This window comes from Coregonus clupeaformis, chromosome 7 (assembly GCF_020615455.1).
Source record: "Coregonus clupeaformis isolate EN_2021a chromosome 7, ASM2061545v1, whole genome shotgun sequence".
Lineage (NCBI taxonomy): Eukaryota > Metazoa > Chordata > Actinopteri > Salmoniformes > Salmonidae > Coregonus > Coregonus clupeaformis.
Window position 1 is genome coordinate 68965965 of NC_059198.1, and position 129467 is coordinate 69095431.

General features: G+C 44.4%; 2 protein-coding genes across 4 annotated transcripts; both read left to right on the forward strand.

Moving 5' to 3' along the window:
• The first annotated feature begins 462 nt into the window (after positions 1-462).
• On the forward strand, positions 463-53913 carry LOC121570010 (integrin beta-1). Of its 2 annotated transcripts, XM_041881453.1 has the most exons (17): positions 463-816; positions 41085-41151; positions 41640-41725; positions 42023-42242; positions 42726-42896; positions 43135-43373; positions 43811-43966; positions 45223-45318; positions 45974-46063; positions 46306-46446; positions 46656-46858; positions 47141-47379; positions 47716-47938; positions 48724-48956; positions 49255-49421; positions 50659-50736; positions 52339-53913. In XM_041881453.1, the coding sequence occupies exons 2-16, from the start codon at positions 41085-41087 to the stop codon at positions 50734-50736; spliced, it is 2409 nt and encodes an 802-aa protein (XP_041737387.1). In that variant the 5' UTR covers positions 463-816; the 3' UTR covers positions 52339-53913. The 2 variants fall into 2 exon arrangements, with proteins under 2 accessions (XP_041737387.1, XP_041737388.1); XM_041881454.2 differs by lacking the exon at positions 50659-50736.
• A 288-nt stretch (positions 53914-54201) lies between these two features.
• On the forward strand, positions 54202-71631 carry LOC121570011 (ras-related protein Rab-18). 2 transcript variants are annotated; one of them, XM_041881457.2, is made up of 7 exons: positions 54202-54379; positions 57275-57330; positions 64429-64490; positions 64918-64990; positions 65949-66067; positions 67701-67767; positions 68774-69032. In XM_041881457.2, the coding sequence occupies exons 1-7, from the start codon at positions 54312-54314 to the stop codon at positions 68944-68946; spliced, it is 618 nt and encodes a 205-aa protein (XP_041737391.1). In that variant the 5' UTR covers positions 54202-54311; the 3' UTR covers positions 68947-69032. The 2 variants fall into 2 exon arrangements, with proteins under 2 accessions (XP_041737391.1, XP_041737389.1); XM_041881455.1 differs by lacking the exon at positions 67701-67767 and having other exon boundaries at positions 68774-71631.
• The last annotated feature ends 57836 nt before the right edge of the window (positions 71632-129467 follow it).

Here is a 129467-nt window from a genome sequence, read left to right on the forward strand (position 1 = left end):
ACCCGCAATAACATCTGCTAAACACGTGTATGTGACAAATAAAATGTGAATTGATTTGATGTGTACACCCTTACCAAACCAGACCCTAACAGCCACATCAAAACTCTTGTCACACCCTCAGTCTACTCAGTAATGGGTGTTATAGTAGTCCTAGATGTCAACAATTCCCCCAAGAACCTGTTACGAAGTTGTTGTTTTTAAAAACATACAATATCCATAAAATATAGGGTTCTTATAAAGGAGAGAGACTGAACAGGCTACGTAATACGCTACGTAACAAAAACCCAACCATACACAACATTCAGAACATTGATTTGACAAGAGGGGGCTACTCCAGGGTTAGTTTTGGGAGAACTTGCATTACTCTCATACATGTCACCAGTAGCCATGTCCATAATAACGGTTAATAGCGTGTAATATAATATGGGCGTGTCTTAAATTCATGACGTCAGCAGGCATTTCCTGTGGAAGTGGGGCTTTGCTTAGAGGAGAGCGCTGCGGACTTGTCTCTTCATCTAATTTTGCAAAGAAAAAGAGGTTCGCGGCCACGGGAATATACTAAATATATCTAATAAGTACACTTTTATACAACCAAATAGTATACTATATTTGTCCCTTTCGCAATGGAGTAACTGTTTAAGGAATGACCCACGGGGGAGTGAATCGACCGTGACTTTTTGCAGGAGGAGAAAGTAGCTCCCTTTGCCAACAAGGCAATTGTTGCTGTGTCTACACTGGGTCGCGGATCACTACGGGGATTTTTTTTTAAAGGATACATTTACGTATGTTGCCTCGGCAATAAATCACGCGGATAAGGTAAATGCTATAATTTGATAATTGTATGAACCCTGTTTTTATCCGTTCGTTGATTACTCTCCAACCAAAGTATGAATTTTCCACATGGATGAAGGACTTGGATGATGGATATCCTATCTAGATTTCAAGTTTTTCACAGGCAGACAGTAGGATCTTGGCAGTCTTCGAATTTGGACCAGAATAAATATTTTGGGTAGAGAGGGAATATCTGTTACAGATGGATCTCAATCTGTCTTTTGATTTTTTTGCGTTGATGGTAAGATAAATATATTTTGGACAATATATTGTTTTTAAGTAGTGTTTTGAACAACATTTCATCTGACAATTTAGCCTTCAATGTTTTTTTTTTCAACAACGAATATGTCATAGTCATGTTTCATCTTGCTGTTTTTGTAGACGCATTGGATAGGCTTCCGTGCTTGATGCCTGCCCTACAGTGGGGGCCACTGGTCTATAATAGATAATAAACCGGGTAGTTTGGCTCCTGGATGCTGATTGGCTGAAAGCCGTGGTATATGTTTACTGTTATAATTATGTTGGAACCGGTTTATAATAGCAATAAGGAACCTCTGAGGTTTGTAATATATGTCCAATATGCCACTGCTAAGGGCTGCATCCAGGCACTCCCCATCGTGCTTAAGAACAGCTATTTAGGCGTGGTATATTTAAGCAATAAGGCCTGAGTAGGTGTGGTATATGGCCAATATACCACGGCTAAAGGGTGTTCTTACGCACAACGCAATGCGGAGTGCCTGGACACAGCCCTTAGCTGTGGTATATTGGCCATATATCACAAACCCCCGAGGTGCCTTATTGCTATTATAAACTGGTTACCAACATAATTAGAGCTGTAAAAATAAATGTGATCACATGATCCATGTCTCATACAAGTATGGTCCGTGTCTCATACAAGTAGGTCTGTGTCAAATTAACAATAAATAATCTTATAGACTAAGGCCACACAGCTGCTTCTGTTGATGGTCATCATCACATTAAATGTGTGGTGGTGTTGATGCTTGAGAGATCGGTTTGTGTATGTGGAGAAGGCCTCTGCGTGTGTGTGTTGAGATGAGGTGTGTTTGGGTCATGACCCATGGATAACATCAGGGCTTGGTGTGTCCCAAAGAAGAACACAGCCAGTGGTTATAACTTCAAAACAAACATGTCTACACACAGCCTCCTTTTAGTCTTTTAGAGTGATATCTCTCTCTCTCCTGATACAGTCAATGTAATTTTCTTTGATCCACCACCAATCAGCTTACAAACGCAACAGCGTCAGACATTCAGTTGCCCTTTATAATGTAAGATGGTACGTAAGTATCATATCACCTCCACCTTACCTGACACCCTAGACCCACTAAAATTTGCATACCGCCCCAATAGATCCACAGACGATGCAATTGCCCTCACACTGCACACTGCCCTATCCCATCTGGACAAGAGGAATACCTATGTAAGAATGCTGTTCATTAACTACAGCTCAGCCTTCAACACCATAGTACCCTCCAAGCTCATCATTAAGCTCGGGGCCCTGGGTCTGAACCCCACCCTGTGCAACTGGGTCCTGGGCTTCCTGACAGGCTGCCCCCAGGTGGTGAAGGTAGGAAACAACACCTCCACTACGCTGATCCTCAACACAGGGGCCCCACAAGGGTGCGTGCTCAGCCCCCTCCTGTACTTCCTATTCACCCATAACTGTGTGGCCACGCATGCCTCCAACTCAATCATCAAGTTTGCAGACGACACAACAGTAGTAGGCTTGATTACCAACAATGATGAGACAGCCTACAGGGAGGAGGTGAGGCCCTGGCAGAGTGGTGCCAGGAACAGAACCCCTCCCTCAATGTCAACAAAACAAAGGAGTGGATCATGGACTTCAGGAGACAGCAGAGGGAGCACATCCCTATCCACATCGATGGGACCGCAGTGGAGATGGTGAAAAGCTTCAAGTTCCTCAGCGTACACATCACTGACAATCTGAAATGGTCCACCAACACAGACAGTGTAGTGAAGAATATACAACAGCACCTTTTCAACAAGAAATTCGGCTTGGCCCCTAAGACCTTCACAAACTTTTACAGATGCACTACTGAGAGCATCCTGTCGGGCTGTATCACCGCCTGGTACGGCAACTGCACCGCCCGCAACCGCAGGGCTCTCCAGAGGGTGGTGCGGTCTGCCCAACGCATCACAGGGGGCACACTGCCTGCCCTCCAGGACACATACAGCACCAGATGTCACAGGAAGGCCAAAAAGATCATCAAGGACATCAACCACCTGAGCCACGGCCTGTTCACCCCGCTATCATCCAGAAGGCGAGGTCAGTACAGGTGCATCAAAGCTGGGACCGAGAGACTGAAAAACAGCTTCTATCTCAAGGCCATCAGACTGTTAAATAGCCAACACTAGCCGGCCTCCACCCAGTACCCTGCCCTGAACTTAGTCACTAGCCGGCTACCACCCGGTTACTCAATCCTGCACCTTAGAGGCTGCGGCCCTATCTACATAGACATGGAATCACTGGTCACTTTAATAATGTTTACATACTGTTTAACTCATTTCATATGTATACAGTGGGGGAAAAAAGTATTTAGTCAGCCACCAATTGTGCAAGTTCTCCCACTTAAAAAGATGAGAGAGGCCTGTAATTTTCATCATAGGTACACGTCAACTATGACAGACAAATTGAGAAAAAGAATTCCAGAAAATCACATTGTAGGATTTTTAATGAATTTATTTGCAAATTATGGTGGAAAATAAGTATTTGGTCAATAACAAAAGTTTCTCAATACTTTGTTATATACCCTTTGTTGGCAATGACACAGGTCAAACGTTTTCTGTAAGTCTTCACAAGGTTTTCACACACTGTTGCTGGTATTTTGGCCCATTCCTCCATGCAGATCTCCTCTAGAGCAGTGATGTTTTGGGGCTGTCGCTGGGCAACACAGACTTTCAACTCCCTCCAAAGATGTTCTATGGGGTTGAGATCTGGAGACAGGCTAGGCCACTCCAGGACCTTGAAATGCTTCTTACGAAGCCACTCCTTCGTTGCCCGGGCGGTGTGTTCGTGATCATTGTCATGCTGAAAGACCCAGCCACGTTTCATCTTCAATGCCCTTGCTGATGGAAGGAGGTTTTCACTCAAAATCTCACGATACATGGCCCCATTCATTCTTTCCTTTACATGGATCAGTCGTCCTGGTCCCTTTGCAGAAAAACTGCCCCAAAGCATGATGTTTCCACCCCCATGAATCTGCAACAGGCCTCTTTCATCTTTTTAAGTGGGAGAACTTGCACAATTGGTGGCTGACTAAATACTTTTTTCCCCCACTGTTTACTGTATTCTACTGTATTCTAGTCAATGCCGCTCCGACATTGCTCGTCCTTATATTTATATATTCTTTTACTTTTAGATTTGTGTGTATTGTTGTGAATTGTTAGATACTACTGCACTGTTGGAGCTAGGAACACAAGCATTTTGCTACACCGGCAATAACATCTGCTAAATATGTCTATGCGACCAATACAATTTCATTTATGGAAGGAGGAGAGCGATGTTGTGCACTGTGCAGGCAGAGTCACATTAATTGGATCAAACAGAAAAAGTCCCTCATTTTAATCTCAGGTAAGATGTCTGTCGCGTGTGTGCTCGCGTGTGCGTTTGTGTGTGTGCGAGCGTGTGGGTTTTCTTTAACCTTGTAAATACAGCCGGCCGAGGCGTGCTAACTTCTCAGTATGGCTAGAGTTTAATTAAGGAAATGGAGTGGTGTGGATGGAGGGAATGAGCGATGGAAGGAAAGTAGAGGAAGGGAGGAGGAGAAGGGGGTAGGGCTAATTGAGGGAGAAGAAGAGAGGACGGGTGTGTGTGTTTACACGTGGGAGGGTGTGTGTGTGTGTGTGTGTGTGTGTGTTAGGAGAGATGGAGGGTGGAGACGGTAGGAGACGGTAGGCTGGGGATCTACCAGCTGAATGGATGTGACCCCAACCCCAGATAACAGCTGCTGGAGGGCTGGCTTTTCATCTGATTTACAGATCCACTGACAGAAGACCCCGCCCTGCTGTTCTGGGGGACGTGATGTTTCGTGTGTGTGTGTGTGTGTGTGTGTGTGTGTGTGTGTGTGTGTGTGTGTGTGTGTGTGTGTGTGTGTGTGTGTGTGTGTGTGTGTGTGTGTGTGTGTGTGTGTGTGTGTGTGTGTGTGTGTGTGTGTGTGTGTGTGTGTGTGTGTGTGTGTGTGTGTGTGTGTGTGTGTGTGACACAGACCCTGCGTCCTCCTGTCCCTCTGAGATGGAAGTGATGAATGGGCACTATATCTGCTGCTACTCCAACACATGATTTGTGCTGAAAGGGGAGATTTGTTAAGAAAACAAGTAGTACAAGGACTGCCTGTTACACCCATAACACACAACAATGAGTAGTCTGACTCTATAACAAAGAGAGTTAACATATGATAACAATGTGGTTATCATGTTTTGTTTGTCAGTAAATCACTGTCTGCTCTAACTAGCACATCATGGAATCCCCTAAGGACTTTAACCATGTGAGAGTGGAAAAATAAGAAATCATAATTAGTTCTCAACCTGATTTTTCTAAGCTTATTTCAGTCTAATTATGAAATCATCTTGTGCTGATGTTAGGATGTTATTGCAATGTATCTGAATGAGATAAAGGTATAAGAATAGTCATTATTTGTTGTGTTTAGCCATTGGATTACATATAGAACCACGAATGATAGGGTTTCTATGGTTAACCCTAAATCAGATTGATTTCCACTCTTTTAAAAGTATCTGTTTGCTGTCTGGGTGGGAATGGTCATTCTGTGTGTGGAAATTGTGGGTTAGGGCTTTGAGTTTAGGTTTGACCTCCTCAGTAGTTTATATAAAGGGTAGCCCTAATGCCCTCCCACTCCCACTCCCCTTTCCCCTCCAACTCAGAGGCATTTTGTGATTTCCACATCCAGGTCTAAAAACAGCATCAAAACCACTCAGAGAAAGGGGGTGGTTAAGGTTGTGCAAATGGCACGCTTTTCCCTATGTAGTGCACTACTTTTCACCAGGGTCCATAGGGGAATAGGATGCCATTTGGGATGGAGCTTTAGTTTAGTCGACCTGGCAAGGCTACAGGAGGTCTGTGTTGAAATTGGGCCAATCTCCTTATATTGTTAGTAAATAGTAGAGCGGGATGATCTCAGGCTGTGTGCAGCCATCTTATCTCAGCCTGTGTGTAGTCAGATGTTGTTAATTGTTATGACAGTTTGAACATTTGAGAGCTTTAAGTGGAATTGAGGCCTTGCACATTTTGGGGGTTTACAGTGCTTTGCTACATGAACGTTCTATTTTGGAGGAGTTTAAATTAGTTTTAATTTACAGTTACACCATATCTTTGTTTAAGATAATTGAACATTTACCAGTCCCTCTCATTGCCATGGTATTCTTATCTATGCTGTATGCACGAGTATACCGAAATGAACAAAGTGCCTGTGTTCAAGCTTCATGAATGATATTTGTTAAATATTGATCATTAAAGGAGATTGAAGGGACAGAACAGATCCTTAATTCAACCCTTCAATTTCATGACAGCCTTATCTCAGCATGGCCCTCGCTTAGAAGCCTCTGTTCCTACAGAACTCTGAGACCTAAAGGGTCATGCATGGTCACTCAGTTGCATACAGTGAGGGAAAAAAAGTATTTGATCCCCTGCTGATTTTGTACGTTTGCCCACTGACAAAGAAATGATCAGTCTATAATTTTAATAGTAGGTTTATTTGAACAGTGAGAGACAGAATAACAACAACAAAATCCAGAAAAACGCATGTAAAATTTTTTATAAATTGATTTGCATTTTAATGAGGGAAATAAGTATTTGACCCCCTCTCAATCAGAAAGATTTCTGGCTCCCAGGTGCCTTTTATACAGGTAACGAGCTGAGATTAGGAGCACACTCTTAAAGGGAGTGCTCCTAATGTCAGTTTGTTACCTGTATAAAAGACACCTGTCCACAGAAGCAATCAATCAATCAAATTCCAAACTCTCCACCATGGCCAAGACCAAAGAGCTCTCCAATAATGTCAGGGACAAGATTGTAGACCTACATAAGGCTGGAATGGGCTACAAGACCATCGCCAAGCAGAAATCCTGCAGTGCCCGCAAGGTCCCCCTGCTCAAGAAAGCACATATACAGGCCCGTCTGAAGTTTTGCCAATGAACATCTGAATGATTCAGAGGAGAACTGGGTGAAAGTGTTGTGGTCAGATGAGACCAAAATCGAGCTCTTTGGCATCAACTCAACTCGCCGTGTTTGGAGGAGGAGGAATGCTGCCTATGACCCCAAGAACACCATCCCTACCGTCAACCATGGAGGTGGAAACATTATGCTTTGGGGGTGTTTTTCTGCTAAGGGGACAGGACAACTTCACCGCATCAAAGGGACGATGGACGGGGCCATGTACCGTCAAATCTTGGGTGAGAACCTCCTTCCCTCAGCCAGGGCATTGAAAATGGGTCGTGGATGGGTATTCCAGCATGACAATGACCCAAAACACATGGCCAAGGCAACAAAGGAGTGGCTCAAGAAGAAGCACATTAAGGTCCTGGAGTGGCCTAGCCAGTCTCCAGACCTTAATCCCACAGAAAATCTGGTGGCCAACTACAAGAAACGTCTGACCTCTGTGATTGCCAACAAGGGTTTTGCCACAGAGTACTAAGTCATTTTTGCAGAGGGGTCAAATACTTATTTCCCTCATTAAAATGCAAATCAATTTATAACATTTTTGACATGCGTTTTTCTGGATTTTTTTGTTGTTATTCTGTCTCTCACTGTTCAAATAAACCTACCATTAAAATTATAGACTGATAATGTCTTTGTCAGTGGGCAAACGTACAAAATCAGCAGGGGATCAAATACTTTTTTCCCTCACTGTATTTTCCTTTAGCCTATAGCCCAGAAATGTAGAAGTTGCAGGCTATAGGATACAATGCAGTACTGTTCAAAATGGCTTTCCCCCGTTACAAATGCTAGCTTTTCATTTGCATTAGTAAGACAAAACATGGATGAAGAATCAATGCTTTGTGCCAGTTCAGGTAAGTTAGAGGAATGCAAAACACAACACAACATTCAATTGCAGCTTCTGAAAAAACGTACATATTGTCTTGCAATGGAAGTTGACAGTTATTTTTCCAGTGATCCCAGGAGGAAGTAGTGTAGTAGTGAGTGCTTACTGTTCCAGGCCTGCAGAGATTTCACTCCTAGGCTAATTCAGTGAGTTTTCACATAGGCTATGGTCTGTGTTCTGTAGTCCTAACACTTGTGGAATGTTAGCTTCTGTTGGACAGCTTGAGTGTTTTCTTCTCTGCTCAGCTGTTCTCGTGTTAAGTTTTGATTTAGAGTGTGTGTGTGTGTCTGCGTGCACATTAGTGGTGCGCGGGTCAGCTGTTTGTTTACCCGCATCCGCCCGAAATTGCTAATAACCCATCCGCAACCACCCAACTATATGTGATAAAGTGAAAATCTGAGGCCCGCACCAGACCCTAACCCGCTAATATAGAAAATGCGCTGTAGGCTACAGTCAGAAATGGCGGAAAGATTTTTTGACTGGGGGTGCAGATTTTCTTTGCCTGATTCAGTTATGTTTCTGCTTATAATTTCCAACATTTTGGTAGGCTATTTGTTTGTCAACTTGTCTATAATTAGATACATGCAGCTTCGCTTCTGTCATTACATGTTTCCCTAGAAGACTAAATAAACCCTTGCTCACCAGAATAATGTCATAGTCCCCTGTAGCTCAGTTGGTAGAGCATGGCACTTGCAACGCCAGGGTTGTGGGTTCGTTTCCCACGGGGGGCCAGTATGAAAATGTATGCACTCACTAACTGTAAGTCACTCTGGATAAGAGTGTCTGATAAAATGACTAAAATGTAAATGATAAATACACTGAAAAAAATATAAACGCAACATTTAAAAAGGGTTGGTCCCATGTTTCATAAGCTGATCCCAGAATTTTTCTATAAGCATTAAAAGCTTCTGTCAATCAAATTTGTTCACATCCCTGTTAGTGAGCATTTCTCCTTTGCCAAGATAATCCATCCACCTGACAGGTGTGGCATATCAAGAAGCTGATTAAACAGCATGATCATTACACAGGTGCACCTTGTGCTGGGGACAATAAAAGGCCACTCTAAAATTTGCAGTTTTGTCACACAACACAATGCCACAGATGTTTCAAGTTTCGAGGGAGCGTGCAATTGGCATGCTGACTGCAGGAATGTTAATTTCTCTACCATAAGCCGCCTCCAACGTTGATGTAAATAATTTGGCAGTACGTCCAACCGGCCTCACAAGCGCAGACCACATGTAACCACTCCAGCCCAGGACCTCCACATCCGGCTTCTTCATCTGCGGGACCATCTGAGACCAGCCACCCGAACAGCTGATGAAACTGGGGGTTTGCACAACCGAAGGATTTCTGCACAAACTGTCAGAAACCGTCTCAGGGAAGCTCATCTGCATGCTCGTCATCCTCACCACTAGCACGCTGGAGAATTTTGCTCTTCACGGATTAAACCTGGTTTCAACTGTACCTGGCAGACGGCGTGTATGGCGTCATGTGTGCAAGCGATTTGCTGTTGTGAACAGTGTGGCCCATGGTGTGGTGGAGTTATGGTATGGGCAGGCATAAGCTACGGGCAACAAACACAATTGTATTTTATCGATGGCAATTTGAATGCAGAGATATCGTGACGAGATCCTAAGGCCCATTGTCGTGCCATTCATCCTCCGCCTTCATCTCATGTTTCAGCATGATAATGCACGGCCCCGTGTTGCAAGGATCTATACACAATTCCTGGAAGCTGAAAATGTCCCAGTTCTTCCATGGCTTGCATACTTACAGACGTGTCACCCATTGAGCATGTTTGGGATGCTCTCGGTTGACGTGTACGACAGTGTGTTCCAGTTCCCGCCAATATCCAGCAACTTTGCACAGCCATTTAAGAGGAGTGGGACAACATTCCACAGGCCACAATCAACAGCCTGATCAACTCTATGCGAAGGAAATGTGTTGCGTTGCATGAGGCAAATGGTGGTCACACCGATACTTACTTTTTTTTAAAGGTGTCTGTATCTGTATTCCCAGTCATGTGAAATCCATAGATTAGGGCCTAATGAATGTATTTCAATTTACTGATTTCCTTATATGAACTGTAATTAAGTAAAATCTTTGAAATTGTTGCATGTTGCGTTTATATTTTTGGTCAGTGTAGATAGAATGAATGCTTCAATCTAGTTGACATCGGTAAAGTTTTCTCTGTCATATCTGCTTCGCGGAGCAAAGACTTTTAGGGACTGGGGAGAAAATGCAATAACTTTAAAAACAGGGACATTTCCAATTTACCTCAGTTTGACCGGTTGTAAGGAAATAGAAAGCTGTGAAAACGACCCAACATGTTTCTGATAAGATTTCAGTTCAGCTTGAATGCATATTTTATGTGGTTGAAATACTATCAGCTTTTATGATGCTGATAAAGATAGCACCTCTACAGATGGTATCTCTCAAGATGCTGAAATAAATAAATCATATTTATCCACTCCTGTTCAAGTCAAAATTTAGCCTCATGCAACGCAACACAGAAATGCTTAATTCTGCAGGAGTTAATTAATATTAAGGCTATGTGAGAGGTTATAGACCTACAGTCAGTGTCCAGATTTCAGTTTCCATTTAACCCATCTGAACAGTAGGTTACAGTTCCCTTGATGTGCCATAGGCCTATTTTAAGTCCCCATCTTGTGACTGTTGAATTTTGTATAGCAATCATCACACATAACATAGCTATCATCCTCTTTTACCACTTCACTAAATATTTCCTAAACATTACTTTTCTGGCCCTCCCTTCTCTTTATTTTGAACTCTTCATTTCACAGCATTTCTCTTATTGAATTAAACTCCGCCATTGTCCTTTTTGCCTCCGTGGATCGAAGTTAACTTTTTCTGCCCGTTCTCAAAAGCATTTGCAGATTGGCGTGTAGGCTATTTGGCAAGAGTACAGTTATGCCCTAAAGCTTAGGCTTCCGCACTAACGCCAGATAGGCTACATTGAGGTTTTTCTTTCATTATTTTAGGCTATCGATATAAATTGCACAAGAATGATGCATTTATGTATTTTTTAAGGTATTGTTTTCTCTTTATTCAACTTCTATTATTCTTCTATTATTACTGGTTTATTATTAACAACTTCAACAACTTTAGTAAATTAGTCCTTAGCTCAACTGGGAACACATTAGCAGGCAGCTAGCAGGCTTTCCTACAGCAGGCGGAGGGACTTCACTAAGCCCTGATATGAGCGTCTGTGTTGATCCTGCTCCAACACCAAGGCTGTGAGAAACTGATCAATCACTTCTCACAGTAAATATTTACTTGTTTAATGGTCATCTGTCTTCTGCCATGATGTTTCTAATAGCTACCCAAACCATCTCTATTTGTCCAATTCACGTCTTCTTTGTGGGAGACCTTCTCTTACATTATTTTCCGACCCTATTATCCATTAAAGATAAGTGGTAGTGGTAGCAGTGAATGGGCTTGTTGCCGTGCTGTGTTGCTGTGTTTTCCAGAACTTAAATCATTGTGGATGGATAGATTTAAAGATGTGTCTTATTGCCAGGCAGCATGCCGGCTCTCTTCCTGTGTGATTGGGATGAGCTTCCTGTGTTCCAGCAAAGGAAGGGCCAATTCAGCAAACCAATGCAGAGAGAGATGGCTCACTGTACTCCTGCCAGACCTGGGTTCAAATACTTGCCTGGCTTAATGGACCAATAGTATAGTCTGTAACGGCAAACACCACCCATCTGACACTCCAGGCATTCTAGTTCAAAGTATTTAATTGATTTCAAATAGTATTTGAACCCAGGTCTGACTACAGCTGCTGCTGCTGCTGGTCTGAACTCCAGCCCCGAGAGCAAGCTCCCAGGCTCATAGTATTCATCTCCCCTTTTTGATCTCTCAGTGCAGCTTATCATAGTTTAGCTGTTCGAAGGAGACTCAAGTACTATGAGTACCACAGAAATAGATTGTGTATGGAAGTGATTGGTATCCATTAGCTAAGATTCAGATTAAATCAAATGTCTCTCTTCCCCCTTCCCTGAATGATTTTATGGATTCATTATTTGAGATGGTATGGCAAATACATACTTTTTTTTCTGGTTTTATGCTTCTTACACTAAGTATAATTCTCATAGGCCTAGTCTGTGAGAGGGTTTATTATTATCTGAGTGTAAAAACCAGGTGGGTGAGTCAGAAATAGTTAGCACTGCCGTGCTATTTTCAACACAGTGACGGAGCCGTGAATAGTAGTGTGAACTTGGCCATGCTCCAGATATTTTGGGTTGTTGTTCTTTTTTTTTACCTAGTAGTCCTTGTTATAGGCCTAATGATAATTTCAACTGGGGAATTGTATTTTTAGGATAATTATTAGTTTTGTAAGACTAGAGGCAGATTTATTTTGAAGGGGGGAAAGACAAAAATAGGCTTTATTGAAACACACTAGAAAGGCGTAAGTGCTATAGATTTTTTGAAGGACTGCAGGGAGCTAAAGTACCTTCAGGTCAATATTCTTCTAAAAGTGTTATTTTTAAGACATCTGTTGTTATTGCAACTGGAATCAGCTTTCAAACATTGAGTGAGTTTTCTGGGGATATTCCGGTGGAATTGTGTTTGTGTAGACTATATATTTTAATATGGCAGCTTTCTATTCTATTCTATTCTATTCCATTCTTTATTCTATTCTGTGATTGAAGAAGTCTCATTAGTAGGATCTACACGGGCTCTCAAAGCATTCTGGGAATTTGGGACAGTGAGGACATTATCGGGATAATCTTGGCTCAGCCTCTCCTACTCAGAGGATATGACCTTGATTCATTGGGAGAATCTCAATTGCATTGCCTTGATTTCTCGCATCCTCTCTCCTCGTCTCCTTCTCCAAACCCATTGGATGAGAAGGTCAGAGGGGAGGGACCTCTGACCTTCTCATCCAATGGGTTTTGAGAAGGAGGCGAGGACAGAGGACGCGAGAAATCAAGGACATGCATTTGAGATTTTCCCATTGCTTTTGTCTGTCATAAGAGGGTCGGTCGAGATGGGGGAGGAGCATAGAGGGATGATAGAGGGGAGTGAAAGACAGACACTGTTTGATATTCTCCTACACTCCTCCAGTATCTGTGGGGCAGCCTATACGTGTCAAGGCTGAGGGCTGGGCCATGTTTCATGCTCAACCCCTGTTCAAGGGTATATGATGTCATGGTCGTGGTTTAGCCTGGCTCATGAGTAGGGGGTGAACAGAGCAATTGGGAGGGAGGGAGGGAGGGAGGGAGGGAGGGAGGGAGAGAGGGAGGGAGAGAGGGAGGGAGAGAGGGAGGGAGAGAGGGAGGGAGAGAGGGAGGGAGAGAGGGAGGGAGAGAGGGAGGGAGGGAGAGAGGGAGAGAGGGAGAGAGGGAGAGGGAGAGAGGAGAGAGGGAGAGAGGGAGAGAGGGAGAGAGGGAGAGAGGGAGAGAGGGAGAGAGGGAGAGAGGGAGAGAGAGAGAGAGAGAGAGAGAGGTCTGTGACTGGAGTGGAGCAGTCACTGTAAAAGTCATTTCTCTGGACTTAAGGCAGCCCTTTCCCCTTTCTTACAAAACCTGTTTTTCCTTTTCCATTCCTTCTTTTCACGGCTGGAGAAGGAGAAAATCTCAACGCAAGCTCTCTCTGGAGCATTGTCACAGTGGAGTACTGCCAACTTGTCTCTCTGCTTTACCCAGAAAAGCAGCTAGCTTAGCATTTGTGATTCTACTATTATTGCTGCTGCTGCAAGGAAGCTTTCGCTGACGTGTAGATATTTCTAAAGCAAAGGAGCTGCCAAATAAAGCCACTCAGTCGTGACTAAGGCCTGTGAGCGACTCAATCTGAATCTGATGATTAGATTCACAAAGCTTTCAACAATCTAGACATGCAGACATTGTGTTTAACCCTCTCATATCGAGCTTTATACACAATTGGTCTGCATTTTTTTAAATGCGCCTTTATTTATCCAGGAAGCTCCATTGAGGTCAGAAAACCTATTTTACAAGGGAGACCTGGCCAAGAGGGCAGCTCAACAAAAAACAGGGAGAGTGCTCAGAGTGGGCTGTATGTTTTTGGAAGGAAATGGGTGGTTATCATGGTAAAATACCAGGTAGAGGGAAGGGTGGGAGGTTGTGGTAGGAGAGATGGGGCATGACAACTGGTGCCTGTCCAAATATGGCAGCACTACTCAGCTCAGGAACATGCTGTGAGTGCTCTGGTTTCCCCAATGAAGTGCAGGCACCAGGCAGTCAGCTGCTATCCTGGTCTGACAGCTGAGAGGATCCTGTCCCAGAGGAATGCCTGAGAGCTCAGTTCAGGTCCTTTTTAGTCATCTTACTCTCCACAGACAGACCACCATGTATCACCTCTCCTCTCTTGAACACCGTAGTCACTGCTTGTGGGTGTGTCTGTGTGTGCGCACGTCTATCACCTGGATGATGTTTGAGGGAGCTGCCCCACTACCACGCTGTCTAAGCACCAGTGATCTATGTCTGGTTTTGGACATGGTTTAGTTTAACTGGAGATCTCTGAATGTTTTTGTTCCACTCCCAGAGGAGGCAAATACTTTTGAGCAATATGGTTGTTAAGTCAAGTTCCCATAATAGTCTCAATCCCCCCTCCATCCTGTTGGCCCCTGTGTTGTATATCTGACCAGTGAAATATATTTCCAGGAGGTACTGATTCTTAAGTTATGTTACCCTCATGAGCTTAAGATGCAACTCCTCAAAAGCGATATTGTGTACGGTTATCATCTTCGATAAGGGGTAGTACCAGTGTGTTGGTCTAAATGTTATCTTATGTTTTGCTGCCATGTCCCTAGTCCCTCTGACAGTGGAAGACTTGAAGAACATTCCTGTCTCCAGCTGCTAAGCTTCATAGAATAGAAGTAGCCTTGTTGTTTTTCTAGCTTGACACCTCGCTGGCATTTTACAGGCATAGTTTCTCATTCGAACGGTTCCCTGGAACTCTTTGCTGGACTAGAAGTCAAACCAACAAGAATGTTGGAGAAAATAACAGGGGCTGTGGTTTTGGTTCTGACTAAAAACATATAAATTATCTTTATTAACACTGTCCAGAGATCTCAGATGATTATTTTATCTGGTACACAGTAGGTGCTAGACATTTTGGCCTCAAATCAGTGTTACGTGAACTTCAACTTTTGCTGAAGCACTCAGCTAAAGTAGCAACATTTACAACATTTAGTCTCTGCTAGTCTCTAACATAAAGGCATTTGTTTTGTTGACATCTCAACAATGGGTAATAATTAATTGTGGCTCTCAGCTCTTCCAAGATCAGTCAGTCAGCCAGTTAGCCAGCCAGTCAGTCTGTCAGCCAGCCAGTCCGACAATCAGTCAGCCAGTCAGTCTGTCAGCCAGTCAGTCTGTCAGCCAGTCAGCCAGCTAGTCAGTCTAATCTGGGGGACCCAGACAGGTAGTATATCCATCTAGGCTCTGTATAGAACATGATGGAGTACACACACACACACACACACACACACACACACACACACACACACACACACACACACACACACACACAAACACAAACACAAACACACACACACAGAGGCGCTAACGAATGCTTCACTCAACACCATACAGTACTGACTGCCAGAACTCCTCCCTCACATGTAAAGCACTGAAAATGCAGCAGCACTCTTAATGTAGTAACTGTGCGTAGCGTTAGCTGTCATTGACAGGCCAGGGGTTTGCTGTATATTTTGGTCCTATGACAGGTTCCTACCACAACTTTCAATGGTGTGTAAAATGGGGGGAATCCGAATTCATAACTAGCTGTTTTATCTCTGGCCGGCTGGTCGTACCAGCTTTAATGTAAACAATTTCAGCATGCTGATGATTAGCAGTTCTGTGTTGGACAGATGTCCTCAGTAGAGAGGCGTTTACAGAGGATTGTTCTGAAGTCTAAATATTGTAATTCTTCAGCCATTCTTGGACCTGTGACCAAAAACAAGCTACAAATGGACAGTACCAAAACAAATGATCTAATGATTATGTCTCTTTGCAGCAAAATCTGCAGACCTGGGAAGATTGTATACCCCATATAAATAACATTCTATTGGTTGCAAGAATTTTGTACAATCATTTAAATTGAAAAATTATAAGTTTTGAATCTGGCGTCGTTTTGCATATCAGTTCATAAACCATGTGCCATGGAATCGGTACATCAAAAATCTCTTCCCAACTATTTTGCAATCTATATGGGACGGCTGTCAATCCTTTGGTCCTTAAATGAAACTGGTATACTCTTTTATTTATCACAATTTTCTTTAACCAATGATGGTCTTTAATGCATAGCCGACAGACTAGTTCCTTACTTTTTCCCCCTTCCACTTTCGTCTTCCATTTTTGCGGTAATGCTGCAATTATTTGCTTGTATTTTTGGGTAGAGCAGACATTTCCATATGTTTTTGTTAGCTGCATGTGCAACATAACTCCACCAGTCCTACCTATGATATAATTTACAAAGATTATACCTTTTTTTTTTATTATTCAAAAAAGTATGTTTTTTTATCAATTAGTATATTTGAGTTTAACCACAATATTTGTTGCATTATTTGTTATGACGTTTCTGGAGGATTAAATTGAAATTGCAACCAACTTTATATGGCTTGTTTTAGAAATAGTGATATTTGGGAGATTATTTCCTTTTCAAATAATTGAAAGTGAGAGGTTGTAATCTGAATAAAGGGAAAAAGGTCATTCTTGAACATAGGGTGAGACAATCTTACTAATTTGCTAGAGAACCAGTTCGGATTTAAGTATAACTTTTGAATGACTGAAGCTTTTAGTGATAGGTCTAATGCTTTAATATTTAATCATTTCTGTCCTGCCGAATTCATATTCATTATGTAAATAGGCCCATTTAATTTTGTCTGGCTTGCCGTTCCAAATAAAATGGAATATTTTTTTCTCATATAATTGAAAAAAAATTTCACTAGGCGTAGGCAAGACCATAAGCAAATAGGTAAACTGGGATAATACTAGATAGTTAATCAGGGTGATTTTTCCACAAATAGACAACTATTTACCTTTCCATAGTAGCAAGATCTTATCTATTTTTGCAAACTTTCTATTAAAATGTATTGGAGTGAGATCATTTACAGTGGGGAAAAAAATTATTTAGTCAGCCACCAATTGTGCAAGTTCTCCCACTTAAAAAGATGAGAGAGGCCTGTAATTTTCATCATAGGTACACGTCAACTATGACAGACAAATTGAGAAAAAAAATTCCAGAAAATCACATTGTAGGATTTTTTATGAATTTATTTGCAAATTATGGTGGAAAATAAGTATTTGGTCACCTACAAACAAGCAAGATTTCTGGCTCTCACAGACCTGTAACTTCTTCTTTAAGAGGCTCCTCTGTCCTCCACTCGTTACCTGTATTAATGGCACCTGTTTGAACTTGTTATCAGTATAAAAGACACCTGTCCACAACCCCAAACAGTCACACTCCAAACTCCACTGTGGCCAAGACCAAAGACCTGTCAAAGGACACCAGAAACAAAATTGTAGACCTGCACCAGGCTGGGAAGACTGAATCTGCAATAGGTAAGCAGCTTGGTTTGAAGAAATCAACTGTGGGAGCAATTATTAGGAAATGGAAGACATACAAGACCACTGATAATCTCCCTCGATCTGGGGCTCCACGCAAGATCTCACCCCGTGGGGTCAAAATGATCACAAGAACGGTGAGCAAAATCCCAGAACCACATGGGGGACCTAGTGAATGACCTGCAGAGAGCTGAGACCAAAGTAACAAAGCCTACCATCAGTAACACACTACGCCGCCAGGGGACTCAAATCCTGCAGTGCGAGACGTGTCCCCTGCTTAAGCCAGTACATGTCCAGGCCCGTCTGAAGTTTGCTAGAGTGCATTTGGATGATCCAGAAGAGGATTGGGAGAATGTCATATGGTCAGATGAAACCAAAATAGAACTTTTTTGGTAAAAACTCAACTCATCGTGTTTGGAGGACAAAGAATGATGAGTTGCATCCAAAGAACACCATACCTACTGTGAAGCATGGGGGTGGAAACATCATGCTTTGGGGCTGTTTTTCTGCAAAGGGACCAGGACGACTGATCCGTGTAAAGGAAAGAATGAATGGGGCCATGTATCGTGAGATTTTGAGTGAAAACCTCCTTCCATCAGCAAGGGCATTGAAGATTAAAACGTGGCTGGGTCTTTCAGCATGACAATGATCCCAAACACACCGCCCGGGCAATGAAGGAGTGGCTTCGTAAGAACCATTTCAAGGTCCTGGAGTGGCCTAGCCAGTCTCCAGATCTCAACCCCATAGGAAATCTTTGGAGGGAGTTGAAAGTCCGTGTTGCCCAGCGACAGCCCCAAAACATCACTGCTCTAGAGGAGATCTGCATGGAGGAATGGGCCAAAATACCAGCAACAGTGTGTGAAAACCTTGTAAAGACTTACAGAAAACGTTTGACCTGTGTCATTGCCAACAAAGGGTATATAACAAAGTATTGAGAAACTTTTGTTATTGACCAAATACTTATTTTCCACCATAATTTGCAAATAAATTCATTAAAAATCCTACAATGTGATTATCTGGATTTTTTTTCCTCATTTTGTCTGTCATAGTTGACGTGTACCTATGATGAAAATTACAGGCCTCTCTCATCTTTTTAAGTGGGAGAACTTGCACAATTGGTGGCTGACTAAATACTTTTTTTCCCCACTGTATTTATTTTGGGATATGTATACCGAGTATATCCACATCACCATCAGACCATTTTATTGGTAAACTACACAGTAATGTAAAAGTTTTATTTTTTAGTGATCCAATACGTAATATAATACACAATAATTTGGTTGTAATCCTGAGAGGTTAGAAAATATATCTAGATCCTCTATGAGGCTGTGGAAGGATTCAAGTTGTGGATTTAAAAGAAAACATGAATCATCCGAGTACAATGACATTTCTAATCCCTTGATATTATTGTTGGATATGATTTTAATAGCTAACATTTCGATGGCCATAATAAATAGATATGCCGATAGTGGACAACCTTGTTTTTCTCCTCTTGACAGTTTAAAACTTTCTGAGAAATTATTTACTATTTTACACGTAAGGTGTACAATACATACTATACATTATTTTAACCCATTTTATAAGAGATTCTCCACAATTGAAATGCTTCAGGCATTTATATACAGTTGAAGTCGGAAGTTTATATACAGCTTAGCCAAATACATTTCAATTCAGTTTTTCACAATTCCTGACATTTAATACCAGTAAAAATTCCCTGTCTTAGGTCAGGTAGGATCACCACTTTATTTTAAGAATGTGAAATGTCTGAATAATAGTAGAGAGAATGATTTATTTAAGCTTTTATTTCTTTCATCACATTCCAAGTGGGTCAGAAGTTTACATACACTCAATTAGTATTTGGAAGTATTGCCTTTAAATTGTTTAACTTGGGTCAAATGTTTCGGGTAGCCTTCCACAAGCTTCCCACAATAAGTTGGGTGAATTTTGGCCCATTCCTCCTGACAGAGCTGGTGTAGCTGAGTCAGGTTTGTAGGCCTTCTTGCTCGCACACGCTTTTTCAGTTCTGCCCACAAATGTTCTATAGGATTGAGGTCAGGGCTTTGTGATGGCCACTCCAATACTTTGACTTTGTTGTCCTTAAGCCATTTTCCACAACTTTGGAAGTATGCTTGGAGTCATTGTCCATTTGGAAGACCCATTTGCGACCAATCTTTAACTTCCTGACTGATGTCTTGAGATGTTGCTTCAATATATCCACATAATTTTCCTTCCTCATGATGCCATCTATTTTGTGAAGTGCACCAGTCCCACCTCCAGCAAAGCCCCCCCACAGCATGATGCTGCCACCCCTGTGCTTCACGGTTGGGATGGTGTTTTTCGGCTTGCAAGCCATCCCATTTTTCCTCCAAACATAACGATGGTCATTATGGGCAAACAGTTCTATTTTTGTTTCATCAGACCAGAGGACATTTCTCCAAAAAGTACGATATTTGTCCCCATGTGCAGTTGCAAACCGTAGTCTGGCTTTTTTATGGTAGTTTTGGCGCAGTGGCTTCTTCCTTGCTGAGCGGCCTTTCATTTTATGTCGATATAGGACTCGTTTTACTGTGGATATGGATACTTTTGTACCTGTTTCCTCCAGTATCTTCACAAGGTCCTCAACACAGGGGCCCCACAAGAGTGCGTGCTCAGCCCCCTCCTATACGCCCTGTTCACCCATGCCTGCGTGGCCACGCATGCCTCCAACTCAATTCCTCAAGTTTGCAGACGACACAACAGTAGTAGGCCTGATTACCAACAATGATGAGACAGCCTACAGGGAGGAGGTAAAGGCCCTGGTGGAGTGGTGCTAGGAAAATAGCCTCTCCCTCAACGTCAACAAAACAAAGGAGCTGATCGTGGACTTCAGGAGCCAGCAGAGGGAGCACGTCTACATCGATGGGGCCGCAGTGGAGAAGGTGAAAAGCTTCAAGTTCCTCGGCGTATACATCTCTGACAATCTGAAATGGTCCACCCACACAGGAGGATGAAGAAGTTTGGCTTGGCCCCTAAGACCCTCACAAACTCCACCTAGGGTAAAATTTAGATCCTCAGTTAGGTCATTAACTGATTTTTGTACTCTGACATCCTTGAGTAAGTGGGGGGAGTCTGGAAGGGCTTCTAGGAATCGTTGGGTTGTCCGAGAATTTATAGCACGGCATTTGATAGTCCTTGGTTGGGGTCTGAGCAGATTATTTGTTGCGATTGCAAACGTCATCTGATGCAGCACTCCATCACCCTCCTTCTTTGTCAAATAGCCCTTATACAGCCGGGAGGTGTGTTGGGTCATTGTCCTGTTGAAAAACAAATGACAGTCCCACTAAGCCCAAACCAGATGGGATGGCGTATCACTGCAGAATGCTGTGGTAGCCATGCTGGTTAAGTGTGCCTTGAATTCTAAATAAATCACAGACCGTGTCACCAGAAAAGCACCCCCACACCATAACACCTCCTCCTCCATGCTTTACGGTGGGAAATACACATGCAGAGATCATCCGTTCACCCACACCACATCTCACAAAGACACAGCGGTTGGAACCAAAAGTCTCCAGACCAAAGGACAAATTTCCACCGGTCTAATGTCCATTGCTCGTGTTTCTTGGCCGAAGCAAGTCTCTTCTTCTTATTGGTGTCCTTTAGTAGTGGTTTCTTTGCAGCAATTCGACCATGCAGGCCAGATTCACACAGTCTCCTCTGAACAGTTGATGTTGATATGTGTCTGTTACTGGAACTCTGTGAAGCATTTATTTGGGCTGCAATTTCTGAGGCTGGTAACTCTAATTAACTTATCCTCTGCAGCAGAGTTAACTCTGGGTCTTCCATTCCTGTAGCGGTCCTCAAGAGAGCCAGTTTCATCATAGCGCTTGATGGTTTTTGCGAAATGTTCCGTATTGACTTACCTTCATGTCTTAAAGTAATGATAAACTGTTGTTTCTCATTGCTTATTTGAGCTGTTCTTGCCATAATATGGACTTGGTATTTTGCCACCCCCTACCTTGTCACAACACAACTGATTGGCTCAAACGCATTAAGAAGGAAATAAATTCAAAAAATTAACTTTTAACAGGGCACACCTGTTAATTGAAATCCATTCCAGGTGACTACCACATGAAGCTGGTTGAGAGAATGCTAAGAGTGTGCAAAACTGTCATCAAGACAAAGGGTGGCTATTTGAAGAATTTCAAATTATAAAATATAATTTGTTTAACACTTTTGTTTACTACATGATTCCATATGTGTTATTTCATAGTTTTGATGTCTTCACTATTATTCTACAATGAGTAGGTGTTCTAAAACGTTTGACCGGTAGTGTACATCTATCTACAGTGCATTCGGAAAGTATTCAGACCCCTTTACTTTTTCCACATTTTGTTACGTTACAGCCGTATTCTAAAATGAATTGAATTGTTTTTTTCCCTCATCAATCTACACACAATACCCCATAATGACAAAGCAAAAACAGGTTTTTAGAAATTTTTGGAAAATTATATATATATTTTTAAACGGAAATATCACATTTATATAAGTATTCAGACCCTTTACTCAGTACTTTGTTGAAGCACCTTTGGCAGCTATTACAGCCTCGAGTCTTCTTGGGTATGACGCTATAAGCTTGGCACACCTGTATTTGGGAAGTTTCTCCCATTCTTCTCTGCAGATTCTCTCAAGCCCTGTCAGATTTAATGGGGAGCGTCGCTGCACAGCTATTTTTAGGTCTCTCCAGAGATGTTCCATCGGGTTCAAGTCCGGGCTCTGGCTGGGCCAACCAAGGACATTCAGAGACTTGTCCCGAAGCCACTCCTGCATTGTCTTGGCTGTGTGCTTAGGGTCGTTGTCCTGTTGGAAGGTGAACTTTCTCCCCAGTCTGATGTCCTGAGTGCTCTGGAGTAGGTTTTCATCAAGGATCTCTCTGTACTTTGCTCCGTTCATATTTCCCTCAATCCTGTCTAGTCTCCCAGTCCCTGCCGCTGAAAAACATCCCCACAGCATGATGCTGCCACCACCATGCTTCACCGTAGGGATGGTGCCAGATTTCCTCCAGATGTGATGCTTGGCATTCAGGCCAAAGAGTTCAATCTTAGTTTTGTCAGACCAGAGAATCTTGTTTCTCATGGTCTGAGAATCCTTTAGGTGCCTTTTGGCAAACTCCAAGCGGGCTGTCATGTGCCATTTACTGAGGAGTGGCTTCCGTCTGGCCACACTACCATAAAGGCCTGATTGGTGGAGTGCTGCAGAGATGGTTGTCCTTCTGGAAGATTCTCCCATCTCCACAGAGGGATCTGGAGCTCTGTCAGAGTGACCATCGGGTTCTTGGTCACCTCCCTGACTGACCATGGCCCTTCTGTCCCGATTGCACAGTTTGGCCTGGCAGCCAGCTCTAGGAAGAGTCTTGGTGGTTCCAAACTTCTTCATCTTAAGAATGATGGAGGCCACTGTGTTCTTGGGGATCTTCAATGCTGCAGACATTTTTTGGTACCCTGCCCCAGATCTCATGGCTTGGTTTATGCTCTGACATGCACTGTCAACTGTGGGACCTTGTATAGACAGGTGTGTGTCTTTCCAAATCATGTCCAATCAATTGAATTTACAACAGGTGGACTCCAATAAAGTTGTAGAAACATCTCAAGGATGATCAATTTTTAATAAATTTGCAAACATTTCTACAAACCTGTTTTTGCTTTGTCACAGTGGTGTATTGTGTCTAGATTGATGAGGGAAAAAAACAAAGTAATCAATTTTAGAATAAGGCTGTAACTTAACAAAGTGTGGAAAAAGTCAAGGGGTCTGAAAACTTTCCGAATGTTCTATCTATCTATATTTATACTCCGGACTCCGACATTGCTCGTCCTAATATTTATATATTTCTTAATTCCATTATTTTACTTTCAGATTTGTGTGTATTGTTGTGAATTGTTAGATATTACTGCACTGTTGGAAGTACGAACTCAAGCATTTCGCTACACCCGCAATAACATCTGCTAAATATGTGTATGTGACCAATAAAATGTGATTTGATGGTTGACAGCACAAGTAGAAAACTAGTCGGATCTAATCCATTTCCTGGCCATCTGCCCAAGAGTATTGAACAACTTTATAGAAGCACATTTTCACTAGAGTAGCTATTTCTCAAGCAAGGCGAAGTACTAACCACTCGTCTTGTCTGGGAAACAGGGTGGGCGTGGTTTGCTAATTTTTTACTGTCATTGGTCCTCCTAAGGATAGGTCTTCGCCCGCCCGTTTCTGACTCATTGATTCAACATAGGCTGTTTAAAACAAGAGAAGGTGGTTCTAAGGTGCAGTTGACCTTTAAAGCTGTACCACTAAATAGTGTTCAGGGCTATTTCTTCGTAGCTATCTGTAAATAGGCTGATTATAATGGGAGGTAATAAACTATCCGGTGGCAGGGAGGGAGGCAGGGTCTGCTATTCTCAGGTTGTCACAGGATAACATTCAGGGGCTCATTAAATAAAACTACCTCCTCACATGGTATTCCTCTTCCTTTACTAGCCTGTACTCTCCCCTAGCTGTCCCTCACTCTCTCTCTCTCATTCCCTCCATCCCTCCCTCTCTCTTTCTATCACTCCCTCCATCCATCCTTTGTGTAAATATCCTAGCTAGGCTCCCTAGGGTCAAACATCCTCCTGCCATCATGTCTATCGATCCCCATCCGGTACACACACATGCACACACACACACACCCTTTGACGACTCAAGTCAATAATTCATCGCCCGTTTTACGCTCAGTCCCCAGCTCAAACCCTCCTTAACGACAGGGAGACTAAATGCACTTTCTGTCTCCCTGGCTAAACAGACCATTAGAGAACCACAGCTTACATTGGACAATAAGGACAGTCATTTGTATTTGTATTTATTAGGGATCCCCATTAGTACTCTTCCTGGGGTCCAAACATATTAAAGCATTTACATTACATATAAAACAAAATATAAAACAGTACATCATACAGTGGGGAAAAAAGTATTTAGTCAGCCACCAATTGTGCAAGTTCTCCCACTTAAAAAGATGAGAGAGGCCTGTAATTTTCATCATAGGTACACGTCAACTATGACAGACAAAATGAGAAAAACATTTCCAGAAAATCACATTGTAGGATTTTTAATGAATTTATTTGCAAATTATGGTGGAAAATAAGTATTTGGTCAATAACAAAAGTTTCTCAATACTTTGTTATATACCCTTTGTTGGCAATGACACAGGTCAAACGTTTTCTGTAAGTCTTCACAAGGTTTTCACACACTGTTGCTGGGATTTTGGCCCATTCCTCCATGCAGATCTCCTCTAGAGCAGTGATGTTTTGGGGCTGTCGCTGGGCAACACGGACTTTCAACTCCCTCCAAATATTTTCTATGGGGTTGAGATCTGGAGACTTGCTAGGCCACTCCAGGACCTTGAAATGCTTCTTATGAAGCCACTCCTTCGTTGCCCGGGCGGTGTGTTTGGGATCATTGTCATGCTGAAAGACCCAGCCACGTTTCATCTTCAATGCCCTTGCTGATGGAAGGAGGTTTTCACTCAAAATCTCACGATACATGGCCCCATTCATTCTTTCCTTTACACGGATCAGTCGTCCTGGTCCCTTTGCAGAAAAACAGCCCCAAAGCATGATGTTTCCACCCCCATGCTTCACAGTAGGTATGGTGTTCTTTGGATGCAACTCAGCATTCTTTGTCCTCCAAACACGACGAGTTGAGTTTTTACCAAAAGTTCTATTTTGGTTTCATCTGACCATATGACATTCTCCCAATCCTCTTCTGGATCATCCAAATGCACTCTAGCAAACTTCAGACGGGCCTGGACATGTACTGGCTTAAGCAGGGGGACACGTCTGGCACTGCAGGATTTGAGTCCCTGGCTGCATAGTGTGTTACTGATGGTAGGCTTTGTTACTTTGGTCCCAGCTCTCTGCAGGTCATTCACTAGGTCCCCCCGTGTGGTTCTGGGATTTTTGCTCACCGTTCTTGTGATCATTTTGACCCCACGGGGGTGAGATCTTGCATGGAGCCCCAGATCGAGGGAGATTATCAGTGGTCTTGTATGTCTTCCATTTCCTAATAATTGCTCCCACAGTTGATTTCTTCAAACCAAGCTGCTTACCTATTGCAGATTCAGTCTTCCCAGCCTGGTGCAGGTCTACACTTTTGTTTCTGGTGTCCTTTGACAGCTCTTTGGTCTTGGCCATAGTGGAGTTTGGAGTGTGACTGTTTGAGGTTGTGGACAGGTGTCTTTTATACTGATAACAAGTTCAAACAGGTGCCATTAATACAGGTAACGAGTGGAGGACAGAGGAGCCTCTTAAAGAAGAAGTTACAGGTCTGTGAGAGCCAGAAATCTTGCTTGTTTGTAGGTGACCAAATACTTATTTTCCACCATAATTTGCAAATAAATTCATTAAAAATCCTACAATGTGATTTTCTGGATTTTTTTCTCTCAATTTGTCTGTCATAGTTGACGTGTACCTATGATGAAAATTACAGGCCTCTCTCATCTTTTTAAGTGGGAGAACTTGCACAATTGGTGGCTGACTAAATACTTTTTTTCCCCACTGTATGACATTATTACACCACTTCCTATCTACAATACAAAATGTTTAATACCACCATACAATAATATCACAATGTGTGCGTATGTTGTCTATACCCTTGTGTGTGTTTCTTCATAGTCCCCGTTGTTCCATAAGGTGTATTTTTACCAGTTTTTTTAAATCTGATTCTACTGCTTGCATCAGTTACCTGATGTGGAATAGAGTTCCATGTAGTCATGGCTCTATGTAGTACTGTGTGCCTCCCATAGTCTGTTCTGGACTTGGGGACTGTGAAGAGACCTCTGATGTTATGTCTTGTGGGGTATGCATGGGTTTCCGAGCTGTGTGATAGTAGTTTAAACAGACAGCTCGGTACATTCAGCTTGTCAACACCTCTTACAAAAACAAGCAGTGATGAAGTCAATCTCTCTTCCACTCTGAGCCAGGAGAGACTGACATGCATGTCATTAATGTTAGCTCTTCGTGTACTTTTAAGGGCCAGCCATGCTGCCATGTTCTGAGCCAAATGCAATTTTCCCAAGTCCCTCTTTGTGGCACCTGACCACACTACTGAACAGTAGTGTGATGAGGTGTGAATGACGGAGTCAGGCGCAGGAGGAAAAACACAGAAATCCAGAGTTTATTCAGTGTACATGAATAAAGCGCAGCAAGCGTCAAAACGAAACTAGCACAAGGGAAAAATCCACCTTGGCTACATACAAGGTAAGAGCTCAACCGAGCTACTCACTCTCACAATGAACAATCACTCACAAAGGACAAGGGGGCAGAGGGAACACTTATACACAGACTAATGAGGGAATGAGTACCATGTGTGTGTGAAGACAAGACAAGACAAATTGAGTGATGATAAATGGAGCGGTAGTGGCTAGTAAGCCGGTGACGACGAACGCCGAAACCTGCCCGAGCAAGGAGGAGGGGCAGCCTCGGCTGAATTTGTGACAGTACCTCCCCCCCCTTGACGCTCCAGCAGCGCGCCAAAACCGGGCTCGGGGACGGCCAGGAGGACGCGGAGCAGGGCGAGTCGGATGGCGACGATGGAAGTCCCTCAACAGAGAGGGATCGAGGATATCCCTCACCGGGACCCAGCACCGTTCCTCCAGACCGTACCCTTCCCACTCCACGAGGTACTGAAGGCCCCCACCCGGCGCCTCGAATCCAGTATGGAATGGACAGAGTACGCCGGCGCCCCCACCTCAGACTCCTGGAGCGGTCCAGCCACCACCGGCCTGAGGAGAGACACATGAAACGAGGGGTTAATATGGTAATCAGGGGGGAGTAATAACCTATATGTGACCTCGTTGATTCTCCTCAGGACTTTGAACGGCCCTACAAACCGTGGGCTCAGCTTCCGGCAGGGCAGGCGGAGGGGCAGATTCCGGGTCGAGAGCCAAACCCGATCCCCCGGCACAAAGACGGGGGCCTCACTGCGGTGACGGTCAGCGTTGGCCTTCTGACGACGCACGGCGCGTTGGAGGTGAACATGGGCAGCGTTCCATGTCTCCTCTGCGCGCCGAAACCAGTCATCCACCGCAGGAGCTTCGGTCTGGCTCTGGTGCCACGGTGCCAGAACCGGTTGATAACCTAAAACACACTGAAATAGCGTTAGGTTCGTAGAGGAGTGGCGGAGAGAGTTCTGGGCATATTCTGCCCATGACAGGAACACCGTCCACTCCCCCGGCCTGTCCTGGCAATAGGACCTCAGGAACCTACCCACATCCTGATTTACCCGTTCCACCTGCCCATTACTCTCAGGGTGGAACCCAGAGGTCAGGCTGACCGAGACTCCCAGACGTTCCATGAACGCCTTCCAGACTTTTGACATGAACTGGGGACCTCGGTCAGACACTATATCCTCTGGTACCCCATAGTGCTGGAAGACGTGAGTAAACAGGGCCTCCACAGTTTGCAGAGCCGTGGGGAGACCGGGCAGAGGAAGGAGGCGGCAGGCCTTCGAAAAGCGGTCCACAACGACCAGGATGGTGGTGTTCCCTTGAGAGAGAGGCAGATCAGTTAAAAAATCAACATTCAAATGAGACCATGGTCGTTGTGGAACTGGTAAAGGTTTTAACTTACCCGCTGGGAGGTGCCTAGGTGCCTTACTCTGGGCGCACACTGAGCAGGAGGAAACATACACCCTCACGTCCTTAGCCAAGGTAGGCCACCAGTACTTTTCGGTCAGGCAGCGCACTCTACGACCGATACCTGGGTGACCAGAGGAGGGTGACGTGTGTGCCCAGTAGATCAGACGATCACGGATAAGCGCAGGCACGTACTGCAGCACAGCTGGACACTGCAGTGGTGATGGATCTGTGCGTAATGCCTGCCCTATATCCACGTCCATCGCCCATACTACCGGCGCCACAATGCATGAGTCTCTCCTCTGTATCATACAGCCGGGACAGTGCGTCTGCCTTCACGTTCTTCGTACCCGGAATGTATGACAGTGTGAAATCAATCCGGGTGAAGAATAGAGCCCACCTGGCCTGGCGAGGGTTCAGCCTCCTCGCTGCCCGGATGTACTCCAGGTTACGGTGGTCCGTCCAGACGAGGAATGGGTGTTTCGCCCCCTCGAGCCAATGTCTCCACACGGTTAGAGCTCGGACAACAGCCAACAGCTCCTGATCACCAACGCCGTAGTTCTGCAATGCCAGGCTGAGCTTCTTTGAGAAGAACGCACAGGGGCGGAGCTTGGGTGGCGTGCCCGAGTGTTGAGATAGGACTGCTCCCATCCCAACCTCGGACGCATCCACCTCCACTACGAACGGAAGTGATGGATCGGGGTGGGCCAGTACCGGGGCCAAGGTGAACAGTTCCCTCAGGTTACTGAAGGCCCTGTCAGCCTCAACAGACCAGCGTTGCCAAGACGGCCCACCCTTCAACAGAGATGTAATGGGAGCTGGCCAAAGCCCCGGATAAACCTCCGATAATAGTTGGCGAAGCCAAGGAAGCGCTGCACCCCCTTTACCGTGGTTAGAGTCGGCCAATTACGCACGGCTGCAATGCGGTCGCCCTCCATCTCCACACCTGTGGTAGAAATGCGGTATCCGAGGAAGGAGACGGACTGCTGGAAAAACCTACACTTTTCTGCCTTAGCATAAAGGTCATTTTCCAACAGTCGGGCCAGTACTTTGCGAACCAGGGACACATGCTCGGAGCGCGTAGCGGAATACACCAAGATGTCATTGATGTAGACCACTACACCGCGACCAAGCATGTCCCGAAACACCTCGTTCACAAAGGACTGGAAGACTGAGGGAGCATTCATCAAACCATAGGGCATCACCAGGTATTCATAATGCCCCGTGGTTGTGCTGAATGCTGTCTTCCACTCATCTCCCTCTCGGATACGCACCAGGTTGTACGCACTCCTGAGTTCTAATTTAGTGAAGAAGCGCGCTCCATGCAATGACTCAACCACTGACGGAATGAGGGGGAGAGGATAACTAAATCTAATAGTCTCCTTGTTCAGTGGTCGATAGTCAATGCACGGGCGCAGACCGCCGTCTTTCTTCTTCACAAAAAAGAAACTTGAGGAGGCGGTTGAAGTGGAGGGACGTATGTACCCCTGGCGCAGGGACTCGTGACATATGTCTCCATAGCCTCCGTCTCCGCCTGCGACAGGGGATACACATTATTCCTGGGAGGTACAGCGTCTACCCGAAGGTTTGTGCAATCCCCCGCCCGATGAGGTGGCAATTTAGTTGCTTTATTCTTGGAGAAAACTTGTGCCAGATCATGGTATTCGGGGGGAATGCGCACGGTGGAGGCACCGTCTGGACTTTCCACTGTGGTTGCACCAACGGAAACACCCAGACACCTACCCTGACACTCTCGCGACCACCCCATGAGAGCCCTCTGCGGCCTTGAGAAAGTGGGGTTGTGGAGTGCTAGCCACGGAATACCTAACACAACAGGGAAAGCAGGAGACTCAATGATGGAAAAAGTGACCTGCTCACAATGCGTCTCCTGTGTGATTATGGTGACTGGTACTGTGACTTCCTTTATCAACCCGGAACCTAATGGTCGACTATCAAGTGCTCTGATGGGGCGTGGAATGGATAGGGGAACTAATGAAATGCCTTGGCGGCGTGCGAAAGTTTTATCCATAAAGTTCCCAGCTGCGCCTGAATCTACTAGCGCCTTACACTTGGGAACTCTCATGTAATCAGGGAAGTATATGGGTATGGTACAGTGCGCAGCAGAGGGCTCTGAACAAGTGTGGGTGCTCAATACCTGGGGTGATGCGAGAGTGCCCTGCCGGCCGCCTCCTGACCCAAAAGAGCACTGACAACAACGTGTGGTGGAATGTCCCTTCGTGCTATTCGATTGGCACTGGCGCTGTCGTCTTCTGCTCTCTCGGTGAGCGGTACTACCCAGCTCCATGAGCTCTGGATCCGCGTTGGTCGGGGCGGGAACGGGCAGACCTCCTCCAGGACGTCCTCTGGTTGCCAGCAGGTTATCCAGACGAATGGCCTGTCCACCAGTTCGGTAAAAGACAAACTGGTGTCTTGGCAGTCTAGCTCCAGTAGGACTTCCTCCCGTAGATGGCACCGGAACTGGTTGATCAGGGCCCGCTCATTCCACCCGGATCCTGCTGCCAGAATCCGGAACTCCAGCACAAACTCCTGTACTGTCCTCGTCCCCTGCCTCAAGTGGACCAGCTGCTCACCCGCTTCTCGACCCTCGGCCGGGTGATCGAAAACCTCCCGAAATAGGTCGGGCGAACTCCCTGTAGTCCTCCAACGCGGCTCCTCCTTCTCTCCAAACCGCGTTGGCCCACTCCAGGGCTTTCCCCGAGAGGCAGGAAATGAGGACAGACACCTGCTCTCGATCTGATGGCGCCGGCCTGACACTGGAGCAGTACAGCTCCAGTTGGAGAAGGACTCCCTGACATAGAGCCGGCGTTCCATCGAACGCCTGTGGTCGAGATATCTGGATCCCTCCGAGTGCTGTGATGTAGGTGGCTGGATCCAGTTGGCCAGATGGTCTCGACGGATCGGTTCCTCTTCTCTCAAGGCGTTGGACGACCTGAAGAACCCAATCCATCGCTTCCCCCAAGCTGGCCAGCATAGTGGAATGTTCCTGGACCCTTGCCACTATTCCAGTCATGCGCTCCTCTCCTGCTGACTCCATAGTGGTGGGTGATTCTGTGACGAGGTGTGAATGACGGAGTCAGGTGCAGGAGGTAAAACACCGAAATCCAGAGTTTATTCAGTGTACATGAATAAAGTGCAGCAAGCGTCAAAACGAAATTAGCACAAGGGAAAAATCCACCTTGGCTACATACAAGGAAAGAGTAGCTAAACCGAGCTACCCACTCTCACAATGAACAATCACTCACAAAGGACAAGGGTCAGAGGGAACACTTATACACAGACTAATGAGAGAATGAGTACCAGGTGTGTGTGATTGACAAGACAAGACAAGACAAATGGAGTGATGATAAATGGAGTGGTAGTGGCTAGTAAGCCGGTGACGACGAACGCCGAAACCTACCCGAGCAAGGAGGAGGGGCAGCCTCGGCTGAATTCGTGACAAGTAGTCTAGGTGCGACAAAACTAGGGCCTGTAGGACCTGCCTTGTTGATAGTGTTGTTAATTATGGACATACTTCTCCCCATCTTAGCTATTGTTGTATCAATATCAATTCAAATGTTATTTGCCACATGCGCCGAATACAACAGGTGTAGACATTACCGTGAAATGCTTACTTACAGCCCTTAACCAACAATGCATTTATTTTTAAATAAAAAGTAAAATAAAACAACAACAACAAAAAAGTGTTGAGAAAAAAAGAGCAGAAGCAAAATAAAATAACAGTAGGGAGGCTGTATACAGGGGGGTACCAGTGCAGAGTCAATGTGCGGGGGCACCGGCTAGTTGAGTTAGTTGAGGTAATATGTACATTTGGGTAGAGTTAAATTGACTATGCATAAATAATTAACATAGCAGCAGCGTAAAAAGATGGGGTGGGGGTGGGGGGGTAGTGCAAATAGTCCGGGTAGCCATGAGTCTTATGGCTTGGGAGTAGAAGCTGTTGAGAAGCCTTTTGGACCTAGACTTGGCGCTCCGGTACTGCTTGCCGTGCGATAACAGAGAGAACAGTCTATGACTAGGGTGGCTGGAGTCTTTGACAATTTTGAGGGCCTTCCTCTGACACCGCCTGGTATAGAGGTCCTGGATGGCAGGAAGCTTGGCCCCAGTGATGTACTGGGCCGTACGCACTACCCTCTGTAGTGCCTTGCGGTCGGAGGCCGAGCAGTTGCCATACCAGGCGGTGATGCAACCAGTCAGGATGCTCTCGATGGTGCAACTGTAGAATTTTTTTTGAGGATCTGAGAACCCATGCCAAATCTTTTCAGTCTCCTGAGGGGGAATAGGCTTTGGCGTGCCCTCTTCACGACTGTCTTGGTGTGTTTGGACCATGATAGTTCGTTGGTGATGTGGACACCAAGGAACTTGAAGCTCTCAACCTGTTCCACTACAGCCCCGTCGATGAGAATGGGGGCGTGCTCAGTCCTCTTTTTTTTCCTGTAGTCCACAATCATCTCCTTTGTTTTGGTCACGTTGAGGGAGAGGTTGTTATCCTGGCACCACACGGCCAGGTCTCTGACCTCCTCCCTATAGGCTGTCTCATCGTTGTCAGTGATCAGGCCTACCACTGTTGTGTCGTCGGCAAACTTAATGATGGTGTTGGAGTCGTGCCTGGCCATGCAGTCATGGGTGAACAGGGAGTACAGGAGGGGACTGAGCACGCACCCCTGAGGGGCCCCCGTGTTGAGGATCAGTGTGGCAGATGTGTTGTTACCTACCCTTACCACCTGGGGGCGGGCCGTCAGTAAGTCCAGGATCCAGTTGCAGAGGGAGGTGTTTAGTCCCAGGATCCTTAGCTTAGTGATGAGCTTTGAGGGCACTATGGTGTTGAACGCTGAGCTATAGTCAATGAATAGCATTCTCACGTAGGTGTTCCTCTTGCTTTGACCATGACAGTCTACAATCCAGGGTTACTCCAAGCAGTTTAGTCTCCTCAACTTGCTAAATTTCCACATTATTCATTACGAGATGTAGTTGAGGTTTAGGGTTTAGTGAATGATTTGACCCAAATACAATGCTTTTCGTTTTGGAAATATTCAGGACTAACTTATTCCTTGCCAACCATTCCGAAACTAACTGCAACTCTTTGTTAAGTGTTGCAGTTATTTCAGTTGCTGTAGTAGCTGACATTTATAGTGTTGAGTCATCCGCGTACATAAACACACTGGCTTTACTCAAAGCCAGTGGCATGTCGTTAGTAAAAATGGAAAAAAGCAAGGGGCCTAGACAGCTGCCCTGGGGAATTCCTGATTCTACCTGGATTATGTTTCAGAGGCTTCCATTAAAGAACACCCTCTGTGTTCTGTTAGACAAGTAACACTTTATCCACATTATAGCAGGGGGTGTAAAGCCATAACACATACGTTTTTCGTATGTCGATAATGTCAAAATCTGCACTGAAGCAAAACAGCCCCCACAATTGTTTTATCATCAATTTCTCTCAGCCAATCATCACTCATTTGTTCCCTCCAAGCCTGGGGGCACACACATTCTAGTAGGCTTAAATTGAAAATATGGCAAATAGGAGTAGCAATATCGTCCGTTATTATCCTCAGCAATTTTCCATCCAAGTTGTCAGACCCCAGTGGCTTGTCATTGTTAATAGACAACAATACTTTTTTCACCTCTTCCACACTCACTTTACGGAATTCAAAATTACAATGCTTGTCTTTCATAATTTGGTCAGATATACTTGGATGTGTAGTGTCAGCAATTGTTGCTGGCATGTCATGCCTAAGTTTGCTAATCTTGCCAATGAAAAAAAGTATTAAAGTACTTGGCAATATCAGTTGGTTTTGTGATGAATGAGCCATCTGATTCAATGAATGATGGAGCTGAGTTTGCCTTTTTCCCCAAAATGTCATTTAAGGTGCTCCAAAGCTTTTTAATATAATTCTTTATGTCATTTATCCTTGTTTCATAGTGTTGTTTTTTCTTCTTTTTATTCAGTTTAGTCACATGATTTCTCAATTTGCAATACGTTTGCCAATCGGTTGTGCAGCCAGACTTATTTGCCATTCCTTTTGCCTCATCCCTCTCAACCATAACATTTTTCAATTCCTCATCAATCCACAGGGATTTAACCGTTTTTACATACATTTTCTTAATGGGTGCATGCTTACTAGTAACTGGAATAAACAATTTCATAAATGTGTCAAGTGCAGTGTCTGTTTGCTCCTCATTACACACCACGGACCAACATCAATTATTTATATCAACAACATAGGAATCACTACAAAACGTCTTGTATGACCTCTTAAACACAATATTAGACCCAGCCTTTGGAACTTTGGTTTTCCTAGATATGGCTACTCACTACATCCAATGGATTTGGATACTGCTTTCAAACAAATCTCTGCAGCATTAGTAAAGATATGATCAATACATGTTGACGATTTCATTCCTGTACTGTTTGTAACCACCCTGGTAGGTTGACTGACAACCTGAACCAGGTTGCAGGTACTGGTTACAGTTTGAAGCTTTCTCTTGAGTGGGCAGCCTGATGAAAGCCAGTCAATATTTAAATCACCCAGAAAGTATACCTCTCTTTTGATATCACATACAGTGGGGGAAAAAAGTATTTAGTCAGCCACCAATTGTGCAAGTTCTCCCACTTAAAAAGATGAGAGAGGCCTGTAATTTTCATCATAGGTACACGTCAACTATGACAGACAAAATGAGAAAAATAAATCCAGAAAATCACATTGTAGTATTTTTAATTAATTAATTTGCAAATTATGGTGGAAAATAAGTATTTGGTCAATAACAAAAGTTTCTCAATACTTTGTTATATACCCTTTGTTGGCAATGACACAGGTCAAACGTTTTCTGTAAGTCTTCACAAGGTTTTCACACACTGTTGCTGGTATTTTGGCCCATTCCTCCATGCAGATCTCCTCTAGAGCAGTGATTTTTTGGGGCTGTCGCTGGGCAACACGGACTTCCAACTCCCTCCAAATATTTTCTATGGGGTTGAGATCTGGAGACAGGCTAGGCCACTCCTGGACCTTGAAATTCTTCTTACGAAGCCACTCCTTCGTTGCCCGGGCGGTGTGTTTGGGATCATTGTCATGCTGAAAGACCCAGCCACATTTCATCTTCAATGCCCTTGCTGATGGAAGGAGGTTTTCACTCAAAATCTCACGATACATGGCCCCATTCATTCTTTCCTTTACACGGATCAGTCGTCCTGGTCCCTTTGCAGAAAAACAGCCCCAAAGCATGATGTTTCCACCCCCATGCTTCACAGTAGGTATGGTGTTCTTTAGATGCAACTCAGCATTCTTTGTCTTTCAAACACGACGAGTTGAGTTTTTACCAAAAAGTTCTATTTTGGTTTCATCCGACCATATGACATTCTCCCAATCCTCTTCTGGATCATCCAAATGCACTCTAGCAAACATCAGACGGGCCTGGACATGTACTGGCTTAAGCAGAGGGACACGTCTGGCACTGCAGGATTTGAGTCCCTGGCGGCGTAGTGTGTTACTGATGGTAGGCTTTGTTACTTTGGTCCCAGGTCCCCCTGTGTGGTTCTGGGATTTTTGCTCACCGTTCTTGTGATAATTTTGACCCCACGGAGTGAGATCTTGCGTGGCGCCCCAGATCGAGGGAGATTATCAGTGGTCTTGTATGTCTTCCATTTCCTAATAATTGCTCCCACAGTTGATTTCTTCAAACCAAGCTGCTTACCTATTGCAGATTCAGTCTTCCCAGCCTGGTGCAGGTCTACAATTTTGTTTCTGGTGTCCTTTGACAGCTCTTTGGTCTTGGCCATAGTGGAGTTTGGAGTGTGACTGTTTGAGGTTGTGGACAGGTGTCTTTTATACTGATAACAAGTTCAAACAGGTGCCATTAATACAGGTAACGAGTGGAGGACAGAGGAGCCTCTTAAAGAAGAAGTTACAGGTCTGTGAGAGCCAGATATCTTGCTTGTTTGTAGGTGACCAAATACTTATTTTCCACCATAATTTGCAAATAAATTCATAAAAAATCCTACAATGTGATTTTCTGGAATTCTTTTTCTCAATTTGTCTGTCATAGTTGACGTGTACCTATGATGAAAATTACAGGCCTCTCTCATCTTTTTAAGTGGGAGAACTTGCACAATTGGTGGCTGACTAAATACTTTTTTTCCCCACTGTACATTATCAAGCATTTCACACATGTTATCCAGATACTGACTGTTAGCACTTGGTGGTCTATAGCAGCTTCCCACCAGAAGTAGCTTTAGGTGAAGCAGATTAACCTGTAGCCATATAACTTCAACAGTATTTAACATGAGATCCTCTCTAATCTTCACAGGAATGTGGTTCTGAATATAAACAGCAACACCTCCACCATTGGCATTTCTATCTTTTCTATAAATGTTATAACCTTGTATTGCTACCACTGTATCATCAAATGTATTATCTAAGTGAGTTTCAGATAGAGTCAGAATATGAATGTCATCTGTTACTAGCAAATTATTGATTTCATGAACCTTGTTTCTTAAGCTACATATGTTAACGTGGGCTATTTTGAGCACTTTTCTTCTGGGATGCTTACTTGTTTATCTTGCTTTACTGGGAAGCTTAGCAGCATTATATGTGCTCATGTTCTTTATGTTAGTGCAGGGTGAGCTGCACACAGTGGACTGCCTCCTCTGGGACACCGGCTCAGTGCTAACAGTAAAGATCTGGTTCTTAGGCACATGATTACTGCACACAAGGCAGTTAGAGGGACATACATTAGGTTACTTATATTGTGTCTACCAACGCCCCTGATGTAATGTACATTTGCTGAAGCATTTTGACAACTCTGTGTCACAATGGTAGGGATTAGCTGAGCTGGGCTTGGGTCATTGTTAAGTCATTGTCTCAATGCAGCCTTATAATGCTGTGAAAGGGTCCAGGAACCCAAATGATTTGGGTGGATCCCATCCTCCTTATAAAACTTGTTTTGTTCCCAAAAGGTATCGAAATTGTCAACAAAAGTTACACCCATTGAGCTGCAATAATCACGTAGCCAGTTGTGAAGAGCAAGAATCTTGCTAAAGCGTTCAATGCCACGATTCAGAGAGGGCACAGGGCCAGGTATGATGGGTTTTTTGTTAGTGTCAATCAGCTCTTTAAAATCCAGTTTCAGCTGTTCAGAGCTGCCCTTCATAATGTCATTAAAACCCACATGGACTACGATAGAATCAATTTCCATGTCCTGACGTAGTACATTCGGGAGCAGCTTAGTAATGTAATTTACTTGAGCTCCGGGATAGGACATTGTTTTTGCACCAGGAACGGTCACATTTCTTACCATGGAGCTGCCCAAAATCACGGCTGGCGAGAAGGACGAGGAAATCCGCCCACTCCCACGCTTCACAGGATGCAGGCCTCCGACATATGGAGAATCCCTGCTCGATCCAGAGCAGGGACGGAAGGTTGCCGACGTCGACTTCGAAATCGTAGTAGTAGGCACTGCGGCCGCAGACACAGGCACCCCCAGCGACGAAGGGGCAGGAAGATCAGGCTCGAGGACGGCGAAACTATTCGTTGTTTTGTATTTGCTCCAGGCCACTCGTTGGGAGTGTACAGTCGTGGTCAAACGTTTTGAGAATGACACAAATACTAATTTTCACAAAGTCTGCTGCCTCGGTTTTGATGATGGCAATTTGCATATACTCCAGAATGTCATGAAGAGTGAACAGATGAATTGCAATTAATTGCAAAGTCCCTTTTTGCCATGAAAATGAACTTAATCCCCAAAAAACATTTCCACTGCATTTCAGCCCTGCCACAAAAGGACCAGTTGCCATCATGTCAGTTATTCTCTCGTTAACACAGGTGAGAGGACAAGGCTGGAGATCACTCTGTCATGCTGATTGAGTTAGAATAACAGACTGGAAGCTTTAAAAGGAGGGTGGTGCTTGAAATCATTGTTCTTCCTCTGTTAACCATGGATACCTGCAAGGAAACACGTGCCATCATCATTGCTTTGCACAAAAAGGGCTTCACAGGCAAGGATATTGCTGCTAGTAAGATTGCACCTAAATCAACCATTTATCGGATCATCAAGAACTTCAAGGAGAGAGGTTCAATTGTTGTGAAGAAGGCGTCAGGGCGCCCAAGAAAGTCCAGCAAGCGCCAGGACTGTCTCCTAAAGTTGATTCAGCTGCGGGATCGGGGCACCACCAGTGCAGAGCTTGCTCAGGAATGGCAGCAAGCAGATGTGAGTGCATCTGCATGCACAGTGAGGCGAATACTTTTGGAGGATGGCCTGGTGTCAAAAAGGGCAGCAAAGAAGCAACTTCTCTCCAGGAAAAACATAAGGGATAGACTGATATTCTGCAAAAGGTACATGGATTGGACTGCTGAGGACTGGGGTAAAGTCATTTTCTCTGATGAATCGCCCTTCCGATTGTTTGGCGCATCCGGAAAACACCTTGTCCGGAGAAGACAAGGTGAGCGCTACCATCAGTCCTGTGTCATGCCAACAGTAAAGCATCCTGAGACCATTCATGTGTGGGGTTGCTTCTCAGCCAAGGGAGTGGGCTCACTCACAATTTTGCCTAAGAACACAGCCATGAATAAAGAATGGTACCAACACATCCTCCGAGAGCAACTTCTCCCAACCATCCAAGAACAGTTTGGTGACGACCAATGCCTTTTCCAGCATGATGGAGCACCTTGCCATAAGGCAAAAGTGATAACTGAGTGGCTCGGGGAACAAAACATCGACATTTTGGGTCCATGGCCAGGAAACTCCCCAGACCTTAATCCCATTGAGAACTTGTGGACGATCCTCAAGAGGCAGGTGGACAAACAAAAACCCACAAATTCTGACAAACTCCAAGCATTGATTATGCAAGAATGGGCTGCCATCAGTCAGGATGTGGCCCAGAAGTTAATTGACAGCATGCCAGGACAGATTGCAGAGGTCTTGAAAAAGAAGGGTCAACACTGCAAATATTGACTCTTTGCATAAACTTAATGTAATTGTCAATAAAAGCCTTTGACACTTATGGAATGCTTGTAATTATACTTCAGTATACCATAGTAACATCTGACAAAAATATCTCATAACACTGAAGCAGCGAACTTTGTGAAGACCAATACTTGTGTCATTCTCAAAACTTTTGACCACGACTGTAGACTGCTTTGCGGGAGGTCGCTGTCTTCGGCTTCCACGGCTCGTGACATGCGACCATCGTCATGGACCACGTCATGAGTTAATACAGTTACTGATTATATATTTAATATACAGTGCCTTCAGAAAGTATTCATATCCCTTGACTTATTCCACATTTTGTTGTTACAGCCTGAATTCAAAATGGATTAAATATTTTTACAAATCACCCATCTACACACAATGTTCCATAATTACAAAGTGAAAAAGAAAAATCTTCATTTTTGCTAATTTATTTAAAATGAAATACAGAAATATCTAAATTACTTAAGTATTCACACTCTTGAGTCAATGCATGTTAGAATCACATTTGGCAGCGATTACAGCTGTGATTCTTTCTGGGTAAGACTAAGAGCTTTGCACACCTGGATTGTACAATATTTGCACATTATTCTTTTTAAAATTCTTCAAGCTCTGTCAAGTTGGTTGTTGACCATTGCTATACAGCCATTTTCAAGAATTGCCATAGATTTTCAAGCCGATTTTAAGTCAAAACTGTAACTAGGCCACTCAGGAACATTCAATGTCGTCTTGATAAGCAACTCCAGTGTATATTTGGCCTTGTGTTTTAGGTTATTGTCCTGCTGAAAGGTGAATTTGTCTCCCAGTGTCTGTTGGAAAGCAGACTGAACCAGGTTTTCCTCTAGGATTGTGCCTGTGCTTAGCTCTATTACGTTAATCTTTTTTAAACAAAAAAAACCTCACTAGTACTTGCTGATGACAAGCATACCCATAACCTGATGCAGCAACCACCATGCTTGAGTGGTACTCAGTGATGTGTTGGATTTGCCCTAAACATAACGCTTTGTATTCAGGTCATAAAGTGAATTTCTTTGCCACATGTTTTGCAGTTTTACTTTAGTGCCTTATTGCGAACAGGATGCATGTTTTGTCTCTCATATCACAGCCATTAAACTCTGTAACTGTTTTAAAGTCACAATTGGCCTCATGGTGAAATCCCTGAGCGGATTCCTTCCTCTCTGGAAACTGAGTTAGGAAGGATGCCTGTGTCTTTGCAGTGACTGGGTATATTGACACAACTTAAATAACTTCACCATGCTTAAAGGGATATATATTCAAAGTCTTTTTTTAGGTTTTTACACATTTACCAGTAGGTGCCCTTTGCAAGGCATTGGAAAACCTCCCTGGTCTTTGTGGTTGAATCTGTGTTTGAAATTCACTGCACGACTGAGGGACCTTACAGATAATTGTATGTTTGGGGTACAGAGATGAGGTAGTCATTCAAAAATCATGTTAAACACTATTATTGCACACAGAGTGAGTCCATGCAACTTATTATGTGACTTGTTAAGAACATTTTGACCCTTGAACTTATTTAGGCTTGCCATAACAAATGGGTTGAATAATTATTGACTCAAGACATTTCAGCTTTTCACTTTTTTATTACTTTGTAAACATTTCTAAAAACATAATTCCACTTTGACATTATGAGTTATTGTGTGTAGGCCAGTGACACAAAATCTCAATTTAATCCATTTTAAATTCAGTCTGTAACACAACAAAATGTTGAGGGGTGTGAATACTTTCTGAAGGCACTATATAGGGCTCCAGACCATGTGACCACCTGACCAGCAAGAACTCTGGGCCCTAAGGCTATATCAATTAACTGGTATCCATTAAGTCACTAAACCTAATGCCTTCTATGGTAATACAAATGTAAACTAATTCAAAAAGTCTCATGTCTTTTATTGTACTACAAATGTAAACAAAAACAGTATTCACTGCTAACTTTAAATGTATCCTCACTCATGATGTTGTATCTGTTTTATTTTTCAGATGGACCTGAAACTACTTCTGATATCAACATTGTTAGGAGTAATTTGTTACAGCAGTGCTCAGCAAGGTACAATTATTCTCTCTCCATCTTATCTCAAGTTTCTGTCCTACTTACTTTAAGTTCCACCTTGTTAGACAAAATCAATCCTCAACAGTAACATCAGTATTCTGTTTCTGTACACTGACTACACAGTACATCATCTAATCATAATATATCATAAACGATGTAGGCCTACATACAATACAGAATGGTGACTAATAGCCTGATGTTCCATGGGTGAGTCGAAGCAGAGCGAGCATGCTGCTGAAATGTAATGATGTCATTAGCCAGAAGAAGAAGCAGCTTCACCTAGGCTTTTTGGAGCATAGTCGTGAGGACATCATGGACCTATGGAACAGCGGAATATTCCGTTCTGTCTCTGGCTCCAATTACTGTTCTCTCTGAGCCACACAGTTTTCCTAATTCCAAATGTGTAAATACTGGGGCTTTTTGCCTGCTTAGTCTTTAGGAGTTTATAATGAGTTTGCTTCTCTTCAACATTTAATTTTTTTCAGAAGGGAACGAGTGCATCAAGGCCAATGCCAAGTCCTGTGGGGAGTGTATTCAAGTGGGAGCGAAATGTGGATGGTGCACAGACCCAGTATGTGGATTTGAATTTGTCAATAACTTTGTTACTGCATTGTTACTATATTTGACTCAGCGTTAGAACTTGCAGGTGTATGCAATCAAGGAAAGAAGTATGTCATCTAAACTGTCCCTTGGAATTACAACACTAGTGTATAAGGCAATTTTGTTTATAACCTTTATAACCTGCTTTGGAGTGTAGGAAATATATTTTCAGAAAATAAGGACCTTACATTTTGGGTGGATTTCCTCTGAGTGCCATAATGCAATTTGTCATGATACTGATTAACCTCCTCTCCTCCCTCTCCCCCAGGAGTTCCTTAAGCAGGGTGAGGCCACGTCGACCCACTGTGACGAGCTTGAGTCCCTGAGGAAGAGAGGCTGCGGTGCCGCCAAGGTAGAGAACCCCAGAGGCAGCCATCGGGTCCTGAAGAACAAGGCTGTGACCAACCGCAACAAGGGAGCAAAGAAACTCAGACCAGAGGATATCACACAGATCCAGCCCCAGAAACTCACCCTCAGCCTCAGATCTGGTGGGAACTTTGATAGTTTGATAAGGGTGCATCCCAAATGGCACCCTTTCCCTATTTAGTTCTACTACTTTCCGCTCTGGTCAAAAGTAGTGCCTTATATTGGGAAAAGGGTGCCATTTGGGACGCAGTCTTAGTTAAGTTTGTTTCAGCCATAACTTCCCGTTTGACCATTGTTGAAGGAACGTTGCTGAGGGTTGCTGTTTTCTGATATTTTCTTTGGTCTTTCACTGTAATGTTGATTAGTTACAGTATCCTCCATTTTCTTTGAGAGTTTAAGCTATCAACTGTACAGCTGTTATTATGATGTGGAAGGAAGGAGTGCTCCTTGTACTCTTCTGTGCCAGAGGCGTATTTGACATGGACAATGCACTTTAATCAACATTTCAGTGTTGACATCAATGTAAATGTGCCGGAGTTAGCAAAAGTGCTAATTTTCATCCATAGTCCCTGGTTTAACCTTGCCTATCTGTCTGTGTACTGTAGGTGAACCCCAGTCTTTTAATCTGAAGTTCAAACGAGCTGAGGATTACCCCATCGACCTCTACTACCTGATGGACCTCTCCTACTCGATGAAGGATGATCTAGAAAATGTCAAGAACCTGGGAACACAGCTGATGCTGGAGATGTCAAAGATCACATCTGATTTCAGAATTGGTAAGATTATGAATCCGCCCCGGAATGAGGATGTCCATATTTCTTTGAATTTCTTCTTTACGACAACTTGATCTCTTCTGCTTTCAGTGCTGGTTGGGTGTACTACAATACCCATAATGTAATGTGTAACATATCTGGTTTTATCTTAGTAAAGATGTTCTGAAGCTAACAAATTGGTGTCCTGTCTCCTTACCAATACAGTTTATATGTGGGCTGGATATCTTTTCTTATTTTCTAGGTTTTGGTTCCTTCGTTGAGAAGACGGTGATGCCTTACATAAGCACCACCCCAGCCAAGCTGCTGAACCCCTGTACTGGGGACCAGAACTGCACCAGTCCCTTCAGCTATAAGAACGTCCTGAAGCTGACCAGCAATGGACAGGAGTTCAACACCCTGGTGGGACAACAGCAGATCTCTGGAAACCTGGACTCACCAGAGGGAGGTTTTGATGCCATCATGCAAGTGGCTGTCTGTGGTGTAAGTATTATGTTTTTATTATAGTATATATGGTTCAAATAATAATTTGTATCAGGGTTTTATATTGACTCAGGACAAAGAGGACTAAGTAAGTAAGTATATTTATATTGACTGTGAATTGGTCTCGTGGTACCAGACCTCAACACCCTATTCTCATTTGAGAATGGCTGGAGTGGAGGCTAACTGGAGGCTAAGAGAAGGCCATTTTATAAAACCTCAATGTTTGAGAGTTCATTCACTCTAGGGTACTAAACTGCTATTTTAAGGGGCTAACCTCTCACATAGCTGTTCATAGTTTTTTTACATATATTTCCTGAATCTTTCCTATGTCTTGTAATTTTATTCTCTGGTATTTCTGTAAGCTGTGTCCTTTTTCTGTATGTTGTTTATTTTTACAATGAGTTTTAATGGGCCTCTCTCTCTCTCCCTCCTCCCAGGAGCACATTGGCTGGAGGAACGTCACCCGTCTGCTGGTGTTTTCCACTGATGCTGGCTTCCACTTCGCTGGAGATGGGAAACTGGGAGGGATCGTTCTGCCCAACGATGGGAAATGCCACCTGGAGAACAACATGTACACCATGAGCCACTACTATGTATGTATAATAATACATAATGTAGTGTATTATAAAACTGGTTGTTTGGATCCTGGATGCTGATTGGTTGGTATGCAGTCGTTGTGGGACAACAACTCCTGCAAAATACCATGATGTGTTAATGTCATAATTCCACTGTCCCATAGCCCAGGCAGGAAATTCATTAACTTCATCTCCCTCAGGAAAAAAGTGTCTACACAATTTTTCCATGCTACTATTTGGTTTGCAACAGTTGGGGGTTGTTGTATAAACCTATCTGTCTGCCTCTACGACCTGTGCAACAATGTATCATTTTACAAATGCGATCTCTCCCGTGCCAGTAGGCTAGCTAGCCCCAGAATGAACGGGAAACGAATAATTCACCATGGAAACCATAAACAGAAGTCCATACATTCATTAACCAGCACAGTGCAGCTACTAGCCTACAAACAAAACCAAAATATAAGGTGTCACACAAGAGTTATTGACAGCCTAACATGGAGAACAAAAACCGCTGGAGTGCCATTTTAACTGCCAACAATGTGAGAGGTATGTCCCATTCTCCGCCTAAGAGACAAGTACTGGCTGTCATCAACAAGCGCCAGGAGCATGGACAGTTCTTCCACTCATGTGCCATCAACGGAAACGTCACTATTAACATCACCAGCTTGGTTAGCTCGGACTCGCCAACCATAATAGTTGTTGCCTATGTAGGCCTATTGGATGTTTACAGTATTAAGCCATTATTTATTGAAGTTATTGTCTCTTATCATTATTGAATCTCTGCTAGCTAGCTACATGCCAATGATTTGTTTAGCATAGCAATGTCGAATGAATAGAATTAACGACTGTGTCAAAACATGAGAAAATAACTAACAACCTGCCTGCTTGGGTAGCAACTTCAGAATGCAAAAACAAATGTACTTGTTAAAGTAATTGTTTAATGAAAAAATGTCATTAATATTTTTATAAATATGTTGACAACCGTTATATAAAAGCAATAATGCCCTCGAACCCAGGAATTATGGCTTCACTCCGGGCCTCAGAACAGCCCTTGTCGGGAGTTGTCACACTATAATTCATTATTACAATTCACATTATTTCTTAAATAATACACTGCTATGTACTGTATTTATTGTGGCTTTTTCTTTGTCGTCTTCTGTGTGGTCTGTATTTTGAATATGACAAGATTTGAAGGGAATGGGCTACTTGCCCTTAGTTATGTAATCAAAGGGCTAACCTGGTACCTGTACTTCCTTATTGTTGTCCTGTAACAGGACTACCCCTCCATCGCCCACCTGGTTCAGAAATTAAGTGACAACAACATCCAGACAATCTTTGCCATCACAGAGGAGTTCCAGCCTGTTTACAAGGTCAGTCAGTTGTTCCAGTGTGTGTGTGGAAAAACATTTATTTCCAAGTTTCTGTGCTTCTCTGTTGGAGGTTGGAGGAAGCCCAGCCCTTTGAAGAGCAGAGAAACATTTACCTTTGCTCTGCAGCATCTGCTCCTTGTTACTAGTAACGTCTCTTTGGATCTCTGGTTGTCCCAAATGGCAACCATTTCCCTATATATTGCTCTACTTTTGTAGTGCACTATATAAGGAATAGGGTGCCATTTGGGACACAAGCCTCTGAATGTTCCCTTCTGCCCTCTACTGCTTTTCAAGCCAATTAGATGTCTGCCTGGAGTTCGATAATATTCCTTTATCATATCCACATCAGTCCAATGCTTGGACAATGTTTGTCAACCTCGGGAGAAGGTCTTTGTTTATTTGATTCCACTGTTAGAATGTCACAACACTGTAAATAGTTTAACCTTTAGATTCAGACCTTACCACTATGTGTTTGCAGACCACAATCAAACTACTCACCAATCTAAATGGGTCAGGCAAAACAAAACAGTTTTGCTCTGAACAACTTTTCTGGTGCCGTGATTATTTAGAGATCTACAGGATTCATATTGACATACTAGTAAATTATAATTTACTAGTATTATAATTTACTCTACTGTGTTTTCTCTCTACTCAGGAGTTGAAGAATCTCATTCCTAAGTCTGCGGTGGGGACACTCTCTGCAAACTCCAGCAATGTTATCAACCTCATTATTGATGCCTACAATGTAAGTATAGATTGAATTGGATTGGTTACTAGACAATATACAGTGCTGCACACTCTCACTTTATTACTTTCAGCCTTAAAATAGTTGGCAAAAACCATGCTGCTGTTACCATAAAGTCATCACGTCTCTGTCTGAACTGTTCTTTGTATGGGAAAAAAACAACATTTTAAAAACTGTAGATTACTGAATATTTAGTATATTTTCAATTTACAGTGGGCTAACTCTTGTTCTTTGTGTGGTAGTCTCTTTCCTCAGAGGTGATTCTGGAGAACAGTAAGCTGGCAGAGGGAGTTACCATCACGTACCAGTCACGCTGCAAGAACGGAGTGACTGGTGAGGGAGAGATGGGAAGAAAATGCTCCAACATCTCCATCGGGGACGAGGTGGGGAACCAAAACATCCTCCATTGATTGTTTTCTAGTCTAAATATTTTTTTTTCATATTTCGGGTTCAGTTATTTCAGTTTTCTGACCAAGTGCATTGGATTTGTCCCTTATTAGATGTCAGAGTAGTCAAATGCATTGCTTTTTTATTATGAAATGTGATTATTATGCCCTTAATGTGAATGCATTCTTTCATCACTTATCTGTAGGTGTCTTTCACCATAAGCATCACAGCTAAGCAGTGTCCTAAGATGGGCAAACCAGAGACCATCAAGATCAAACCCCTAGGGTTCACCGAGGAGGTGGAGATTGCTCTGAACTTCATCTGTGAATGTGACTGTCACAAAGACGGCATCGAGAACAGTGAAATCTGCCACAACGGCAACGGGACATATGAATGTGGAGCCTGCAGGTAAGGCACTTATGTTTCAAAGGCAGAAGATCTTAACCCTTATTTACCTTCCATATTGTAATATTGTCCATGGCATAGAGATACTGTACAGTATGATGTTTGATACTGTATGTATAATTCGTTGTACATCTATTTCTGTGGTCCATTGGTATGTAACTGTTTTCAGGTGTATTGCATCTGTTTGTGTCTGAATATTCTACACAGGCAGTCTTTTATGCAGTCCTCCCTATCAATATCTACTGTAAATAAGTATTACATTTGATTTTCTTTATTGTCGCTCAGGTGCAACGAGGGCCGTATTGGTAGACAGTGTGAGTGCAGCACCAACGAAGTGACCAGTGAAGACCTGGATAAGAACTGTCGTAAAGACAATGGTACAGACATCTGCAGCAACAACGGAGACTGTGTGTGTGGAACCTGCGAATGTAAGAAGAGGGAGAACCCAGAGGAACGCTACAATGGAAAGTTCTGCGAGTGTGACAACTTTAACTGTGACCGCTCCAACAACAAACTCTGTGGAGGTAAGTCATCAGTTGAGCTGCTGTGGTGTGCAATAGGCATGCTTCGAAGAAGATAAATGCGTTAAATGATTTCATTACAGATTTTGCTTACTGTGAAATGATGGCCAAGCGCTACCATCTGTAGACAAGTGTGACATCCTGCTCTGCACACAAATGAGTGACCTCATGTGATCGTTTGTGGTTATAATGAGCCCATTTCCAATGAAATTACAGATCATTGCCCGTTATGAAATTAGATTTACCCTCGTTAATTTAGGCCCTTTTTATCTGTGATTGTATTTGATCTTTGCAGGGTAATCTCTCATCTCTGACCCTGTGTGTGTTGTCTTGTGGCAGGACATGGTCGTTGTGAGTGCAGGGTGTGTATCTGTGATGCCAACTGGACGGGCAGTGCCTGTGACTGTTCTCTGGACACCACGACCTGCCTGGCCTCTAACAAGCAGATCTGTAATGGCCGGGGCACCTGTGAGTGTGGCACCTGCAAGTGCACTGACCCCAAGTTCCAGGGGCCCACCTGTGAGATCTGTCCCACCTGTCCAGGAGTCTGTGCAGAACACAAGTGAGTTGAATAAAGGAATTAATTAATTGTATTTGATCATTTTATATTGTTTTAGCTATGCAAAAAACAACAATATTGCTGTATTTCCTTGTGGGAATGTTATGTGTGGATTACATAAAGGTTTATTGTAATGGTTGAAATTAATTATGCTTTTTATTTGTTTTTATTTGTAAGGGACGGGTTCCTTCTCTCTTTCCTCAGCCTTAGTTTAATGCCTCTTAACCTTTTAAATAGGCATCAAGAGTTTTCTTCATTTATCCGACTAAACCTCCATTGTTATTGTGAGCTCTGTTTCCTTTCTTCCGATCATTCCAAGAAAGGGAACAATGGACCGTTTAGACACAACTGTGATATCTAAAACCAGTAGTGCTAGCTACGCTCTTAGAAAAAAGGGTTCTAAAAGGGTTCTTCGGCTGTCCCCATAGAATAACACTTTTTGGTTCCAGGGAAAACCCTTTTTGATTCCACGTAGAACGCTCTGTGGAAAGGGTCCTACATGGAACCCAAAAGGGTTCTACCTGGAACCAAAAATAGTTATTCAAAGGGTCCTCCTATGGGGACAGCCGAAGAACCCTTTTAGGTTCTAGGTAGAACCTTTTTTTCTAAGAGTGTAGGGTACAGCATTGCCCACTATAGACACCTGCATGAACCTCAATATTCAGCTTTCTTGCATTCCAATAGACAAGTGAATATGTTACAAGTCTAGGAAGCATCACAATGTGAGACTACCTGCGTGTGTTACTCCATCTGTACAGAGTTTAATGTCAATGTCCTGTCTTCCACAGGGAGTGTGTTCAGTGCAGGGCCTTTGGGACAGGGGAGAAGAAGGACACGTGTGAGAGGGACTGTAGCTACTTCAACCTGATCAAGGTGAAGGACCGAGACAAGCTGCCCCAGCCAGGACAGGCCTTCCCCCTGATGCACTGTAAGGAGAGGGATGCCAACGACTGCTGGTTCTACTACACCTATGCTGTCAACAACAACACAGAGAAGGAGGTCCATGTGGTGGAAACACTAGGTGAGAGCATATACAGTCTATGGCATGGCATTGTGACTGAGGATATAAGAGTGAAAAAATAGGATTATTTGTTTATACATTGAGTAGTGTTTGTGATTAGAGCTAGGAGTTCTTGACCTGACCTGACCATGAAGAACTGACCAGAAGTTCCTTGCCCTAGATACAGTATAATGCAAATCAGGATGTAATTGTGCATATGAATTTGATTTTACATCAACTGACTTGCCTGGTTAAATACCCCCAAAAATATTGGGCTAACTGAATTTTCTTGCTGTGTGTTTCCCCGTCTGTGTTCCAGACTGCCCTGCGGGCCCTGACATCATCCCCATCGTGGCTGGCGTTGTGGCGGGCATCGTGCTGATCGGCCTGGCTCTGCTGCTCATCTGGAAGCTGCTCATGATCATCCACGACAGGAGGGAGTTTGCCAAGTTCGAAAAGGAGAAGATGAATGCTAAATGGGACACGGTAAGAGAGTGGATAATAGACACAGTACCAGGCAGCCATCTTGGAGAAGTTTGTAATGGCGATAATAATAATAATATGCCATTTAGCAGACGCTTTTATCCAAAGCGACTTACAGTCATGTGCGCATACATTTTTACGTATGGGTGGTCCCGGGGATCGAACCCACTACCCTGGCGTTACAAGCACCATGCTCTACCAATTGAGCTACAGAGGACCACATGATGTACTTTTGCCGGTCTTAGTTTTGTATTCTCCCTGACTGTAATTTCAGTAGGACATGGAAAACAGTTGTTATAGATATGGCCACTGTGTGAATCTCTTACACAGAGAACGGACTCCTAGAGGAATACAGAGTTGGAAACAGTGTTGTACTCTATCTCAACCTTTGATGACTGTAACAGACCTGTTGATGATTTCATAAGATGCACACAGACAGTCCTACTCAGTTTCAACTTCAGAAGTAAATATCTTTAAAGTTTGAAGTCATCGCTGTGCAAAATACAGAACCCAAAAAACAGAACACTTTTTAGAATGTGAAGCTCCTTGAAAACACATACATCTGTTTTTATTTTATTTATCTGTATTTTCCTGGGAGTGGCTACAGAAGCCTAGTTTGGTTGGTGGTGTTCTGCTGCCACCTAGCATCGAGTTAACCACACTGCAGGCAGAGGTTACATTCCAGACAGCAGGGTGTTATTCATTAGGCACCAAATGTAAGAAAACAGACAGAGTACTACCTGGACTTGTCCGTAAGAAACACTCATATTCATTTTCCATTGAAAAGCATTTTGCTGCGATGTGCCCTAATGAATGTGACCCAGGGTTTCCGAAATGCTTGATGATTCAGCACGTCCTGATTACTCTGTCAGACCAGCCGCATGTGAGAGCTTCTCTGGTGAAATGGGCAGGGCACTGAGGCTTCTAGACCCTCTCATTATGGTACATGGAGAAGACATCAGACATCAATGACTGTATGAGAGAGCAGACTGACCTGACTTGTATACATATAGAAAGGGAATCTTCCCAGCCCTCTTAGATGATTATCAACTTCTGAGCCTCTGATCCCGATGTAGAAATACTCCTTTCTCTAGGGATTCTTTTTTTTACTTCTTTCCCATATCATTATTTTATTCCTTCTCATTTATCTTTACCCATGTTTTCATTTCATTCTGTCTCTGTTTCTCTTCTGTTGTTTTTTCCTGTTCTGAAATGTCTGTCCCACTCTCTCTACCCATAGCAAGAGAATCCCATATACAAGAGCCCTATTAATAAGTTCCAGAATCCATTCTATGGACGTAAAGCTGCGGTTCTATAAGTTTGTATTTACTTTCCCTCTCCTCTGTTTTCCTGCATGGGTTTCCAGTTGGTTTTGTTTGTTTGTGTGTTTCTTTATTTGTGTTTGTCAACTTACTGTAAGCTGTCACTATTTAATATATCTCAATATTTCTGGCTTTCATTTGGTCTCTCTTTGGGCCAAGTAAGTCAGTTGAGGAAACTGTGCAGAAAGATCCACATGATGGTATATTAAAACCAACAATAAACCCATGTAAGTGTTGTTTTGTGGGTCAACATAAACTGTCCCCTCTGTTAGTAGTTTGAACAAAGGTAAGTACTGTAACAGGTCGTCACATGTAAGCCTATTACACTTCAGTTTAACCACAGTATGTACATTGTGTCATATTTGAAGCTATGATTGAAATGGCATGTTGTGTCTGTGACGTTTGTTGATATTTCTTCTAACAGTGTTACCTGGATGACAACACACAAATGCTCACTCAAAATGACACCAAGATATCCATGTGATGGCACGATCAGTTTACAAGATCTGTCCCAAGAATGCTTGATAATCATTTGATATTCTAAATGGGCTCGGATTTTGCTGTGGGTTTTTTCCCTCATAAAATTGCAGCTGTTGTCATATGACTGACATGTTACATATACACTACCAGTCAAAGGTTTGGACACACCTGCTCATTCAAGGATTTTCCTTTATTTTTTACTATTTTTTACATTGTAGAATAATAGTGAATACATCAAAACTATGAAATAACACATATGGAATCATGTAGTAACCAAAAAAGTGTTAAACAAATCAAAATGTATTTTATTCTAAATAAATCACAGACAGTGTCACCAGCAAAGCACCCCCACACCATAACACCTCCTCCTCCATGCTTTACGGTGGGAAAAATACACATGCGGAGATCATCCGTTCACCCACACCGCATCTCACAAAGACACAGCGGTTGGAACCAAAAATGTCAAATTTGGACTCCAGACCAAAGGACACATTTCCACCGACCGAATGTCCATTGCTCTTGTTTCTTGGCCCAAGCAGGTGTCTTCTTCTTATTGGTGTCCTTTAGTAGTGGTTTCTTTGCAGCAATTCGACCATAAAGGCCTGATTCACACAGTCTGGCTGGTAACATAGCGCTTGATGGTTTTTGCGACTGCACTTGAGCTGTTCTTGCCATAATATGGACTTGGTATTTTACCAAATAGGGCACAACACAACTGATTGGCTCAAACACATTAAGAAGGAAAGAAATACCACAAATTAATTTTTAAGAAGGCACACCTGTTAATTGAAAAGCATTCCAGGTGACTACCTCATGAAGCTGGTTGAGAGAATGCCAATAGTGTGCAAAACTGTCATCAAGGCAAAGGGTGGCTATTTGAAGAATCTCAAATCTCAAATATATTTTGATTTGTTTAACACTTTTTTGATTACAACATGATTCCATATGTGTTATTTCATAGTTTTGATGTCTTCACTATTATTCTACAATGTAGTAAATAGTAAAAATAAAGAAAAACCCTTGAATGAATAGGTGTGTCCAAACTTTTGACTGGTACTGTATAATGACTGTAAATTACAACTGTAACGTTTTCTTCTTGTTTCTCTTGTGCCTTCCAGGGAGAAAACCCGATCTACAAGAGTGCTGTTACAACGGTGGTCAACCCCAAATATGAAGGCAAATGATTGAGCTTCAGTTCTCCCAGAACAACACTGTATGCAAATATAGTTCTAGGGCGTGAGAGGGATACGGGGGGGGTCATTTTGTCTTTTGTAATTTCTTCTTCTTGTCGCTTCAGTATTATAACATTACATCAGCCACTACATTTGGTCTTCTTACTAACAGTTTATTTTCTATGCAATCATTGTCATTAAAAATGTACAGTTAGTTGTTATGTGTATATACTTTAAGGTGCTTTTTTTTTTGAAGAACTGGTTGAAATGAAGATTTTTGCCACAGGACTGGTATGGGCCATGGGTTGTGCCTTTCAGAGACCATACCTATATGGGCACAGAGAGTGCTCTCTTTCTCTTCATGGACTTGTTATGATTGTGCCATTGAGTGTCAGACAGGACCTGAGACTAAATCATACCAATATTTTGCATTGTGGCTGTGAAGTATTTTTTCAGCCATAGGGTACATACAATATGTAGTAAACATTGATTTGGCCCTGCGATAGACTAGCATCCTGTCCAGGGGGTGTACTTGTACATCAACCTGCCTCAAACTACAGAAACAGGAGATAGGCTCCTGCCATGTGGGCCGTTCTGGCTCAGACAGGGCTATATACTTATACATTAATTTGTGGATAAATGAGTCATCCATCAAGCAGGATTGCAAGAGTATGGATTCATCATTTGGGGTCGTTTTTAAAGATTATCACATCAATAGCAGAGTCTAACCTAGTCATCAGGTAACATTGTGCGTCCCAAATGGCACCCAATTCCGTTTATAGAGTGCTACGTTTGACCAAAATAAGTGCACTACATGGGGAATAATGTGCTATATTTGGGACGCGTTCCATGTAATGTGTGAAGATGTTCTAAGAACTAATACATAGGAAGCATTGATGTTTAGATGTTAAAGGTTATTGCGCTATTGATGAGAACAGGTTTTGCCTTGCAAAAGTACTGAAAATAAGAAAAATGAATTATTTCATAAAACTGTCATAAACAGGCTATTTTAAAGGGATTGAAAACCACTTGTATTAACGGGATAAAGCAATGTAAATCACTTAATTACATAATCAATTGACATATATTTATGTGACAAAATTAGAAGTTTCATTTCTTTTTAGTATAATGTAGTTTTATTCTATAAGATTTCGGTATTCAACCTCAGGTCCTTTTCTGTACTCATTCCAAGCAAAGCCAAATATATGCCTTCATTGCAAAGCCTTATCCCATGTGTTTCATGTTGATCAATATTAAACGAATTGTCTACTTTGTTCTGAAGACATACTGATTGATACAAGTTATTTTGTTTTAATCTGATGTTTCCCCCTTTTGAAATCATTGGGCTGGGGTAACCTCTCATCTGCAGTATTAAATGAAAGGCCTCTTGGAATTGTTTTAAAATACAAAAATGCCTCATGCCACATCTTGTTTTTAAAGAGCCTTTTTATTTCAAAATTATGTTCACTTTTCCCAATTCTGTTTCTGAATTTATTTATTAAATAAAGCACCTAAATGACACATGTAATGCTTATTTTATTTTAGCTTTGCAAAGTTAGTCCTAGAAAGAGGAGGCATGGTTTTATCAAAGATACTTGTAACTAGCTCCTTCCTCTCTGTGGTTTTATTATGGGGAGCCATAGTTTGATGGAAAATTAATTTAAAAAACAAGATATACATCACATTTAGCCTGTTAATCAACTATATTGTTATGAAAAGCAGTTTGATACTTAAGCAAAGTTAGTAGATGTGTAACTTTGAAAAGAAAAGAACTCGCTCAACATTGTACCGGAAGTCTACCAAGGAAACCGGAAGTGCGAGAAAGTATCCAATGTTGGTTGTCTTATCATCCAGCTCCCCTGCTGACAAACATAAACTCTTCTAGGGTGTATTTTTACAGCTATACATAGAATACGAAGATGGAAGACGACGTTTTGACAACACTGAAAATATTAATAATTGGAGAAAGTGGCGTTGGGAAGTCCAGGTAAGAAAGCTACAGTAGCTAGCTGACGTTAGTTGAGTGAAGTTGTCTCGTTAAAAACATGGCCAATAATTAAATGCCAATATTATGTCAGTTAAGCAGATAGCTTGTCAACAAAGCAAAAATGAATGTATGTTATTATGGGACCACAGCGAACAGGCTAATGTAACACAGTTGTTTGCTATGCCACATCAGCTAGCTAACAACGTTGTCTGCGTGGAACGTTGTGGAGATGTTGCAACAACAACTAGGGTGGCTGTAATTATTTTCACACAGTTGTATTGATCTGCCTTTAGTAGTCACATCATTATACGTGATTTCAGTACAAATAACTAACGTTAGGCTACTCAGTACTGCTTTATTAGGAAAAGTGGCAGCGAAGTGATCAACCCTGCCTCCAATATGACAGCAGGGTTTAGCTGTGAGAGAGTGATACAAATTCTTATGCCATGAGTCAAGACCAATGCCTTAGCATAGCTAAAGAGTTTGGCCAATGCCTTAGCATAGCTAAAGAGTTTGGCCAATGCCTTAGCATAGCTAAAGAGTTTGGCCAATGCTTAGCATAGCTAAAGAGTTTGGCCAATGCTTAGCATAGCTAAAGAGTTTGGCCAACTCAACTGAGAATAGAATCTTGATGGGTACCATAAGTTCCAAGAATAAATTCTAGAAAAAATGCAAAGTAGAATGTTATTGTCATGGAATGGTTGGTGCCAACATCGAGTATACTACTATAGTTACCAAGCTGTGTATATCTCTGGCTCTGGTTCTTAGACCGCTAGAAAGAATGCTGGTATGTCTGAGTGTAACGTTAGTTCTTGAAAACTCTCGGTACAGCTCTCAGCCATTAGCTTCGTCCACGACGGCCTCATGTGAACTACAATCCCGATGCTGAGGTATAATGTTTAGAAACTTCATTAATCATAGCTTGCGAAATGGCTTTAGAAACATATCGCCCGTATCTTTCATCAGCGAGAAAGAATCCTTCAAATAAAAAAAGATCCATACGAAACTACACTTCTGCTACACTTCCCGAGTTACGCTTACACACAGGTGTTCAGAGCATGCTAGATAGCTAATTAGCAAAGGTGGTCGCCTCTTGTCTTCCGTCTGTTTTCCGTAAACAAGCGCTGTAACATGGATATGTGGCCATGTGGGAACACTAACCCTATCAAGGTGTGAATCAATGTAACTATTATTTTTGTTGTTGAAAATTATATATCGCTAATATGAAAGATAAGGTCCTTACGCTTCCAAAACCGTACGGCAAGCGATGCATGTTAATGTTCAGGCCGAGCGTCAGGGATCTTAACAAAACTCAGAAGATGCCTTCCTCCAATGACTCTTATGTGTAATGGAACTGAGAGTCTTGATCAAGGGCTAGTCTGAGTGAGCCTTCAACCATCACATAGCAGGCCTATGCTTTATTACTACAGCATGGGGACTACTGCACCCAGTAGTCAGATGTAATTTTCATTCAAGGCCTTTGGTCCAGACCAGCCAGCCTTCACTTTCTCAAAATAATCAAATAAATGAGTTTGATTGAAGAAACGACCCAAAGGTAGACAACAACTAGATATTCCTTCCACCTGACTGGTGAGAGACACTCCCAAACTGCATTTTGCAACAAGGGACGAATTGTTTGTTTATGAGATTTGAAGCCCTTTCAACAATTTTTATGATCTCTTTGGTGTTTGGCAGGATTTGCTCGAGTATTTTAGCAATATCAGTTATGTAGGGTTTACTGCCTATCAGACAATGAAATGCTATGATTTCAGTATACTGTCCTCTTTTCTTTTTTTTTCAAATAATGTTTAGGTAACTATAGACTCATAAAAATCAATGCCATTTCTTGATGAGAATACAGTAAGTCTAACTATTGGTATGAGTAATGTGGGCCAGGGCTAGTGTTTCCTCAACCTTGCATTTTTAAGTATTGTTAGAATTTCATACGGTTAGACTCAATGGTCATATTTGACATTATGTATATATTTTTTGATTAAATAAATACATGATCTCATTCTCTATTTGTAAGTCGCTCTGGTTAAGAGCGTCTGCTAAATGACGTAAATGTAAATGTAATTCTCAACCCCCCCCCCATCCCCCCTCTCTGCCTAGGTCTTCAAATCATTCGAAATCTCCCAAGCAGCGAATAGAGGTTTCATTCTACCAGACAAATTGGCCTGTTGCACTGCTATTGTGCTATTATTTAGGCTAACCACATTGCTACTGAGGTATCAGGCTACTGAGACATAAAACAATGATCAGTCATTGTTCTGACATTACATCTGATAAAGCAATTTCGTATGAATATGGATGGAGGAAATTAGAGTATGGTTGAATAAGAACATTTGAGCAGTAGGCTATTATCTGTGTTTGGGTTGACTGGAAATAAGAAGGATTAGCTACATCATTAGCCCTGTGATTTAGTTCCTAGCACTTGATTATTGACTCACAAATGAACCCTGACCCTCTGACCATGCAGCAAGTAATGATGTCATCTAATGTCTGGTTGTTATTGTGTTGAATATGTAGGCCTTTGTGCTCGTATCCAATCATTTTGCGATAAATAGACCTAGGTTAATAATACCACAACCAATGTGGGGGGGGTCGGGAGACTCTTTAGCTCCCCAGGGCAAGGCTGATTTTCATTTAGTGATATCTAGGCAAATGGAAACCAAACACAGACTGTACAATACCAGTGAAAGTTCCCTTGGCTATTTGACTTTGTGGAGTTTGCCCTCGTTTCAAATGTGTTATGTAGGCCTACTCTAAAAACTCTGTATATGTGTTGACTCACATGTCAAATAAAATGTTGTTGTCTGTTGTATCGGCTATAGAGGAGACATGGTAATGTTTCATCAAGTTCCCTGTTAATGTCTTTTGTTTCTTTTTTTGCAGTCTTCTCTTGAGATTCACGGATGACACATTTGACCCGGAATTAGCAGCAACAATAGGTAAGTAATTTCTTACTGTATGAGAGAAAAAGAAGTTGGGTTGCCTATAGGTTGAATAAAAACTGTGTAACTTGTACTCACTGACTGGTATTCTGAACCAAAAGCATAGATAATATCACAACTATTTAGAATTTAGAGAGTATTACATTTCATTCATCTGGTGGTGAAATACATGGTTTGGGAAAAGGATAATTTCTTCTTTCCTTCACGGATCTGCAAATGATATCAGAATTCCAAACTGTATTAAACATTACTCTTCAAGGATACCCCTATTATTATTTTCAGGTAGCCTTGAGATGGTTAACAACCAGGAGTGACTTTGTGAAAGAAGTGCAAGACAGGCTCCAAATTCGTTGCGCTATTGATTACTACTGGGGTGGGGAAATGCATTAATTTGCCAAGTTAATCATAAGACATGAACAAAATACATCAGTGTCTCGTATTTTCTTGCAACTTTCTGAAATGGCACAGGAATGCCCTTGTCTGTGTATGTGTGTGGTGCGCGCGTATGTCTACACTTTGTGTAGCCGTTAGCGATGAAGCTAATGATATCCTTCTGGCAGAGATGGAAAGGCTTTCCCAAAAACCTTCTCAATTAAATGTTAACTACAAAGTAACCTGGCAGAATGATATCATGATTATTATTTGCATCAATCCAGTGGCCATTCTGTTTGGCAAACCAATCACATGAGTGCTACAGAAACACCACTAACCAAATAAGTCTCTTCCTGGTGTGCACTTGCATTAAAGGGTAACTACACACAAAATGTGTTAGATTTTTCCTAGACCTCAAAAGTGGTCTCTTGATGTGGTTTAAACATTGTTGTGAACTTAGAACATCCAATTGTGTTGTTTTTCTATTTTTAAAAAGTGTGATTTTGAAAGCGACAACCAAAAAAAACTGGGAGAAAACGGAAACCTGACGTATTTTATAGGACCTATGTGTTGTGTGAAGTTGCCTGCCTGTTCTGTTCCAGATTCTGTCAGAAGTACTCAGGAACTTTCAGGTCGCCTATAAAGAGTTTAGTCTGCAGCACAGAAGCCCTACTGTACATTTATTGCACTGCAGTGATGGTCAGTTATTATATATTTTTTTTAGGGGGTAGATCAGCTTTAATAGTGCAGATAAATCATCAATGTAGTTGTCTGCATAATTTCCAATCCCCCATATGTATACAGTACGAGTCAAAAGTTTGGACACACCTACTCATTCCAGAGTTTTTCTTTATTTGTAATTATTTTCTACATTGTAGAATAATAGTGAGGTCATCAAAACTATGAAATAACACATATGGAATCATGTAGTAACCAAAAAAGTGTTAAACAAATCAAAATACAGTTGAAGTCGGAAGTTTACATACACTTAGGTTGGAGTCATTAAAACTCGTTTTTCAACCGCTCCACAAATTTCTTGTTAACAAACTATAGTATTGGCAAGTCGGTTAGGACATTTATTTGTGCATGACACAAGTCATTTTTCCAACAATTGTTTACAGACAGATTATTTCACTTATAATTCACTGTGTCACAATTCCAGTGGGTCAGAAGTTTACATACACTAAGTTGACTGTGCCTTTTAAACAGCTTGGAAAATTCCAGAAAATTATGTCATGGCTTTAGAAGCTTCTGATAGGCTAATTGACATCATTTGAGTCAATTGGAGGTGTACCTGTGGATGTATTTCAAGGCCTACCTTCATACTCAGTGCCTCTTTGCTTGACATCATGGGAAAATCAAAAGAAATCAGCCAAGACCCCAGCATTTTTTTTTGTAGACCTCCACAAGTCTAGTTCATCCTTGAGAGCAATTTCCAAATGCCTGAACGTACCACGTTCATCTGTACAAACAATAGTACACAAGTATAAAGACCATGGGACCACGCAGCCGTCATACCACTCAGGATGGAGACGCGTTCTGTCTCCTAGAGATGGTGTGAAAAGTGCAAATCAATCCCAGAACAACAGCAAAGGACCTTGTGAAGATGCTGGAGGAAACAGGTACAAAGTATCTATATCCACAGTAAAATAAGTCCTATATCGACATAACCTGAAAGGCCGCTCAGCAAGGAAGAAGCCACTGCTCCAAAACCACCATAAAAAAGCCAGACTACGGTTTGCAACTGCACATGGGGACAAAGATAGTACTTTTTGGAGAAATGTCCTCTGGTCTGATGAAACAAAAATATAAATGTTTGGCCATAATGACCATCATTATGTTTGGAGGAAAAAGGGGGTAGCTTGCAAGCCAAAGAACACCATCCCAACCATGAAGCACGGGGGAGGCAGCATCCTGAGTGGCGCAGTGGTCTAAGGCACTGCATCGCAGTGCTAACTGTACCACTAGAGATCCTGGTTCGAATCCAGGCTCTGTCGCAGCCGGCCGCGACCGGGAGACTCATGGGCGGCGCACAATTGGCCCAGCGTCGTCCAGTGTAGGGGAGGGAATGGCCGGCAGGGATGTAGCTCAGTTGATAGAGCATGGCGTTTGCAACGCCAGGGTTGTGGGTTTGATTCCCACTGGGGGCCAGTATAAAAAAATATGTATTCACTAACTGTAAGTCGCTCTGGATAAGAGCGTCTGCTAAATGACTAAAATGTAAATGTAAAATGTAATGCTGTGGGGGTGCTTTGCTGCAGGAGGGACTGGTGCACTTCACAAAATAGATGGAATCATGAGGAAGGAAAATTATGTGGATATATTGAAGCAACATCTCAAGACATCAGTCAGGAAGTTAAAGCTTGGTCGCAAATGGGTCTTCCAAATGGACAATGACCCCAAGCATACTTCCAAAGTTGTGGCAAAATGGCTTAAGGACAACAAAGTCAAGGTATTGGAGTGGCCCTGACCTCAATCCTATAGAAAATGTGTGGGCAGAACTGAAAAAGCGTGTGCGAGCAAGGAGGCCTACAAACCTGACTCAGTTACACCAGCTGTCAGAAGGAATGGGCCAAAATTCACCCAACATATTGTGGGAAGCTTGTGGAAGGCTACCCGAAACATTTCAACCAAGTTAAATGATTTAAAGGCAATGCTACCAAATACTAATTGAGTGTATGTAAACTTCTGACCCACTGGGAATGTGATGAAAGAAATAGAAGCTGAAATAAATCATTCTCTCTACTATTATTCTGACATTTCGCATTCCTAAAATAAAGTGGTGATCCTAACTGACCTAAGACAGGGAATTTTTACTAGGATTAAATGTCAGGAATTGTGAAAAACTGAGTTTAAATGGATTTGGCTAAGGTGTATGTAAACTTCTGACTTCAACTGTATATTTTATATTTGAGATTCTTCAAATAGCCACCCTTTGCCTTGATGACAGCTTTGCACACTCTTGGCATTCTCTCAACCAGCTTCATGAGGTAGTCACCTGGAATGCATTTAATTTAACAGGTGTGCCTTGTTAAAAGTGAATTAGTGGAATCTCTTTCCTTAATGCGTTTGAGCCAATCTGTTGTGTTGTGACAAGTTAGGGCTATCTTCTGTATACCACCCCTATCTGGTAAAAGACCAAGTTCATATTATGGCAAGAACAGCTCAAATAAGCAAAGAGAAACAACAGTCCATCATTACTTTAAGATTTTCAAGAACTTTGAAAGTTTCTTCAAGTGCTGTCGCAAAAACCATCAAGGGCTATGATGAAACTGGCTCTCATGAGGACCGCCACAGGAATGGAAGACCCAGAGTTACCTCTGCTGCAGAGGATAAGTTCATTAGAGTTAACAGCACCTCAGATTGCAGCCCAAATAATTTATTCACAGAGTTCAAGTAACAGACACATCTCAACATCAACTGTTCAGAGAAGCCTGCTTGAATCAGGCCTTCATGGTCGAATGGCTGCAAAGAAACCACTACTAAAGGACACCAATAAGAAGAATAGATTTGCTTGGGCCAAGAAACACGAGCAATGGACATTCGACCGTTGGAAATCTGTCCTTTTGGTCTGATGAGTCAGTATTGGAGATTTTTGGTTCCAACCTCCGTGTCGTTGTGAGACTCAGAGTAGGTGAATGGATGATCTCCACATGTGTGGTTCCCACCGTGAAGCATGGAGGAGGAGGTGTGATGGTGTGGGGTTGCTTTGCTGGTGACACTGACTGTGATTTATTTAGAATTCAAGGCACACTTAACCAGCATGGCTACCACAGCATTCTGCAGCGATACCACATCCCATCTGGTTTGCGCTTAGTGGGATTATCATTTGTTTGGAGAGTGATGGTGTGCTGCATCAGATGACCTGGCCTCCACAATCACCGACCTCAACCCAATTGTGATGTTTTGGGATGAGTTGGACCTTAGAGTGAAGGAAAAGCAGCCAACCAGTGCTCAGCATATGTGGGGACTCCTTCAAGACTGTTGGAAAAGCATTCCTCATGAAGCTGGTTGAGAGAATGCCAAGAGTGTGCAAAGCTGTCATCAAGGCAAAGGGTGGCTACTTTGAAGAATCTAAAATATATTTTTATTTGTTTAAAACTTTTTTGGTTACTACATGATTCCATATGTGTTATTTCATAGTTTAGATGTCTTCACTATTATTCTACAATGTAGAAAATAGTAAAAATAAAGAAAAACCCTTGAATTAGTGTCCAAACTTTTGACTGACATTTTTCCCAAATTCCAATTATAAATTGGAACATTTAGAGCATTTATTTGCAGAAAATGACAACTGGTCAAAATAGCAAAAAATATGCAGTGTTGTCAGACCTCGAATAATTTTTAAACAACACAATACTTATGTTTTAACTTAGGAAGAGTTCAGAAATCAATATTTGGTGGAATAACCCTGATTTTCAATCACAGCTTTCATGCGTCTTGGCATGCTCTCCACCAGTCTTTCACATTGATGTTGGGTGACTTTATGCCACTCCTGGCGCAAAAATTCAAGCAGCTCTGCTTTGTTTGATGGCTTGTGACCATCCATCTTCCTCTTGATCACATTCCAGAAGTTTTCAATGGGGTTCAGGTCTGGAGATTGGGCTGGCCATGATAGGGTCTTGATCTGGCTGTGTGGCATGGTGCATTGTCCTGCTGGAAAAACCAATCCTCAGAGTTGGGGAACAATGTCAGAGCAAAAGGAAGCAAGTTTTCTTCCAGGACAACCTTGTACGTGGCTTGATTCATGCGTCCTTCACAAAGACAAATCTGCCCGATTCCAGCCTTGCTGAAGCACCCCCAGATCATCACCGATCCTCCACCAAATTTCACAGTGGGTGCGAGACGCTGTGGCTTGTAGGCCTCTCCAGGTCTCCGTCTAACCATTAGACGACCAGGTGTTGGGCAAAGCTGAAAATTGGACTCATCAGAGAAGATGACCTTACTCCAGTCCTCTACGGTCTTTTGCAAACCTCAGCCTGGCTCTTCTTTGCTTCTCATTGATGAAGGGCTTTTTTCTAGCTTTGCATGACTTCAGCCCTGCCCCTAGGAGCCTGTTTCGAACCGTCCTCGCCGTGCACTTCACCCCAGCTGCCGTTTGCCATTCTTTTTGTAGGTCACTTGATGTCATCCTACGGTTGTTGAGTGACATTCGAATGAGTTGGCGGTCATCCCGGTCAGTAGAGAGTCGTTTTCGCCCTCTGCCGGTCTGTAGCTTTGTTGTCCCCAATGTCTGCTGCTTGACCTTGTTCTTATGAACCGCCGTCTTTGACATTTTAAGGATGGAAGCAACCTGACGCTCACTGTATCCCTCTGCCAGTAAAGACAGAATTGAACCCTTCTTTTCCTCACTCAAAACTTTCCTTTTCAACTCTTTTGGCCAATAGTTATTTTTTGATTAATATTACTTTTGAGGTACTATTAGCACTGTTTTTACCATCCAGCTGGTCCTATTGCAAGAGGATAGTGATGACCACAGCAGTGATTTTTATACTTTTCCTCATTAAATAAGATTTGGTTCAGGTGATCACCTAATCAGTACCTAATTCAGTAGAATGAGGTGTGCCTGTGTTGGAATTCAACAGACACTGGAATGGAATGGCTGTCATACATGTAGAGATGCTGATGTAAGAAAGATTTGCAGTGGTCTCTTAATTTTTTCCACAGCTATATATATTTATTTGATTTTACCCCTCCCCTAATTGGAGTAAACGAATGGACAACAACACTTAGGCATCTACTTCCAGCTTATACAGTACATACTATATACATTTTACAGATACATTTTACTGACACTGTATATTGTAAAATATATGTAGTATGGTCAGTTAATGTTGGGTTGGTGATATATCAATCAGATGCTGCATCATGTCACTGGGTGTACTGCTGTAGTGTGTGCTAAACACCACGGCCCGTAGGCCGGCAGGACCGTTTAGTGTAAAATGTATATTCCTCTGCGCGCTACTCAGCTGGCGACAGTAGCGGAGTAACCCCGCCGGGCTTGGAGAAGAATAAGAGGCCATGATGGACAATCTCCTGTGTTGTGAGGTGTAGGAAAAGGGGAGGCTGAGGGGTGTGTCCCACTTGTCTTCACGTTCCCCCTCCCCTCCGTCCTCCTCTCTGTTTTGGATCTTGTCTGGGGCCTCATCCCAATGATATGTTTTTCCTGATAAATCTTTCAGTGTGTGCTAAAACTATGGGCAGTACATCCAGCCAAACGCTTCATGCTATGTGCGCTGAAAGAAGCCATAGAAGAGATTTACTCATCGAGTGTGACGAGCACAACGCTGTTATTTTTATGTAAATTTCTTTTTTGTCCCGAACGGAGGGGATTTTAAGGAATGAATCATGGCACTTCTGAGCGATGTCACGTGGAGTTTTTTTTTATTGAAAGCTGCAGTATTTGTTTTATCTTTACATATTAAACCACATATTCCCTGTTTTTAAATCAGGACTCTCATCATAATTTAAGTGCACAATGCTGAGGCCCTGTCTTGAATAGTGGAAGGGTCAGTTTAGTTCAGACACACGTGTGGTATGTAGGGCTATGTATGTTTTGACCATTCATTTTAAATGAATCAGGTAGTTTGTGTTCTTGATTCATGTCATCATATATTTCTTCTTGATTCATATTCTTGGCACATATGACCTGTGTGATGAATCAACTCACCACGACTCATGATGAAAAATCATCTGTGATATTTTGTGTGTCTATTCATGCAGGCGTTGATTTCAAAGTGAAGACCATTTCAGTGGATGGGAACAAGGCAAAGTTGGCAATATGGGTATGTATTCTTCTGTCCTCTGAAAACTTAGTAGAAATTCAGACTGGTAAGGAACTGGCTTGGTATGCACTTGGTATGCACATCCTCCTAGGTATGTGTGTTTTTTTAAGGTTTAGTAAAGAAAATAATCACATTGCTGAATTTCCATTAGTTCTGCTTAAAATGTTATTCACTAAACGTCCACAAGATAGTGCTCATGTACAGCATTCTGAGCACCAACCATCAATGAAATGGCAGTCAAATGTTTCTTTAGGCTTTAGTCCTGGTCCTGCATCACTTTTTATGGTTCTGTCCTAGTCACCACCATATCTTCCTCGACATGTGTCCAGAGCTCAATAGCTGAGAGGGTTATGGTTGTGTTTTGATGTGTCCAGAGCTGTAATGGTTATGGTCCAGACTCCAGAGCTGTAATGGTTGTGTTTTGCAGGACACGGCTGGCCAGGAGCGTTTCCGAACCCTGACGCCTAGTTACTACCGGGGCGCGCAGGGAGTCATCCTGGGTGAGCAAACAACTTCATCATTCAGACGCTTTAGACACAGTCAGTCACCGCTGTTCCAGACAGCCACCATAAAGACAGTGATGGATTTTCATCCTGTCCTGTCCTCTTCCTTACTCTCTGGAACAGACTTTACTACTCTTAACGCTAAAGCAGACATCCTCCAAAGCACACAATGTATGTGGAGGCTATGATAGTGTGGTTAACACCACGGGTGAAGTAGAGCTCCCATTCAAAACGAAAGTAGGTATCTTTTTCCTCATCATAGACTTGCAGAATTCCCTGATTTTCCAGAAATCATGGTTGAAAGTTCCCGGAATCAGGAGGGAAATTTAGCAGGATATCTAGGAATCTTCCAACCGGGATTTCTGAAAAACTGGAATTTGGTGAAACTTACTGGAATTTTGCAACCCTACCTCTTCAGTTCAGTTCCTATTAAGCCCAGGACCAGTGTTGTAACTCACTATGTTGATACACAGCTCAGGGCTGTGACGGTCATGAAATTTGGGATAATGGTAATTGGATGACAGTAATTGGACAGCCCCCCTACGGCCAGCCAGTCTTCAGTCAGCTGTTCGTTCCCCAACGGTTATGAGCGTGCCAGCCCTAAGCATAGGCCTACTCAATTATATAACACTTAACACATTATTGTGTTATGTGTCAGGGTAGCTTGAAACATGGTTTGAAAGGTGTGGTCCTCTGTAGCTCAATTGGTAGAGCATGGCACTTGTAACGCCAGGGTAGTGGGTTCGATCCCCGGGACCACCCATACGTAAAAATGTATGCACGCATGACTGTAAGTCGCTTTGGATAAAAGCGTCTGCTAAATGGCATATTATATTATTATTATATTATAAAGGTCAAATATCCCTCCTCAGTGACAGTATGTCCTGCAGCCTTCTGGTGACAGAAGAAATCAAATGTTTCTGACCGAGCATCTCGTCTCTTATCTCTCCCTCAGTGTATGACGTAACGCGACGGGATACTTTCACCAAGCTGGACAACTGGCTCAATGAGCTGGAGACGTACTGTACAAGGAATGACCTCGTCAAGATGCTGGTCGGGAACAAAATTGATAAGGTGAGTCTGTTTATTTATTTATTTATTTATTTATTTATTTATATATATATATATATATATATATATATATATATATATATATATATATATATATATATACTGAACAAAAATATAAATGCAACATGCAACAATTTCTAAGATTTTACTCTAAGATTTTACTTATTAATTTGGCTCTAATCTATGGATTTCACATCACTGGGCAGGGGCCCAGCCATGGGTGGCCTGCGAGGGCATAGGCCCACCCACTGAGCACCCATGTCCACTCACTGGGGAGCCAGGCCGAGCCAATCAGAATGAGTTTTTCCCCACAAAAGGGCTTTATTACAGACAGAAATAATCCTTAGCACCCCCCCTCCCCCTCCTCCTCCTCAAACGATCCCGCAGGTGAAGAAGCCGGATGTGGAGGTCCTGGGCTGGTGTGGTTACACGTGGTCTGCGGTTGTGAGGCCGTTAGACGTACTGCCAAATTCTCAAAAATGACTTTTGAGGCAGCTTATGGTAGAGAAATGAGCATTAAATTCTCTGGCAATAGCTCTGGTGGACATTCCTGCAGTAAGCATACCAATTGCACACTCCCTTAAAACTTGAGACATCTGTGGCATTGTGTTGTGTGACAAAACTGCACATTTTAGAGTGGCCTTTTATTGTCCCCAGCACAAGGTGCACCTGTGTAATGATCATGCTGTTTAATCAACTTCTTGATATGCCACACCTGTCAGGTGGATGGATTATCTTGGCAAAGGAGAAATGTTCACTAACGGGGATGTAAATGAATTTGTGCACAACATTTGAGTGAAATATGTTTTTTGTGACTATGGAACGTTTCTGGGATTTTTTATTTCAGCTCATGAGAGATGGGACTAACACATTACATGTTGCGTTTTATGTCTTTGTTCAGTATACAGTGTGTCAGATCAGAGTGGTCTGGAATCAGAGAGAAATGTGTTAGTTGATACTTTACAGGTAACAATGGTTTCCCTCTTCAGAATGTCAACACATACTTTATTGCCTACATTATACAATTTGTGGAATGCTTTCTGTTTAAGTTTGAGGGTAACACTTTACATCAAGTTTATTTTATAGCTGTGTAGTAATCCAGTAAATACTACAATAACATTGTTACTACATGGGTATGTTACCAATTTGAGCTGGAATGTATTGTTAATAATATTACCTCCCCCATCCAGTTGTGTCCCATTAAACTGAACTGAGAGAAGAGGTCTTAGTGTGCATGCCCTCATCATATTTTAACACAGCCCGAGCCCATGTGGCCCACAGCAGTGTTTTAAAAACACTCGCATGTTCCACCAAATGTTTTCTCTGAGTTTAGTTCCATAAGTCTGTGTTCTTTTAAAACATGTCATTATATTGAAATGTATCCTGCTGCCTCTGTTGTATTATTGTCATGCTCATCTTCCACCATTATTTGTCCTTGGTTGTTGTTGTTGACCCTGTAGTAGTAACTTGAGTAGACATAATGGACAGTACTGTGTAGTACTATGCTGTGTACTAGCCTTTGTCTGTGGGACTGACTGGACTCCTATGTTTCCTGTATTCCCAGCCCAGTCATATTCCCCATAGCTGACGGGTATGCCGGACAGACCTCATAAAAGATGACTATTCTTTGTTTTAGGAAAACCGTGAACTAGACAGGAACGAAGGCCTGAAGTTTGCAAGAAAACATTCCATGCTCTTTATAGGTAAGCCAGGAGCTGGGAGGAGTCCCCTCTCTTCTCCCATCTCGGACCCGACCCGGGGCATGAGTTATCGCAGACTGTTATGCAGGGGATCTGCTTTTTAAATATCTCTCATACTTGGATTGTAATGTTTGCCTAGTTCTATTTTTAACTTTTTGTCCTCTATCTAACGTCTTTCATAGTGATTCATGGCCAAACCCCCCGCTCTTGTGGACCAATTTGTCAGGATTTATTTGAATATAGCAATTTAATGACTTTTTTAAATTAGTGTATATTTACCATGCTTTTGCCTGCATTTAGTATTACATATTTTAGATCATTTTCATATGATAACCATACACTCTGTGTTATAGAGCAGTGAGACCAAGATTGAATTATTTATGCATGTTATTATTTATTCCAATCAGAACATAAATACCTTCTACCAATCCTGAGATACGGCTGTTGTAGTAACCGCGTCAACTACTTTTTCTCTCCACTTTAAGAAACAAAATGTTTGACCACTTTCCCAACAAGTAAGACAACAACCTAGTGTATGAACTCTTTGTCTATGTCTTTGCTATTCCAATCAGCAATCAGAACAGAAATAACTTCTACCAATCAAGAGCTACGGCTATTTGAATAACCTCAAACTTATTTCTATTTTCATTTTAACTAAAATAACTTCCCGATGTTGAAATGATAAAATTATAGCACAGGGGAGCACATTCTAATTAAGCAATAAGAGGCTGTGCTGTGTCATGAATATAGTCACGGGTAAATGGCGTTGTTGGGCCCTATGCGCAGGGGAGGCACACAAATAATCTTCTGGAAAATTACCCTTTCTGGTTTCAGAATATTTTCAGCGTCTTGCGTTGCGATTGCAGCTGTGGAGTTCAGTAGCTAGATGAGATGAAGAAGCAGCCAGTCACTGACAGTTGTTATGTCTGTATCCTTTCTTCCTCCTCTCTCACTCTCTTTTTCTGTCTCTCTTCCTCCTCCTCTTCCTTCTCTCTCTGGTGTGGGCCAGAGGCCAGTGCTAAGACGCGAGATGGGGTGCAGTGTGCGTTTGAGGAGCTGGTTGAGAAGATCATCCAGACCCCGGGACTGTGGGAGAGCGAGACGCAGAGCCGAGGAGTCCAGCTGGGCGGGCAGGACCATGCTGCAGGGGGGAGCTGTGGGGGCTACTGCTCCCTGGTGTAGACCACACATACTCACACACACACATACATATACAAAAATCACATACACACATAACATACACAAACACTTGAAAGACAACCTACCAAACACTGATGGCTGATGTCCTTTGAAGAGGACTGTGAAGGCTATGGTATTCAGACTATTTCCCCCATCAGCCCCTGAGGTGTGGTGTGAGGCAGGGCTGTTCCTGACCAGCACCCTAAGCTTCCTGGCTGTGAGCATTCATAGGGACATTGCTGTTTGCACACTTCCTGCTATCATAGCTATAATGCTGTTTATAAGTCGTCATCCCTGTCTTTCTTTCTCTCTCTCTGTCTATTTGTCCACTGACTGGAATGGAGAAAATGAAATGAGTGTATGACTTGGTAATGAATAGTGAGGAAAAAACAAAATACCATGAATAGCACATGGGGGGATTATTTTTATCTAGCAAAGATTTTTTTTAAATCACCTGTTCATAATTTGTTTTTTTATGACTTTTCTTTGCCCTCCCCTCCCAACACTTTCTATTTTCTTTGAATATGTAGATTCCCCCTACTTTCTCTCCCTTAGCACTTTGTTCCTCTTAGCAAGGCAAGCACAACTAGGGTGTGTTGGCTACAGAGATGATACTCCAGTGTATCTGCCCCGTGTGATCATGCAGCCTTGTAATCCTCCAGTGCTCACCCTCCTAACAGCGCTGTGTTTTATAGTCTTATCAGCCCAAGTCGTCACGTATTCCCTTTCACCACCCAATCCCACATAATGAGTCTCTCTTTCTCTCTCTGTTGTCCACAAACCTCTTTTGTTCGAAAGTAATAGTTACCAAGTTTCTGGAATGAAGTTTTACTACTTTTATTGACTTGGACTCCAAACTTTCAGTGTGTTTTTGAAGAGTTTATAAATCAAACAGATTGGCAGGCACCGGGGGGTTTGCTTTCCATTGTGTGTGTTATGAAAAAGAAACTAAACGAACGAACGCTGCTGTTTTGTTTCTAGTTGTTCTAATGGGCTGTGACCAACCAGGCAATCTGCCACTCAGACAGATGATATTAGTAATATCAACGCTATAGCCTAGCTTCAGCTTTTCATAATACATCCCTATCCCTAAGTGGAAAAAAAGACAATGTCATATGGGTGTTTCCATTGAAATCTGAAATTAAAGAAAGAGGCTTAAGCCCTGTACAAATGCTTTTTGCAGAGTTATTTTTCTCCATTTATACTGTTCAATCAAACTCCAAACAAAATACATTTTCAGCATTCTAATTAATTTCTACATTTCCTGCACTTTTATTATAATTTCCACTCTGTGCCATGCAGGATGATATGAGCAAAATAATATAGGCCTAGTTAATTGGTGAACTGTTGGAATGATGGAAATATAATGATTATTCTAATTCTATAGTTGGAATATAGTGGGCAGCACCTTGAATACATTGTTTGACATGACAAATGAATAAATAAGAGAGGAATTATTGACAGGGTAGGAAACAAAGTGTTGGTCAGTGTTTCCAGGTGACCCTAATTAAATGTCTTACTTCATGTATCTAGCTAGCCAACATATTCATGCTTCGCCTATTCCTCTCTGATAAGATACCGTTGCACAAACATGCCTATCTAGGCTTACACCAGCTAACTAGCGATTAGAATTAGCAGCTAACTCAAATTATTTTAGCAACACCTTGCTAAGAAAAGACAAACTAGCAGGTAGTAGTTTGCAGACAGTGAGATACACAAACTAATAGTGTATAGAACGCTTGTGGAAAGCAGCATGTCGCCAACATTGTTGCATCAGTCTGACCATGCAGAGTGAATGGCAAGAATGTGCTTGTGACTCTGTGGTCGAGCAACTGCTGTCTTGAGTGATGGGGCAGGGCTTAGTGTTGTTAGTGGCATGCAGCAGAGGGAAAGAGACCACTCAAGTAGCAAACAGAGTAAACTATAAAAACTGACATTATACGCGCCAGAGTTAACAAACCAAACCTAGAAATACAGTTTATAGAAGGTAAAGTAAAAACTCAAACCGGTTCGAGCATCAATACCGGTATATAGTAAAATACGGTATACCGCCTAGCCGTACATGAGTGCCAGAATGTGGTTGCGAAATGTAGTTTTGGGTGGCCATACCTATTACCTATATTTGTGGCAGGAGTGACACAGATGCCTTTACAGTATGTCTAATCAGAAAATAATTATTTCTTATCATTAATTGCATGAGAATTCTTATTTTATTTTGACCTTGTTCATGTTTGTTCTAGGAATGACTTGCAGAGACAGTTGGATTGTGTCCCAAATGGCTCCCTATTCCCTATATAGTGCTCTATATAGGGAATAGGGTGCCATTTTGGACACAAACTTGGACTGTATCAACCACACTTACACAACACTAGTTAGATTTACCTGCATCCTGAACCTTCCAAACAGGTTTATAGAGTATACTACGTTGGGATTTTATACGGTCTATTTGTCCTGAACGAACTAGATGTCTGCTTTATGATTGAAACAGACTTTAACTCTTGAACTCTGTTCTGTGTTCTTTTTTGTTTATATGTGACAGCATATAAACACATTGTAAATGAATGTGTGTATCTAGGAATTCTATGAAAATATGTATAATTCCTGTATGGATTGTAAAAAAATGTATGTATCCATATTACAATTATAAACCGCCCTATGTATTAAGTGAATAAAATACTTTTTAAAGGATTTTGATGTGAATGCTTGTCCGGCCAGAGTTAAGGAGCCCTCGCCTATTGTAAAACAAAGAGGCAGATCCTATTAACTTTAATATAGATCTTCACACTGTAATTGTACTTCACCTCATCCAAGAAGTCTTTGTGGAAAACGACCTAGAGTACTTACCATGTTGGACTTGGAAATGTCATAATTTGATGAGAGGTTTTTTTCTCCTTGCCGGTTTCATTTTTTCAGAATTTGAATTCCTCCATTTTACAGATACAGAATAAAGACGTAGATACGTAGACGTGTGTTTGGTTTAAAAACTGTCCGAGGACTCTTCCGTTAGCGCCCAGACCTGTGATGTATCTAAATCATCTTTTGGGCAGAGGTTCAGGAAACGCCACTACGGCCATAACTGTTTTACCCTGGTGCGGTGGGTTTGACTGGGATGTGCATAATTCCTGTGTGATTATGAAAGGGCTGGCAGAGCAGACCGCTACCCGCTAACCTCCGTTCTCCTCACCGCTCAGCGAAGGCAGTTAGTCTGAAAATATGTCTCAGTCAAACACCAACACAGACCTACGACATAACGGAATGTCTGTAGCTTCAACAGAGACCTAGCTGCTACATAATGTAGCATTCATCTGATTCTCAACCCATCTATCTGTTTCATTACACAGAATATAGAGGTTTGCCAAGGCAGGCATTTCTAACTTCCAAGTAGATGGCACATTTGTACCAGAGGGTGCTCACCCACCACCAACCTCAAAACCCAGACCTGGGTTCAAATAGTATCTGTTTCCAAAAACGCAAACCCTGTCCATCTTGCACTCTCCAGGCAGACCTCAATCAATTGCTCAAACAAAATAAATTATATTTGAATCCAGGTCTGACCTGTGACCACCAATAGGGATATATGCCACTGCTTACCACCTTATAGCCACATCCCATTGCATTCTCTATTCACTAACCACTGCTCAAATCCACACTAGTAGTCTAGTATATAGTATTTATAATATTGTTTCGATGTCCTAAATGGCACCCTATTCCCTATATCCCTCAAATTCAACTCTGGACCTCAAAGCCAGTTCCACTGCTTTATTTTCCACATTGTTCCCCTCTAATCAAGGACTGATTTAGACCTGGGACACCAGGTGTGTGCAATTAATTGTCAGGTAGAACAGAAAACCAGCAGGCTCCAGACCTCGTAGGGTACGAGTTGAATACACCTGGCCTATATAATGCACCAGAGCCCAATGGTCAAAAGTAGTGCACTATAAAGTGAATATGGTTCCATTTGGGTTAGAGACAATGTATAGTCAGTGAGTGCTAAGCTAACAGTGGATCTGTGTCTCATTAGCACAGGTTTTGGGTTAGTGCTAGCTCAGACGAGCCTCTCAGGAGAGCAGTCATGCTGTCATGTGTAAAAATGTTACGAAACATCGGGCATCGTTTCATAAGGTGTCGGGTTCCCAGACGTCACTCAGTTTGTCATGATCATTGCCGGTCTACGATCAGTTAATTGTTTTGCCATGCTGACCTGAAGAAATGAATGCTGCTGGAAGAGATCTGAGTTGTTATCATGGGGCATTAAGGCTAATGTGTTAACAATGAGGAGGATCAGAGTGTTGGAGGAACAGAGTGTTGTGTGTGAAAGTGATAGGGGAGCACTGGGGAGTTGGCACTGAAACAGGTCTTGTCTAATAAGCTACACTTTCCATACTATTGTGCCGACTTGAATCAAACCGTACTCTGCTGGCTCTGATTCACATTGTCCTTTTCAGCACAATTCCAGCAGCTATGTTGAATGCGTAAGCAGGCCAGAGCAGTACGGCTCGCCTTGGCTGGGCTCAGCTCAGTAGTGTGAAAAGGGTAGCCTCTAAGGCATCTGTGCGTCTGCAGTCTGATCAAGTGTTTACGTTCTGAAGTGAGGTAGAGGAAAATGCCCTTCCATCCAGGCTCCTTCTCTACCCTCTGAAGTCAGTAAGTTCCAGCTCAAGCTTCAGCCAAGCTCCCCGGCCCTCTCCTCTCTTAGGTTACCATGAGTATGTCCCAAATGGCACTCTATTCCCTTTATAGTGCACTTCTTTTGACCAGAGTCCTATGGGTCATGGTCAAAAGAAGTGTACTATAAAGGAAATAGGGTGCCATTTGGGACGCAACCCCTCTCTGCACCAGAAGCCTCTGAGGTAATACAACCAACAGCCCCAGAACTGATGAGACTGTCAATGTAGGTGGAAACACACTAATTATGTTAAATCTCCTGTTTAGATTGTCGTAGTCGCTTTACACTCTGTCTCCTGGTATTTAATCAGGAGCTTCTTGTTTCACTATTTAACTGGTCCCTCTGAGATGTATGGCCCTCCTTTTTGTGCTTTTTTTGTTATTGTTGCTATTTTAACAGTTATTACGGTGATCATTTAAAAAAACATTTGGCTGACCAATAACCGTCATCCAAAATCCCTAACTGTAAGATTATGAAGTTTTTTTATGAATAGAGATTGTGTTCTCACAATGGTACGATTTACAGGGTTAGAGTAGAGTAGGGTCCACTGAAGTTAGATTCTGTCCTCTTCAGAGAGATGTGGCCACATCCTCTGAGGTACCTGGTCTACAAGATCACCTATCAATCAGACTGGTGCAGCCCCATAATTTAATAATCCCTGACCTTGGGTGAGTAGGAAACCTCTACCCATGTTTGGTGCGAACCTTTGGCCTAATTCCATGTAAATCCATTTGACTTGTAATTCAGTTGTAATTGAGTTTCCTCCGGATTTGAAACTATGTGAATCTAATTTATACCTAAATGATTGTATTGTAACCTATACTTGTTATTTTGGAGAAAACAGACTTCTATGTAAAGGCCCCTAAAGAAAGCAAGGGAGAGGTAGTCCAGTGAATCCACACCCATACAGCGGAAGTTCCTTTCTCTACTGGAGAGTCTTTCATCCTGGCCTTGGGTTACTGTGTTAATAAGCACAGGGCTCAGAGAGGGACAGACGAGGGGCACACACGCACACACATTCTGTGAAAGGCACGCACACACACCACCATCCTATGGAAACAAAATGGAAGGATGAGTACCATCATTCATCTACCCATAATTCCCCTGTTTATTGCGCTCGCCGATCCGCTCCCGTGTGGCATATTTCTGGCCACTCTGGCTCTCTCCGGAATTCTTAGGCCGTGCTGTCATTCACCCACACCACGTCACAAAAATCCCTCTGGTCGGATCTGGACTCGTGCTACTACAACATGGAAGCAAATATTCATGCAGGCCCAAGCTTATTGGATTCTATAATAAACTAATCACATTGTATCAACATGGGTTGGGTGTAAGCTTTCCACATGCCTGAAACACATTTCCATCAATGGAAAAGCAGCATGTTTCACTGCTACACTTCCATCTCCACCTGTCTTTTTCTTTAAATTGTTTTTATATTATTAAACCCGCTTTGGGCTACATGATTGGCATGTATAGAAACAAATGCATTATTTTGAATAAATTATCCTGCCCTGTTTGTTTTCCTTTGCCAGGCTGATCTGGTTTTTGGGGCTGTACCAGTGAATTCATCACAACCCACAAAGACCAGAAGTCCCTGTAGTTTGTCTGGCTTTGATGAGGCGTGTAAGTCTGTCAGGGTGGGAAATATACAGAGTTACTTACAGTGGGGGGAAAAAGTATTTAGTCAGCCACCAATTGTGCAAGTTCTCCCACTTAAAAAGATGAGAGAGGCCTGTAATTTCATCATAGGTACATGTCAACTATGACAGACAAATTGAGAAAAAAAAATTATGGTGGAAAATAAGTATTTGGTCACCTACAAACAAGCAAGATTTCTGGCTCTCACAGACCTGTAACTTCTTCTTTAAGAGGCTCCTCTGTCCTCCACTCGTTACCTGTATTAATGGCACCTGTTTGAACATGTTATCAGTATAAAAGACACCTGTCCACAACCTCAAACAGTCACACTCCAAACTCCACTATGGCCAAGACCAAAGAGCTGTCAAAGGACACCAGAAACAAAATTGTAGACCTGCACCAGGCTGGGAAGACTGAATCTGCAATAGGTAAGCAGCTTGGTTTGAATAAATCAACTGTGGGAGCAATTATTAGGAAATGGAAGACATACAAGACCACTGATAATCTCCCTCGATCTGGGGCTCCACGCAAGACCCCCGTGGGGTCAAAATGATCACAAGAACGGTGAGCAAAAATCCCAGAACCACACGGGGGGACCTAGTGAATGACCTGCAGAGAGCTGGGACCAAAGTAACAAAGCCTACCATCAGTAACACACTACGCCGCCAGGGACTCAAATCCTGCAGTGCCAGACGTGTCCCCCTGCTTAAGCCAGTACATGTCCAGGCCCGTCTGAAGTTTGCTAGAGTGCATTTGGATGATCCAGAAGAGGATTGGGAGAATGTCATATGGTCAGATTAAACCAAAATAGAACTTTTTGGTAAAAACTCAACTCGTCGTGTTTGGAGGACAAAGAATGCTGAGTTGCATCCAAAGAACACCATACCTACTGTGAAGCATGGGGGTGGAAACATCATGCTTTGGGGCTGTTTTTCTGCAAAGGGACCAGGACGACTGATCCGTGTAAAGGAAAGTATGAATGGGGCCATGTATCGTGAGATTTTGAGTGAAAACCTCCTTCCATCAGCAAGGGCATTGAAGATGAAACGTGGCTGGGTCTTTCAGCATGACAATGATCCCAAACACACCGCCCGGGCAACGAAGGAGTGGCTTCGTAAGAAGCATTTCAAGGTCCTGGAGTGGCCTAGCCAGTCTCCAGATCTCAACCCCATAGAAAATCTTTGGAGGGAGTTGAAAGTCAGTGTTGCCCAGCGACAGCCCCTAAACATCACTGCTCTAGAGAAGATCTGCATGGAGGAATGGGCCAAAATACCAGCAACAGTGTGTGAAAACCTTGTGAAGACTTACAGAAAACGTTTGACCTGTGTCATTGCCAACAAAGGGTATATAACAAAGTATTGAGAAACTTTTGTTATTGACCAAATACTTATTTTCCACCATAATTTGCAAATAAATTCATTAAAAATCCTACAATGTGATTTTCTGGATTTTTTTTCCTAATTTTGTCTGTCATAGTTGACGAGTACCTATGATGAAAATTACAGGCCTCTCTCATCTTTTTAAGTGGGAGAACTTGCACAATTGGTGGCTGACTAAATACTTTTTTTCCCCACTGTACTTCATGAAAATCTGCTCAAGAACTGAAACGCTCTCCATCATTCAAACGTTGGATAGGCGTGCCGCCCTGGACATAATTGTTCTGTGGTAGTAAACCTTTTACACTTTTAGTTGGTGGCTTTGTCACTTTTGTCAGTTGCTTTGCCACTTTGGTTTATGCAGGGTGTTTGCACAGCACAGTACCCTGCCTTGCAGCTTACCTCTTTCTTAATCACTGTATGTTTTTCCAACATGTCTGTTTCAAGTGGTCTGTTGTGCTCAGGATGTAACTTGAGGTTACTTTTATTATCCTGAACCACAGGAAGCTTAGGTTCTTTAAGATGTACGACAGACAATTGAAATTGAAAACCCAGACAGGCCCTGATCTCAACCTCTACCGCTTTCTAGACTCCCACCCTCCCACTGGCTAAATAGAAACTCTCTCTCTCTCTCTCCCCCCCCTCTCTTTCCCCCTCCCTCCCTCTCTTTCCCCCCCTCCCTCCCTCCCTCTCTTCCCCCCCTCCCTCCCTCTCGGAATGCCGTGAACCAAGAGTTTGTGAGTTCAAATCACAGGTGAGGATGTGTTAAATAATAAGTACTTTATGAATAAACATACACAATTTAATCATGTATATCAAAGTGTGTCAAATATGTAAGTTAAAAGCACTGTTTGTGTGTGTTGGTGTCCCTAGCATTGCCAAAAGACAAAGAGCTGTGGCTGTATCAGTGGTTTACTAATCAGGGCCTTGATGGGCTTTGCAACAGTAACAAGGGATGATGTGTAATGAAACTAGGGTAACTGGGAACTAGACAAAACCTTCAGGGGACCATGGCACAATGTCCTCGGGGATGTCCCCGGGACCAACCGGGAACTAGACCAAACCTCCAGGGGATCATGATACAACGTCCTGACGACTTTAGGCGACCATTTCGTGACTTTCCGGGGACGTCCTAACGACTCATTATTGTTTGCAGGGTATACTCTAGCAGACATGGGCTGCGTCCCAAATAGCACCCTATTACCTTTACAGTGCACTACTTTTGACCAGAGCCCTAAGGGCCTGGTCAAAAGTAGTGCACTAAGAGAATAGGGTGCCATTTGTCATAGCCATAGTGAAGTGTAGGCTATTTACTGATTGCTATTGTCTAAAATGTATGCAACCTTGGGCATCATTTCAAAGACAATAATCTACATTTTGTTTAGTTAATTTTTTATGATGGGTATTTTCGTATTCTGTCTAAGAATGTTTTTATAGGGGTATGGAAAAAATATTATTTCATAAAATCATAATATTGTACATGTCATCACATATTTAATATTTTGAAAAAATATCACTATATCTGAAAGACCTAAAAGATTTATGACAAAATAATAAGAAAATGATTGGAAAATGTTTTCATTGCAATGTTCTTTTACTTTTTTGACTAATATTGAATACAAGACTATAGGTTTAGGTCCAAAAAGTACATTTGATAGATATTGTTATACTCATGTGATATATTGGTATAATATCTGAAATCAATATATTTGGGATTTTGAATAGTTTTATTAATACAGTGGTATAATTTACAATGGCAGGACAGTTTACTGTAGTACTGGAGAAGAGAGGCCTATACTGTATGTTTGCGTCTCTAATGGCACCCTATTCCACATATAGTGGCTCGTGAAATTATTCACCCCCCTTGGCATTTTTCCTATTTTGTTGCCTTACAACCAGGAATTAAAATTTATTTTGGGGGGGTTTGTATCATTTGATTTACACAACATGCCTACCACTTTGATGATGCAAAATATTTTTTTGTGTGAAACAAACAAGAAATAAGACAAAAAAACAGAAAACTTGAGCGTGCGTAACAATTCACCCCCCCTTGGGGTATGTCTCTATAAGCTTGGCACATCTAGCCACTGGGATTTTTGCCCATTCTTCAAGGCAAAACTGCTCCAGCTCCTTCAAGTTGGATGGGTTCCGCTGGTGTACAGCAATCTTTAAGTCATACCACAGATTCTCAATTGGATTGAGGTCTGGGCTTGGACTAGGCCATTCCAAGACATTTAAATGTTTCCCCTTAAACCAGTGTTGCTTTAGCAGTATGCTTAGGGTTATTGTCCTGCTGGAAGATGAACCTCCGTCCCAGCTCTTCTGTAAAGCCCAGCTCTTTGGAGTGTACGGCTTAAAGTGGTCCTATGGACAGATACTCCAATCTCCGCTGTGGAGCTTTGCAGCTCCTTCAGGGTTATCTTTGGTCTCTTTGTTGCCTCTCTGATTAATGCCCTCCTTGCCAGGTCTGTGAGTTTTGGTGGGCGGCCCTCTTTTGGCAGGTTTGTTGTGGTGCCATATTCTTTCAATTTTTTAATAATGGATTTAATGGTGCTCCGTGGGATGTTCAAAGTTTCTGATATTTTTTTATAACCCAACCCTGATCTGTACTTCTCCACAACTTTGTCCCTGAACTGTTTGGAGAGCTCCTTGGTCTTCATGGTGCTGCTTGCTTGGTGGTGCCCCTTGCTTAGTGGTGTTGCAGACTCTGAGGCCTTTCAGAACAGGTGTATATATACTAAGATCATGTGACAGATCATGTGACACTTAGATTGCACACAGGTGGACTTTATTTAACTAATTATGTGACTTCTGAAGGTAATTGGTTGCACCATATCTTATTTAGGGGCTTCATAGCAAAGGGGGTGAATACATATGTACACACCACTTTTCCTTTATTTATTCTTTTGAATTTTTTGAAACAAGTTATTTTTTTCATTTCACTTCACCAATTTGGACTATTTTGTGTATTTCCATTACATGAAATCCAAATAAAAATCCATTTAAATTACAGGTTGTAATGCAACAAAATAGGAAAAACGCCAAGGGGGATGAATACTTTTGCAAGGCACTGTATGTATAGTGCACCAATTTTGACAAGAGCCCTATGGGCCAAGGTCAAAAGTAGTGCACTATAAAGGGAATAGAGTGCCATTTGGGATGCAGTTTATGTTAGTTAGTGGCAGATGTAGAAGCTGGAAAACTGACACCTCACATTAGCTGTGGCTTGCTAACCAGATAAGCTGTGTGTGTGTGTGTGTGTGTGTGTGTGTGTGTGTGTGTGTGTGTGTGTGTGTGTGTGTGTGTGTGTGTGTGTGTGTGTATGCGTGCATATACGCATGTATTTGTGTGTGCTTGTGTGCGTTGATTGCCGAGGGCATTTGGGCTTGGCTGTTTTGTCTACACCTCACCCACCTCGGGCCATAATGTGGAGGACATTAGTAACCTGCTGGGCCTGAGCCTGGCTTAACACAGAGTGGCACCGTCTCCAAAACACTCTCCACGTCTACATTTACATCAGCTTTCACAAACAATATGTTCAGAATAGCACCGTAATAAAATCCCTGGGTGCCCATGCACTGTGATACACACACACACCCTTCCCTTTATAGTGCACTATAAAGGGAATAGAGTGCCATTTGGGACGCAGCAAATGTTAGTTAGTGGCAGATGTAGAAGCTGGAAAACTGACACCTCACATTAGCTGTGGCTTGCTAACCAGACAAGCTGTGTGTGTGTGTGCGTGTGTGCGTGCGTGCGTGTGCTGGCTCTGAACTCGTTTATGGTGTTGGATACCTTGGCCTCGATCACAGCAGGCACATTTACAAGATTTCAAATATTTACATTCGTCAAATCAAGCGGCAGACAGTAGCACATATATTTCAGTTAGGTCATCAGTGTGCTGCCTCCCACTCCCACCTCAGAGCTTAGGGGATCCAGGGGTATAGTACTGTAGCTCATAGTAGTCTCCCAGACACAGAAGAATCAGAGTCACACACAAACACTCACACTCACACAAACACACACACACAGTTGTCACGCCCTGACTCAGAGGACACTTGTATGTTGAGTCAGGGTGTGTATTTTCCTTGCTGTGTTTGTCCATGTTGTACATTCTAGGATGTATAGATCTATGTTGGCCTGTGTGGTTCCCAATCAGAGGCAGCTGTCGCTCGTTGTCTCTGATTGGGGTCAATACTTAGGCAGCCTTTTGGCACTAGTGGGTTGTGGGATCTTGTTCCGTGTTAGGTATGTTGTTTGTGTACCTTGGACTTCACGTTTCGTTTCTTGTTTTGTAGTTGTTTATTCGAGTCAAATAAACATGTATGCTTATCACGCTGCGCCTTGGCCCGTCCCGTCTGTAAACGATCGTGACAGAAGATCCCACCAAATGAGGACCAAGCAGCGTGCCCAGGAGGAGTGAATAGCCATGTCCCAGGTGGGCAAATTGTGGTCATGGGAAGAGATATTCGCGGGGAAAGGGCCATGGGCGAAGGTAGATACCCAGGCAGGAGAGGAGCAACGGCAACGCAGAGGACGCCGGTCGAGGAGGAAGCCCGAGAGACAGCCCCAATAATTTTTTTTGGGGGGGCTAAAGGGGTGGTCGGGGAGCGAGAGAGAAGAGCCCCGACCACTGCACCCGGTCGGTTTTCAGATTGGGTCCCTACGACCATGGGAAGAGGAGTGGGAACAGTATTATACTGAGGAGTCGGAGGATGACGACGACGACGAGGTTCTGTTCCCTAACTCGTGGGGGCTCCCGGAGGAGTCCTCACAGGAAGAGGAGTGCTGACGACGGAGACCCGAGAGGCAACCCCAAGAACATTTTGGGGGGGGGGCACACGGTGTGGACGACGAGGCAGCACTAGGCCGTTAAAGGGCAGGTCTGCAGGTTAGGAGAGGAGGCCACCATGTTACGGGGGCTATTGGTTCAGAGAGAGCAGGAGTTATTCGGTCAGAGGGAGGCGCTACAGGAGGCTATAAGGGAGAAGGAAAGTGTAGAGGCACGGCGAGAGGAGCTGGTTAGGCAGCAGAAGGAGCGGGGGTTAATAAAGGAACCCAGTCCCGCTCCTCGCACCAAGCAAGTGGTGCGTGTCGCCAGTCCGGTCCGGCCCGTTCCTGCTTCCCGCACTAAGCCAGTGGTGCGTGTTCCCAGTACGGCCCGACCCGTTCCTGCCCCTCGCACCAAGCAAGTGGTGCGTGTCGCCAGTCTGGTCCGGCCCGTTCCTGCTTCCCCCACTAAGCCAGTGGTGCGTGTTCCCAGTACGGCCCGGCCTGTTCCTGCCCCTCGCACCAAGCCAGTGGTGCGCGTCGCCAGCCCGGCCCGGCCTGTTCCTGCCCCTCGCACCAAGCTAGTGGTGCGCGTCGCCAGCCCGGTCCGGCCTGTTCCTTCCCCTCGCACCAAGCCAGTGGTGCGCGTCCCCAGCCCGGCCCGGCCTGTTCCTGCCCCTCGCACCAAGCCAGGGGTGCGCGTCGCCAGCCCGGCCCGGCCTGTTCCTGCCCCTCGCACCAAGCCAGTGGTGCGTGTGTCCAGTCCGGCACGGCCCGTGCCTGTTCCACCGGTGATTGGTCCGGCACCGGTCAGCTGCTCCACTCCGGAGCCAGAGCAGTCCGCTCCACCGGTGCCCAGTTAAGCTCCGGTCAGCTGCTCCACTCTGGAGCCAGAGCAATCCGCTTCACCGGGGTCCAGTCCAGCTCCGGTCAGCGGCTCCACTCCGGAGCCAGGCCCGTTCCTGACCAGGCACCGGTGGAACGGGCACGGGCCGTGCCGGACTGGACACACGCACCACTGGTCTGGTGCGAGGAGCAGGCATGGGCCGGACTAGGAACACGCACCACTGGCTTGGTGCGAGGAGCAGGAACGGGCCGGGCCGGACTGGCGACACGCACCACTGGCTTGGTGTGAGGAGCAGGAACAGGCCGGGCCGGACTGGCGACACGCACCACTGGCTTGGTGCGGGGAGCAGGCACGGGCCGTACCGGACTGGGAACACGCACCACTGGCCTGGTGCGAGGAGCAGGAACGGGCCGGGCCGGACTGGGAACACGCACCACTAGTCTGGTGCGAGGAGCAGGAACGGGCCGGGCCGGACTGGGAACACGCACCACTGTCCTGGTGCGAGGAGCAGGAACGGGCCGGGCCAGACTGGGAACACGTACCACTGGCCTAGTGCGAGGAGCAGGAACGGGCCGGGCCGGACTGAAAACACACACCACTGGTCTGGTGCGAGGAGCAGGAATGGGCCGGGCCGGACTGGAAACACGCACCACTAGTCTGGTGCGAGGAGCAGGAACGGGCCGGGCCGGACTGGGAACACGCACCACTGGCCTGGTGCGAGGAGCAGGAACGGGCCTGGCCGGACTGGGAACACGCACCACTGGCCTAGTGCGAGGAGCAGGAACGGGCCGGGCTGGACTGAAAACACGCACCACTGGTCTGGTGCGAGGAGCAGGAACGGGCCGGGCCGGACTGGAAACACGCACCACTGGTCTGGTGCGAGGAGCAGGAACGGGCCGGGCCGGACTGGAGACACGCACCAGAGGTCTGGTGCGAGGAGCAGGATCGGACCGGACCGGGCTGGCGACACGCACCACTGGCTTGGTGCGGGGAGCAGGAACAGGCCGGGCCGGACTGGTGACACGCACCACTAGGTTGGTGCGAGGAGCAGGAACGGGCCGTACCGGGCTGGCGACACGCACCACTGGCTTGGTGCGGGGAGCAGGAACGGACCGTACCGGGCTGGCGACATGCACCACTGGCTTGGTGCGGGGAGCAGGAACGGGCCGTACCGAACTGTGGAGGCGGACTGGAGGTCTGGAGCGGAGAGCTGGCACAACCCGTCCTGGCTGGCTGCCCACTTTCGCACGACACGTGCGGGGCGCTGGCACAGAACACACTGGGCTGTGCATGCGCACTGGCGATACAGTGCGTATCTCCGCATACCTGGGTTCCTCTATTAACCCACGCTCCTTAAGTTGCCTAACCAGCTCCTCTCTCCATAAATCAACTTCCTTCTTCTCCCTACGAGCCTCCTGCAGTGCCTCCTCTTGAATGGATCTCTCCCGCTCTATTCTATCTATCAGCCCCCGTAATGTGGTGGCCTCCTCTCTTACCCTGCAAAACCGATCCTTCTCTCTCTCGGCACTCCTCCTCTAGTGAGGACTCCTCCGGGAGCCCCCACGAGTTAGGGAACAGACACTCATCGTCGTCGTCATCCTCCGACTTCTCAGTATAATACTGTTCCCACTCTTCTTCCCATGGTCGTAGGGAATCAATCTGGAAACCCACCAGGTGCAGTGGTCGGGGCTCTTCTCTCTCGCTCCCCGACCACCCCTTTAGCCCCCCCAAAATGTTTTATTGGGGCTGCTTCTCGGGCTTCCTCCTCGGCCGGCTTCTGTGTTGCCGTTGCTCCTCTCCTGCCTGGGCTTCCTTCTTCGCCCAGGGTCCTTTTCCCGCAAATATCTCCTCCCACGACCACATCATCCCCACCTTTGTCCAGGGTGTTCGGTCCTCCTGGGCACGCTGCTTGGTCCGTGTTTGGTGGGATCTTCTGTCACGTTCGTTTAAGGACGGGTCAGACCAAGGCGCAACGTGACATGCGTACATGTTTATTTACAACCAAGCCAACGAAACGTGAAGTCCTAAGGCTACACACAAAACAAGCCTACATACGGAACAAGATCCCACAACTAACGAGTGCCAATAGGCTGCCTAAGTATGATCCCCAATCAGAGACAACGAGCGACAGCTGCCTCTGATTGGGAACCACACCGGCCAACATAGATCTACACATACTAGATCATTCACATAGATAATCACAACATAGAATATTCACACCCTGACTCAACATATAAAAGTCCCCTGAGTCAGGGCGTGACAATATACCTACCCACAGTAGCTCTTTATGTCTATAAGGGAGGACTCATCTGACGGAGATGAGCTGTGTAAGATGATTCAATAGCAGTCATTTAAATAGGAGGCAGCGACGCATAACTCAACCCTGACACATGCCAGAGCAACTGGGGTTGGAATGATATACATGGGGATGCGGCGTCCCAAATGGCACCCTTTTCCATATATAGTGCACCGCTATGGGCCCTGGTCAAAGTAGTGCACTATAAGGGGAATAGACTGCCATTTAGGACGCAGCTTATGTTAGTTAGACAGAGCAGCAGCCACTGGAATACAAGGAAAACGTGTAGAGAGAGAAATTTGACGTTGATTCAATGAAGAGGATGAATCAATCACACTCTATAATACAATCGAAGCCCTCAAGTTATGTTTAGCTGCTCTATGCAGTTCTTGCTTCAGTGTTCCATTTGCAAGGCTTTCTTTATCTTCTGCAGTCACAGTACCCAACCTGACCTGGGTTTTCATAAAATTTCGCAATTATCAAATGAGCTTATATGGTGGATGATGAGCAATGAGTCTTGCTAGGCAAGCTCTCTGTGAACACACTCCTCAGTTGGGTAATATTTAATACACTACCGGTCAAAAGTTTTAGAACACCTACTCATTCAAGGGTTTTTCTTTATTTTTACTATTTTCTACATTGTATAATAATAGTGAAGACTTCAAAACTATGAAATAACACATATGGAATCATGTAGTAACCAAAAAAGTGTTAAACAAATTAAAAATATATTTGAAATTCTTCAAATAGCCACCCATTGCCACTTGCCTTGATGACAGCTTTGCACACTTGGCATTCTCTCAACCAGCTTCACCTGGAATGCTTTTCCAACGGTCTTGAAGGAGTTCCCACATATACTGAGCCCTTTTTGGCTGCTTTTCCTTCACTCCGCAGTCTGACTCATCCCAAACCATCTCAGTTTTGTGGAGGTCGGGGGATTGTGGAGGCCAGGTCATCTGATGCAGCACTGCACCACTCTCCTTCTTGGTAAAATAGCACTTACACAGCCTGGAGGTGTGTTGGGTCAATGTCCTGTTGAAAAACAAATGATAGTCCCACTATGCCCAAACCAGATGGGATGGCGTATCACTGCAGAATGCTGTGGTAGCCATGCTGGTTAAGTGTGCCTTGAATTTTAAATAAATCACGAATCAAATCAAATCAACATTTTATTTGTCACATACACGTGTTTAGCAGATGTTATTGCAGGTGTAGCGAAATGCTTGTGCTTCTAGCTCTGACAGTGCAGTAATATCTAACAAGTAATATCTAACAATTTCACAACATATACCCAAATACACAAATCTAGTAAGGAATGGAATTTAAGAATATATACATACAGTGAGGGAAAAAAGTATTTGATCCCCTGCTGATTTTGTACATTTGCCCACTGACAAAGAAATGATCAGTCTATAATTTTAATGGTAGGTTTATTTGAACAGTGAGAGACAGAATAACAACAACAAAATCCAGAAATAAACGCATGTAAAAAAAAATATAAATTGATTTGCATTTTAATGAGGGAAATAGGTATTTGACCCCCTCTCAATCAGAAAGATTTCTGGCTCCCAGGTGTCTTTTATAAAGGTAACGAGCTGATATTAAGAGCACACTCTTAAAGGGAGTGCTCCTAATCTCAGTTTGTTACCTGTATAAAAGACACCTGTCCACAGAAGCAATCAATCAATCAGATTCCAAACTATCCACCATGGCCAAGACCAAAGAGCTCTCCAAGGATGTCAGGGACAAGATTGTAGACGTACACATGGCTGGAATGGGCTACAAGACCATCGCCAAGCAGCTTGGTGAGAAGGTGACAACAGTTGGTGCGATTATTCGCAAATGGAAGAAACACAAAATAACTGTCAATCTCCCTCGGCCTGGGGCTCCATGCAAGATCTCACCTCATGGAGTTGCAATGATCATGAGAACGGTGAGGAATCAGCCCAGAACTACACGGGAGGATCTTGTCAATGATCTCAAGGCAGCTGGGACCATAGTCACCAAGAAAACAATTGGTAACACACTACGCCGTGAAGGACTGAAATCCTGCAGCACCCGCAAGGTCCCCCTGCTCAAGAAAGCACATATACAGGCCCGTCTGAAGTTTGCCAATGAACATCTGAATGATTCAGAGGAGAACTGGGTGAAAGTGTTGTGGTCAGATGAGACCAAAATCGAGCTCTTTGGCATCAACTCAACCCGCCGTGTTTGGAGGAGGAGGAATGCTGCCTATGTCCCCAAGAACACCATCCCCACCGTCAAACATGGAGGTGGAAACATTATGCTTTGGGGGTGTTTTTCTGCTAAGGGGACAGGACAACTTCACCGCATCAAAGGGATGATGGACGGGGCCATGTACCGTCAAATCTTGGGTGAGAACCTCCTTCCCTCAGCCAGGGCATTGAAAATGGGTTGTGGATGGGTATTCCAGCATGACAATGACCCAAAACACACGGCCAAGGCAACAAATGAGTGGCTCAAGAAGAAGCACATTAAGGTCCTGGAGTGGCCTAGCCAGTCTCCAGACCTTAATCCCATAGAAAATCTGTGGAGGGAGCTGAAGGTTCGAGTTGCCAAACGTCAGGCTCGAAACCTTAATGACTTGGAGAAGATATGCAAAGAGGAGTGGGACAAAATCCCTCCTGAAATGTGTGCAAACCTGGTGGCCAACTACAAGAAACATCTGACCTCTGTGATTGCCAACAAGGGTTTTGCCACCAAGTACTAAGTCATGTTTTGCAGAGGGGTCAAATACTTATGATGTCCTTGATGATCTTTTTGGCCTTCCTGTGACATCGGGTGCTGTAGGTGTCTTGGAGGGCGGGTAGTTTGCACCTGGTAATGAGTTCGGCAGACCGCACCACCCTCTGGAGAGTCCTGCGGTTGCGGGCGGTGCAGTTGCTGTTCCAGGCGGTGATACAGCCCGACAGGATGCTCTCAATTGTGCATCTGTAAAAGTTAGTGAGGGTTTTAGGTGCCAAACCAAATTACTTCAGCCTCCTGTGGTCGAAGAGGCTCTGTTGCACCTTCTTCACCACACTGTCTGCGTGGGTGGACCATTTCAGTTTGTCAGTGATATGTACGCCAAGGAACTTGAAGCTTTCCACCTTCTCCACTGTGGTCCCGTCGATGTGGATAGGTGGGTGCACCCTCTGCTGTTTCCTGAAGTCCACGATCATCTCCTTTGTTTTGTTGACGTTGAGTGAGAGGTTATTTCCTCGCACCACACTCCCAGAGCCCTCACCTCCTTCCTGTAGGCGGTCTCGTCATTGTTGGTAATCAAGCCTACTACTGTCGTTTCGTCTGCAAACTTGATGATTGAGTTGGAGGCGTGCTTGGCCACACAGTCATGGGTGAACAGGGAGTACAGGAGGGGGCGGTGGCCATCTTGAAACATGTGGGAACAGCAGACTGGGAAAGTGAGAGATTGAATATGTCCATAAACATACCAGCCAGCTTGTTTGCGCATGCTCTGAGGACGCGGCTAGGGATGCCGTCTGGGCCGGCAGCCTTGCGGGGGTTAACATGCTTAAATGTCTTACTCACTTCGGCCACGGAGAATGAGAGGCCACAGTCCTTGGTAGTGGGCCTCATTGGTGGCACTGTGTTATCCTCAAAGCGGGAGAAGAAGGTGTTTAGGTTGTCTGGAAGCGAGACGTCAGTGTCGGTGACGTGGCTGGTTTTCCTTTTGTAGTCCGTGATTGTATGTAGATCCTGCCACATACGTCTTGTGTCTGAGCCGTTGAATTGCGACTCCACTTTGTCTCTATACTGATGTTTTTCCAGTTTAATTGCCTTGCGGAGTGAGTAGCTACACTGTTTGTATTCTGCCATATACCCAGTCACCTTGCCATGGTTAAATGCGGTGGTTCGCACTTTCAGTTTTGCGCGAATGCTGCCATCTATCCATGGTTTCTGGTTAGGGTAGGTTTTAATAGTCACAGTGGGCACAACATAACCTATACACTTCCTGATAAACTCAGTCACCGTTTCAGTGTATTCGTCTAAATTATTTTTGCAAGCTAACCGGAACATATCCCAGTCCGAGTGATCAAAACAGTCTTGAAGCATAGATTCTGATTGGTCAGACCAGCGTTAAATAGTCCTTAGCACGGGTACTTCCTGTTTGAGTTTCTACCTATAGGTGTCACGACTTCGGCCGAGGCTGCCTCCCCTCCTTGTTCGGGCAGGCTTCGGCATTTGTCGTCACCGGAGTACTAACCAATGCCGCCCCAATCATCATCACAATTGTCTTGTCTCGTTATCACACACACCTGGTTATATTCCCCTAATTAGTCTGTGTATAAGTGTTCCCTCTGCCCCCTTGTCCTTGTGGGTGATTGTTTGTTTTGGAGGTTAGTGAAGCTCGGTGGCGCTTGTGTATTTTGTATCGATGGGAGTATTTTCCCGTGTGCCTTGTATTTTCCAGTGCACCTGTTTTGTGCCCTGGAGTGTGTTTGACGCATTTCTGCGTAAACCTGTATTTTTCGGATTAAAGCCTGTTTTTGTGATTTATCCTCCTGCGCCTGACTCCTTCAACACCACCTTATCACAGAATCACCCATCCTGAATATGGAGTCAGCGGGAGAAGAGCGCATGCCTGGAGTCGTGGCACGGGTCCATGAGCATTCCACGATGCTGGCCAACTTGGGGGAAGCGATGGAGCGAGTCCAACGCCTGGAGAGGAGAGAACCCGATCTGTCGAGACCAGCTGGCCAACCGGATCCAGCCACCTACACCCCAGCACCCGGAGGGATCCAGATATCCCGACCATGGGCGTTTGATGGGACGACAGCGCTGTGCCAGGGCTTCCTCCTCCAATTGGAGCTTTACTTCGCCAGCATCAGGCCAGAACCATCGGAGCGGGAGAAGGTGTTGGTCCTCGTTTCCTGCATCTGTGGGAAAGCCCTGGAGTGGTCCAATGCGGTGTGGAACGAAGGAGGAGCCGCGTTGGAGGACTACAGGGAGTTCGCTCGCCTCTTTCGGGCGGTCTTCGATCATCCACCCGAGGGTAGAGAGGCGGGTGAGCGACTGGTCCATCTGAGGCAGGTGACGAGGACTGCGCAGGAATTTGCGTTGGAGTTTCGGACTCTGGCAGCGGGGTCCGGGTGGAACGAGCGGGCCCTGATCGACCATTTCCGGTGCCATCTACGGGAGGATGTCCGACGGGAGCTATGTTGTCCTTCAACAAACTGGTGGACATGGCCATTCGTTTGGACAACCTGCTGGCAGCCAGAGGACGTCCTGGTAGGGGTCTGCCCGTTTCCACCCCGGACTAATCGGATCCCGAGCCGATGGAGCTGGGTGGAGTCGCCGGCCGAGAGAGCGGAGGAGGACAGCGACAGTGCTACTCTGGTGGTACGAAGGGACAATACACCACACATCGTGGTCAACGTTCTTTTGGGCCGGGAGGCGGCAGGCAGGGCACTCACGCATCACCCCAGGTATCGAACACTCACACTTGTTCAGAGCCCTCTGCTTCGCACTGTAACCTACCTAGCCACTTTCCCAATCGCATGGTAGTGTAAGGCGCTAGTCGATTCAGGCGCAGCTGGAAACTATATGGACAGGGCATTCGCACGCCGTCAAGGCATAACATTGGTTCCCCTATCCATTCCATTCCCCATCAGAGCACTCGATAGTCGACCAATAGGGTCTGGGTTGGTTACAGAAGTCACAATACCAGTCACCATTATCACCCAGGAGACTCATTGTGAGCAGGTAATTTTTTCGATTATTGAATCTCCTGCTTTCCCTGTGGTATTAGGCATTCCTTGGCTAGCACTCCACAACCCCACCTTCTCATGGCCGCAGAGGGCTCTCACGGGGTGGTCGCGAGAGTGTCAGGGTAGGTGTCTAGATGTTTCCGTTGGTGCAACCACGGTGGAAAGTCCAGACAGTACCTCCACCGTGTGCATTCTCCCTGAATACCTCGATCTGGCGCAAGCGTTCTCTAATATGCAGGCGACTAAATTACCACCTCATCGGGCGGGGGATTGCGCGATAAACCTCCGGGTAGGCGCTGTACCTCCCAGGAGTCATATATATACCCCCTGTCACAGGCTGAAACGGTGGCTATGGAAACATATGTCACCAAGTTCCTGTGCCAGGGGTATATACGTCCCTCCACTTCACCCGACTCCTCGAGTTTCTTCTTTGTGAAGAAGAAGGACGGAGGTCTGCGCCCTTGCATTGATTATCGACCACTGAACAGGGAGACTATAAGATTTAGTTATCCTCTCCCCTTCATTCCTTCGGCGATTGAATCAATGCATGGGGTGCGCTTCTTCACCAAATTAGATCTCAGGAGTGCGTACAACCTGGTGCGTATCCGAGAGGGAGATGAGTGGAAAACAGCATTCAGCACAACCCTGGGCCATTATGAATACCTGGTGATGCCCTATGGTTTGATGAATGCTCCCTCAGTTTTCCAGTCCTTTGTGAACGAGGTGTTTGGGACATGCTTGGTCGCGGTGTAGTGGTCTACATCGATGACATCCTGGTGTATTCCGCTACGCGCGCCGAGCATGTGTCCCTGGTTCGCAAAGTTCTGGCACGACTGTTGGAAAATGACCTTTATGCTAAGGCAGAGAAGTGTATGTTTTTGCAGCAGTCCATCTCCTTCCTTGGATACCGCATTTCCACTTCAGGTGTGGAGATGGAGGGAGATCGCATTTCAGCCATGCGTAATTGGCCGACTCCAACCACGGTGAAGGAGGTGCAGCGCTTCCTTGGCTTTGCCAACTACTATCGGAGGTTTATCCGGGGCTTTGGCAAGGTGGCAGCTCCCATTACTTCCCTGTTGAAGGGTGGGCAGTCCCGGCTCCGCTGGTCTGCTGAGGCTGACCTGGCCTTCAGGAGACTGCGGGATCTGTTCACCTCAGCTCCGGTACTGGCCCACCCGGATCCATCACTACCGTTCGTAGTGGAGGTGGATGTGTCCGAGGTAGGGATAGGCGCTGTCCTGTCCCAATGCTCGGGCACGCCACCCAAGCTCCACCCCTGTGCCTTCTTCTCTAAGAAGCTCAGCCCGGCGGAGCAGAACTACGACGTTGGTAATCGGGAGCTGTTGGCTGTTGTCCGAGCCTTGACCGTGTGGAGGCATTTGCTCGAAGGGGCGAAACACCCTTTCATCGTCTGGACGGACCACCATAACCTGGAGTACATCCGGGCAGCGAGGAGGCTGAATCCTTGCCAGGCCAGGTGGGCCCTATTCTTCACCCGGTTTGATTATATATTGTTATACATTCCGGGTACGAAGAACGTGAAGGCAGACACACTGTCCCGGCTGTATGACACAGAGGAGAGGCCCAGAGACAACACCCCCATACTCCCGGCCTCCTGCATTGTGGTGCCGGTAGTTTGGGCGATGGACGTGGATATAGAGCAGGCATTACACACAGATCCATCTCCACCGCAGTGTCCAGCTGGGCTGCGGTACGTGCCTGCTCTTATCCGTGATCGTCTGATCTTCTGGGCACACACGTCACCCAGGTATTGGCCGTACAGTGCGCTGCTTGAGTGGAAAGTACTGGTGGCCTACCTTGGCTAAGGACGTGAGGGTGTACGTCTCCTCCTGCTCGGTGTGCGCCCAGAGTAAGGCACCTAGGCACCTCCCAGCGGGTAAGCTACAACAATTACCAGTTCCACAACGACCATGGTCTCATCTTAGTATTGATTTTCTGACTGATCTTCCCCTCTCCCAAGGTAACACCACCATCCTGGTCGTTGTGGATCGCTTCTCCAAGTCCTGCTGCCTCCTTCCTCTGACCCGTCTCCCCACGGCCCTGCAGACTGCGGAGGCCCTGTTTACTCACGTCTTCCGGCACTACGGGGTGCCAGAGGATATAGTGTCTGACAGAGGTCCCCAGTTCACGTCCAAGGTTTGGAAGGCGTTCATGGAACGTCTGGGGGTCTCGGTCAGCCTGACCTCTGGGTTCCACCCCGAGTCAAATGGGCAGGTGGAACGAGTAAATCAGGATGTGAGTAGGTTCCTGCGGTCCTACTGCCAGGACCGGCCGTGGGAGTGTTCGGTGTTCTTGCCATGGGAAAAATATGCCCAGAATTCTCTCCGCCACTCCTCTACTAACCTAACACTATTCCAATGTGTTTTAGGTTTCCAACCGGTTCTGGCTCCGTGGCACCAGAGCCAGACCGAGGCTCCTGCGGTGGATGACTGGTTTCGGCGCACGGAGGAGATGTGGGACGCTGCCCACGTTTACCTCCAGCACATGGTGCGCCGTCAGAAGGCCAACGCTGACCGTCACCACAGGGAGGCCCCGGTCTTCGTACCGGGGGATCGGGTCTGGCTCTCGACCCGGAATATGCTCCTCCGCCTGCCCTGCCGGAAGCTGAGCCCGCGGTTTGTCGGGCCATTCAAAGTCCTGAGGAGAATCAATGAGGTTACGTATAGATTGTTACTCCCCCTGATTACCGAATTAACTGTCTCTCCTCAGGCCGGTGGTGGTTGTTCCGCTCCAGGAGTCTGAGGTGCGGGAGGTTCCTCCACCTCCTCTGGACATCGAGGGGGCCCCGGCGTACTCTGTCCATGCCATCCTGGTTCGAGGCATCGGGTGGGGGGCCTTCAGTACCTCGTGGAGTGGGAGTGGTACTGTCCGGAGGAACGGTGCTGGGTCTCGGTGAGGGATGTCCTCGATCCCTCCCTGTTGCGGGATTTCCACCGTCGCCATCCGGCTCGCCCTGCTCCGCATTCTCCTGGCCGTCCCCGAGGCCGGGGTCAGCGTGCTGCTGGAGCTGCGCGTCAGGGAGGGGGTACTGTCACGACTTCGGCCGAGGCTGCCTCCCCTCCTTGTTCGGGCAGGCTTCGGCGTTCGTCATCACCGGAGTACTAACCACTGCCGCCCCAATCATCATCACAATTGTCTTGTCTCGTTATGACACACACCTGGTTCTAATCCCCTAATTAGTCTGTGTATAAGTGTTCCCTCTGCCCCCTTGTCCTTGTGGGTGATTGTTTGTTGTGGAGGTTAGTGAAGCTCGGTGGAGCTCGTGTATTTTGTATTGACGGGAGTATTTTCCCGTGTGCCTTTTTTGTGCCCTGGAGTGTGTTTGACGCATTTCTACGTAAACCTGTATTTTTCGGATTAAAGCCTGTTTCTGGGATTTACCCTCCTGCGCCTGACTCCTTCAATACCACCTTATCACAATAGGAAGGTAGGAGCAAAATGGAGTTGTGGTCAGATTTGGCAAAAGGAGGGTGGGGGAGGGCCTTAAAACCATCCTGGAAGTTTGAATAGCAATGGTCGAGGATTTTAGCAGCGCGAGTACAACAGTCGATATGTCGATACAACTTCGGCAGGCTAGTTCTCAAGTTTGCTTTGTTAAAATCCCAGGCTACAATGAATTCAGCTCAGGATATGTGGTTTCCAGTTTGCATAAAGTCCAGTGAAGTTCTTTTGAGTGCCGTCATGGTATCGGCTTGAGGGGGGATATACACGGCCGTGACTATAACCCAAGAAAATTCTCTTGGGAGATAATACGGTCGGCATTTGATTGTGAGGTATTCTAGGTCTGGTAAACAAAAGGACTTGAGTTCCTGTATGTTACTACAATTACACCATGAGTCGTTAATCATGAAACACACACCTCCGCTCTTCTGCTTCCCGGAGAGATATGTATTCCTGTCTGTGCGATGAATCAGTTAAATTGCCCTGGGGAGAGCAAACAAAGGATCTGCTTCGGGAAAGTCATTTTCCTGGTCGTAATGCTGGTGAGTTACTGCCGCTCTGATATCCAATAGTTTTTCCCGGCTGTATGTAATGATACAAAACACTTTCTGAGCTAATAATGTAAAAAATAATACATAAAAAAACAAAATACCGCAAAGTTTCCTAAGAGCTAGTCGCGATGCCGCCATCCTCGTCGGCACTAGCAAAGCACCCCCACACCGTAACACCTCCTCCTCCATGCTTTACGGTGGGAAATACACATGCTGTGATCATCCGTTCACCTACACCGCGTCTCAAAATGACACAGCGGTTGGAACCAATAATCTCTAATTTGGACTCCAGACCAAAGGACAGATTTCCACCGGTTTAATGTCCATTGCTTGACCCAAGCAAGTCTCTTCTTATTATTTGTGTCCTTTAGTAGTGGTTTCTTTACAGAAATTTGACCATGAAGGCCTGATTCACACAGTCTCCTCTGAACAGTTAATGTTGAGATGTGTCTGTTACTTGAACTCTGTGAAGCATTTATTTGGGCTACAATTTCTGAGGCTGGTAACTCCTCTGCAGCAGAGGTAACTCTGGTTCTTCCATTCCTGTGGCGGTCCTTATGAGAGCCAGTTTCATCATAGCGCTTGATGGTTTTTGCGACTGCACTTGAAGAAACGTTCAAAGTTCTTGAAATGTTTCGTATTGGCTGACCTTCATTTCTTAAAGTTATGATGGACTGTCGTTTCTCTTTGCTTATTTGAGCTGTTCTTGCCATAATATGGACTTGGTCTTCTACCAAATAGGGCTATCTTCTGTATACCCCCCTACCTTGTCACAACACAACTGATTGGCTCAAACTCATTAAGAAGGAAAGAAATTCCACATTTTAACTTTTAAGAAAGCACACCTGTTAATTGAATGACATTAAGGGAAAGGGTGGCTATTTGAACAATCTCAAATATAAAATAGATTTGGATTTGTTTAGCACTTTTTTGGTTACTACATGATTCCATATGTGTTATTTCATAGTTTTGATGTCTTCACTATAATTCAACAATGTAAAAAATAGTAAAAATAAAGAAGAACCCTTGAATGAGTTGGTGTGTGCAAACTTATGACTGATAGTGTTACGGTCCGGCACTGTTGGTCCTGTTCCCGCTTGTTTCCCTTTTCCTTTTTCCCTGTGTGTGTGTGTTGTCTGTGTCTGTCTCCCCCTGCTGTGCAGCCCAGTCAGAGGATCTAGGTCAGGGGGCGTGGCCATTCTCTCTCATGCTCCGTTACCTCCAGCTGCGGCTCATTGTCATCAATCAACCAGCAGTTATCTACCCGGGCTGGACACCTCTCCAGCGCCAGTTCGTTCCTACACTACCTGTGATCCCGTCTGTTCCTGCTGCCTGCCTGCCTGCCATTCCCACGCCGCAACCTGCTCATCTGTTGTCTGATATCCTCGTCATCCAGCTCTCAGGACTACTGGCTCTCCACCCCACTCAGCTCCTACCCCGGTCTGAAGCTATTCCACCCTGAACTGTTTCTCTCTGCCAAATCACGCTGAATAAACAACATCCTAATTCACCCTCTTTTGTCCGTGTGTCCGTCTCTGCACCTGAGTCCCCCACCAAGCCTAATAGAACGAACTGGCCAAACATGGACTCAGCAGAGATGCCACATGAAACAACGGGTGATGGCGTACAACGCGCCCTCCATTCACAGGGAATGTTATTGGGACAACACGACCAACTCATCCGGACTCTATTGGATAACAACCAGCAGTTGTTGGATCAAGTATCTCATCTCACCTCTCAGGTAGCTAACCTGGTAACACTCACTACCCTTCCTCCCTCTGCTTCTCCTCCGCCTGTTCCTCCTACAGTGGCTCCAGGCTCGGCTTCCGCTCCTGCCCTTCGGGAACCCCCTACAACCTCACCCGAACCTTTCACCGGGGACCTGAACAAATGCCGTGGTTTCCTGCTTCAGTGCCGCTTGGTGTTCCAACAGAAGCCCCTGTCTTTCTCCACGGAATCCTCAAAGGTACATTACGCACTGGGGTTAATGAGGGGCAAAGCTTTGATTTGGGCAGAAGCGGCTTGTTCTACTCAGCAGATTGCCAGCCTGTCGTTTGACGATTTTTCCTCTCAATTGAAAGTTGTGTTTGATCACCCGGACCATGCCGGGACCGCCACAAAGAGACTATTGAAGCTACGACAGGGCACGGGTAGCGTGGCTGAATACGCCATTGATTTTTGGACCTTGGCAGCCGATTCCAAGTGGAATGACGAAGCTCTTCAGGGAGCGTTTGTTAACGGTCTAAGTGACACGATTAAGAATGAACTAGCTGTTCGTGATGAGCCTGCTAACCTTCATGTTCTCGTTTCCCTTGCTACACGAATAGACAACAGGCTACGGGAGAGGAGACAGGAGAGGGGCGGTCGGGTCCACACCGCAGGCGGGGCCCCTCGCTTTCTGCAGCCCGAGCTACACCACCACTCGGACACCGCCCACACACCTCAGCGGATCCCTCCACGGAACTAGACGAGCCCATGCAGCTGGGCCGTGCTCGTCTGTCCCCTGCCGAAAAGGAACGGCGCATGCGGGCTGGTGAGTGCATGTACTGTGGGGACCGCACTCATTTCCTGGTTAACTGTCCGGTTCGCCCAAAAGACCAAGCTCGCAGGTAAAAGTGGGCGTACTGCGAGTGCTACACCTGACTCAATGCCCACAGCACCCCGTCTAGTTATCCCAGCTACAGTCCAGTTCAGGAATCTATCTCTCCCACTAGCTGCTCTCATCGACTCTGGTGCTGAGGATAGTTTCCTTGACGTTAACCTGGTCACTCAGGCTGAGATCCCTGTTAAGCCCCTGCCTAAGCCTATAACAGTAACCGCTATTGACGGCCATCAGTTTGCCAACATCACCCACCAAACTGTCCCCGTTTCTCTCATGCTGTCCGGCAATCACAAAGAAACCATCCAGTTTAAAGTAGTCTCCTCCTCGGCCTCCCCCTTATCCTCGGTTTCCCTTGGCTTAGCCTTCACAACCCCCATATTGACTGGCAAAACCACAAAATACACAGTTGGAGCACTCACTGCCATTCTGTTTGCCTTGGGTCGGCTATTCCGCCCTCGGTAGGTTCCCCTGCTTCCCCTGTCAAAACCCCAGACCTCTCTTCAGTCCCTGAGGAGTACCTGGACCTGGCCGAGGTATTCAGTAAGTCCAAGGCACTTTCATTACCACCTCATAGGCCATACGATTGCGCTATTGAGTTACTGCCTGGAGCCCCTTTGCCGTCCAGTCGGCTTTTCAATCTGTCCCGTCCTGAGAGAGAAGCTATGGAAACCTACATAGGCGACTCCCTAGCCTCTGGCATCATTCGTCCCTCATCTTCCGCTGTTGGTGCTGGGTTCTTTTTTGTAGAGAAGAAGGACAAGACATTACGCCCCTGCATTGACTACAGAGGACTAAATAACATCACAGTCAGAAATACGTACCCCCTGCCTCTCATCAACTCAGCATTTGAACCCCTTCATGGTGCCACCGTGTTTACCAAACTCGACCTACGTAACGCTTACCACCTCGTTAGGATCAGGCAGGGAGACGAATGGAAAACTGGGTTCAATACCCCTCTCGGACACTTTGAATACCTAGTCATGCCATTCGGTCTCACTAACGCCCCAGCAGTGTTTCAGGCCATGGTTAACGATGTGTTGAGGGATTTTCTACACCGTTTTGTGTTTGTCTATTTGGATGACATTCTAATATTCTCTAAGTCACAGGATGAACACGTCTCCCACGTCCGTCTGGTTCTCCAACGCCTCATGGAAAATAAACTGTATGTGAAAGCAGAAAAATGTGAGTTCCACCGGCAGTCCGTCCCCTTTTTGGGCTTTATTATCGAGCGGGGACAAGTGTCACCAGACCCTGACAAGATCAGAGCGGTTGTGGAGTGGCCCACACCCACGTCTCGGAAGCAGCTACAACGCTTCCTGGGCTTCGCCAACTTCTACCGCCGCTTCATCAGGGGTTTCAGCCGAGTGGTTGCCCCCTGACCAAGCTCACCTCCCCCAAAGGTGCCATTCCTGTGGACGCCTGAGGCCGAGTCAGCCGTGAGTACATTGAAGGAACTGTTCACCACCTCACCTGTTCTTATTCATCCAGACACTAGTTTGCAGTTTATTGTGGAAGTGGACGCCTCTGATTCGGGGGTGGGGGCTGTCCTGTCACAACGTTCTCCCACGGACCAGAAGCTCCATCCTGTGGCCTTTTTCTCCAGGAGATTGACCCCTGCTGAGAAGAACTACGACGTGGGTAACCGGGAGTTGCTTGCTGTCAAGTTGGCGTTGGAGGAGTGGAGGCACTGGCTAGACGGAGCAGAGCAACCCTTCATAGTCTGGACAGACCACAAGAACCTGGCTTACATCCAGTCATCCAAGAGGCTGAACTCCCGTCAGGCCAGATGGGCTCTGTTCTTCAGCAGGTTCAAGTTTATTTTAACATATCGTCCTGGCACACGTAATGTCAAGCCTGATGCTCTCTCTCGCCAGTTTACTGACAATGAAGACTCCAGCAATCCTGAACCTGTTCTGCCCGCTTCCTGTTTGGTGGCGGCTGTTTACTGGGAAATCGAGTCCCTCGTCCGATCGGCACAAGAGTTGGAACCTGGACCGGCCGATGGCCCCCCCGACCTTCTCTATGTTCCCGCAGCCGTGCGGCCGCAAGTGCTCAACTGGATCCACACCTCACGCTTCTCCTGCCACCCTGGTATGAACCGTACACTGTCGCTACTGAAGAGGCACTTTTGGTGGCCATCCGCCGAGGCTGACGTCCGGGAGTACGTGGCGGCCTGTTCCATCTGTGCCCAAAATAAGGCTTCCCACAGGGCTCCTTCGGGCCTGCTGCGGCCTCTCCCAGTCCCGAGTCGTCCTTGGTCTCACGTGGCCTTGGACTTCGTCACTGGACTTCCTATGTCTGAGGGTAATGACACCATACTCACCATCGTGGACAGATTCTCTAAATCTGCCCATTTTGTTGCATTACCAAAATTACCGTCTGCCAGTGAGACAGCCGACCTCTTTGTCCTACATGTATTCCGTCCCCATGGAATACCTGTGGACATAGTGTCCGATAGAGGCCCACAGTTCATTTCTCGGGTATGGAAGGAGTTTTGTTCGGCTCTGGGTGCCTCTGTCAGTCTCTCATCAGGTTTCCATCCCCAGTCCAATGGCCAGACTGAGAGGACCAATCAGGACCTGGAGGCTGCTCTACGCTGTGTGACATCCCAGAACCCGTCCACCTGGGCCAAACATCTCCCGTGGGTCGAATATGCCCACAATTCCCTCACCTCATCTGCCACCGGCCTCTCACCATTTGAGGCGGCTTTGGGGTACCAACCGCCATTGTTCCCGTCTCAGGAAAAGGAGTTAGCCGTCCCGTCAGTTCAAGATAACCTTCGTCGCTGCCGCAAGGTGTGGGTGGACACCCGTGAGGCCCTTCTACGGACAGCAGAGCGTAACAAGAGGGTGGCGGACAGGCACAGGGTAGTCGCTCCCCAGTTCCAGCCTGGTCAGCGAGTCTGGCTCTCCTCCAGCAACATCCCCCTGCGCACTGACTCCCGTAAGCTGTCGCCCCGGTATTTGGGTCCTTTCGAGATCGACTCCATCATCAACCCTTCGGCTGTTCGGTTGAAGCTTCCCCAGGCCATGAGAGTCCATCCTACATTTCACGTGTCCCAGCTGAAGCTGGTCTCCTCCAGCCCTTTGTGTCCGCCTGTGGATCCCCCTCCGCCACCGCGTGTGTGACGACCATCCAGCCTACACGGTGCGGAGACTGCTGGACGTCCGGAGGCGTGGTAGAGGGCTTCAGTACCTGGTGGACTGGGAGGGATACGGTCCCGAGGAGAGGTCCTGGATTCCCCGACGATTTATACTGGATCCGCAGCTGGTGGCTGACTTCCATAGGGACCACCCTGACAAGCCGGGTGGGTCGCCGGGTGGCGCCCGTTGAGGGGGGGGTACTGTTACGGTCCGGCACTGTTGGTCCTGTTCCCGCTTGTTTCCCTTTTCCTTTTTCCCTGTGTGTGTGTGTTGTCTGTGTCTGTCTCCCCCTGCTGTGCAGCCCAGTCAGAGGATCTAGGTCAGGGGGCGTGGCCATTCTCTCTCATGCTCCGTTACCTCCAGCTGCGGCTCATTGTCATCAATCAACCAGCAGTTATCTACCCGGGCTGGACACCTCTCCAGCGCCAGTTCGTTCCTACACTACCTGTGATCCCGTCTGTTCCTGCTGCCTGCCTGCCTGCCATTCCCACGCCGCAACCTGCTCATCTGTTGTCTGATATCCTCGTCATCCAGCTCTCAGGACTACTGGCTCTCCACCCCACTCAGCTCCTACCCCGGTCTGAAGCTATTCCACCCTGAACTGTTTCTCTCTGCCAAATCACGCTGAATAAACAACATCCTAATTCACCCTCTTTTGTCCGTGTGTCCGTCTCTGCACCTGAGTCCCCCACCAAGCCTAATAGATAGTGTATATATATCAAATCCATACCAACATCTGGAAGTATGGGTTCCTGCCCTGGCTGAGTGTGCCCATTGATTCCATATTTATGGTAACATTACTGTTTTGGCTGCTTGTCCAGCCAGAGAACTGGCTGCCACACTTATGCCATGCTGCCTGCCAGGTCTAGTTGCCCTATCGGTCTCTCTCTCTAGCTCCGCAGACAGATCACCAGAGGAGAGTACCTTTCTCTATAAGTCCTCAGCATGTTTCCATGCAATTCAATCAACACTGTGTGTGTGAGTGTGTTTGTGTGTGTCCAGTGCCTTGATAGCAGATCTACTCATTCTCAATATCGCTAATATTATTTCCTAGAAAACTGTCCTGGGAGTATGGTCTGGACACATGGAAGCCTTTGTGTATAATTTGTTCCATTCACCAGTCAATGAGATATGATACCCTGTACATGCAGACATGTGATTCAAACACGGAGAGGCAAACTCTGTCCATCAACAATGTATCTTTTGTGTTTCTAAACAAATCAAATCAAATCAAATTGTATTGGCCACATGCGCCGAATACAACAGGTGCAGACATTACAGTGAAATGCTTACTTACAGCCCTTAACCAACAGTGCATTTCTTTTTAACAAAAAAATTAAAAATAAAACAACAACAAAAAAAGTGTTGAGAAAAAAAGAGCAGAAGTAAAATAAAATAACAGTAGGGAGGCTATATATACAGGGGGGTACCGGTGCAGAGTCAATGTGCGGGGGCACCGGCTAGTTGAGGTAGTTTAAGTAATATGTACATGTGGGTAGAGTTAAAGTGACTATGCATAAATAATTAACAGAGTAGCAGAAGCGTAAAAGGATGGGGTGGGGGGGCAGTGCAAATAGTCTGGGTAGCCATGATTAGCTGTTCAGGAGTCTTATGGCTTGGGGGTAGAAGCTGTTGAGAAGTCTTTTGGACCTAGACTTGGCCCTCCGGTACCGCTTGCCGTGCAGTAGCAGAGAGAACAGTCTATGACTAGGGTGGCTGGAGTCTTTGACAATTTTGAGGGCCTTCCTCTGACACCGCCTGGTATAGAGGTCCTGGATGGCAGGAAGCTTGGCCCCAGTGATGTACTGGGCCGTACGCACTACCCTCTGTAGTGCCTTGCGGTCGGAGGCCAAGCAGTTGCCATACCAGGCGGTGATGCAACCAGTCAGGATGCTCTCGATGGTGCAACTGTATAATTTTTTGAGGATCTGAGGACCCATGCCAAATATTTTCAGTCTCCTGAGGGGGAATAGGCTTTGTCGTACCCTCTTCACGACTGTCTTGGTGTGTTTGGACCATGATAGTTCGTTGGTGATGTGGACACCAAGGAACTTGAAGCTCTCAACCTGTTCCACTACAGCCCCGTCGATGAGAATGGGGGCGTGCTCAGTCCTCTTTTTTTTCCTGTAGTCCACAATTATCTCCTTTGTCTTGGTCACGTTGAGGGAGAGGTTGTTGTCCTGGCACCACACGGCCAGGTCTCTGACCTCCTCCCTATAGGCTGTCTCATCGTTGTCGGTGATCAGGCCTACCACTGTTGTGTCGTCGGCAAACTTAATGATGGTGTTGGAGTCGTGCCTGGCCATGCAGTCATGGGTGAACAGGGAGTACAGGAGGGGACAGAGCACGCACCCCTGAGGGGCCCCCGTGTTGAGGATCAGTGTGGCAGATGTGTTGTTACCTACCCTTACCACCTGGGGGCGGCCCGTCAGGAAGTCCAGGATCCAGTTGCAGAGGGAGGTGTTTAGTCCCAGGATCCTTAGCTTAGTGATGAGCACTATGGTGTTGAATGCTGAGCTGTAGTCAATGAATATCATTCTCACGTAGGTGTTCCTCTTGTCCAGGTGGGAAAGGGCAGTGTGGAGTGCAATAGAGATTGCATAATCTGTGGATCTGTTGGGGCGGTATGCAAATTGGAGTGGGTCTAGGGTTTCTGGGATAATGCTGTTGATGTGAGCAAACACAGTGTTAATGTGAGTCGGCCTTACAGGCCTGTCACAAATGGCACCCTATTCCCTATATAGTGCACTACTTTTGACCAGGGCCAATAGGGCTCTGTTCAAAAGGAGTGCACTGTGTAGGGAATAGGTTGTCGTTTGGGACAGGGCCACAGTCTCCCCAACCATACTCGTCCCTGCCAAGCCACATTCCTTCAGCAGCTGCCATTTTTTACATCTGCTGCATTGACATGGTTTCACTTGACTGTAGTCAGGAATTTACTTAACATTTTTCTTAAAGGAACACTTCAGGATTTTGGCATTGAAGCACTTTATCTACTTCCCCAGATTCAGATGAACTCATGGATACAATTTTTATGTCTCTGCGTGCAGTTTGAAGGAAGTTGTTAACTTGCGTTAGCGCAATTGCTAACTAGCGTTAGCACAATTTTTACCAGGTAAATTGACTGAGACCACATTCTCATTTACAGCAATGACCTGTGGAATAGTTACAGGGGAGAGGAGGGGGGATAAATTAGGTAATTGGAAGCTGGGGATGATTGGGTGGTATGAGTATTTTCTTTTGACAATAGGAAAGAGTGCCTCTTACTGGCCCTTCAACACCACTTCCAGCAGCATCTAGTCTCCCATCCAGGGACTGACAAGGACCAAGCCTGCTTAGCTTCAGAGGCAAGCCAGCAGTGTGATGCAGTCTATAGTCTACTTCCATTCATTGTGCTAACACTAGTTAGCATTGGCTTGCGAAACTAACTCTAACTTCCTTCATACTGAATGCAGAGACATAAAAATGGTATCCATGAGTTCATCTGACTCTGGGGAAGTAGATAAAGGGCATCATTGCCAAAATCCCGAAGTATCCCTTCAACAAATACTACACACAGAACAGAAACATAGACCCCAACTTTTTTTCCTCTTCTCTTCCTTATTTGTGATCCCCCCAGCTGTCATTATATTATGAGTGGTTATGGCTCCTGTTCTGAGGCTTGCCCAATGTTACTAATTCTGCTGGACTAGTACATGTGGGACATTTCTGACCTAACCCAACCTTCACTGTCTGTAGACATATTTTTTACAACTAGAGCAGATAAGTATTTTAGTGACTTCCTCTATACCATGGTACCAATACTGTTTCTGGTAGAGCATGGCGCTTGCAATGCCACGGTTGTGGGTTCGTTTCCCACGGGGGGCCAGTATGAAAATGTATGCACTCACTAACTGTAAGTCGCTCTGGATAAGAGCGTCTGCTAAATGACTAAAATGTAAATGTAAAATTAATAGACAGAGAATACGAAATCCAGAATAACATACAGAGAATATTAAATCCTGAAGAATAGACAGAACAGAGAATACAAAATCCAGAATAACATACAGAGAATATTAAATCCTGAAGAATAGACAGAACAGAGAATACAAAATCCAGAATAACACACAGAGAATATTTAATCCTGAAGAATAGACAGAACAGAGAATACCTAATCCAAGGGAAGTTGGGAGAATGAGGAAAGTACACTGAACTAAATCATGGGCCTTACTGATGGCATAGGTTCTATTATTCCTTAGATGATGTCAGAAAGTTCTACTGAGTGGGGCGGAGCTAGCATGTTGGAGTGAACGGCTGTGTGTGAGAGGCTCCCGCAACTTTTTTGCGAAATAATCTAACCTAACTTACTTTATTGCACTTGTTACAACAAACTTTTCTTTCTAATACAATATTGTAACTTTCTATGTGAAAATGCCTAGTAATAAGCGACCAAAGGACAATAAATCCACATCAGAGGCCTACTCCCCACCAAACAACGAGACAAACATGGCGGAAGGCACAGGTAACAACGTGACACTTGCAGAATTTACCCGGGCTTTGGGAGAACTACGTGTTGCTATAGCGGAGGATCTTAAGGCTACTATTGCTGAACTGGACACTAAAATCGAGAGCACCATTCGAACGGTCGCTTCGCAGGGCCAGAGTATTGTGGACCTTGAAAAAGCTTCTGAATTCAACGCTGGTAGGATCGACGAGTTAGAGAAGCTATGCACGTCATTGCAGGATAATGTGCAGAGGCTTTCTGTGAAAGTGGTCGACCTGGAGGGCAGATCCAGGCGTCATAACCTTCGCGTGGTGGGTCTGGCAGAAGGGGTGGAGGCGGGCTCTCGCCCCACCGACTTCTTCGCCAAGCTACTGAAGGATGCAATGGGACCGGATGTTTTGGCGTCGGATCCCCTACTGGACCGTGCACATCGCGCCCTTGTCCCAGTGCCTGGACCGGGCCAGCGTCCTCGCCCAGTAATCATCTGTTGTCACAGTTTCAAGACCAAGGATCTTATCCTGCGCGAGGCTCGAATGAGGGGCAACCTGTTACATAAAGGGCACCCCTTTCGTGTCTATGAGGACTATGCGCCCGATGTGGCAAAGCACCGCGCTGGCTACAGAGATGTCATGACCAAACTCTACAAACTCCATCTTCGCCCAGCCTTGCTCTTCCCTGCAAGACTAAGAATTACCCCGCCTTCGGGGAGAAGATCTGGCTCTCCTCGGTTCTGGACGCAGAGAAGTTTGTCCGGGAATATACTCCAATCCCCGTACAGGTTAGAGTGCCTTGTCATTGTGTGTTAAGGTCTGCTCACGGACTCGAATCCATACCATACCATAACGGGTGAAACCGTATTCAACGGTCTCAGCAAGGGCTACCGAACATGTAATACGATGAGCTGACCAATGGAGGGTGGTCAGAGCTCTCACTTAACGTTAATTTCACTTTCATTCCGACTGGGTTTAGAGCGATGCCTGTTTGGGAGGCCTTCCAGGTCGGATCATTGACACTTTCGGATGGATATACTTATATTCCCCCATTTTTGTTTTGTTTCGTTATTTATTTTTCAATTCTTACATTATTCCTGTGCGTACATATAATAATAATTATTTGTACTTTATTATTATTTTCTCTTAGCATTTTAGTATTATGTATGTGTATATTTTAAATTTGTATAGATTATTATTCTGGGGTATGCATGTTTGTGTATGTAGATGTGTGTGTATGGATGTATGTGTGTATGCGTGTGTATGTATCTGTATATATTTAAGAATATTTATTTTATATGTATATATTTTTTGGGTGTGTGTATGTATGTGTGCGTGTATATGTGTGTGTGTGTGCGTATATATATACGTGTGTGTGTGTATGTATGTAGGTATACACATGTATGTATGTATGTATGTATGTATGTATGTATGTATGTATGTATGTATGTATGTATGTATGTGTGTGTGTGTGTATGTGTGCACATATGTATTTTTAATTTTTTTACATTTTTATTTACTTTGTTATTTTTTTGATTGGGGGGTACGTTCAATTTATCAAAATCCTTGTTCCCTTCTCCTAACCCACAATATGTAACTGTACTGCTGTCTATGTCGGTTACTGATGGTTTATGTTTAGACCGGTATTGCTTAGCAATAGAATCTTGTGATGATACATCTTGCTTATCTCAGGGATTGACCCAAGATGAACCTTAAGTGCGCAATATGTTTAAGTTGCAACTTATTCTGTTTAGGTTTATTAGATGCTAATTGAACACTTTAAGTGCGGGAGCCTCCTCAGTTCATATGTTAGTAGAAGTTCTAGGATAGTGAGAGGTGAGCGCATAGTTGGGATTTTATTTGTGTTTTACCTCTTGTTCGAGGTCGCGCCGTGCTTTTTTGGCATCGGCCAGACAATGTGTTTGTTATTTTTATTTTCTGTCCTATGTGTGTATGCCTGTTAAATGTGGGTTGATGGGGGGGGTAAAGGTTGGGGAAAGTAGGGGAACAGGGTGGAGAGTAAAGGTGCTTGCGGGGGGGGAGGGGTGGGTTCGATACTGCTCGGGTGTAGGTGCTACATATGCTGATCGTGATGGTTTGGTGCGCTTTCTTACCTTTTTAGTGAGTTACATGTTATGTAGGCCACCATAGGAACTACAAATGAGAGGAGGGCGGGACTTACATTCACTTCCTGGAATGTCAAGGGTTTAAACAAACCAATTAAGAGAGGCAGGGTCCTAGCCCACTTGAAAGCACTTTCGTCTGATATTATATTTTTGCAAGAAACCCATCTGAAAAACAAATCTCATAACAGACTTAAATGTAAGTGGGTGGGACAAGTGTATCACTCTAACTTCTCTGCCAAAACGAGAGGCACAGCGATTCTGGTACGGAAAGGAATTCCCTTTCTACATAAAACCACTATTGTGGATAAAGAGGGTCGTTATGTGATCGTAATAGGAGAGATCCATTCTACTTCTGTAACTCTACTAAATATCTATGGGCCAAACATTGATAACCCCTCTTTTTTCAAAAGAGTCCTTGCCCTGATTCCAGATATCTCCCATACTAATCTGGTCATTGGAGGGGACCTTAACTGTGTACTAGACCAATATTTGGATAGATCCTCTACCCGGCGAACCCCTACCTCCCATTCAAGCGAATTCTTGAATACCTACATAAAAAATTCTAACTTATTTGATATATGGAGGATCTCTAATCCTACGGGTAGGGAATACTCCTTTTACTCTCATGTTCACAATGTATATACTCGAATTGACTACTTTTTGGTTGATGCTAAACTACTCCCCTATACCTGTAATGTGAGATATCATGATATTATAATCTCTGACCACAGTCCACTCACCTTCTCCCTGAGATTGGGTGACATCGTACCAAACGAGAGGGTCTGGAGGTTGAATCCTCACCTCCTCACAGAACCAACATTCTGTGAACATCTTAAAGACAAATTACATTTTTCTTTGATACCAACGACAACACAGAGACTTCCCCAGCATTATTGTGGGAAACGCTGAAGGCTTATTTGAGAGGCTGTATCATCTCCTTTCAGACTGCCAGGAGTAGGCAAAACAGAAAAAAATTGGTAGAACTGGAGGGACAAATTCACTTACTGGATAGGGAGAATGCTAGACATCCATCTATGGAGAAACATAAACAAATTATGTCTTTAAAATTTAAATACAATCAGATCCTCTCAAGCTAAAATTGCTAAATCTTTTCTCTATGCCAAGCAAAAATATTTTGAGTTTGGTGACAAACCACACAAATTACTCGCCAGACAACTTCGAAAAAACGTGAGTGACCGAATGATTCACAAAGTTAAATCTGCATCTGGGGAATTACTCTCCTCCCCCAAAGACATCAATGACAGATTCCGTCAGTTTTATGAGACTCTATATACATCTAAAGCGGATCCTAACCCCTTAATTATGCAAAACTTTTTGGAGGACTGTAATCTTCCTGCCCTGAACCAGGAAGACTCTAACTTCCTGAATAAGGAAATATCTCTTGAAGAAATTAGAGAAACAATTAAATCTCTAAAGAGTGGCAAGACCCCGGGCCCAGATGGATACCCTGGTGAATTCTATAAAACATTCAGCAACATGCTATCTCCCTACCTGCACAAAATGTTGGTTCGGGCCAATGAGGATGGAGCTCTCCCATCTACGTTGGATGAGGCGTTTATTACAGTTATACAGTGGGGGAAAAAAGTATTTAGTCAGCCACCAATTGTGCAAGTTCTCCCACTTAAAAAGATGAGAGAGGCCTGTAATTTTCATCATAGGTACTCGTCAACTATAACAGACAAATTGAGAAAAAAAATTCCTGAAAATCACATTGTAGGATTTTTAATGAATTTATTTGCAAATTATGGTGGAAAATAAGTATTTGGTCACCTACAAACAAGCAAGATTTCTGGCTCTCACAGACCTGTAACTTCTTCTTTAAGAGGCTCCTCTGTCCTCCACTCGTTACCTGTATTAATGGCACCTGTTTGAACTTGTTATCAGTATAAAAGACACCTGTCCACAACCTCAAACAGTCACACTCCAAACTCCACTATGGCCAAGACCAAAGAGCTGTCAAAGGACACCAGAAACAAAATTGTAGACCTGCACCAGGCTGGGAAGACTGAATCTGCAATAGGTAAGCAGCTTGGTTTGAAGAAATCAACTGTGGGAGCAATTATTAGGAAATGGAAGACATACAAGACCACTGATAATCTCCCTCGATCTGGGGCTCCACGCAAGATCTCACCCCGTGGGGTCAAAATGATCACAAGAACGGTGAGCAAAAATCCCAGAACCACACGGGGGGACCTAGTGAATGACCTGCAGAGAGCTGGGACCAAAGTAACAAAGCCTACCATCAGTAACACACTACGCCGCCAGGGACTCAAATCCTGCAGTGCCAGACGTGTCCCCCTGCTTAAGCCAGTACATGTCCAGGCCTGTCTGAAGTTTGCTAGAGTGCATTTGGATGATCCAGAAGAGGATTGGGAGAATGTCATATGGTCAGATGAAACCAAAATATAACTTTTTGGTAAAAACTCAACTCGTCGTGTTTGGAGGACAAAGAATGCTGAGTTGCATCCAAAGAACACCATACCCACTGTGAAGCATGGGGGTGGAAACATCATGCTTTGGGGCTGTTTTTCTGCAAAGGGACCAGAACGACTGATCCGTGTAAAGGAAAGAATGAATGGGGCCATGTATCGTGAGATTTTGAGTGAAAACCTCCTTCCATCAGCAAGGGCATTGAAGATGAAACGTGTCTGGGTCTTTCAGCATGACAATGATCCCAAACACACCGCCCGGGCAATGAAGGAGTGGCTTCGTAAGAAGCATTTCAAGGTCCTGGAGTGGCCTAGCCAGTCTCCAGATCTCAACCCCATAGAAAATCTTTGGAGGGAGTTGAAAGTCCGTGTTGCCCAGCGACAGCCCCAAAACATCACTGCTCTAGAGGAGATTTGCATGGAGGAATGGGCCAAAATACTAGCAACAGTGTGTGAAAACCTTGTGAAGACTTACAGAAAACTTTTGACCTGTGTCATTGCCAACAAAGGGTATATAACAAAGTATTGATAAACTTTTGTTATTGACCAAATACTTATTTTCCACCATAATTTGCTAATAAATTCATTAAAAATCCTACAATGTGATTTTCTGGAAAAAAAATTCTCATTTTGTCTGTCATAGTTGACGTGTACCTATGATGAAAATTACAGGCCTCTCTAATCTTTTTAAGTGGGAGAACTTGCACAATTGGTGGCTGACTAAATACTTTTTTCCCCCACTGTACATAAGAAGGGTAAAGATCCGGAAGAGGTAGGGTCATACAGACCAATATCCCTCCTTAATACAGACCAAAAGATTTTAGCAAAAACTCTGGCTAACAGGCTTAGCACTTTAATTGGCAAATTGGTCCATTCGGACCAGACCGGCTTTATCCCTAATAGAAACTCATTCTTCAATCTCAGGCGCCTCTTCAACATTATGTATTCTCAGAGGTTACCTAACGTGGACCTTGCCGTTATATCTCTTGACGCCTGAAAAGGCCTTTGACCAAGTTGAGTGGCCCTATCTTTTCAAGGTCCTACAGAAATTTAATATTGGAGATGGGTTCATAAATTGGATCCAGCTTTTATATAGGAACCCCTGTGCGAGAATACTCACTAACCAATCAATGTCGCCCGATTTAACCTTCACAGAGGGACAAGGCAGGGTTGTGCGCTGTCGCCTATGCTCTTCGCCTAATTATTGAACCTCTCGCTCAAGCGATCAGATCTCATTCAGCAATACACGGCTATAATACTAAAGATACTCTAAATAAGATTTCCCTATACGCAGATGATATTTTCCTCTATGTAACAGAACCCCAAGCTAGTATTCCAGCTATTCTTGAGGTGATTAATTTGTTTGGTACCTTCTCGGGATACAGAATAAATTGGAACAAGAGTGAATTAATGCCCATACGGTTGCAAAACACCTCCTGGCTAGAACATCTTCCAGTTAAGTTATCTTCAGAAACATTTATCTACCTTGGAATTGTAGTTACCAAACAATACTCCTTACTATTTAAAGAGAATTTCCCTTCTCTGATGCAAAATCTCAAGGCAAACATACAGTTTTGGAGAACTCTCCCAATTTCTCTGCTCGGAAGAATTAATGCCATTAAAATGGTCTTCCTCCCACAACTGCTCTACCTATACCAGAACATCCCAGTATTCATACCTAAATCATTTCATAAACAACTGGACTCTATTATCAATCCTTTCATCTGGGATTATAAAACACACAGGATAGGTAAAAAACACCTATGTAAATCCAAGATGGAAGGAGGATTGTCTCTCCCAAATTTTATATTTTACTATTGGGCCGCTAACCTCCCGGCTGTTACGTTTTTTGCTGGATGACGCAACCCCGCCACCCAGCTGGCTTAGCATGGAGCGGGAGGAGTGTCACCCCTTCTCTATTGGTGCCGTGATTTTGTCACCTGTTAATCTGGAGATGTCACTTTACCATAACGATCCTATTATACATAGCACAGTCCGAATCTGGAAGCAAATTAAAGCCCACTTTGAGCTTAGACCAATATCATTCATGCTCCCTGTTGCCAGGAATCCCTCATTTGCCCCCTCTAACCTTGATAACACCTTTGAGCGATGGGGAGAGTTGGGGATAAGTACCATACGGGATTTATATATAGGAGGGACCTTTGCTTCCTTTGAAGCGCTGAGGGAAACTTATAACCTTCCCAGAAGTAACTTTTTCAGATACCTACAAATTAGAGACTATGTTAGAAAACACCTCCCAACATTTGAGAATGCTAAACCTTCCATGTTTGACGGATGCATAAAAATATGCCCCACCTCAGACAAACTGATATCTCGTCTATATGACGCTTTTCAATCTGTTAGCGCACCCTCTACTGATGCCATTAAGGCAAAATGGGAGGAAGAACTAGGGACTGATATTTCGGTGGCAGACTGGGAGGATAGCTTGGAGTATATCCACACCTGCTCCATTAACTCCAGACATCGTCTCATACAATTTAAGGTATTACACAGATTACACTATTCCAAAACTAAACTGCATAGGATATTTCCTGATACATCCCCTATGTGTGATAAATGTCAGGCTGAGCAGGGTACACTACTCCACTGCTTTGCCCTATGCTCTAGTCTGTATGGTTATTGGTGTGGAATATTTGGGGTCCTCTCTGAAGTTCTGGAGACTTCAATAGACCCAGACCCGCTTCTGATAATCCTGGGAGTGTCCGACTCCTAAACGGATTAACCAACTCCCAAAAACAACTCATCTCTTACAGTCTCATCTCGGCAAAAAAATTAATATTGTTGTTTTGGAAAAGGAGGGAAGCGCCCTCTACCAAATTATGGCTCAGCGAAGTGGCAAAAACTGTACACTTAGAAAGAATTAGATATATTCTGAACAATAAATTATCAACATTTGATCAAATCTGGCAGCCTTTCCTCTCTTACCTGGACCAGTCGGTGCTGTGAATTTGTACTTTTTAACGCACTCTCAATTGTCATATTTATATATACCTTTGGGCAGCGTGTGCTGGCCCCGACACTCGAGCAGTGTCGGGGCCTGCACACTGCACCCTGTTCTGCACACTGCACCCTGTTCTGTATGTCGTGTTTTGTAATATTTGTTTTGTGTCCAGAACTCTGGGTCTTGTTGTTCATGTCTGTTCTCTTATGTTTAGATAAGAACTGTACACATGTCTTTCATACCTATACACCATTCTTGTGTGTTCAATAAAAAATATTTGAACAGAAAGTTCTACTGAGTTATAGCTGTTTTTATACATACTCTTAGGACCTTGGGCCAGCATGGTGAGGTGAAGACAATAACTGGGCCTAAGTGATCATCATTTATGAAAGGAGATACTGTAAGAGCAGACAAGTCATGTTGGTAAAAGTATTATGTTTTCTCTCAGTAGGAATCTACAGGCTGTTTCAAGTCAATCTATCAATAATGTGGATTTAGCCATCTGCTACTTGTATCTACTGGTATTCTGGTTCTCTTTACCTCATTTTGGCGAAGTGTGTGCGTGCGTGCGTGCGTGTGTGCCTATGCACGTACAAGCTGGCTTTTACCCATATTCCCGTTGGAACTTGACTTTGTTTGTACCAGCTGTTTCGCCAGGTCCGTCTCAGGAGAACAACAACAGGTCAATTATGAAGAGAGGATTATGAAGGTTAGGAAAAAGCTGAGGCAACACGCAGTTGAACCTGCCTTTTTCTTGCAGTGTTACAACCCTGTGTGTGTGTGTGTGTGTGTGTGTGTGTGTGTGTGTGTGTGTGTTACACTTCTGCTATAGCTGCAGGCTGTATGTGACTCCTGGCTGGACTAAGACCTGCGATACAGGGGAGGAAATTCACAGGCATTATCCTGAAATAAACACTCAAGGAATACCACTACATGTGGCTGTGCATAACAGATTTGTTTTGCGTTTTGAATGCAATTTTATAATGATAATCTCAAAGCGTTAACTGGGGCATTGAGGATAGATGATGGACAATTGCATCACAACGTTTTATGGTCTTTGTAGTGCAAACTAAGGGCTTGATTCAATCCGTATCGCCCAAGTTCAGTGCTATAACGCGCTTGAAATGTAAAGGTAATTTCTGATTGAGTCGACACGTGCAGCATTTACCGTGAATGCAGTCTCAGGAGAATGCGGGAACATTGCTTTGAATTTCAATCGCATTATGGCGCTGAACTTCTGCGATATGGATTGAATCGAGCCCTAAACTTTCATGCATCATGTATTGTATATATACTACCGGTCAAAAGTTTCAAGGCTTTTTCTTAATTTATACTATTTTCTACTTTGTAGAATAATAGTGAAGACATCAAAACTATGAAATAACACATATGGAATCATGTAGTAACCAACAATTTTTTAACAAATCAAAATATATTTTATATTTGTGATTCTTCAAGTAGGCACACTTTGCTTTGATGACAGCTTTGCACACTCTTGACATTCTCTCAAACAGCTTCATGAGGTAGTCACCTGGAATGCATTTCAATTAACAGGTGTGCCTTGTTAAAAGTTAATTTGTGGAATTTTATTTCATTCTTAATGCGTTTGAGCCAATCAGTTGTGTTGTGACAAGGTAGGGGGGGTATACAGAAGATAGCCCTATTTGGTAGAAGACCAAGTCCATATTATGGCAAGAACAGTTCAAATAAGCAAAGAGAAACGACAGTCCATCATTACTTTAAGAAATGAAGGTCAGTCAATACGAAACATTTCAAGAACTTTGAACGTTTCTTCAAGTGCAGTCGCAAAAACCATCAAGCGCTATGATGAAACTGGCTCACATGAGGACCGCCACAGGAATGGAAGACCCAGAGTTACCTCTGCTGCAGAGGAGAAGTTCATTAGAGTTACCAGCCTCAGAAATTGCAGCCCAAATAAATGCTTCACAGAGTTCAAGTAACAGACACATCTCAACATCAATTGTTCAGAGGAGACTGTGTGCAATTGCTGCAAAGAAACTACTACTAAAGGACACCAATAATAAGAAGAGACTTGCTTGGGCCAAGAAACACAAGCAATGGACATTAGACCGGTGGAAATCTGTCCTTTGGTCTGTGATTTATTTAGAATTCAAGGTACACTTAACCAGCATGGCTACCACAGCATTCTGCAGTGATACGCCATCCCATCTGGTTTGGGTTTAATGGGACTATCATTTGTTTTTCAACATGACAATGACGCAACACATTGCCAGGCTGTGTAAGGGCTATTTTACCAAGAAGGAGAGTGATGGAGTGCTGCATCAGATGACCTGGCCTCCACAATCCCCCGACCTCAACCAAATTGAGATGATTTGGGATGAGTCGGACCGCAGAGTGAAGGAAAAGCAGCCAACAAGTTCTCAGCATATGTGGGAACTCCTTCAAGACTGTTGGAAAAGCATTCCAGGTGAAGCTGGTTGAGAGATTGCCAAGAGTGTGCAAAGCTGTCATCAAGGCAAAAGGTGGCTATTTGAAGAATCTCAAATATAAAATATATTTGTATTTATTTAACACTTTTTTGGGTACTACATGATTACATATGTGTTATTTCATAGTTTTGATGTCTTCACTATTATTCTACAATGTAGAAAATAGTAAAAAAAGAAAGAAAAACCCTTGCATGAGTACGTGTTCTAAAACTTTTGACCGGTAGTGTACAGTATATGCAGATATTATGTCATGAATGGTTTGTGCTTGGGTATGTTGAGAATGCTTGGACATTATGAATGAGTAAATATGGTCCCTATCTTAATGAACCAGGATATGAGAAACTTGTTCAGGTATAGGAGTAGAATATTTCCTGCTTCAGCTGTCCAGGTTGACAATGCATCAATACAGCTGATCAGATCCCCTACTAAGGGATTGATATCTGATCCTACAGAAATAAATACAACTTTTAGAGCATATTACTCAGATATATACAGTTCCTCACATAGCTTTGATACTTCTGCTTGTTGGCAGTTCATGGATAACATTGCGTTGCCCAAGCTCTCTCAGGAAGAAACAGTTTTATTAGAGGAACCTGTCACTTTATCTGAACTGAAAGCTGCTCTTTTAAATATGAAGAAAGATAAAGCGCCTGGTATTGATGGAATACCTCCTGAACTCATTCTCAACTTTTGCGATGAGCTAGGACCAGTTATTCTTGAATCGCTTAACATTGCTATTGAAAAAGGACAATTCCACAGAGACATCAATACAGCTATTATATCCCTAATCCCTAAGAAAGGAAAAAATGTCGGCCAATCAGTTTAATCAGAACAGAAATGAAGATGTATGCCAAAGTTCTAGCCATGCGCCTAGAGAAAGTTATTAACAAGCTCATACATCCTTACCAAACAGGGTTTATTAAGGGTCGTCAGGCAGCCGATAACATGCGCCGCCTGTTTCATGTGGTTGCTGAGGCTTCCAATCTGGATACCCCGTGTGCTGTGTTATCAGTAGATGCAGAGAAAGCCTTTGACCACTTAGAGTGGCAATATTTAAGGCTTGTTCTTGAACATTTTGGTTTTGGGGCTAGATTTATACATATGATTCGCACCATCTATGTGAATCCTTCTTCTATTATATCTACTGGCACTACCCATTCTAATCCATTTACCATACATCAAGGATGTAAACAAGGTTGTCCCTCCTCCCCTTTGCTATTTGCTCTCTCTCGAACCGCTGGTACAAAGCATACTGAACAAGCAATTTCTCTGGATTCAGATGACATACTACACTACGTCGCAAACGCTTAGAAATCCCTCCAGCCAATAATGTATATTTTCCTGTGGTGTAAAGTACTTAAGTAAAAATACTTAAAAGTACTACTTAAGTAGTTTTTTGGGGTATCTGTACTTTACTTTACGATTTATTTTTTTGACAACTTTTACTTGTACTCCTTACATTTTCTCTGACACCCAAAAGTACTCGTTACATTTTGAATGATTAGCAGGACAGGAAAATTGTCTAATTCACGCAATTATGAAGAGAACATCCCTGGTCATCCCTACTGAGTCTGATCTGGCAGACTCACTAAACACAAATTCTTTGTTTGTAAATTATGTCTGAGTGTTGAAGTGTGCCCCTGGCTATCCATAAATAAATAAAAACAAGACAATTGTGCCGTCTGGTTTGCTTAATATAAGGACTTTAAAATTACTTTTACTTTTGATACTTAAGTACATTTTAGCGATTACATTTACTTTTGATACTTAAGTATACTTAAAACCAAATACTTTTAGACTTTTACTCAAATAGTATTTTACTGGGTGACTTTCACTTTTCCTTGAGTCATTTTCTTTTAAGGTATCTTTACTTTTGCTCAAGCATGACAATTGGGTACTTTTTCCATCACTGCTATTTTCACACCATTCAGGTCATGGTCTGGTTACAAGATCAACTGGTCTAAATCAGCTCTACTACATCTTAACTCAGCTATGGGAAGCGTGCAACTACCACCCATGATCCCAGTGAAGAAACAAATCACCTACTTCGGCATTACCCCCTCTATTCACACTACTTGCAGGAATAACTACTTAGAAACCTTTCAAAAGATCAAAAGATACATAAAAATATGGTCCGCTATGGCCACTTCTTTGCATGCTAGAATCTAAATGATTAAAATGAATGTCATCCCTCGTATCAATTTTATGAGTTCCATGTTACCACTGCCTCCTCCTATAGCCTATTGGTCTAAACTTGACTCTGTCATAAAGAAGTTCATTTGGGGGAGAAAGAGACCACAGATTAAATATGCAACACTCCAGAGAACAAATGCATCAGGTGGACTTGCAGTTCCAAATCTAAAATTGTGTCATCTATCATTCCAAATGATATTTCCTGAAGACCTGGTTAAACCCAGAGGCTTCTGTTCCTTGGCGTGCAATAGAAGAGTAAATAGTTTCACCAATTAGATTACAATATTTATTATTTTCTGGATTGACTCCTAAAAAATTTGCATTATTGTTTGGACCCATTATAGCATATTCAGTAAATGTGTGGAAAGCTACAGAATAGCATATGAGATCTAATCTTAAATGGCCTTCATACTCTCCAATACGGTGTAATAAATAATTCTTAGTGTGTAAGAAACCATTTATATCAGATTCTTGGTCTAAGAAGGGTATTTATACTTTCAAAGACATACAGTGGGGGAAAAAAGTATTTAGTCAGCCACCAATTGTGCAAGTTCTCCCACTTAAAAAGACGAGAGAGGCCTGTAATTTTCATCATAGGTACACGTCAACTATGACAGACAAACTGAGAAAAAAAATTCCTGAAAATCACATTGTAGGATTTTTTATGAATTTATTTGCAAATTATGGTGGAAAATAAGTATTTGGTCACCTACAAACAAGCAAGATTTCAGGCTCTCACAGACCTGTAACTTCTTCTTTAAGAGGCTCCTCTGTCCTCCACTCGTTACCTGTATTAATGGCACCTGTTTGAACTTGTTATCAGTATAAAGACACCTGTCCACAACCTCAAACAGTCACACTCCAAACTCCACTATGGCCAAGACCAAAGAGCTGTCAAAGGACACCAGAAACAAAATTGTAGACCTGCACCAGGCTGGGAAGACTGAATCTGCAATAGGTAAGCAGCTTGGTTTGAAGAAATCAACTGTGGGAGCAATTATTAGGAAATGGAAGACATACAAGACCACTGATAATCTCCCTCGATCTGGGGCTCCACGCAAGATCTCACCCCGTGGGGTCAAAATGATCACAAGAACGGTGAGCAAAAATCCCAGAACCACACGGGGGGGACCTAGTGAATGACCTGCAGAGAGCTGGGACCAAAGTAACAAAGCCTACCATCAGTAACACACTACGCCGCCAGGGACTCAAATCCTGCAGTGCCAGACGTGTCCCCCTGCTTAAGCCAGTACATGTCCAGGCCCGTCTGAAGTTTGCTAGAGTGCATTTGGATGATCCAGAAGAGGATTGGGAGAATGTCATATGGTCAGATGAAACCAAAATAGAACTTTTTGGTAAAAACTCAACTCGTCGTGTTTGGAGGACAAAGAATGCTGAGTTGCATCCAAAGAACACCATACCTACTGTGAAGCATGGGGGTGGAAACATCATGCTTTGGGGCTGTTTTTCTGCAAAGGGACCAGGACAACTGATCCGTGTAAAGGAAAGAATGAATGGGGCCATGTATCGTGAGATTTTGAGTGAAAACCTCCTTCCATCAGCAAGGGCATTGAAGATTAAACGTGTCTGGGTCTTTCAGCATGACAATGATCCCAAACACACCGCCCGGGCAACGAAGGAGTGGCTTCGTAAGAAGCATTTCAAGGTCCTGGAGTGGCCTAGCCAGTCTCCAGATCTCAACCCCATAGAAAATCTTTGGAGGGAGTTGAAAGTCTGTGTTGCCCAGCGACAGCCCCAAAACATCACTGCTCTAGAGGAGATCTGCATGGAGGAATGGGCCAAAATACCAGCAACAGTGTGTGAAAACCTTGTGAAGACTTACAGAAAACGTTTGACCTGTGTCATTGCCAACAAAGGGTATATAACAAAGTATTGAGAAACTTTTGTTATTGACCAAATACTTATTTTCCACCATAATTTGCAAATAAATTCATAAAAAAATCCTACAATGTGATTTTCTGGAGAAAAAAAATCTCATTTTGTCTGTCATAGTTGACGTGTACCTATGATGAAAATTACAGGCCTCTCTCATCTTTTTAAGTGGGAGAACTTGCACAACTGGTGGCTGACTAAATACTTTTTTCCCCCACTGTATTCAATGTGAATGGACTCCTCAGTGTCCAGGAAATCCGCCAGTGTTTTAATGTCCCAGGGTCATCATTTTGTCTTTACACCCCCCCCCCCCCCCCCAAAAAAAAAGAAAGGAAAAAAGTGGTTTGCTAAATGATGTAAATGTAAGTGTACACCCATTGGTCAAACTTCTAACGGACAGACGCCCCTCAAAAGGAGATGTTTCTGATATCGATAGTCAATTAATTCTAGCAGCACAAAAACCATTAACTCTACCCACTGTATGGGGAAAGGATTTTACACTTGCTGACAGGCAAATAAATTGGGAGACAGTATAGAAAATATAGTTGGATCATCTAGAAACCCCAATCACCAGTTCATTAATTTTAACATTTGCCATAGAACCTATCTAACACCTCAAAAAAGGTACAGTGAGGGAAAAAAGTATTTGATCCCCTGCTGATTTTGTATGTTTGCCCACTGAAAAAGAAATGATCAGTCTATAATTTTAATGGTAGGTTTATTTGAACAGTGGGAGACAGAATAAGAACAAAAAAATGGGGTAAAAGTGTTGTGGTCAGATGAGACCAAAATGGAGCTCTTTGGCATCAACTCAACTCGCCGTGTTTGGAGGAGGAGGAATGCCGCCTATGACCCCAAAAACACCATCCCCACCGTCAAACATGGAGGTGGAAACATTATGCTTTGGGGACGTTTTTCTGCTAAGGGGACAGGACAACTTCACCGCATCAAAGGGATGATGGACGGGGCTATGTACCGTCAAATCTTGGGTGAGAACCTCCTTCCCTCAGCCAGGGCATTGAAAATGGGTCGTGGATGGGTATTCCAGCATGACAATGACCCATAACACATGGCCAAGGCAACAAAGGAGTGGCTCAAGAAGAAGCACATTAAGGTCCTGGAGTGGCCTAGCCAGTCTCCAGACCTTAATCCCTTAGAAAATCTGTGGAGGGAGCTGAATGTTCGAGTTGCCAAACGTCAGCCTCGAAACCTTAATGACTTGGAGAAGATCTGCAAAGAGGAGTGGGACAAAATCCCTCCTGAAATGTGTGCAAACCTGGTGGCCAACTACAAGAAACGTCTGACCTCTGTGATTGCCAACAAGGGTTTTGCCACCAAGTACTAAGTCATGTTTTGCAGAGGGGTCAAATACTTATTTCCCTCATTAAAATGCAAATCAATTTATAACATTTTTGACATGCGTTTTTCTGGATTTTGTTGTTGTTATTCTGTCTCTCACTGTTCAAATAAACCTACCATTAAAATTATAGACTGATCATGTCTTTGTCGGTGGGCAAACGTACAAAATCAGCAGGGGATCAAATACTTTTTTCCGTCACTGTATCACATGGGTATTAGTCCATCACCATTACGTGGTCCTCTGTAGCTCAGCTGGTAGAGCACGGCGCTTGTAACGCCAAGGTAGTGGGTTCGATCCCCGGGACCACCCATACACAAAAATGTATGCACGCATGACTGTAAGTTGCTTTGGATAAAAGCGTCTGCCAAATGGCATATTATTATTATTATTATGTGAGTTCTGCACCACAGGGGACCTTGGTACTTTTCAGCATGTGCTGTGGAAATGCCAGGGGGTGGTTGAATTCTGGGGGGAAGTCAGCGACGTCATTTCTGTACTTATAGATCAAGTACTGCCATTAGATCCAATAGTGTTGTTGCTTTGTGATGACTCTGATTTGCACTCGTCAGAACGCCAACGGAGAGGGTGGTTGGCAGAAAATGATTGTACAAAGGTGGATTCCACCTCATCAGTTACCATTAAAACAATGGCTGCTCACATCTAAGGGGCCAAGGTGTCCACTCTGGACACATGGAAAAAAGCAGCAGTGGACATTTCTGAACTCTTAACCAACGGGCCTTTACATCCATGAATGTGTATCAATAATTTGTCACTGGGACTATATGATGTATTGTTCAGTAGTTTTACTGTGGGCGGCAGGTAGCCTGGCGGGTAGGAGTGTTGGGCCGGTAACCTAAGGTTGCTGGATCTAATCCCTGAACTGACAAGGTCAAAATCTGTCGTTCTGCCCCTTAGCAAGGCAGTTAACCCACTGTATCCTAGGTGCCAATGATGTTGATTAAGGCAGCCCCCCACACCTCTCTGATTCAGAGGGGTTGGGTTAAATGTGGAAGACACATTTCATTTGTAGAACTGACTAGGTATCCCCTTTTCCTAATATTAATTTATTTGTTTTTATCTCATGATTTCTTTTACATACTATCAGATTGCTGGTAGGGGGTGGGGGGATTAAAAAATATATATCTATAAATGTATTGAATGTATGAATTGAAATAATAAAAACAAGAGAAGAGTTAAACATCTGTGGATTTAATACAATAAAAAAATGACCAATATAAAAGATCTTGGGGAAATAATCCATTAAGAAATCTAATATAAATAAACCTTCTCAGTGTGGCTCTTCACAATAGTCATCCTGGCCTTAGTCTACGAAATTCTTAATGAATTTATTTGCAAATTATGGTGGAAAATAAGTATTTGGTCACCTACAAACAAGCAATATTTCTGGCTCTCACAGACCTGTAACTTCTTCTTTAAGAGGCTCCTCTGTCCTCCACTCGTTACCTGTATTAATGGCACCTGTTTGAACTTGTTATCAGTATAAAAGACACCTGTCCACAACCTCAAACAGTCACACTCCAAACTCCACTATGGCCAAGACCAAAGAGCTGTCACAGGACACCAGAACAAAAGTGTAGACCTGCACCAGGCTGGGAAGACTGAATCTGCAATAGGTCAGCAGCTTGGTTTGAAGAAATCAACTGTGGGAGCAATTATTAGGAAATGGAAGACATACAAGACATTTACATTTACATTTACATTTACGTCATTTAGCAGACGCTCTTATCCAGAGGGGTAAGGGAGGGGTAGAAGGATTACTTTATCCTATCCCAGGTATTCCTTAAAGAGGTGGGGTATCAAATGTCTCCGGAAGGTGGTGAGTGACTCCGCTGTCCTGGCGTCGTGAGGGAGCTTGTTCCACCATTGGGGTGCCAGAGCAGCGAACAGTTTTGACTGGGCTGAGCGGGAACTATGCTTCCGCAGAGGAAGGGGAGCCAGCAGGCCAGAGGTGGATGAACGCAATGCCCTCATTTGGGTGTAGGGACTGATCAGAGCCTGAAGGTACGGAGGTGCCGTTCCCCTCACAGCTCCATAGGCAAGCACCATGGTCTTGTAACAGATGCGAGCTTCAACTGGAAGCCAGTGGAGTGTGCGGAGGAGGGGGTGACGTGAGAGAACTTGGGAAGGTTGAACACCAGACGGGCTGCGGCATTCTGGATGAGTTGTAGGGGTTTAATGGCACAGGCAGGGAGCCCAGCCAACAGCGAGTTGCAGTAATCCAGACGGGAGATGACAAGTGCCTGGATTAGGACCTGTGCCGCTTCCTGTGTAAGGCAGGGTCGTACTCTCCGAATGTTGTAGAGCATGAACCTACAGGATCGTGTCACCGCCTTGATGTTAGCGGAGAACGACAGGGTGTTGTCCAGGGTCACGCCAAGGCTCTTCGCACTCTGGGAGGAGGACACAACGGAGTTGTCAACCGTGATGGCGAGATCATGGAACAGGCAGTCCTTCCCCGGGAGGAAGAGCAGCTCCGTCTTGCCAAGGTTCAGCTTGAGGTGGTGATCCGTCATCCATACTGATATGTCTGCCAGACATGCAGAGATGCGATTCGCCACCTGGTTATCAGAAGGGGGAAAGGAGAAGATTAGTTGTGTGTCGTCAGCGTAGCAATGATAGAAGAGGCCATGTGAGGATATGACAGAAGTGACTTGGTGTATAGCGAGAATAGGAGAGGGCCTAGAACTGAGCCCTGGGGGACACCAGTGGTGAGAGCACGTGGTGCGGAGACAGCTTCTCGCCACGCCACTTGGTAAGAGCGACCGGTCAGGTAGGACGCAATCCAAGAGTGAGCCGCGCCGGAGATGCCCAGCTCGGAGAGGGTGGAGAGGAGGATCTGATGGTTCACAGTATCAAGGGCAGCAGACAGGTCTAGAAGGACAACAGCAGAGGAGAGAGAGTTAGCTTTAGCAGTGCGGAGAGCCTCCGTGACACAGAGAAGAGCAGTCTCAGTTGAATGACCAGTCTTGAAACCTGACTGGTTTGGATCAAGAAGGTCATTCTGAGAGAGATAGCAAGAGAGTTGGCTAAAGACGGCACGCTCAATAGTTTTGGAGAGAAAAGAAAGAAGGGATACTGGTCTGTAGTTGTTGACATCAGAGGGATCGAGTGTTGGTTTTTTGAGAAGGGGTGCAACTCTCGCTCTCTTGAAGACGGAAGGGACATAGCCAGCGGTCAAGGATGAGTTGATCAGCGAGGTGAGGTAGGGGGAGAAGGTCACCGGAGATGGTCTGGAGAAGAGAGGAGGGGATAGGGTCAAGCGGGCAGGTTGTTGGGCGGCCTGCAGTCACAAGTCGCAAGATTTTATCTGGAGAGAGAGGGAGAAAGAAGTGAAAGCATAGGGTAGGGCAGTGTGAGCAGGACCAGCAGTGTCATTTGACTTAACAAACGAGGATCGGATGTCGTCAACCTTGTTGACAAAGTCATCCACAGAGAGGGAGGAGGGGGGAGGATTCAGCAGGGAGGAGAATGTGGCAAAGAGCTTCCTAGGGTTAGAGGCAGATGCTTGGAATTTAGCGTGGTAGAAAGTGGCCTTAGCAGCAGAAACAGATGAAGAAAATGTAGAGAGGAGGGAGTGAAAAGATGCCAGGTCCGCAGGGAGTCTAGTTTTCTTCCATTTCCGCTCAGCTGCCCGGAGCTCTGTTCTGTGAGCTCGCAATGAGTCATCAAGCCACGGAGCTGGAGGGGAGGACCGAGCCGGCCGGGAGGATAGGGGACATAGAGAGTCAAAGGATGCAGAAAGGGAGGAGAGGAGGGTTGAGGAGGCAGAATCAGGAGATTGAAGGGAGAAGGATTGAGCAGAGGGAAGAGATGATAGGATGGAAGAGGAGAGAGTAGCGGAGAGAGAGAGCGAAGGTTGCGACGGCGCATTACCATCTGTGTAGGGGCAGAGTGAGTAGTGTTGGAGGAGAGCGAGAGAGAAAAGGATACAAAGTAGTGGTCGGAGACATGGAGGGGAGTTGCAGTGAGATTAGTAGAAGAACAGCATCTAGTAAAGATGAGGTCAAGCGTATTGCCTGCCTTGTGAGTAGGGGGGACGGTGAGAGGGTGAGGTCAAAAGAGGAGAGGAGTGGAAAGAAGGAGGCAGAGAGAAATGAGTCAAATGTAGACGTAGGGAGGTTGAAATCCCCCAGAACTGTGAGGGTGAGCCATCCTCAGGAAAGGAACTTGTCAAGCTCATTGATGAACTCTCCAAGGGAACCTGGAGGGCGATAGATGACAAGGATATTAAGCTTAAATGGGCTAGTGACTGTGACAGCATGGAATTCAAATGAGGAGATAGACAGATGGGTTAGGGAAAAATTGAGAATGTCCACTTGGGAGAGATGAGGATTCCTGTGCCACCACCCCGCTGACCAGATGCTCTCGGGGTATGCGAGAACACATGGTCAGACGAGGAGAGAGCAGTAGGAGTAGCAGTGTTTTCAGTGGTAATCCATGTTTCCGTCAGCGCCAAGAAGTCGAGGGACTGGAGGGTAGGATAGGCTGGGATGAAGTCTGCCTTGTTGGCAGCAGAACGGCAGTTCCAGAGGCTGCCTGAGACCTGGAACTCCAGGTGGGTGGTGCGTGCAGGGACCACCAGGTTAGAGAGGCAGCAGCCACGCGGTGTGAGGCGTTTGTGTAGCCTGTGCGGAGAGGAGAGAACAGGGATAGGCAGAGGCATAGTTGACAGGCTGCAGCAAATGGCTACAATAATGCAGAGGAGATCGGAATGAAATAAACTAAACATCTGGGAAAGGAGAGAGCGGGGCCTCCCTCAGCACAACTCCCAAATATAACTCTCCCAACTTCCACCTCAGAAACTATAATTGTTGTAAACTACAGCGGTTCAATGTTTCTAGGAATAGACTAACTCAGTTTATTCAGCTAGCTAACTAGGTGCAGTATTATTCCGTGAAAATCGTCCGGGCATCAAGTCATATGACGCCACAGCCAGCTAGCATGCCGGACTCCAGCAACACGGTTTAGCGCCAATACTCTGCCACAACAAACCACCAGTGTATCAACACGCAAGCAGATCGTTCGTGTCCGTGTCTAACGTTGTGGGTTAGTCCCGACAGCTTGAGCGAGTCCGTCGTCAACTTATTCAGCCAGTTAGTTAGCTAGAATAGTTAGCAAACTAGCTAGCCATTGCTTTCAGACAAAGAATAACCCCTCCTTTCACGGCACGAACACACAGAGAGAGCAAAACTAACGTTAACTAGTCACCCATGTCCCAAATTCCTTGAACGACTCGGGCTATCAATATGTAAAAAACAAAACACAAATGTAGGTTATGACTTATCCCTAGCAGCTACTGTTAGCTAGCCAAGTGCAAAGCTAGCCACTGAATTGACTCAGCCAGTTCGCGTCTGTTCGCACGGTCGTTCCAGCTATTGTTTACTAGTAGCTATCCAGGTAGCAACAAGCTAGCTAATATTTCAAGCACAGTAGCCACTTGCTACCTAACGTTAACGGTTCAGACAATGAGGTTAGGAAACAGCTGAATGGTAGGCAATTATTGTATGTAATTATTGTAGGCAGCCAGCTGGCGTAATTATAGGCACTCTCAGGCGTGAAATAACTATACCGTTGCTAATAGCTACTCGCCAGCTAGTCCCGGTGGTGGGTTAGCTAGCTAGCTTCGTGCTACGCTGGGCTACGCTGGGCACAGCCGAATACAATACTAACCTACAATAATTACATACAACAACCCACAATAACTACCTACAATACCTAACTACAATCTAAATACATACTTTAAGCCTTACTCGACAAAGCCCAAGCTATGTGTAAAGCCAAGCTTACCCAACGCCAAGCTTACCCGACGACCTCCCCGACGTGCATTTATCCATAGACTTGACTGATACCGGGTGCCTCAAGACCACTGATAATCTCCCTCGATCTGGGGCTCCACGCAAGATCTCACCCCGTGGGGTCAAAATGATCACAAGAACGGTGAGCAAAAATCCCAGAACCACACGGGGGGACCTAGTGAATGACCTGCAGAGAGCTGGGACCAAAGTAACAAAGCCTACCATCAGTAACACACTACGCCGCCAGGGACTCAAATCCTGCAGTGCCAGACGTGTCCCCCTGCTTAAGCCAGTACATGTCCAGGCCCGTCTGAAGTTTGCTAGAGTGCATTTGGATGATCCAGAAGAGGATTGGGAGAATGTCATATGGTCAGATGAAACCAAAATAGAACTTTTTGGTAAAAACTCAACTCATCGTGTTTGGAGGACAAAGAATGCTGAGTTGCATCCAAAGAACACCATACCTACTGTGAAGCATGGGGGTGGAAACATCATGCTTTGGGGCTGTTTTTCTGCAAAGGGACCAGGACGACTGATCCGTGTAAAGGAAAGAATGAATGGGGCCATGTATCGTGAGATTTTGAGTGAAAACCTCCTTCCATCAGCAAGGGCATTGAAGATGAAACGTGGCTGGGTCTTTCAGCATGACAATGATCCCAAACACACCGCCCGGGCAACGAAGGAGTGGCTTCGTAAGAAGCATTTCAAGGTCCTGGAGTGGCCTAGCCAGTCTCCAGATCTCAACCCCATAGAAAATCTTTGGAGGGAGTTGAAAGTCTGTGTTGCCCAGCGACAGCCCCAAAACATCACTGCTCTAGAGGAGATCTGCATGGAGGAATGGGCCAAAATACCAGCAACAGTGTGTGAAAACCTTGTGAAGACTTACAGAAAACGTTTGACCTGTGTCATTGCCAACAAAGGGTATATAACAAAGTATTGAGAAACTTTTGTTATTGACCAAATACTTATTTTCCACCATAATTTGCAATTAATTCATTAAAAATCCTACAATGTGATTTTCTGGATTTTTTTTTCTCATTTTGTCTGTCATAGTTGACGTGTACCTATGATGAAAATTACAGGCCTCTCTCATCTTTTTAAGTGGGAGAACTTGCACAATTGGTGGCTGACTAAATACTTTTTTCCCCCACTGTATTCAATGTGAATGGACTCCTCAGTGTCCAGGAAATCCGCCAGTGTTTTAATGTCCCAGGGTCATCATTTTGTCTTTACCCCCCCCCCCCCATAAAAAAAGAAGAAAAAAAGTGGTTTGCTAAATGATGTAAATGTACACTCATTGGTCAAACTTCTAACGGATAGACGCCCCTCAAAAGGAGATGTTTCTGATATCGATAGTCAATTAATTCTAGCAGCACAAAAACCATTAACTCTACCCACTGTATGGGGAAAGGATTTTACACTTGCTGACAGGCAAATAAATTGGGAGACAGTATAGAAAATATAGTTGGATCATCTAGAAACCCCAATCACCAGTTCATTAATTTTAACATTTGCCATAGAACCTATCTAACACCTCAAAAAAGGTACAGTGAGGGAAAAAAGTATTTGATCCCCTGCTGATTTTGTACGTTTGCCCACTGACAAAGAAATGGTCAGTCTATAATTTTAATGGTAGGTTTATTTGAACAGTGGGAGACAGAATAAGTACAAAAAAATTGGGTAAAAGTGTTGTGGTCAGATGAGACCAAAATGGAGCTCTTTGGCATCAACTCAACTCGCCGTGTTTGGAGGAGGAGGAATGCCGCCTATGACCCTAAAAACACCATCCCCACCGTCAAACATGGAGGTTGAAACATTATGCTTTGGGGGCGTTTTTCTGCTAAGGGGACAGGACAACTTCACCGCATCAAAGGGATGATGGACGGGGCCATGTACCGTCAAATCTTGGGTGAGAACCTCCTTCCCTCAGCCAGGGCATTGAAAATGGGTCATGGATGGGTATTCCAGCATGACAATGACCCAAAACACACGGCCACGGCAACAAAGGAGTGGCTCAAGAAGAAGCACATTAAGGTCCTCGAGTGGCCTAGCCAGTCTCCAGACCTTAATCCCTTAGAAAATCTGTGGAGGGAGCTGAATGTTCGAGTTGCCAAACGTCAGCCTCGAAACCTTAATGACTTGGAGAAGATCTGCAAAGAGGAGTGGGACAAAATCCCTCCTGAGATGTGTGCAAACCTGGTGGCCAACTACAAGAAACGTCTGACCTCTGTGATTGCCAACAAGGGTTTTGCCACCAAGTACTAAGTCATGTTTTGCAGAGGGATCAAATACTTATTTCCCTCATTAAAATGCAAATCAATTTATAACATTTTTGACATGCGTTTTTCTGGATTTTGTTGTTGTTATTCTGTCTCTCACTGTTCAAATAAACCTACCATTAAAATTATAGACTGATCATGTCTTTGTCGGTGGGCAAACGTACAAAATCAGCAGGGGATCAAATACTTTTTTCCGTCACTGTATCACATGGGTATTAGTCCATCGCCATTATGTGAGTTCTGCACCACAGGGGACCTTGGTACTTTTCAGCATGTGCTGTGGAAATGCCAGTGGGTGGTTGAATTCAGCGACGTCATTTCTGTACTTATAGATCAAGTACTGCCATTAGATCCAATAGTGATGTTGCTTTGTGATGACTCTGATTTGCACTCGTCAGAAAGCCAACGGAGAGGGTGGTTGGCAGAAAATGATTGTACAAAGGTGGATTCCACCTCATCAGTTACCATTAAAACAATGGCTGCTCACATCTAAGGGGCCAAGGTGTCCACTCTGGACACATGGAAAAAAGCAGCAGTGGACATTTCTGAACTCTTAACCAACGGGCCTTTACATCCATGAATGTGTATCAATAATTTGTCACTGGGACTATATGATGTATTGTTCAGTAGTTTTACTGTGGGCGGCAGGTAGCCTGGCGGGTAGGAGTGTTGGGCCAGTAACTGAAGGTTGCTGGATCGAATCCCTGAGCTGACAAGGTAAAAATCTGTCGTTCTGCCCCTTAGCAAGGCATTTAACCCACTGTACCCTAGGTGCCAATGGTGTTGATTAAGGCAGCCCCCCGCACCTCTCTGATTCAGAGGGGTTGGGTTAAATGTGGAAGACACATTTCAGTTGTAGAACTGACTAGGTATCCCCTTTTCCTAATATTAATTTATTTGTTTTTATCTCATGATTTCTTTTACATACTATCAGATTGCTGGTAGGGGGTGGGGGGATTAAAAAATATATATCTATAAATGTATTGAATGTATGAATTGAAATAATAAAAACAAGAGAAGAGTTAAACATCTGTGGATTTAATACAATAAAAAAATGACCAATACAAAAGATCTTGGGGAAATAATCCATTAAGAAATCTAATATAAATAAACCTTCTCAGTGTGGCTCTTCACAATAGTCATCCTGGCCTTAGTCTACGAAATTCTATGAAATTCTAGATTTCAATGAAAAATCTGAGGGTCATTTCTACAGACATGCATAACTGCAATATCACATATCATACTCGAATAACAATTCCTGTATTACGTAATTCCTTTATGATTATAAATGAACCTTTGCTTTGTTATAGTAATCAGTGTGTTTTGATTTAGTCTTATGTGTAGTGTAACATTGTCTTTAGGTCAGTGTAGGGTATATCAGTCTGTCTCAACAGTTCTAAGATTTTAACTGTCATCACTCT

What these genes read in the sequence shown, in the direction of transcription:
- LOC121570010 (XM_041881453.1), top strand. Translation starts at nt 41,085, where the DNA reads ATGGACCTGAAACTACTTCTGATATCAACATTGTTAGGAGTAATTTGT. An exon ending in TGCAAGTGGCTGTCTGTGGT is followed by an intron (nt 43,374 to 43,810) that starts GTAAGTATTATG and finishes CCCTCCTCCCAG; the next exon opens with GAGCACATTGGCTGGAGGAA. An exon ending in CCATGTGGTGGAAACACTAG is followed by an intron (nt 48,957 to 49,254) that starts GTGAGAGCATAT and finishes TCTGTGTTCCAG; the next exon opens with ACTGCCCTGCGGGCCCTGAC.
- LOC121570011 (XM_041881455.1), top strand. Translation starts at nt 54,312, where the DNA reads ATGGAAGACGACGTTTTGACAACACTGAAAATATTAATAATTGGAGAA. An exon ending in GGAATTAGCAGCAACAATAG is followed by an intron (nt 57,331 to 64,428) that starts GTAAGTAATTTC and finishes CTATTCATGCAG; the next exon opens with GCGTTGATTTCAAAGTGAAG. An exon ending in TCGGGAACAAAATTGATAAG is followed by an intron (nt 66,068 to 68,773) that starts GTGAGTCTGTTT and finishes GGTGTGGGCCAG; the next exon opens with AGGCCAGTGCTAAGACGCGA.